Source organism: Onychomys torridus, chromosome 5 (assembly GCF_903995425.1).
Source record: "Onychomys torridus chromosome 5, mOncTor1.1, whole genome shotgun sequence".
NCBI lineage: Eukaryota > Metazoa > Chordata > Mammalia > Rodentia > Cricetidae > Onychomys > Onychomys torridus.
Window position 1 is genome coordinate 116,372,200 of NC_050447.1, and position 144,179 is coordinate 116,516,378.

Sequence of the window (144,179 nt, forward strand, 5' to 3'; positions counted from 1 at the left end):
CAGAGTGTTTATTTATATAGAATTCAGTAAGCAGAGATACATTCATGTTGTTCCAAAACATAGATAATATCATTTTTGGTTTTGGACATGTGTTTCACATTCTCTTGCATATCTTTTAGTCATTGTTAATAAACTGTGACAGTACAGAGTTATCATTTCCAATCATTTCCCTCAAGTCTAATCACCATTGGTAAACACTTATCTTTTATAACCACTTTTATTCATTAACTCCATAACCCAAATTTTAAGAATCTAGAGGCATATGACAACCTGTTCTCAGGCTTCAAGGATACTAGACCAAAACAAATCTTCAAGCCAACCTGGGCCTATTGCCACATCCCAAGCAGTGTATTATTAACTCTTAATGGTCAGAGTACCCAGGAAAAATCCTCAGGCCAAAGCTGCTGCAGTTATTATTTAAATTCTGGCATAACACAATGTTTACATTTCATATTTTTATAGAATTTGTTTATACATCTAATCCTAGCATTCTGTTGTTCCTTGGTCATAGGACACCACAGTGGCTCTGCTGCATGTGCTAACTTTTCTAAGGAAGGGAGAGCCTGACATCTCATTCTTTTATCATCTTTCACTCCATTCTTTGTGCATCAGTATAATTCTTTGTATAAGGCAGAAGTAGCTTCACCTAACCTAACTTTGTTGCTGTATATGCCACGCAATCGCCTGAATGTTTTGTGGGAAGAGGCTTTCAATCTGATCTGTGGCCAACTCCTCTAGCCCACCCAATGTTGTTGACTTTTTAAAGTTTACTTTGTTTTAATTATCTTATTCCTGTGTAAATACAGGGACAGACATTTTAAGAGTGTCTCATAGCCTCATATAGAGACCTCTGGTTTCTTTATGTGTATCACAACCTCCAAGTCATAAAGAAAATCTTCAAGTAGATAAGGATATCTCCCTAAAAATGGGAGAGGTAGTATGTTCAGGACTTTCCTGGGGAAGCTTAGAAGCAATACTCCTGGGAGAAGGCATAAATGATTCATAAGGAATTTCCCATCAATCTAATATCTCCAAGTTGTGCAAATATTAAAAGTCTCCCAAGTACACAACAGGCAGAGATGAAATCTAAAAGTGGCATGGAAGCCATCATGAAGCTCAGTTTTGCTGGATCTTTGTCAAGCAGCTGTGCTGGCTTTATAACTTCTGCTGTTCCCATCAGATATGGCTGTGCCAGGCTGTGAGACGGCTCAGCAGTTCAGAGCACTTCCAGAGGACTCAGGTTCAATTCCCAGTCACTACCTAGTGGCTAACAACCATCTGTAATTCCAGTTCCCAGGGCTCCACCACAAGGAGCCCTTCTGGTCTCTGCAGACACAAGGCACAGGATGTACAGGCAGTCAAAACATCCATAAATATTTTTTAAAAAGTTAAACATTTTTAATTTTTTAAAAATTTCTCTGCTTAGGTCTATTCCTAGGGGTTTGGAGTTGTTTGTTTGTTTGTTTAGCTGTTGTGAATTTTTTCCTGATTTCTTTCTCAGCTACTTTGTTATGTAGAAAAACTACTTCTCTTGCATGTTGACTTTGTATCTTACCAAACCTGGCTGAGAGTGTTCATCATATTCACTAGTTCGATATGGAATCTTATATTGAAATATAAGAATCATGAGGTCTGCAAATAAGGATAATTTCACTTATTTTCCCATTTGTCTCCCATTTAATTTTTTGGCACATCATTGTAAGGCTTTGAGTGCTGTATTTAAAAGGTGGGGAGACTGACTCTCAAGTTTTATCCCAGCTTTTAGAGGAACTGCTCTATTTTTACCATTAGTGTTGGCTATAGATTTGTCACATATGGCCTATACTATGTAAAAATATGTTCCTTTTACTTCTAGTTTCCTGAAGCCATTATTAATTTTTATTTTTATATATATAATTATTTTGGCTATGTGTATGTCTGTGCATCATCTGCATGCAGTGCCCGTGAAGGCCAGGAGAGTGCACTAGACCCCCTGAGACTGAGCCACCATGTGGGTATTAGGAATTGAACCCTGGTCCCCTAGAAGAGCAGTCAATGCTCTTAACTGCTGAGCCATCTCTCTGGCCCTCTGGGGGCCTTTTTATTATGAAGGGCTGTTGAACTTTGTCAAAAGCCTTTTCTGTTTCAGGAGATTTCTGTCCTTAAGCCTGTTTGCATGCTGGGTTACATTTATTGACTTGTGAGTCAAACTTGCATCTCTGGGATGAAGCCACCTTATTCACAGTGTGTGATCTTACTGTGTTACCGAATTTGGTTTGCAGGAGTTTCATTGAGGATTCCTGCATCTTCATTCATTGGAGAAGTTGGCATATAGTTTTCTTTCTTTCTTGTGTCCTTATCCAGTTTTGCTATCAAGGGAATTCTGGTTCCGTAGAATGATTTTGATGATGTCCCTTCTCCTTTGGTTTTATAGAACAATTTAGTAAGTATTGAGGTTAGCTTTTCTTAAAAGGTTTTGGGGAAATTTATTATTGCCTCAGTCCTGTTTGCTATTATTGCTTGTTTATATCTACTCGATTTAATTTTGATAGGTCATACATACTTCTGAACATATCTATTTCTTCTAGTTTTTTTGTTTATTTGTTGTTGTTATGTTTTGTTTTATTTTTAAGTTTTCAAAGTATGTCCTAATGATTCTGTGTATCTCATTAGAATCTGTAGTAACCTGGAGATTTTGGTTTTGATTTAGGTCTCTAATTTTATTCATTTGGATCTTCTCTTTTTGTTTTTGTTAGACTAAGGATTTGTCGATCTTGTAGTTTTTTGTGGGTCCCCTCCCAAACACCAACTCAGTTCAATTCTTTTAGTCTGCATTTAATTCATTTCTGCCCTGACCTTGTCCAGTGCCTTTCCACCTCCCTCATGGGTGGCTAGAGTTCTTCCTCTGTTTCTGTCTTTGGGATGGCTTCTGGTTGTCTTAGTTGGGCTCTGTCCTTCACCAGCTCATGCAGAGGTAGCCCCTCATCCACTGTCTCACCCGGCAGTGGGGATATTTTAACAATATCACTTCTCCCAATCCACTAATATGACATATTTTGGCTCTGTGTGTCTATTCTTATACTTCCATCAGTATTTGTCACTTTGATTGCAGAGCTCATCAGGGGCCTGGTTAAACTGAGTCCTAGGTTGTTGGTTTGTTTCTTTTGTAGCTATTTTGAGTGGGGTTCTTTTCTTGACTCTTCAGGAATTTTGTCATTAATTTATTTTAAAGGTCACTGATTTGTGCTTGGTTTTATGATGTTGGCTATGGTTCGCCATACATAATCTATATTGTATGTTCCTTCTAATCCTATATTTTTTTTAGTTTTGATCATTGTCAAATTTGATTGCATCTTTTAAGCATCTTTGCTTTGTCTGCATCTATTAAGATAATTGTGTGGTTTTTAGCAATTCATTCTGTCAACGTGGTAGATCCTTGCAACTCTGTTGTCAATGTATCATCTTTTTGGTGTTCTGTTGCTAGTATTTTTTAAAGGATTTGTTAATGTACTCAATTATATATGTATGTGTATGAATGTATATGTGTGGGGACATGTGCATGCTACGATTGTCCTGTGAAGATCAGAGGACAACTTTGGGGATTGTTCTCTCCATTACTATTAGAGGAGGTACACATTATGGTTTTGATTTTAAATATTTTCATGAGTACATTATTATTGGTACATTATAAAATTATACATCATAAAATTATACATTTAGTTTGATATTTCACACATGAATATAACATACTTGATAATAAGATTTTAATTTTTGTTTTCTTTTTGTTTTTGTTTTTTCAAGATAGGTTAACAGCCTTGGCTGTCCTCGAACTTGCTTTATAGACTAGACTGTCCTCTAACTCACAGAGATCCACATGTCTCTGCATCCTGAGTGCTGGAACTAAAGGTGTGTACCACAATGCCTGGCTTATTTTATTTTATTTTTTAATTTATTGAGACTTATTTTTTGGCCTACAATACAGTCCATCCCGGACAATGTTCCATGTGTGATGAGAAGAACCACTGAAGGTCATGTCCTGTGCCATGCTTCCTCTTAGCCAAAAGGCTAAGAAGTGGCAGAATGCAGTGTTCTGTGAGTGTCTGCTTGGTCTGTTTAGCCTGTGGTATCATTTAACTCTGATGTTCTTTGTTGATTTATATAATCACTTAGGATTTTTCATCAGTCCATTGATGAAAGTGGCTGCGTAAGTCTCCAATAGTTGTATTAGCATCCATCCCTTCCTGTAGGTCTAGTCATGTGTGCAAGAGGACAGGGGCTAGGAAAAGAGGTGAGGCGAGGAACCAAAGCAGGCCGGGAAGGAGATCCATTGATAAGAGGGAAGGATACTTCTTACTGGGTTTCCCCACATCAGATGAAGTGAGGGGGTACAGAATGTGTCAGGTGATCAGGAAACAAACAACCAAACAAAAAACGACTTACTGAGACGAGCTCAGGCTGTATAGATGGATACATGCCAGATGGCTGTATGAATATGACCAAGTAAAAGAGTCTTCTTGCAAATAAGGGAGAACCTGGATGTCACGGGAAATCCAACAAGATAGAAGACCCAGACCTGACCCCAGGACTGAGTCAGGGAGTCCAAGGAAAGAAGCCAGAGACTCACCTGACCAGCTTCCAGTTGTGTAGGTCAGGCCTACTAGACTGGGAACTCCCCCAGAAATGTCTAGTGTAGGAAGAGAAGGGAGACTGTAGTGACAGGCTTGTGGGCAGGTTCTCTGAAAGTTGAGGGGTGGGGGCAAGAAGCCCTGTGAACCCCAAACGCCAAATGGTAGACCGTGAGTGGTAAGGGGCCACAAGACCCAGGACAGGGTTACAGGAGAGGGTGAAATGCTAGCCTTTGTATCTTTGCAGGCTTGGGGAATTTGAAAATAGGGAAAACAAGAAAGGAGGGGCACAAGAGATGGCGCTTACTGAAAGCACGGTGGGAGACATGGAACATTTTCCACAAATGCCAACAGCTTGATAGCTTTGGACAGGCAGTTCCATAAACTTCCGGCAGAAACTCCCCCATCATTCCTTCTCATCGCCATCCTCCTCCTCCTCATACAAGCTGTTCTCGGAGCACAGATTAAGGCCTGTCATCTTGAAGGAGCTCTTATTCTACACTTCTCATGTGGCATTTGCTTATCTTTATAGCCTTTCATATCTTGAATAGCCCTCTCTGGCCTTTCATCTGCTTTCTCCCTTCCATCTATTTTTACCCTGGCCATGCTACTATCACCTTGCTATTGCCCTCTGTTCCCTTTGCTGTCCTGTTATTGCTCTCTCTCTCTCCCTCCCCCTGCCTCTCTCTCTCTCTCTCACACACACACACACACTCACAGCCTCTTCCATGATCTGAGTAGCGTTTCTCTTCACAGCTGGATTCCTACACAGCTGTTGTTTCAGGCTAGTTCTGTCTCCTGCTTTGTACCAGCTTAGCACACAGAAGAGCCACCTCAGCTGTTGGCAAACTTGTCCCAGATGGAACCCAAGAACACAGTGGGTCTTACTGTCTTCCCAAGAGTGACCTAGATAATAGATCTGCTTGATCCTTTCTGAAGTCATCTGAAGGGGATCTGAAGGGATTAACCCTTTCTCCAGAGGGTAGAGCCATACTCTAACCTAACTTGATTGAGATCCTTTCATTCTAAGATCAGTGCTTGGGGGTGTTTTTGACTGAGCCTGGACTTTGTATACAAGCTCTGCCCATCATCTGATCCACACAGGGTCATCTTGGGGTTCCTTCTTCTTAGGGCAGTGATGGTCAATAAGTAATGGGTCAAGACAATGGCATAAACAGATTATGATTTTATGACTGAGTCTCATTGATGACCAAGAAATCAATTCATCTATACCAGCTTGTTGAACTGTAAATTGGCACCTCATGGGGTCACATAACTGAATATGCTAGTCACCAAAACATTATTAGCAACAGGCTTTTGAATGTGCTGTCACCAAAACTTAATTCAAAACCAAATCCAAAGGGTTTTTGGCAGTATCTTGTAACTTTACTGCCTTGATTCTGAGCATACATGGCACTTTGCACAGAACATGCTGTCATCATGCTACATGCCACCAAGGAATGCTGTCCGAAACCCTCAGCTTGGAGTCAACAGCTGCCTGGTATTGGGAACGGCAGTGTTTTTACTGTGCAAACATTGCTGCTCTTACAGAATCACAGTGCTTTAGTTACAGAAAAAGCGAGTGTTAATGTCTCCTGCCATCACTGTTCAGCAGGTATATATCAAAGTAGTGTATCTTTGGATTGGATTGTAATAGAATTCTTGATTGTAAAAACCACAGTTTGAGTTGCTGACTAGAGTTTGGTTAAGGCATCGTGAAATGTGGGCTGGACATCACAGACTGTCTTGTTGCTTTTCCTTAAGCAGTAAGTCTAACGGCTACTTGCATAACCTTGATGTTGTATTTAATATTTTAAAACATTTGGTGCACGTGTGTGTGTGTGCGTGTATGTGTGTGTGTGTGTGTGTGTGTGTGTGTACATGCACACAGATTATGTACCAGTGTGCATGTGGAAGTCAGAGGACAACCCTTGAAAGTTGGTTCTCTCCTTCTCCCGTTCACCTGATCCCTAAGGGATCAAATTCAGGTCGCCGGGCTTAGCAGTAAGCAACTTTACCCATGGAGTCATCTTGCCCACCCTCGTGTTTGGTGTAAGTAACCCAGGGTGGTTTATTTAAAGTATATAGGAGGATAGTGCAGGTTCTGTGAAACACCATGCCATTTTACATGGGTGTCTGAGCACCCATGGCCTTGGGCACATGTAGGGATGCTGGACCACATCCCCCTTGGATACTGAGGACAACTCTAATTGCCCTAGAAAACCTCCCTTGAAGTCATTTCATCTTCTATTTTCATGGATAGCTGAAGGGAAAAAGTGTGACCTGATCCAAGGCAATCCAAATCTGTAAGTAATTAGGAGATAAAGGTGCTTCTGTAATTAGCACAACATTTTAGAGGAAGTCTAGGAACCAGGTTAGATTCCGTGGAGTTTATTTTGCAGACCTGTGGTTGGGCCTCAGTCTTGTCACAAAGGCAGTCATAGCTCAAGTCAGCCCTCAGGAATTTACCCAACAGATGCAGCCTGGGAGAGAAGAGGCTAAAGGAAGCCTGGACTTGAATGAGCAGACAAAGGCATTTGAAGGGCTTCAACTGGCACCAGCTTTCTCAGAACAGTTTTTGGTTCCAGCGAGCTGCCAAGCAGGGTTTGTGACTGGGCACCAACTCTGTAGAAAGATGAATCCGTTTCATCTCCTCTAGATTCTCAAACAGCTTTTCAGCAGAGGCTGGGCCCAAGTCTGGGGAGACCCAAGCAAAGGGACCCGTTCTGCTCAGGCAAGAATAAGGCAGACAGGACTCAGTAAGTGGGACCTTACTGCTTAGTGTTTTTCCCATTTTAACACAGATTTTTACACACTTTGTATACATATAATTTACCATAAAATATGGCAGTACTGCATTTTTTTGGTTTTTTTTTTTTTTCTTTTGAGCTGAGGATCGAACCCAGGGCCCTGAGCTTGCTAGGCAAGCACTCTACCACTGAGCTAAATCCCCAACCCCAGTACTGCATTTTTTAAGGGAAACAACTAGACTCATCATACTGAAGTACAATATTACAAAAAAAAATAATAAATAGGTTAATCACAGTACTTGAGAGGCAGAGGCAGGTAGGTTCAAGGCAAGCCTGGTCTACACAGTGAGTTTTAGGACAGCTAGGACTATGTAGAGAGACCCTGCCTCAAAAAAAGTAGGAGGGGAAACTAGACAGTGGATCCATTTGTGGGGGTGGGATGGGGTTGACAGATAGACACGAGAGGACACACCAAGTTCCCATTTGACCTGTGAGGAACCTGGATGGTGTGCTGGGAAACTGTGGCCATGCATAGGGCAGTAGTCAAGAGCCTGGAAGCAGACCTAACCTAGACTGATTTAGCAAGAGGCAGGACAGACGGAGTGTTCCTAATCCAGGCTTGGTCCCAGTGCACTTCAGATTCTCGAGGGTGCTTCACTTGTGGGCTTCAGGGGTTTTTTGGTTGATGTTTGAGGATTTTGGAATATCTGAATACTGGTTGAACATCCCTAATCTGAAAATCCAAGTCAAAATGCTGCAAAGTTCATGTTGGCACTCAAAAGATTTCAAAGCATGTTGGCTTTCAGATTTTTCAGGTTGGGAATACTAAACCTATATGATTCTGGTTTATGAAGCAAGAAATGATCCCAATTTGAGAGCAGTCAGCATCACACAGAAAGCCCACAACCTGTGAAAGAATAATTAGCCCCTAGTCTGAAAATGTTTATAAGTGCTTAGGTTTGTGATTTGCATTGAGTGTTGGTCCCTGGGACAGCGCGCTGGGAGAAGTGGAGAGGCTGGGGTCCTGTCCCAGCAAGCTCCCCCATTTGGGAGGTGATTCTTAGACTTTTCTCCATTGCCTTGATTAGAACTGATGAGGTTCACTAAAGAATCCTGAGATGTGGTAATGTCCTGGGGTACCCTACTCGTGTGTGTGTGTGTGTGTGTGTGTGTGTGTGTGTGTGTGTGTGTGTATGCATAAATGTGCTGTTAAAGAAAGATGTTATGAGGGGAGGGGATGGATGTGTGTTGGTATCTGTGAATAAGGAGGTTTTGAATTTTGTGGTGCTAATTATCTTTTTGAACTGTTCGAGTAAAGGGGAGGTGCAGACCAGAAGAAATGATTGTGCATTTTCTGTTAAGACACTGAGGGAAGGCCAAGCCAACCATGAGAGGCAAATTTCCATGTCATGCTAATTTCCAATTAAGTTGAGCTTAGTCCAAAATGGCTGCTCTCAAATGGTACTAAAACACAAGGCAGACAAAGATGCTCTTAAGAACACTTCGCAGGAAGTGCCTTTTTGTTGGTATGGGGTTGTTTTGAAACAGGCTCTCATGTAGCCCAAGCTGGCCTCCAATTTAACTCTGTGACTGAGGATGGAGTCAAACTCTTGATTCTCCTGTCTCTCTACTTCCGGAATACCAGGATTATAGGCATGTGCCACTGAAAACGGCTTTATGATATTGAAATAGAAAATTCTGAAATCTGTTTCTCTGATGTGAAGTTGTGCTTTTATCTTCTTCTCTGGTCTAGTCTCTGCCACACACTCACACGTGCATGTTGCTACACATACATACTTAAGTAGGTTCTATTTCAACATTTTCAAAATAATGATTTGAAGCAGATTGTTCCAGTACCTATTCAATGATTCCTGCCTTTTTAGCTTCAGGGATGCTGACAGCCTCACCTCAAAGCCCCCTCCCTCAAGCGTACCCCCTCCCTGCTTCAGTGCCCACACACTGAGCAATTCCCAAATCAAGAGCATCTGGGGTTAGAAAAACACAACCAGGCTGGAATCACCTCTTCTCTGAAGACTTTATTTGCCCCTTCCGTCCTTTCCCCACCAATGTTCATCCCATCAAAGCCACTCAACAGCCGGAAGCAGTGCCAGAGCAGCCCAGACAGCTGGCTGAGCATGCCTGCCCTGGCCCAGAGCATCATCACACAGGCACTGTGGGTACCATCGACTCAGCCTGGAACTGCAGAGGGAGGGAGGGCCACCTCCCATTCCCTAGCGGTTTGCCTGGAAAACACTAAGTGCATTTGCTCTCCTTTCTCTTTAAATACCTTTTAAAATTATTTTTTGTTTGTTTGTTTAAGAATAGAAAACAAAAAGTAAAACCTTCTATAATTTATAAGCTATCTTTTGCTATCTACATTATATATAAAATATAGACTCTGTTTTACTTTATAACACACATCTTTCCCTTTGATAAATAACTTTAAAATATCTAGTGTACATGCCTTGACTTTTATATATAAGTTTGGTTTTATACATATACATACATATATACTCACATCTGTAAAACAATAAATATACACTTGACAATGACAGCCAAACCAATGCAATTTTGGTTTTAAAAAAGGAAATAAAAACAAATGACATACTATAAAAGCACCAGGCAGCAAACAAAGCCATAATTGCTAGAAAGTTCTTCCTCCCCTAAACAAGGGCAGAATAAAGGGGCAGGGCAAGTCACAGGCTTTTGCTTCTTTGCCTGGGATGTCACTCAGCACTACAAATAAGCCACTGCATTTCTTAGAAGCTATGGGGCTCATTGAACAGCCTAGCCCTTATGGTGGCTGCAGGGGACAGCAGAGAGCTGGACAGGGCACAGGAGACAACAGTGATATGGTGACTCCGTGGCCAGGATGACTTCCCTGCTCTACTGACCCAGGCAAGCTTTGCACTAAGCATCAAGCATTTCAACTAGAATGTTCTTTTCCTCACTCTGCTCTCTGCTGGTGTAAACGAGAGGCTGCTGCAGATTTGAGAGGATTCAGTAGTGCAACATGTCAGTAGCCTGGAAGAGAGCCAGAGGCTTCTTTGGCCCTCAAGGGCTCCAGCAAATAAGGACCCTGATGCAGGGAAGAAAAGGCCAGTTGGGTTGGCTACCTTCTCTTACTGATGCAGTCATTCAGATTGCCAGACTCTGAGGAGCCCACGAGCCTCTCACTCTCAAAGAAATACAAGAGGGTGTAACAGCTCTGCAGAGAAGTTCTGGAGGCCCCCACTAAACTCAGAGCATGATCCACCTGCCAGGCACTAACCAGGGTGGGCCAGTGGAACAACACAAGTGCCAGAGAAGAGCCTGGAGCCATACTGCAGACTCCTGGAACATTTCCTTCTTCACTCCCGCCCCCCACTTGTCCAAAGGAAACAAACGGGATGGTCAGACGGGTGCTATTTTCCCCAAGTTCCCCAGTGTTATTATCCTGTTCTGCAAACTCCAGGGCTTTGGTGGACAAAAGAAATCACCAGTGGATGGAGCAAGACTCATAGTGTAGTCAGAGTCAGAATCTGTATCCAGCATCAGGACAACAGGCAATAGCAGAGTGGGCCTCAAGTCCTCCTCAAGGTGAACATTTGACTCTGTCCCCTCACCTCCATAAAGGTGCAAATTAGAGATAACCCTTCTGCCACAGTCACAAGTTTCCTGACTACTTTGAAGACACAATTGAGGCTGGAGGTGTGGCTGAGTGGTAGAGAGCTTGCCTAGCATTCACAAAGCCTTGGGTTCTGTCCCTAACATACACACAGTCTTGTAACATGTTTGTAAAATAAGGGTTTACCTGTCACAGCTTAGTGAATACTGTCCAGTGCGGGTCTGTGTTCTCCTTCTGGCCTATTACCTACCCAGATTGATCACCTGGATGAGCCTTCCTTCCTTGTGTGGTAGGTGAAGTTAGGAAGAAACTGAGAATCAGGGAAATGGGCTTCCCAAACCCGGATCTACCATTAAAGAAGTGGATGACCTTAGGCATTATATTCCTCCCTTGGATATCAAAGGAAGAATCTGAGAGATGCCACTCTGAAGTCCTCTGGTATGCTATTGGGTTGACTTTCTCCTGAGGGCATCCTTAACAAAGCTTATTTCCTGCAGTACCCACTGGAAAAGGAGACCAGATCAGAAACCTAATTTATAACCACAGGTCAAGTTCAATGGCTACAGTCACTGTACAAGATGAAGGAAGAAAGCGTTGGATGGAACAATGAATGGCACAGCTGAAACCTAAGTCCCAAACAAACCCCAAAGCCCCCCTTCCTGTGAAGAGATGTCTTCCTATGTTACACTCAGGCCTCAGCAACAAAATCCAAGGCCATCTATCATAGCCAACAATGCTTAGAAAGTCCCCAGAACTGAGAGTTGCTGAGTCATCTACAATTAAAGCTCAACATAGGAAATCCATCTTAAAAGAAGCCGAGTGACATTTCCATTTGGAAAGGAGAAGAAAAACCAGCTGCTTCTGTTGGCAGCTGTAATTGCCAACCTGCTGGCAGGACATCAAATTTTGCATCTTACTCAACGAGAAGAGTGCTGGGGCTTTCAGTCCTCTCTTCTTGCAGGTGCTCCTTGGGGTGGGAGCACACCCCCTACAGGGCTTCCCGGGGAATGCTTTTCCTGACAGGAACAACGAAAGAACAAATTGTGGCTTGCTCACTCACTGTGTGACTCTGGGAGTGTTACATCTTCATATGTACACAGAGGGAATGAGACAGTACCCAATGCTAATTTTACAGATAATAAGATGATGCATCTACAACACTATGCGTTCGGTGGGTAAGCCAGGGACACTACCTTGAGTGCTGACAGGACTACCAAGGAGACTAAGATGCTTTGAAAGAGCCCCATAATGCAGTGTTTGCCACTGAGGGGAGAAGTCTTAGAGGAACCGCCGGTGACCACAGAGGAGTTCTAGACTCCAAACTTTGCAGATAAACCTGGGCCATTCCCAAACACTTGTGTATACCTATTTTAAAATCTCTGGGAATTTGAACTTTTGTGGAGGCCATATATAAAATAATTTATATATAAAATGATGGGAACAAGAGAGGCCAGGGGAAAATGAATGAAAAGGCCCCAACAGCCTCTGTTCCACCAGGCCTTTAAACCATGTAAAAGAAATCAGAAAGCGGCTGGGTTATTGCCAGAACTTAGATCAAAGCCAGTTTTCAGAATGTTGTCAAAGGCTTGGATTCCGGTCTCACATTGCTGCAGCTGATCAGAAATCTGCACGTGAGATGCTAAAGGCCGAGGGAGCACTGCAGAAGGAAGGCCCCCAGACCATCTGTTGTCGTTTTACATTCGAGGAACTGCCTCCCCTCTCTTTCTACCTCTACCACATGCATTCCAGCAGATACAATTTCAGTACGCTCACTCCTTTCTCATGCTTCTTCCAAAGAACACATTCTTTCTACAGCCCCAACCTCAAATGAAAGTTTTGGGTTTAGACCCGGCATGTTTATCACAGAGATCAGAGGCCTCTAGAGGGAAAACCTCATATATAAGGGAAGTAGAGAAACAAACAAAAAAAATTGAAAAATTGAAATCACAAGAATATCTACTTAGGGAAATGACTTGGAAAAATGAACTCCATGGGGTCGTCTACCATGTCCCTGATTTTATCCTTAATCACAGATTTTCAGGGTAGCTAGAGGGAAAATGGCTTTCCTAAAGAGCAATTTATGAGAGCAGGAACCAACAAAGCCAAAAAAATCTATGATGTGGCCCTGTGCACAGATTGCCAGTTTTGGCCTGATAGCTGTAAACCTGGAACGCTGACCATAAGGGCTGGCAACCATGTTGCACAGGGGCTCCTAGCAAGGCAACACCTGCGCCTTCCTGCTAGAAAATGACCATCATTCCACTGGTGTGTGGGCTCCACTATGACTGTGCTGTGGATTACCAGGTCCCAGGGAGGAGTACTGCCTGGATTCTAAGCTGACTACTAACAGGGACTAGTCTATATCCAGGCTCAAAACTATCATATGCTGGGTGAAGGTTAGCAAAGCCAACCGAGAAAAAGAGAACTCCCTATTTTCAGTCTTGACCTTTCTTTAAGACAAGACTCTAATTTTAAAGACTGTTTTAGTCATATTGGAGGATAGCAAACATTTGCAAAGATGTGTCTATGTGACGATAGGCTTTATCTCTGCCAACATCTAAGACGGTACTTGGCCATCTCTAGCTTTACAAGGAGGGTGAAAAGACAAGGAGAGGAAGTGAAAGATTTTTTTGTTTCCCAACGTGAACCTTCTCCACCTATGTAGACCTCTTTTTGGGGACCTAAAGCCCCATTTTAGAAACACTGAAAATATGTTCTCTGTTTTTTTGTTTTTGTTTTTGTTTTTTTTGTCTTATTACCTATTCAAACGTTTCCAACTATCAGAATCCTGAAAGCCAAGGCCAAAGGTAAGGAAGGGAAAGTGGCTCTTCTGAAGGGAAAGGTGTTCTGTGGAAGTGAAGGGAATGGTTTCCTTTTTAAACCCACAAATGTCTAAAGTCTTTCCTCCTCCATGTCTTTCTTCAGCTTGGCAGTTGGGCTTACAGCAACTCTGGGTCTGGGCTCCTGTTCCCTGCTTTTGGGGAGCTCATACTGCAACACCCAGGCATGCAGCTGTCCTGACCCAGGCAGGCAGCACAGTCAAGCCCAGGCTACCTGCAGCATTCTTAGTGTTGCCTAGAGAGCATGGCAGGACCCCTTGATTGACACTTACACTAGTACCACCCCCCACTGAAGTAGGGCTCTGAAGTGGCTCCGTGCAGTCTGCCTGTCGTCTTGGTCACCTCAGAGGTACAGCTTACCACCTCATTTGCTCTCCATTGCAGAAGCCCACAGTACCAGGTGAACATCAGTGAGCCAGTAAGGTAGGCCCTAATGCTTCCTAGGACCCAAAGTAATCAAGGAAGCTGTGTACTTTGCTACCAAGTACTTTTCCTTCAGATCCTTAAAGTAAAATACACAATGGCTTCCCGGAATTACAACTTTTTCACCAGCCCCACCCACCTCCTCTACCTCCCTACACCGAAACAAAACAAACAAACAACAAAAAAACCAAAAACCCAAAAAATCCTTTGTAGACATTTGATGAAGTGCCCACTCCTGCCAGTGGAGGGCGCTGACAGAGAGCCTAGCTCCCACTGAGCTTGTCATCAGATACACAGCCTTGGCTTGCAAAGAAGGCCAAGATATCTGGATGGATGAGGTAGGGCAGGGGGCAGCCCCTCCTTGCTTCTCACAGTAATGGACTACAAAGGTGCTAGTTAAACCTCCTTCCTGTCATCAGATACCCAGTTAGGAGGGCATGCCCTCCTGAATATGAAGTCGGCTTACCGCCACCTTGGATTTTGGGGCCCTCCACCGAGGATGGGGACCACCTTCTTACGCTGTGCATTCACGCCGCCCTTCCCCCAATCCCCACCTATGGCTACCCTCTCCACAGTGCATTTCCCCCTAACTGGCCCCATGCAGCAGGTCAAGTCCACCAGGTCCCAGGGCTAACAGTAGAGGGACATCCTGCTTCTGCGCATGGCCTCACTGATCAGGTAGGCGGGGCTCAGCTCTGGCTCCTCTGTCATGATGGCAATGTTCTGCCACTCTCCAGTCTGGCTGGATCTCTTGATGGTGTCTACCACGCAGAGAGCATACAGGCAGTCGTCGAAGGTGGCAGCCATGGTAAGAGGCCGGCCGTCCCACGTGCGCCGGTCATCCTGATCCTGGAAGGCCTGGCGCACTGCCTGCATCATCTTCATGGTGCCCCGCAGGTAGGGTGAGGGGATGTCGCTGAACGCCTTCTCGGGCAGCAGGGAATTGCTCACGGATGTAGTGTCCTGCAGCAGCAGCTCCTGCTCTGGGGCGCTATTGCGCTGCCCATAGAGGTCAGTGCCTACTGCCAGAAGCCTTCCTGCGGAGCCCACCACAGTCACGTCCTGCTTGAACTCTCCAGGCACGTTGAAGTTCAGGGTAACGGTGCAACACACTCCACCCTCCAGCACCATCTGGAAGGTGCAGAAGTCATCGCTGGTGATCTGACGGATGCCCTTGATGTGGTCCGTCTGCTTTACAAAGGTCTTGAGCAGCCCGTGGACCTTGACGGCCTTCTGGCCTGTGAGAAAGGTGAGTAGGTCGATGATGTAGGTGCCCACGGAATGCAGGCCGCCACCGCCCATCAGGTCGTCGCAGCTCCAGTTGTACTTCTTGCCCAGCAGACTGCCGCTGTGCACCTGCACCTCGCACACCAGCAGCTCGCCCACATAGCCCTCCTCAATCAACTGCTTCATGCGCACGAAGGCCGGCAGGAAGCGCAGCACGTTGCCCATGATGCTCATGAGCTTGGGGTAGTAGTGGGCGGCTGACATCATGCGGAAGGCGTCCAGCGGCGTGGCTGTACGGTCACAGATGACATTCTTGCCTATGCCTGGGGAGAGCAAGAACAGTAGTAGATCAGTATGCTGTGAAAAGGGATTGTGACCCCAGAGGAGCAGAGCCCTGTGTCCATTTTCACATTCTTTCCTAACATATAAAAGTACCTCATCTTATTGCCTAGTGTGTGCAAGAGCCTGGGTTCAATCACCAGCATCACACACACGAGGACAGCCTACATATTTCAAAATTACTCAATTATTTTTAACATTAAGCTATTGGAATTGATCTAAAGAGGAATGTTTTATATAGCCTGCTTGCATTAAAAAATACACTTAATTTCTAAATACATAAAATGATTTATTTGATGGCTTTACACATGTGTAGAGAATAAGAATTGATTATTTGCAGCTGTAGGCTTTTAATCCCAGCACTTGGGTGGCAGAGTCAGGTAGATCTCCAGGTTTGAAGCCAGCCTGGGCTACAGAGCAAGTACTGGGACATCCAAGGCTACAACAGAGAAACCCTGTCTTGAAAAAACAAAATGTATTTACTTATAAAATGCTTTTGAAACCAGGTGGTGGTGGTGCATGCTTTTAACCCCAGTACTCAGGGAGGCAGAGGCAGGTGGATCTCTGTGAGTTTGAGGTCAGACTGGTCTACAGAGTAAGTTCCAGGACAGCCAGAATTACTCAGAACTACTCAGAAACTCTGTCTCGAAAAACTAAGAGAAAAAAATTAAATATTTACATATTAGTTATACAGTATCTTTTTATGTGCAAAATATATTTCCCTAAAATTATCTCATATGTAAAAGTTATAAGTGTATGTTATATGAAGTTTTAATAAAGCTGTATTATTAAAAATATTCCTTTTGGGGGCACTGGAGAGATGGCTCAGAGGTTAAGAGCACTGACTGCTCTTCCAGAGGTCCTGAGTTCAATTCCCAGCAATCACATGGTGGCTCACAACCATCTGTAATGAGATCTGGCGCCCTCTTCTGGCCTGCAGGCATATATGCTGTATACATAATGAATACATCTTTTAGAGAGAGAAAAACAACTGCATAGAACCAGGGTATGGAAGTTCAGGTCCTAGTCAGCTAAGGCAAATCCCACTGTGAGGAAGTGCTTCCTTTGGAGGTAGCAGAACTGCCACGGGGTTTATGCTATAGCCCAAGCCTGCCCTGGAACCTACAGCAATCTTCCTGCCTCAGCCCGAGTCTAAGATTACAGGCATGAGCCTCCATGCTCAACCAAACGTGTCTTAATGGCACTCAGGAGCTCCGTGGCTGTTCCTTCTCCACCCTCCCCAACCCCAGGATTATATTTGGAGTTCAATTTGCATTCTGTTGGAATGGTTGCAAGTGGTCACTGGCAATGCTTAGTTGAGTATTTTTCTCATGCCATAAAGAGCCCTGTATTCATTACATTTTAGGGGTGGGGAGTACCTGCTTCCTCTTCCATCCCCATCTGTCTCTAGATGGGCTTATTGCTTTTGGCTTATCTGGAGCCAGGCCAAATTAGAATGGGCATCCTACTATGTCAGTAACGGATGTATACTTTACAGGGCACTACACAATGCTTCTCTGAGCCCTTTATGGACTAAATGCTTCTGGGTCTGAAGCAAACAACAGATCAAAGGAAGAGAGAACCACAGAAACTGAGAAAAGAGTTTATTCTGCAGAAGCCAGGAGTCTCAGAGGAAGAAACAACTCTGCTGGACCAGGAGAATCAGCAAGTGGAGTTTAAGCACACAGACTGGTTAACCAGCCAGATAAGATATACGGAGGGGAGCTGCAGAGTCAAAGCATGGCCTGATGTACACAGACCCTCAGATGGAGATGTGGCCACGCTGCAGAAGAGGGAGAGACCCTAGGAGAAGGGACCTGGTGACCCAAGCCCGAAACTCACTTGTCCAGACCACAGGTGTTTGACAAAATCCTTGAACTCTTTGAACAAGCTGAGTTTGTGGAAGCCCCGTAATTATAGATGCCTGAATAGGGAGATGCCAGGACAAAGTAACAGTATGGCATAGGGACCCTCTCAATTTTCCACTGGACAAGCTAGCCACACAGAAGTGATTGGCACAAAGTGGAGAAAAGACACACAACAGATACCCACAATCTTCCACACTCACACCTAGGTACAGCCCTCAGTGACAGCATTAAGCATACAGAGTGCCTGAATCTGCTTGCCAGTTCAATACAGCTGTCCCTTCTGACTGTACATGCACAGTTAGAAGCCTTTTTAACCCCTAGAACCCAGGTAAGGATGGAGGCTCTGGCAGAGGGATGAGGTAATGATGGTTTGCATCACCAGATGCCATGTCCACATCTCACACAGGGCTCTGACAACAGGTTCATGTTGCCAAGGACAGATGCTCATGTAAACAGATTATCCCTACAAGGATGGGTGATAAATATTGCCAACATGTGGCTTGCACCTGTGGAGTATGGACTCTGGCAGATGCTATACCCTAACTCAAACTCCCCCAAATCAAACCATCTCTATTGGACATGGGAATGACACTTTTTAAAATTCTATTCTATGAAAACTATGAAAGAAAAACAATTCCACTTCACCACGTACACCCCAAATGAGCAGTGAGAGGGTAGAGCTTGGCAGCTATGTAGATGAGAAAGGATTCTGATAAGTGCTCTGGAAAACAGAAGATGAATACACACAGAACAATACCCCAACCCCAATTCCATGGATAGATCCTTATGGGTACAGCATCTCTTCCTTTGGGTTATTGATGCATGCTGTGGGTCCCCAAATCCAGTAAGTTCTTCAAGGATATAAACTAGATGTTGTCAGTGTTATGGCCATAGCCAGAGTGTCCTGCACACATCATCACCTGGGCTCCAGCCCTGTGCTTACAGTCTGTGACAGCCATGCTTTGCTGATGGATTTTGGTAACACCTTTGTATACTCTATCCTTGAACATCATAAGCAACTTCTAGTAATCAAAGAAAAAAATCCAAAACACAAACAGTTCCTGCCCCAAAGGAGCTTTGTACATATTATTGATAAAGCAAAAACCTGGGATCTGTGTAGATGGCCAATAATGGGTGAGGAAAGTGCAGTGCAGCCTTCCAACAGAACAGTGAGCCATCACAGGCGATGGCCCCACAAAGACCATTCAGTGACAAGATTACTGTGATGCAGTGGTATACCAACAGGCTGTATTCATCATGTTATGACTTCATCACTCTCTAAGGAGAGAGACACTCACTGGAAGGGAAAAACCTCACAGGGTTTACAGTGGTTTACTCTTAACTCTGCTCACCAGAGTTGGGACTGATTTTCCTCTTTTGCAGTCTACAGACTGAATGAGGACCTACCTGACACAATTGTAGTGGGCACTGAGCTAAAGTACTCCTAAGATTTGTGTATGTTCTCCATAGCCTGCTACGATCAGAAAAAAAGAAATGCCAGGTGGCTCTTAGTGCTTTTGTTGTCTACACTTGAAGGAGACAGGGAGACTCTACTCCGAGTGCTGGGAAAGGACCCCTAGCTCTTGGATCTCTCCTTGAACTCTAAGTTTCAGAGGCTCAGGCTGCTTGCATGCTTGCCCCCTGCTTCAGCTCTTAGGATCTCTTTGCACGTGGTGCTGGGGGGTGAAACACAAGGTCTGTTGCACATTAGGCAAGACCCCTGCCAGTGACCCACAGCCCTACCCCCACTTCCTTTTTCTGAGGCAAGGGTTTGGCTAAGTCACCCAGGCAGAACTTCAATACCCCCAGGAGCCCACTGAGCTGGAAATTGCGATCCTCCTGCCTCAACTTCCCAAGTAGTTGGGATCAGAGAGCTGCATCACCAGAGGAAAAACTGCTTTGGACTCACCAAGTTCAGTCTCAGGAGACTGACTGTGCCTTCTCTAAGGAAAGGATGGGAGAGCCATTGCCACCAACCCATATACTTGTGGCAGTGTGCCACATAAAGTGTGATATAGCACACCTCATAGCAAATGCATCTTTCCTCAAAGGCAGAGGACCCCGGCCGTGGGAACTTCCAACAGTCTCCCAGAACATTCACACTGCAGTGAACTCAACAAAGGCCCTTGGAACACATGGGTTCCATCTCCCTGCACACAGGAAGGGCAAAGCGGATGAAAGGCAAAAGAAGTGGCTGAGAAAAAGCATTTGGGTTTCTGCAAGCCCCAAATGTTTCCTGAACACTGGGAGAGTCCCATCAAAGTCCTCCAGCCTTCCCAGCGATGGGATCAGGCAGGCATTCTGTGAGCCCAGTGCAGCTGTGACCAATACTAGCCACCCTGAAACTTCACCCCAGTGACTGGGAACTGTCATCGCACAGCTGCAAACTCAGCTGGCTCCCTGACGGACCTGTCCCTGTGCCCAGAAACAAATACCTTGAGATACTGCCACATCTGTCCATGTAGTCCTGTATCACTAAGAGTGACTGGCAGAGAACACATCAGACTGTCTCGGGCCCTCTGGGGAAGGCTTCTTAAACGTCTTTTTCATGGACCTCTGTCCTTTGTAGAATGACGCAGACCTAAGGCCTGGTCTTTGGAGACCTCTATATCTAAACTAACTTCATTTTTAGGACCGGAACCCCCATCAACAAATAGAGAGCTACTTGGTTATTAAGGAAAAAGACAGGAACCCCTTCCCGCCCCACCTAGGCATAGCGCTGAAGCTGGGAGACACAAGGGAGCCTAGTGGAGGGAGGGTAAACATACTCTCAGTGTAGTGGGGTAGGATGCTGTTCTTCATCAGAAGCAGCTTGAGGCCCTCCTGAGGGCCCTCACGGTTTCTTCCAGAGTGCTGAATGTGTTTTGAATGTGTTTTCTGTCACTGGGCTAAATGCCCATGACCTTCACAAGGAATCGATGTTACAGAGGGAAGACATTTCCAACTGTGAGATACTAAAGTCATCTGTAAGCAGCTGTTTGCCCCGCCTCCTCCACGCTCAGGATCTCCAAAGATGTGACTGAGTCCCGACTCAGGTCTTGACCTCCAAGAGACCAGAACTCTGAGGGCTTATCCTCCATGCAAATAGTGCCTCCACATCCTGAGAACCTGGGTGAGGAGTTTCCCATGGACACTCCGGGGAAAGACACCCACTTTCTGATCTCCCATGGAGCAGGCAGAAGGTGGCCACCCAGGAACCAGAGCCATCCCAGACAGAATCAGCCAGGATCTTCAAAGCATCCCTCCCTCCCTGCCGCCGCCGACATATTTCCAACTACACACTCCCTTATCTAATCAGGGTGGAATCTTCAAGGCTGATTCCAGGTTCCCACGCTTCCTCCTGATCATTCCACTTGTGCTGACAGTCCTTTATCCTCTGGAAGTCCCGGGCAGCTGTCCCAGCAAACTGGGAAAACCCCCAAAAGACATTCCATCAGATAGGGCCTCCTCCCCTTGTCAGAGGATAAAGAGAAGTCTTTTCTGCAGGTAACCCCTTACCCTAACTTATACCCTGGCCCTTGACCTTTTCTGCAGGTAACTCCTTATCCTAATTTATAGTCGGACCTCCAACACTCCCAGACCCTGGGACCAACAAATGAGGAAGATGAATAGGAGTTCCCAATCCAATCAGTAGAAGAAACCAACCAGGCAGTGAGTGATCACAGGATGCAGATCATCCAAGAGAGGGGTGAACAATACAGTACAGCATGAAAGAGGGGCTGCCCAACTGCTTTGGGCAAATGAGAAAGCTCTGTCCAAGAGGTAACATGTTAGCTGGGTTCTGAAGCATGTGTAGGAGTTTGCCTATTCAACCTTCAGATGATGTCCCTTTTAGAAAATGATCTAAAACAAAGGTACTTACTTGAGATCTTAGCAGCCACCAAATCTGGACTGTTTTCAAAAATACTGTGCATGTTTGAAGTGCAATTTTCTCAAGGTTAGGCTCATTAGATTCCTAAAAGAACCTATCATTCAAAAATAAATTAAGCTGGGGGTCTAGAGAAATGGTTCAATGTACTGCTCTTTCAGAGGGTCTGAGGTCAGTTCCCAGCACCCCATGTCAGATGGCTCACAACAGCCTGTAACTCCAGCCCTGGGGGATCTGCCGCCTCTGGTTTCTATGCATACTCATAGACATAAAATTTTTGTGGTTTGCTTTTTGTTTTGTGTTCTTGGAAACAGGGTATTACTGTATATCTCTGGCTGGTCTGGAACTCACTAGGTAGACCAGGCTGGCCTCAAACTCAGAGATCCACGTGTCTCTTGCCTCCTGAGTGCTGGGACTGAAGGCGTGTGTCACCACACCCAGCACTAATTTTTAGAATAAAGTCTCTTTGTTGTTGTTATTTTTTGAAGGTGAAGCAGAACCAGGTCTTGAAGTGAAGGAAACAGAAGTGAGAGCCAGAGTCCTGGATACAGCAGACGCCAGCATCTCACTGTCCTGCCATCCAAATGTAGAACATGTAGCCAGTTCCACTCACAGCAGCTCAGCCTTTAGTCTAGCCCTGTCTTCATCTACTCTTTCTCATCTCCCAACTCTTCCCTTTCCCTGCTCCACTCCCACCCTCAACCCTTCAACACACACACACACACACACACACACACACACACACACACACACACACACACAGACTTTGAGAAGTAACAGTGGCAGCATGGATGACCTATCCAATCCCACTCGGCCTGGCCCTTCCTCCTACAAACTCGAGTGAAGGGATAAACCCCACTCTTCAATTGCCTGAGCATCCCGACAGATGCAACTTCCCAATTCAGAGGACTCATCTGGTCATGGGGGGGGGGCAGGCGGGGGGAAATGGCGCTGCTTCAAACAGTAAGCACAAGGGACTGGAGGGATGGCTCAGTTTTGAAGAGCACATGCTGTTCTTGTAAAGGACCTGAGTGGGTTCTGTCCCCAGCACCTACAACTATAGCTCACAACTGCCTGAAACTAACTGCAGGGACTCTGATGCCTCTGGCCTCTGCAGGTACCTGCATTCACACGCACATACCCACCCCCTAACACACACATAATTTCAAGTATTTTTAAAACAGCAACTATATCCATGAGTTAGGCACTTACTTTCTGCCAGAGGAGGCTACATGCTTGACATGTACTTGTACCAATCCTGGGAAATAGACACAAATACTGCCTCCTCCTTAAAGATGTGGAAACTGAGCCTCTGGGAGGCCACCAGTCAGATCTGGGGCTTGAGCTGGAGCCCATCTGATCCTGTACACTGTCCCTGTCTCTGAGCACCCTTGTAGTGCGTAGCCATTCCAGCCTTGGCCTGGAAGTTCCAACCCCCATTGAGGCTTCGGTAATGGTCACGCCTACAAGACAGGGCTGAGAGAGGATGCTGAAGACCCAGGATCAAGAGGAGAGGCTTCTCTTGGTTCCAAGACCCTGGACACTGGAGGGAGACAGAGCAGAGTTCTCCAGAGAACACCGCTGGACTGCGCCATCCCTTTCCCAGACCCTGCAACCTATCCCCTCATTTGTAAGTTACCTCACAAAATAAACCTCCCTTTTAACTACGTGAAGTGGCCTTAATAATTTCACCAATACACCTTAGCTTAAGGCTGATGTGGTGGCTCTTTGCACCAGTGTGCACCCTGCCACAGGTTCCCCATTATTGCTGGTTACAGGGACCTATGCACACAGGCAATGTCTGCAGCATGCAGCCCCAAAGGAGGCTGGGAAGAGAGTGTGTGACTGTAGTGAGTGAGCATCAGAAATTGGGGCAGAGGGGGCTGGGGAGCCTCAGGCATAGCTGGGTGGCATTGCAAATCTCAGAGCAACTTGATTAAGTTTCCACGCTAATTCTGAACTTGAGATGCAAATGGGTCAGGGTGACCCATATTCGGCTCCTTTGTCACAGTCCCAGGTTGCCATCACTGGGCTCGGAAAGAAGGTCACCACTAATGAAAGGAAGTGATCATGGCTGACAGTGATGACTTGAAATTGAACTGAAGCAGCCGTGAGGACTTTCTACACTGGACTCACCCCAAGTCCAGCGTGTGCCCCACCGTCTCCTTTACAGACTGTCCCCATGGAGGCAGGATAGAAGCTGATAGAAAATTACAGGGACATGGGAAGGGACCCTCTACTCCAGAGTCTTCTTGGAGCCTCTCAGCAGCACAATTCACAAAGGTCGCCAACACACAAAGAATATTTCTTCCATAGAAATATCGATAAATAAGAGTGTTAAAATAATAATAAACTCAGCTCAAGGCCTGAGTGGATGTAACCTGAGGAAGGGCCTCATGCCTTACAAACAAGACTATTAATGTGTTTATGGTAGAGGTGCCCTATCTTCCTGCATCCCTGTGATCCAGAGTTCACCTTACTATAGCCCTGTCAGATGCCCTGCAGGCAGGCGATCTTATTTAAACTCCTTAGCAACCCCATGAAGATCCTAACCAGAAATGACCTAAGTCCCACATCTAACTGTTGTAAAGACAGTGAAGCTTCCTTCCAGAAGCCCACACCTGGGTAAATCGTGTAACACCTTCCTCCTGACTTTGCTTCTTGTATTTGCTAAAAAAATGCCTTTTAATAAACTCCAGCAGGGCTTCTAACTGGCTCATCCTGAAATTATTTTCTTCAACAGAGCCAAGGACCTGGCTTTACCCAAGCTGGGGTCTCTAAATGGAGACTCCTCAGGTCTTGGTGGCCTCAGCATGGAGCTGAGTCTCCATGCCCAGCACCATGTCCAACTCTGGTCTGTTGCCCAGTCCCATTTTGCACAGGTGCCCTGTGAGAAACAGAAATGTTCTATGCTGTTTTGTGAGCATTACTATGACAGAATGAATAGCAGGGATCACACCTCAAACACCAGACATCTCCATGAGCCTACAGTAACACTGAAGATGTGCTATCGGGAAGTCGCCAGCCAGCTCCGCCCAGCCTGGGCATTCCCAGATGTTTTGTTTTAGATGTGAAATGTCTCCCCTCCTCCACGGGCTCATGGTGTTTGCTTGGAAGGTTGTGGAACTTTTGGGAAGTGGGGCCTAGCTGGAGGAAGTGGGTCATGGAAGGCCGTTTATATTGCGTTTCCACTTCCTGTCCCGACTCTGTTTCCTGTTTCTTGGAGTCCCACCTGTGTGCTTCCTGCTGCTCTTGCCTTCCCTTCCTTAATGCTCAGAATCCCCTCGAACTGGCCAAGATAGTCCCCTCTCCTCCCTTAAATGGCTTCTGTCAGGGATTTGGTGATAACAACGAGAAGTAACTAAACACAGAAGGGAAAGGAAAGTGCTGCTTCCGGCCTAGGGGAGGTTAAAGAGAGGTGTTGAGACAGCAGGCGAGTCTGTGCAAGCCAAAGCTCTGAGCTAATGGCCAGCTCCCCAGGTAGGCAGATCTGGAAGCTTTTCCGTGCCATCGGGTTACATATGTGGACTTGAACGTGAATGTCAGGAAGATGGAGGAGGGGAATAGCCAGGTCTGTGGACACTCTGCCGTTGAGTCCTGCAAAATGGCCAATGGTGCCCACTGTGCTTCAGTGGTCATGGTTCTGGGGAGCAGCCTCTCCAGTCTTGACCACCATTCCCTACTCAGACAGGACAGAGTCCAAGGCACCAACTGGATCCTGGGAGCAGAGAGAAGAAAAGCAATAGCTGCCGTATTTCCTCACAGAAGGAGCCACTTTGGACAGCGGTGGACGGTGAGGCAATAGGCAGAGTGCTGAAGAATGCTGACCATTAGCCCATCAGAGTCACTAGGAAAGAAAATGGAAACGGTAGGGTTCCATGAGACTACCAGGCCAGACAATTCCATCCCCTAGTCCACCTGCAGGACAGTGGGTTAGAACAGCAATTTGCCCAGCCATAGAGAAAGCAGACGTGTGGATTCTCACCACAGCTCCTGGTGTCTCCTGAGGCCCCCCTACAGTCTTTAACATAGCTACTACCTGCTGCTTAAAGGCAGTGTTGCCAAGAGAAACACTATCCTCCCTGTAGGTAAGAAAGACCACAGACTTCAAATTAGGCAACATCTCAAAAAAGGGAGGTAGAGCAGCTGTTTCACATGGACATGGCCTTTGCTCCATCCCCAGGACCGAAACAGAAACAGTAAAATAAGAGGAGGGAAGAAGAGAGGAAAATAAGCCAGGAATGGCAGGCGGCTCACACCCGGAACCCCAGCACTTGGGAGGAAGTCATCACAAAGCTGAGGTCAGCCTGGGCTACAGAGTTGAGACCCTGTCTCACAAAACAAACAATGAAGAGGAGGAAGAAAGGGCACGCAACGGCAACCCTCTAAAGAAGGATTGTGCTTTAGAGGAGGGATCTGAGTATTTTTGCCCCAGAGATGTTGGTTTTGTTGTTTTAAAAACAAGACATGTTACACAGCCCACGTTTCTGGCCGCTCTTGAAAAGTGCGAAGATCTAGAAGCATTGCTCTTCCTGCCCAGAGCCTCCAGCATAAGACGGCAGTTGACACACGCATTAACAGTTCTGCACAGTCCCCACCAGTGCCCCTGTGTGGCTGCACCAGCTTCTCTTATGGATGCTCTGCTCGGCATGATGCGCCTCGGCTAGCTCTCATTTCTCTAGCTCAGTTCAGGCAAGCTAACTGGGTCCCTCATAAGAGTCCACAGGCCATCTGAGGGGAGTCTGCCTCCAAGCACATTTAGCTGTTGGCTAAATTCGGTTCCTTGCAGGGGTCGGACTTCCCTTTTTGTTACCGAGGATGGTACAGCTTCATCTGGATCCAACATCCCTCCCTGCCACATGCCCACATCTACCTACCGCTAGCTAGTTAGAACATCCTGCCTTAGACGAGCTCCACTTAGACCAGATCCCACCACCCATGGTCTCCTTTCTGCCACTGAGCTAGTCAAAGGAGTGCTTCCAAGAGGCAAAGGTCATCCCAGGGCACTGCCTACCCATGACTCCCAGCATCTGCTCACTTGCATCACCTGCCAGGAGCTCCAGAAATGCTCTGAGGCAGCAGTCAGAGGAGGCGAGGAGCCTTCCATATCTGCCAACACGGTGCCCCTGCCCGTGTCTGTCTGCACGCCTTACCCAATGCTAGCTCTTTCAGCAGTTACTCTGGCAGAGAGACTCGGCGAGGCACTCCAGGGTTTTCAAAAGAACCTATTATTAACCTATTATTAGTCTCCTTGTTACCAAGGTGACTGTCCCCACTTGGGCTCTCTCCACACAGCCTGAGCAGGTGCTGGGTGGGGTGCAGCAGGAGGGAAGAGAGGACTCAAACTCTTCTGTGCCCACAAAGCACCACACTAGTACCGTGTGGTCCGTTTACGGCAGAATGGGGGGGAAGGTGAGGCTTAGCAATTATGACTAAGACCAGCGATACACACCAGGTCCATGCTGAATGGCAGGGCTATGATCTCTGGGCTCCATGCTCCCCATTAAAAAGGGGGGAAGTTATTTACAGTCATCATTTATTGGGGGGATGTACATGTACCATGGCACACTTGTGGAGGTCAGAGGATAACTACAGAGAGTTGGTTCTCTCCTCTTACTGTGTGAGTCAACTCAACTCAGGTTGTTAGGCATGGTAGCAGGCGACTTTACCTACTGAGCTGTCTCACCAGCCCCAATGCCTCCTATTTTCTGGCTTGACAATGGCTGCATGGGCAAGGATTTGTACTGAATGCCTGAGCCTCAGTGCTACCAGAAGCAGTCAGGAAGAAGTTCCCAGCCTTGGGAGCTCATGAGATGAGGCTGAGGGGCCATGAAGGTGGCAGAGCCTGGTGTTTGAAGAACAGAGGGAAAAGTAAGAAGAGACAGAAGTTGCCCACAGGACAAGAGGGCTGTTGCTCTCTCTTCTTGAGGTCAACTGTCTGATTACTCCATATCTGAAGCAATAAACCAGCCAGATCAACTGAAAGCTTACTATCAGGGAGGAGGGTGGCTGTGGAAACTGGTCACGGTGGTAACAGGGTTCCACAACCAAACACACACACACAAAGGCTCAGCCCTCTACCAGCCAGCACGGATCATACTGGCCGAAAGTACTGTGAGACTTCGTACTTGCCCAAGGCTTTATCTCAAGGCAGGGCACCATGGCAAAAACATGGTTGGGTCATGCTCACGACAGCTAGGGCATCAAGACTCATAGTATTGCAGGCCCTGGCAAGAACCAAAGCACCTCAAGTGGCCAAATCCTACCTAAGGAAGTGAAGGACCACCACCCTCACTCTGCAGTCGGGGAGACAGGTGACAGACCCCAAAAGAGCAATGTAGCTAGGAAACAAACAGTCACAGTCCCCTCCCATAGCCCCAGGCAAACCAGATCCTGCTCCACTCATAATAGCTGGGGATAATTATCAACAAGCCGGTTCCTAGAGCACCTTCACCTACATTGTCTCCACACAGCTGTCCAATCTGTGACCACGCGTAGTGATGGTCATCCTACCTGGAAACTGAGAAGTAACCCGAAGGGTGTGTGTGCATGTTTGGAGACCCAGGGAGAATCATTTGGGGAGTCTGCCCAGCCCCTCTATCATCATGGTGTGTTGGGATGTAGCCCACCTGAGAGTCTTAGCAGGAAGCACAGTTTCAGTGTGTTAGGTCTCTCAGGCAGTCCAGATATCCAGAGAGCTCAAGCTGGACACAGAAGGATTTCTGTCTTAGATAGAAGCAGCATTCCTCAGGAATTGTCAAACAGGTTTTCTGTCCCCCAACAGAGTCAGTTCCCTTACCTCTGGCAGATGGGACACGCTGCTCTCCAATTGACATAGACTCGTGGCACTGCACAGTGTATCAAAGCCCATGCTGGTCTCCGGGCTCGTACCTGTTACACATTTCCAAGTCCACGATCCTGGCCCTTCAGCCTCCTGAAGCTACTCTTCCATTCTTATAATCCACATGATTTGTCCACCTCCACTCTCTCTTCTTGTCTGTCCCCTGCTTTCCTCTTGCTCCCTCTTCCCCTGCTATTCTCCCCCACCCCCCACCTCCAGTTTTGCCCTCCCACCACGCTCCATTCTCTATCTCTTGCCATTTTTCTATCTCCATTATTCTCTCCCACTGCCCTGGCCATGTCTAATCTGCTTTCTTTTCTCTCTGCTCTGGACTCTTCCAGGTGCCCCTGAGTATTTTCTCTCTCCTACTCACAATAAAAACCTTCCCCCTAATCATGGAGTGGCCATGTTGGCGGTTTCTTTACTGTGCCCACTCGCACATACTGGACCCTGTGAAGCCACAGTGATTTGCTTTCCAGTAGCCTTTGCAGCGAAAGCATGGGCTCCCACATGGGTTTGCCCGGTCATGGATCTCACCTGAGCCTGACTCATGAGGAGGGAGGGAGAAAGGTGGAGAGCCGTGCTGACAGGGGGCAGACAGAGCACCTCATTCACGGGCTGTGGTGGCAGAGATGCTAACATGGGCTTTGGATGTTCCGTGCCAGCACCACTCCATGACACAAAGTCTACCCATACTGGCTGGGGTCCTTGGTGGGTTGGGGACTGTCATTTTAGCCATCTACTTCCCCTGCCTCCTGTAGATGTCTATAAAAGAGCACTCTTCTCAAAAATTCCAGCCAGGAGCCCTCTGGCCTCTGTGTGGGCAACTAAAATGCTCCTCAAACACCCCTGTTCCCTAGTTTTCTGGACCCCTACTGAGACTGCACAGAGGACGCACTACACACCTATTAAGAACACAACATACAGCAGACAGAGAAGAGAAGAAGCGGGGGGGGGGGGGGGGGGGGGGGGGGGGCATGTGATATGGATCTAGTTTGCAAATGCTGTAATCGCAGCCACTGGTATAGATGAAGCTTGCTTGGTTCCTGTATGTAGAAAGAGTCATTATACCCATTTCTAAGGGCCGAGATGGATACAGAGTAACTGACCCGAGGCACAAAAAATGTTCATAATGGCCTGCTGAGGTCAATAACAGATGCAAATAAAAACTGCACAAGTCAGCGCTTGCTGCCGGAATTCAAACCAAGTCATTGGCTGGGTGCTAAATGTGCCACAGTGCAGTAAGAGGGGAAGGTCTGTAAATCCAAAGAGGTCCTAGGCCTGCCTTGATGCAAAGGCAATAACAGGTGGCCCTCAAGCTCCCTCAGAGGACTAAGAGGGTGAAGTGAGCCATGTACAAGAACTACACAAGATAACCAATGCCAAGCTCACTTTATGCCACGCACAGCCAAGGCTGAGGCTTTGAAAGCATTATTGTCTGTCTGGAGTGGACACAGGGAGGCCAGGCTGGACAGATGTAGGGCGAAGCTTGCCCATTAACTGCTTCTAGTAAATAAAGAAGGCTTGACTAGCTGTGAGAGGCTGTCGATTAAAAATTCTCTGGCTAAATCACAAAACTCACCTTTGGTTGCTATTCATGAGTTAATCCGTTTTAAGACGGGGTCTCATACAACTCAGGCTGGCCTTGAACTCCCTGTATAAAGAGTCATTAACTGAAAACGACCTTCTAATTCTCCTGCCTCCACCTCCCAAGTGCCGGGATTATAGGCACACTCCCACAAACTGTGTTTATACTGTGCTGGAGTTGGGGTTCAAACTCAGGACTTGCTGCATGCTAGACAGGCCACTCTGCAGACTGGGCCACATCTCCAGCCTGGCTGAGGTTTCGGTAGGTATGTGCTACCATGCTCCATGGACAATAATTATATCCTTCCCAAAGAGCTCAGAACCTAAAAACTAAAGGTGAGGAATGAATCGAGAGAGGGTATTTACAAAGTACTTGACTCCTGATCCAAAATCCAAGCTTTCCCTCAGCAACCCTGAAGCTAGCCGATTTCTTCTCTCTGGAGGCCTTTATCTCTTCCAGGGACAGAACTTAATTTTCCACCCCAAGTGAGGGTTTGGGCAAACAACCTAATTATCCACAGTGAAGGCACAGCCCCCTGTGGAACGGAGACTAGTCTTACTGCCTGTGGCATTGGCTAAAGAGAGGCCTGGTTGGTTGTTTTCCTTTGCAATAATTTGCAAACATGGTGGGCTGTTTTTAGTGTGGTCTAAGTCCCTAAAGACTGATGTGCCTGGCCTTACATGGCCCCAGCAGCTCTCCTTCAGAACTAGAATAGCCCATGGCCCTCATGATGGTGTCAAGGCAAGAGGACCCTATCTGCAGCTAAGGAAGTAGGGTAGGAATAGACCTTTTAAAACTGTGTGTGTGTGTGTGTGTGTGTGTGTGTGTGTGTGTGTGTGTGTGCGCGCGCGTGCGCGCAGACACACATAGGACCTGTAGGGTTGGTTTCTACCCTTCTCCCTCCTGGGTTCTGGATACAGAACTCAGATTCTCAGGTTTGGTGGCAGCCATTTTGCTGGCTCTGAAATGACATTTTTTGTTTGTTTATTCATTTTGTTTTATTTTGTTTGTTTGTGACAGGCTCCCTTTACATAGCCCTGGCTGTCTTGTAACTCACTCTGTAAACCAGGCTGACCTGGAATTCACAGATATCCACCTGCCTATGCCTCCTGAGTTCTGGGAATAAAGGCGTGTGCACCACCACACTGGGCCTAGAATGACATTTTAATACTTTTTCATCCCTACAATGCTGGGAGGCCCTTAAAAAGAGGCCAGGATGAGAGAAAGAAAGGCTCCAATCCCGGAAACAGAGTCCCAACAGGGCCATAATACTCTCCTGCATTTATAACCCTGCCTCCATGGGAAGGGACTCACAATTCAGAGGCTTGGCAGGCACACAGCCCTGGAGAAGGCTGGCTGGGGTGCTGGAAAGTGAGTCTCTCATCTGACTTGCCAAGAGCTTGGGCAAAGCCTATGGGAACGTGTCTATTGTCCTAGACTAACGTGTCCCTAAGGATGTGCCACATACAGAGTCATGATGAGGAAGCACTGGCTTGGTCTGCTCGGGTATCCCCCAGTTGGGGAGGTGGGAAGGGTTCCCCCCACTCACCTTCCTGTCACTAACACCCCCTGCCCCACATCTCTTGATAACATAATTGGGGGACTGACCTAGACTTCCTGGTTGCTGTGGGTTCACTGGTTCTTCGATCTTTGAGTAAGGAGCAAATACCAAACAATGCAACTATAGGAACTTCTCCCCACCTAACTGTCACAGGACTGTGTTTTAACATTTGGAGGGAAATATAATATTCAACATGTCCTGGAGTCCATGAGAATGACTGACATAAGGAAGGACACTATCCCAACACTGATGACACTTGGAGACCTTTCACTGTATGCCTTTCTTTAGGAAGCTGAGTTGTTAGCAGTTGCTATGATTAGTAACAAAAGGCACTTGAGTACATGTGTGCACACGCGCACACACGCGCACACACACACACACACACACACACACACACAAGATGGGAAAAAACATGAGGGTGGTGGTGTCCTATGTGGTTCCAAGCCTGAGAACTTAGGCAGTGTCTAGCAGGCACACATCCTGTTTAGAAGTCATCCTGATGATTAAAGAAGAAAACTTAGGACATTTTTACTCTTTTAGTGTGTATGTGTTATCTTTTAAATATGTGCCAAGTTGTTAGGAAACAAGTACTTTGTTATTTTGACTTAATTACTTCTTTAATGAAGTTGGTGGATCTTTCTTTTGGCCTAGAAGCACCATTTAAATAAAAAAAAATTGGCATATTAAAAGGCACAGTAAATAGAGACTAGGAACCTGTGTTCTAGAACATTTGGTGTACACAGCACCACCCCCCCTATTCCCCCCTCCCCCGGCACAACACAACAGCAAATTCTTTAGAAGAGAGGTCATTTTCTGCCAGTCGGTACTTCAGTTTATCCCTACCATAATACTTGTGCTTTGCAGAGGCTCAATCATACTTATGGGTAATTGATAATAAAAGACAGAACTTGGCTATGAGTGGACCTTAGGGATGAGTGGACCTCCAATGAGGTGTGAGAAAGAAGGAAAACAATGCATAGGACCCCTGAGGGGGGAGTCTGATGGGGTTAATGCCTTCTTGACCTCCAAAATAAACAGTTTCCTGAGTACAAGGTAAAATAATCAGCCACCTCCTGGGTGGATTTTAAATATAAAAGAAGATAGAGAATTTTGTTATAAATCATCTTGAACGCCTCTAGAATTAGTAAACTTTTTGTCTTATGTAGTTGAAATTTGTATCTACATTTCATAACTCTAGATTTTCTCCCCCAGTGATAAAGGCAGACCCAAGCCCCAAGAAGGAGAAGCCCCTAGGTTGTGGAGCTCAGTCAGATGTGCTTAGATGCAGCAGAGTTCAAGTTCCATCCCCTGGGGTAGCTCATGGCTGGAAGTCTCCATTAGGAATTGTGGTGTCAGTCTGTCTTCTGTATCTGCTGACCAACCAGGTACTGCTACAGATAAGCCAGTTGCTTAGCAACTGCTGCAACCCAACACCAGGGGAGAGCAGAGAAGGTGAGTGTTGGATGTAAGGTTGATGGTCTAATGTCAGCATGTGTTATCACAAGATAGGATGGTCAAGAGAAATTCCATACAGGCACCTGCTCCCATGTGTTCTCACCTTAACGAACTGTAGAAGAGATGCCACTGGAAACTGTTATCCTCAGTACTGTCCTTCACAACTGGAGAGTGGTGGTGATGGGTAATGCCCTTACAGACCATCCTACCTTCATGATGGAATGGTTTGTATCCTCCTGCAGCTGGGATTAGGAAATTAGGAACATGGAGGACTCTTATCCTGCACTTGAGCTTAGAGAGAGAGAAGCATTGCTCTGATTTGATCAATGGTTGTGTGAGAACTGGCCGGATCATCCCACTAGTTCACTGAATAGCTGTGTGCTTGCTATGTGTGGGCTGAACCCCCACAAGTGTTAAACTGAGTGTTGTAGGTGAGGCACAGTGTTGGCAAAACAAAGGAAACCCAACAGCCCTCCCACCCTCCCCCTCTCCCACTTCTAGGACTTAGATCCAAAAGAACAGTTCTGGGTGTGATGGTATACACCTGCAATCCCAGAACTGGGGAGACAGAGCAAAAGTTGAAGGTGATCCTCAGCTACAAGGGGAGTTCAAGGCTAGCCTGGGCTATGTGAGACTCTGTCTCAAGCCTCCCCCTACCAAAATAAAATAAACAAAAATTCTAAAAAACACTCAAAGCAACTGTTCCAGAGAGGAATGAAAGCACTACCTTGGCAGCTTTCTGTGTCCATAACCAAGAGCTGAGATGAATGACTTATAAAGAGAGATGTTTGCTTTGGCTCTGTCTTAAAGGTTTCAGCTCAAGATCAATTGGTCCCATTCTCCAAGCCTGTGGGGCACATGATGCCAGGGATACATGGAGATGTAAACCTGCTAATCTCATAGCTGGGAAGCAAAAGAATCAGGAAGAGGAAGAGCCTGCAGTCTATCCCATTATCCCCCTCAAGAGCATATGTCCCAATGCCTGGGCCCCATCCCATGAGCCAATGGTATACACTGTCCAGCCCTGGGTATTGTGTTATAGAAACACAAAATGGACCAAGATAGGGCCCGTGTTTTTAGAGGGAATTGTCACAATGGATTAAACAGGAAGAGGACATATCCATCAGGATGACAGACATGGCCTTCAGCACTGTCCTCAAACAGGAAGTGCAGGCTCTGCAATGAAGAGCCTATAAACCCCAGTAAATTATTACAGCCTTGCTGTAGAGATGGGGGGTAGGGAATTAAAGGCAGAAGTCCCTACACCTTAACAACCAGACCCTGACTACTTGGAGCCTGACCTCAATGACTCATGATGTGTACACAACTCTTTAGAGCCTAGCTCTTAAAGATCCATGGCCCTTACCCCAACCAGCCAATCTTAGTAGACAAGGGGGCTGCAAAATTAACTACTTGACAAGACAGCGAGATGTGTGCTTATCTATCCAGATGTGGACCCCACAGAATTGGTTCATGAAACAAGATCAAGTATTTTCTATTAACTATGACAAAAGAAGTCCTGTTCCTTCCCAGAGTCAGTCAGCCAACATCACCACCACCCTCTCTCTGCCCATCTGTTATACCTCTGTCTCTACAAGCGATGTACTTTCTTTAATAAATTTTCTCCAATTAATCTTTTCTATACCTGTTCTGGTCTAGTAAGACCCCTCTCCCATTCCCCAATGACATTCGCCTCCTATGGGGTATTTCGTTTTTGCTTTCTTGTAATATAAGAAGAGGTTCATCGATTGGCCTGACATTCAGATACTAGAGAAGCCACCCTGGCCCCTGGGAAGACAGAGGAAGAAGCCACGCCCTTCTGCAGCCTCTAGCTTCCTTTTAGACAAGTGCTGATAGTGACATCCTGATAAGCAAAGATGACTTACCTAACACTGATGCCCAAATGTCAACCCCTTCCCCTGTGCTAAAGAATCCAGAAGTACGTTGTCTGGAGACCTCAAGACCTCCTTCACCTTCCTTCCCACCAAAGAAACTTCCTCAGTGTACATGTCCTGTCGAACATACAACCCGACAGGAGGACAAGTGATGGACAAGGAGGACATGCCTGCTATTTACCAAGCAGTCTGCCAGCCACTGTACCAAATACTTCATCTTTGGTCATCCCTGCAGTGAGGTTACTGCCTCCAGTTGATGGAGGAAAGGGAAGTGAGCCTGCGCCATATTACAGAACCGATACGGCAGCCAGGTCAGAATTGGAACTTGGGCCTAAGCAGTGGGGTCAGAGGGTGGGGATGGTAATAACACCATCAAACACAGCATCACCTGCAGGGGTAGGGACCTGTTCCCAGGAGCTGGCACCAAAGAGCGGAAGTCCTATTGAGGGTGAGAAAAAGATACCTCTCAGACGAGAGGGCTGGGCACAACAGCTACCTCAGAGTTCAAGGCCTTCCCATTTTCCATCTTCCCTTGGTGTCTCTCTCTCTCTCTCTCTCTCTCTCTCTCTCTCTCTCTCTCTCTCTCTCTCTCTCACACACACACACACACACACACACACACACACACCTTCTGGGACAGGAATCAGCTTTCTTCAAAGTTCTCTTATCTGCCTAGAGCAGGATCCACCAAGAGAGGAAGTAGTGCTGTAGGCTTCTGCTGGAAGGCTAGTGACCATAGAGGAGTGGACCCATCAGCAGAAAACAGACTCATCCACACACACTCATCCTCATTTCCTCTTCTGCAGGACCAAAACACTGTCTTGGGTCAGCGAATGTTTGCCAAGTCCATTGAGTTCCCCTAAAAACCACCTACTGTTATCCTAAGAGTGTTGACATTTCCAACTCTCTCCTCCCCTGCAGAAAAGGATGTATAGTTTTCCAAGGGATTAAAAACAATGAACAGTCTACCCTGCCCAGTGCATGTAATACAATTGTGTGTCTCCCTTTTCTCTCTCTGACAGTTTATTCTAACAATCCTTCAGATTGGAGGGGACAATTCCTTTTTGTCCCTACAGTCTTGAGGTAGTGCAGGTTTTGGAGTGTCAATATCCTGATCCCCAGAACCTGTGAGTGTTCCCTTGTGTGAGGGGGGAAAGGGGTTGGCTGCTGTGATCAGGCCAAGGGTGAAGAGAAAGTGCTGAGCCCAGATTATCCAGGTGTCCCTCTCCCCAGGAAGGAGATAAGAGAGCAGCACCAGAAACCACAGGCTGTAGGAACAAGAGGCTGGGATGAGGTCACACAGAGGCCACAAGCCAAGCTGGACAGGCAGCTGCTAGATGCTCCCAGAGCAAGCCCAGTCTGCCAGCATGCTAAACCCAGACTTCTTACCTCTGGAATTGTTAGAGAACACATCTGGATTGTTTTTAAAGACTCCACACCTGTGACAGCAGCCAGGGGAGAGTCATGGGTAGATACGGGGATGTGTTATATCAGGGCAGTGGTATTTACCTCCCAGGAACAGAGAGGGAGCTGAGCAAGCAGTACTGACCGTGAGTGTGCACAGTACCCCTCAAAGACCCACACCTGAAGAGCCAATGAGAGACCTAGTGTCGGAGAACACTCCAGAGAAGGGACAAAGGGCACCTAAGATAGGCACTTAGACTGGGGCTAGAGATAGGCCAAGGAACAGGCTTTGGGACCACAGCCTCCACGACCATGACCTCTGCAACATCTGCAGACAGTGGCCTGCTGTGAGACACTGCCCTGAGCTTTCTAGGTGACTTTTGGTCTCCTCTTTCATTTCCATCCCTCAACCATATCCTGAAAAGCTGGGAGAGTCATATCAAATCATAAATCAGAGAGACAGCTGTGGGGAAGGCCTGAGGCCCTGGTACCAAGTGGTGGGCAAACATCTGCCTCATCTGGTTCTTAGAAACTAAGCCAAACTAAGAGGACAAGGTGGGAACAGGAAATACATCTGGCCAAGGGCCAGGAAAGGCACAGGAATCATGAAAGGATGGTGGTGACCTGCAGCTGAGATGGCAGAAGGGACACATGGCCATGGCATCCCTCCAGAAGTATCATTTGATGAGTGTGAGGAAAGGGGAGAGTGGGTTTGGGGCTGCTTTTTTTTTTTATTAAATAAATACAACATATTTTATACAAAGAAAAGAACCAAATACATTTGGAACTAAATCCAAACTCTGCATTGTTACTATTGGGTTTCTGAGACAGGATCCCATTTTGTTCCTCAGGTTGCTCTGGAACCTGCTATGCCGCCCAGACTGGCCTGCAAGACAAGCTCTTCAGTGACTGAGCCAGATATCTCCTCATCTGCTGCATTAGATTTTAAAAACAGAAATGTTTGGGGGCTAGAGAGATGGCTCAGCAGTTAAGAGCACTGACTTCTTCCAGAGGACCCAGGTTCAATTCCCAGCACCCACATGGTAGCTCATAACTGTCTGTAACTCCAGTTCCAGGTCACCTGACACCTTCACACAGACACACATGCAGGCAAAATACCAATGCACATAAGATAAAAATAAATTATTTAAAAACATGAGAGAGAGAGAGAGAGAGAGAGAGAGAGAGAGAGAGAGAGAGATATCAGAATCTAAGTCATATCCTCAGATACTCTCTGTCCCCCCAAAGGACACATTCCCCTTTCTCTGCCCTCAACACATTGCAGAAGAACGTGAAAAGCAGCTGGACTGACGGAAGAGCAGGACACAGAAGCTGGGGTGTCTTGCTGGTTACTGCCCTGTGCGTGTACTGTTCACCATTCCGGTTTGCTCGACTCTGTTTCCATGTCCACAGAGGAGAAACAGAACTCTGACCTCACAGGGCTTGTCTGAGCACTAAGTGGAACCAAGAGCAAGCGTGCCTCATGCTGCAAGCATGCCTTATGCTGCTCCCAGGCACTGCGGCTCCCATCAGTTGGAGGTTTCTGGTAACTCTAAGCTGACTGAATCTATGTATGGCATTTTCCCAATACCTCACATGGCCAGGAGCAACTACATTTTCTAAAATTTATATTTACTTAGTGTGTGTGTGTGTTTGTGTGTGTGTGTGTGTGTGTGTGTGTGTGTGTGTGTGTATGCAAACATGCCATAGCGTGAATGGAGGTCAGAGGATACCTGAAGGAGCTGTGTCTCTCCTTCCATCACATGTGTACTGGGAATGAAATACAAATCTACGCTTGGTGACAAGTGCCTATGAACTTCTGAGCGGTCTGGACAGCCCTCAGCAGCATTCTCTCTTCCCCTTTCTTTTTAAGCAATAAAATATTTTTAAATTAAGATGTGAACAGTTTTTTTAAATTCTGCTAATAATGATGCCTTTTTTCCTTTGTGTATTCGTGCATGAATGCACGTCCATCAGTGTCTGTTCGTGTCCACACCAATGTGTGTGCTCACAGGCCAGAGGCTAACTAACCTCAGGTGACATTCCTCAGTAGCTGTCAGTCCCACCCTCCGTCCTCCCTCTCCCTCCCTCTCCCTCCCTCTCCTCCTTCTCCTCCTTCTCCTCCTCCTCCTCCTCCTCCTCCTTCTTCTTCTTCTTTCTCTCTCTCTCTCTCTCTCTCTCTCTCTTTTTCCTGAAATGGAGTGTCTCACTAGTACCTGGGGCTCCCTGACTAGTCTTGGCTGACTGGCCAACAAGCTCCAGGGATCCCCTGTCTTGTCTCCCAATCCCAAGCGTGTGTCACCACAGCTGGCTTTTTAAGGGGGTGCTGAGGATTGAACTCAGGCCCTCCTGCTTGTACCGCACGGCAAGCATTTTACAGACAGAGCCAGCTCCCCAGTATGTTCATTTGATTATGACCTCAGACTATTGCTTAACAGACTGCAACAGACTATAAATGTAACATGTATAGGTTCTAGGAAGAAAGAGTAAATAGACAAACAAAACCCCCCACTGTGTAACTTGCGTATGGTCATATCCACTTTACAGCACTTCCTAGAGCAGAACCCTAAGTGTCCCTGAGATATGCCTATAAAAGACAGCTGCCATCATGTTCCTGGCATTAACTAACACCTGAGCCAGATCCCTCACTCACTCCCCTTTCAATCCTGGGCTGGCTAGGTAGGAGTCAGGAAAATGCCTGGCCCTGGATGTCTAGGTGTGGCCTCCTTTTCAAGTTTATTCCTTTGACATATTAATATTACTTTTGTTTGTTTTTGAGACAAGGGCTTACACTATAGGCCAGGCTGGCTTGGAACTCAAAGCAGCAAACCTTGCTGCCTCAGCCTCCCAAATACTGGGATTACAAATACCAGTCACCATGTCCAGACACAGATTTGTTCACATCTTGGCTGGAGTTGTTATTTGTATGTTTATAAAAATCCTTAAATTGTACACTTACTACCTCATATTTTCCTGCAGTAAATTTGCCTCAATAAAATTATTTTAATTCCTTTGTTCTCAAACATGCATTTTTGTATGTTTAGCACAGAATGTTCCCTGTCACTGCACAAGTTCAGCATTCAAAGAGTTCACACTAGGTGTCGAGTTTTGATTAATGGGCTTTCCTGAACTCATAACGGAAGTCATTTAGAATCTCAGTGCCTGGAGGCAGAGCAAGGCTCTGTAGAGCAATCAGCCCAGACCTGGTGACACTCACTCACACACACACACACACACACACACACACACACACACACACACACGTCCACACGCATGTGTACACATGCATGTACATATTCATGCAAGCATAGACAGCAGATTCTCACCTCTACTCTTGATTGGCTATAACCAAGAGAAACACCTAGAGACCCAGGGCTGTTTCTCTGTCTAAGCCACCATGAAAGTAACTGAGTCTACTTCTCTTTATTCCTTATTCCCAGCATAGGACAGGAGTTAGTTCCAGGACTAGAGATGTGCCAGCCAGGTGTGGTGGTTACACACCTGTAAACCCAGCATTCAAGAACCTGAGGTAGGAGAGTTGCCATGAGGATTGAAGGCCAGCCTGGGATCCTTAGTGAGTACCACATCAGGCAGGATACAGGATTAGAACCCATCTTAGCAAAAAAGATTAAAAAATAAAATAGGGGCTGGACTGTGGCTCAGTGGCACACAAGCCTCAGGACCAGAATTCAGATCCCCAGAATCCACATAAAAAACTGGATAGGCATCATAGCCACCTGGTATCTCAGCACTGGGGATCAAGACAGGAGGTCCTGGGGCGAGCAGGCTAGCTAGAGCAAACAGAACTGGTATCTTCTACCACTTTCCACATATTCCTTTGAGGCAGGGTCTCTCCCTGAACCTAAAACTGTGTTTCTTCAACTAGGCTGGGAGTCATTGAGCCCCAGCTTCCTGGGTCTGCCCCTCTCAGTGCTGGGGTTACAGGCAAGCTTGAAGCATGCCAGACTTGTTACTGGGTGTTAGGATCTAAAACACGATCCTCATGCTTGCACAGAAAATGCTCTTAACTTCTGAGCCATCTCTTTAGCCCTTCAACTGATTTCAATAAGGGTGTCAGTTCAACCCAATGGGACGACATAGCCTTTCCAACAAGTAGATACACACATGCAGAGAGCAGAAGCTGGGCCCTTCCTCATGAAAAACCCTACTGAAGCCAAGCAAAGACAGACATTTATACAGGAAGAAAGCATGAGGGGCTGGCTTTTATCTTTGAGAGTTGCTCTTTCAGAGAGGCCAATGTAGGGTTTTCTCTTTCTCCTATCTTCTAAATGGCTACTTGTTCACTGAAGAGCTGGCTTCCACCTATGAAATCACAGGAATACTGGTTGTTTTTAAAGGAGCAGCCCCTGGGGCTGGAGAGATGACTCAGCAGTGAAGAGTGCTTGCTGCTCTTGCAAAGGACACAGGTTCAGTTCCCAGCACCCACATCAGCACCTGGATGAGTGTAACTCCAGTTCTGGGGCATCCACTGCCCTCTTCTGGCCCTCACAGGCACAACTCTCATATGCCTATAACCTCACACAGACACCCACACCCACAATTTTTTTTTTTTAAAGAACAGAAGAAAAAAGAGCCCCCATGGCCTCCTGATCCCCTGGAAGGAGAATGGAGACTTTAGGGAATAGGGATGAGCTCACATTAAGACATGCACACTGAACAAGTTCAGTCCACATAGGGGTAGTCACCAGAGATAGGAAAACAAATTAAAATATGTGTCATCAGTTGGTAAACTGCCACTGCCCTGAAACAGTTCGGTATCCTCAACATCCAGGAGGCCTCCCCACTCCCAACAGTTCATCCTTGCAAAGTTGACTCCAAACTTCTGCAGCTCTGGTAGGCTAAGGCTTGGCCATACCAGATGAGGAACTAGATCCCACAGAAAAACAAAGCTCAGGATTAACCCACGAGCAGACAGTGATCAAAACAGAACACCTTTTTCAAAATGACATGTTGTCAGTGAGGAAAAGTAACGATAAAAGTAGGAAGCCAAGTCTTGAGTCTCTCTGTTTCTGAGCTCTGCTTTGTCTTAACTGCAGACTAATGTCTCTCTTTCAGATTAAAGTTTTCAATGAAGGAGATAGTCTCGGAGGACCAGGGAAGGTCCTCTGGAGTTAGAGGAAGCAGAAACATGAACACAGAGGCACTAAGTGAACAATTCTTTCTATTGGGGAGGGTGGGTGAGGAGTATGGTTCTAAACACACCCTATTAAAGAACCAGAGATGACTGAGGTCTCTCTCCATCACTCTGTATAACAATTCCCCATTGACTCTCAAGTGCTGGCTGTGGGGAAAGAGAGACAATAGAATTCTATGCAATGCCTTCAGTAAGGATTATGTTTCCACAGCAGGTGTCAAGGTGGTTGGGGGTGTCAATCACAGCACCATCCACTCAAGTAGCCAACCAAGTATTAGGAGAGAAAATAAGTCCATGTGTTGAGTTTCTTCCTGCGAAATGAAAGAAGGAAAGAGCCAAGATCATCAGTGGTTAGGCTTTGTGAACACATAGGCCCACTATTGCCAAATAATAGGAATTTAAATACTCAAAGCACAACAAAGGAAAAAAAAAAAGACTACCAGAAAATGGAGGTTAGAACCTGCCTGGGGAAAAAAACCACACAAACGTGATTATACCTTCAGCACAAATCAGAGAAATGAGAGCTGAACTGTGTAGTGGGTGAGGAAAGATAAAAAAGGGAACAAACTGTGCACTCTGAAAGCCAATAGTCATTGTTGAAAGAAATTAATAGTGATAATTGGGATGCATAGTGAATACCTATAATGACATCCCGTGCTAATGAATCCAAAGACAATGTTAAGGTGGCAGCATTCCCTGAGATGATCAACACATTCATTGTAGTTCCTGTCTACCAACTTGCTTTATGCAGAAATTGATTAAAATGGCTCTAAAATCCATATGTAAATACAAAGACATAGAATAGCAAAAATAATCTTGACAGAGAATAAATTAAGAAGACCTGTGCCTGGTGATCTCCTAACTTACTCCAGAACTTCAGTCCAAAGATGAATAATACATCCATAGACGAGGATGAAGTCTATAAATGAATCCCAGCTTTTATGTTCTCCTCCCTTTTGTTTTTAACACTTTGTGTGTATATGCATGTGGGTAAGCATAAGCCATCGTGCGTGTGTGTGTCTGTGTGTGTGTGTGTGTCTGTGTGTGTATCTGTGTGTGTGTCTGTGTGTGTCTGTGTGTGTGTGTCTGTGTGTGTGTCTGTGTGTGTCTGTGTGTGTCTGTGTGTGTCTGTGTGTGTGTCTGTGTGTCTGTGTGTGTGTGTCTGTGTGTGTATCTGTGTGTGTATCTGTGTGTGTGTCTGTGTGTGTGTGTCTGTGTGTGTGTGTCTGTGTGTGTCTGTGTGTGTGTCTGTGTGTGTCTGTGTGTGTCTGTGTGTGTGTCTGTGTGTGTCTGTGTGTGTGTCTGTGTGTGTGTGTGTGTGTGTCTGTGTGTGTATCTGTGTGTGTATCTGTGTGTGTATCTGTGTGTGTGTGTCTGTGTGTGTGTGTCTGTGTGTGTCTGTGTGTGTGTCTGTGTGTGTCTGTGTGTGTGTCTGTGTGTGTGTGTGTGTGTGTCTGTGTGTGTGTGTCTGTGTGTGTGTCTGTGTGTGTGTGTCTGTGTGTGTATGTGTGTGTGTGTCTGTGTGTATATGTATGTGTGTGTGTGTGTGTGTGTCTGTGTGTGTGTGTCTGTGTGTGCCAGAAAGCAACAAGTAGGAGTAGATTTCTCTCTGTACCACATGGGTGGGGCCTGAAGATACAACTCTGGTCATCAGGCTTGGTGGCAAGAGCCTTTACCAACTGAGCCATCTCTGCAGCACCCAGCAACTGATTTTTAATAAGGGTGCCTTATTTTAATAAGGAAAGTCAGTGGAAAAATAGTCTTTTCTATAGTACCAGTAAAACTGGATATCCACAGGCAGAAGGAATGACCTGGCTCTTTCCTCACACCATATGCAGAAAAATACTTAAGACAGATCAACAGCCTCTCCATAAGAGTTGATGCTCCAAACTCTTGGAGGAAAATGTAGTAGTAAAATTTGAAGCCATGGGAAACCCTTTTTAGACATGACACCAAATACAAAGAAACAAAAATAGAAAGAGAAGGAAGAAGGAAAGGGAACAGAGAGGGAAACAGGGAAAACTGGACTTTTTCAACATAAAAAGTTTGTACTTTGAAGGACATCATCAAGAAAATATAAGCCAATGCGAAAAATATTCACAAATCATATATCTGAAAAGGAAATACTGTCCATAATATATAAACCCTTTTATAATTTAGTAATAGTAAGGTAAAGCAAATAAATATTGATTGAGCAAAGGACCCAAGTAGAAATCTCCAAGAAACACCTAAAAAGAACCAATAATACATTTGTGAAGATACTCAATACTACTAGTCATTAGGAGATTGCAAATCAAAACACAATGAGATATCAACTCACATTGACTAAGATGACCAAAACATCAACAACCAGAATAACAAATGTTGGCATGGTGTACCTACTTTGGAAAACATTCTAGCAGTCTCTCCAAAGGTTAATCATACTATGACTCTATGACCAATTAATTGCATTCCTGGGTATATATTAAAAAAGAACTGAAGGCTGTACTCCAGCACATACTTGCACATAGTGTTCATAGCCACACTATTTATTGTATCCAGCTTTTGAAACAACTCCAATGTCTATCAGCCAAGGAATGTATAAACAAAACAGAGTTTATCTACATGGTGGAATTCAGTCTGCCATAGAAAGGAATGAAGTTCTGATGCATGCTACACCATGGATAAATTTTGGAAATGTTATGACATGTACAAAGTCACACACACTCCAAAACCCACATGTGGTATGACTTCATTTATGTGACTTTGGAATCCAAAGTGAGCAAACCTGTAGAAAAAGAAAAAACTAGCGTTTTCCTAGGATTTCAGTAGAGGGAAGCTAAGAAAGTAATTGATAATGGATATAGGGTTCTATTTGGAAGGATAAAATATTCTAAAATTAATTACCGTGATGGTTGTAAGCTGAAAAATGATGGGGGTGCAGAGTGGAAAACTGGAAAGATAAAGATAAAACATATAGAGCAAAATGTTGGAAATTTTCACATTTTTTAAGATCTATTTTTATTTTATGAGCATTTTGCTTGTTTGTATATGTGTTCACCATGTGTGTTCAGTACCCTAAAATGCCAGAAGAGGGTGTTGGATACTCTGGAACTAGAGTTATGAATATTTGTGAGTGGCCATGTGGGTGGTGGGAACTGAACCCTGATCCTCTGGAAGAGCAGCCCAGTCCTCTTAACTGCTGAGCCATCCCTCCAGGCCCCATGTTTTCACAACTTTTTAAATTGCAGGATGCTAAACAAAATCATTGAAAATCAAAATCTAATTCTAAATGAGTTGAAATAAATTCCTACAGAGTCAGAAGTGCTGACTGCCCATTAGGGCACCATAGAGGGCTTTGTGAGGCTCTGTATGAACAAGCCTTGGGCCTCCCAGAGCAAGAATCTCTTCCAGGTGCAACATTTTCTTTTTGGGGGTGGAGGATGTGGACACAGGGCCAGGAAGCCCAGGCTGACTTCAAGGTCACCAACCCCCACCTCGGGCTCCCAAATGCTGGGGTGACAGATGTGCACCACCACACCAGGCTAGCCCTTTCTTCTACCGAGGAAGTAACAAAGTCACTGGTTTAGCAAACAGGTAAGTCCGTGCCCTTCTTGGAATGGAGAGAAAGCACAGGCAGGCAGCCAGTGAGGCAGAGGGACTTAGCTGAACCTCTTGCCTTTAACACGGGCATCTGTAAGGATCCAGTGAGACAGTGTGTCAGGAAGCTTGTGAAAGCCCATGACTAGGGCAGTGGCATCTAAAATATGTAGGCCTCAATCCTGACCAAACTTTCTCCCAATGACCAAACACAAGGTTTAATTTCCTGAGCCCCAAAGGGTAAACAATTGGATTTCTTTTGATAATGGACTGTCTTTAAGCCAGTACAGCCCCAATTTTTATGACCATGCAATCATATAAACATTTGAGATATATGTGTGTCATTCAAACTATCCCTTGGAAATCTGGTGTCTATTTCACGTTTACTGTGCATGTGAAGGTAGACCTCAAGTGCTCACTAGCCACATGTGGTTTGTGGCTCCCAAACTGCACAGCACAGATGAGGACACGGACATGTGCTATGTGGCCTTGAAGGAGGAGATAGAGTGATTCAGGAAAAAAACAAAAACAAAAACCCCCCACCACACCAGAAGTTGTTCACATGTCATGGCTGTGGCGACCCAGGGTACTGTATCTCACTATTCTAGAAGGAGTGGGGGTGTGCAGGTTTTGTTTGTTTTCTTGCTGCTGCCATTCCTTTTATCCAAGTAACCAGGGTGGAGAGGGCTGGGGTGAAGACAAAGGTAGATCGTAGGGTTTAGACTCGCCATTCCCAGTCTACTTTCACCTGAAGCCCCATCATCAGAGGCCTGCAGGATCCTGGGGCCAGAAGGAGTCTCAGAGGCCTGGGAAAGCTGCTTCCTGTCACTTCCCCCACCGCCCACCCCCAGCTTCTGGGGCAGCATCCTCTATCTCCAAAGAACAGGCCCCCTGTTCTGCTATTCACGGCATTCTCTGTTCTCCTGACTGTGATATTTTAGGTCCTTTTGGCAGGAGGTGGGGATGGGCAGGGGTGGAAAGAACCCCCGAATGTTCTCGTACAGACATCTGGTGCTTGGATTTTGCTGGCTCCAGGGACAGCACTATAAACCCACCAACACTAATTGCTTTCCTGTCTGCCTCCATTTCTAGTGGAGATAAAATGCCTCTCTAGCTAATGGAAAATGAAACGCCCATGCGCTGATTTACCTCCTTACATAAGGGCTCTTGACATCTGTTCTTCCTACCCCCCTCCCCCCCCCCCCCCCCCCCCCGTGCCCTGCCTTAGCCAAAGCCCTTAAGGCATGGACATGCATTGGAGAACAGGGTTCTAGAAGGGCCCCCTCATGCCTCGAAGGATTGTAGCACTCCACCCTAACCTATGTGATGGCAGGGGAAGAAGGGGAGAGCAAAGAGAGAAGGGAAGGGAGGCCAGACCCCTCTTTGTTTTAAATTCACGCTTCCAGGAATATTTTGTCTATCCTTATTTGATGTTGAATACAAAGACATAAAGAAGTTTACTTCCTGTCCTCCACCAAGTTCAGCTGCCCTGAAAAAAAGGTAAATTACAGAAAAAGTTGGAACTGAGGTTCAAGAAAATGTGTTGAGGCTGGGCTTAATACAACGGTCACAGAGCCAGGCGGTGGTTGGCGCACACCTTTAATCCCAGCACTTGGGAGGTAGAGGCAAGTGGATCTCTGTGAGTTTGAGGCCAGACTGTTCTACAATAGTGAATTCCAGGACAACCAGGACTGTTACAAAAAACAACAACAAAAACAAAAACCTATGGCCATAGGAAAGACTTTGTGAACAGCTCTGTTCCAGTCGATTGCCCCTCTGGTCTCACCACAAAAAGTGGTGGCCATCCCCCTACCCCTAGACATGCTCATCCCCCCCACCCCTAGACATGCTCATTCTCCCCACCCCTAGACACCCTCATGCCCCCACCCCTAGACACCCTCATCCCTCCAACCCACCCCTAGCTATAATCTACCCCCTAATAAGCTGCTTTCTTCTCCAGTAACAAAACTATTCATTTTTCAGCAGCCAAAAATATGAACTACATTTCCCAGTTTTCCTTGCAATAAAGACTGACCATGTGACTAAATTCTGGCCAATAGGCTGTGTGTGGCAAGGGTGACATGTAACTGTCTCATGGGGCAACAAGACAGAATCTATATGGAGCTGCCTGCCATGCTTTCTACCTGAGCAATGAGCAAGAGACAGTGGGTTTGGGTCTGGGTTATGGGAGCTGACATTGTACCCTTGGATTTTGTCTGCTGAAGAGAAAAAGGGAGGACACTGTTGAAAGAGATGACCCCACCATGTGGCTTTCCTCCTACAGCCAGATGCTCTTGTGGCCTTGCATCCCTAACATAGAGTTTTACCTTCCCTAATTCCAGAGCTGTAAAGACTCTTATCCTCACGGCCTTCTTCATTCCCCACCTCCCTCTAATCACTGCTACTCCAGGGCACGAGAACATCACTCTTTTGACCAGACCAGCTCTAGTATTTAGAATAAAGGCTTATGTTAAAAACAGAGCCCTTTGTCAACATCTCTTTGGCCTGACTTTGAGGCACCCAGTTGAAATGACCCAGACAGTAAGAGTCTATCTTGGAATCCAAACCTTCAGACCCAAGACTGGGTCTTTGTATAAACACCACTTTCTGCGCATCTCTGAAGTTAGGGCAGGCATGGAAGGGAATTGAGATCAAATGGGCGCAGTTATTACAACAGTGATCAGTTATTGCAACAGGACTCACTGGGTGCGTTTGTCCGAGTCACTGGGTTTCATCAGCAGAGAATTGCAAACACAAGCCCTTTGTCTAACGTAGCTGGTGATGGAGTAAACGGGGTGACTCCAGCCCCGCCACTCCTCTCGCCAAGCTCACCCAACTGACTTTTGGAGATTGCTCAACCAATGAGCAGAAGTTCACAGAATCTCTCCTCTTGGGCCAGCTCCCAAAGGATAGGAATGCTTGGCTCGGCTCCCAGAGAAAACGCTGAGGCTGCCAAAGGTATGTGAGAAACGCTCCCTGCCCCACTGAACACGGCAGAAGAGAGTGGCCTGCAGCCCCGTCGAGTGGCATTTGTCCTCCACGTGAAGAGCGCTGCATGGAGTGACAAGTTCTCTCTCCCAGCTCCGGAAATAGCTGCCTGATCAGGACACAGCTGAATGCAACCTTGGGCCAGGCTGTGGCGGGCAGAGGTTAATGTCCCTTCCATCTGAGGGCAGGACCAGTTCCAATTGTTTTGTTTTGACTAATTAAATTTGCTGTGCAACATAGCAAGTGCCTCAGTTTGGGTGGGGAGGCTAAAGGTTCGCTCCCCTTCTTCCCCGACTCCCCCACAACTCCCTGTCCCCCGTTCTTCCCTGTGATGTCAAGGGCAGATTGGTTGATGGATGCATTTGGCCTCAAAACCAACATTAATTTCAAACAGAAAGTGTTTGGGTTTTGTTTTTGGTTTTTTCTGTTGGTGCCTGCTAGCATCTAAACATTTGTGTTGACCTCTCAGGTAGCCTGACAAATAGAATAGCGCTGGAAAGAAGCTGAGGTGAACCACTAAAGCCCCAGAGGAAAGTAGGCCAGTGGGTCAAAATGAAATCCAACCAGAATAGAACAAAAGATCCACACAGGCCCTAATCTGATGCCCAGCATAGCCCTCAGGCCTCTGTCCTCAGTGACTTGATGGCTAACTTGCTCTCAGGCCATTCTAGTTGTCTGCTTCTAAATTTATTTATCTTGGAGTGACTTGGTTGTTTTTAGAGAAATGACACATTCTTCTTTTTTTCTTCTTCATTGAACAATGCAAGCAAATGTAAAGAAGAGAATGAAAATAGTTCCCAGCACCTAACTGAGGACCTTAACCGCTGATCCATTTCTCCAACAGAGCATTAGTTTCATTAAATTCTAATTTCAGTTACTTCTTCCTCCACGCACACCTAGGAGGATGGAGAGGTTTATAGGTAGAAGCAATTTTAAAGGGCATACATTACATTTTTTTTCTTGAATAAAGAGGAGTCTGTTATTGGAACTTAGGAAGAAACTGACAGAAGAATCTACAGGATTTCTGTAACCATGGAGAGATGGACATGTCCAACCAGCAGATCTCAGGACAGCTGTGAATGTGGCCCAACAACACACTGTGGATGACAACACCATATTACAATGCCAAAAGGTTGAACAACTTCCCCCAAGCCCACCCTGAGCCTTCTAGCTTTTTCTGAACTTACAGGATTCTGAAGGCAGCAGGGTAAAGGTCACAGCCAACTGAGGTCACCAGAAAGACTAGTAACAGGAGAAATGAAGCCCCCAAGCCCCAGTGCTTTGAAAATATTTTCCTTGGCATTCTACCAAGATGCCTGAACTTCAGATAAACGTCACCAGTTGTGTTGGAATCTACACTCCCAACAATGCAGCGCTCTGCTCTAACAATGCAATGGTCTCACCCCCCATGTTTGCCTGGGTTATCTGACTTTTTCAGGAAAGAGCATATCTCTAATATTTAGGAAATCCTTACAACAACAGTTGGAAAGAAAAGGCATAAATCACACTGTAGACTGCCAGGAAAGAAATGGAGAAGGATTTACAAGCTCGGGTCAGCTTCACCAGACTCCTGGGATAGCCCAGGATAGGCCTGGCCAGTTTGGGTGGGAGATGAGAAGCTAAAGAGGAAGGTGGGAAGGGAGGGTAGAGACCCACTCCCCTCAGCTTTCCCACATCCATTGACTGCGACAGCAAAGTGAGACTCAAGGACACAGTGGGAAATCTTTCAGCATCACAAGGAACCCTGACATAATTTCATAGTGAAGCCTTAAGTTCTTTCTAGAAGAGTCCATGATGCTATGAATAGCCTAGCATATATGTAGCCCGTGTCTGCTTTCCAGAACGACTTACACCATCAGAAGCATGGCAAAGAGGAGGAGGTCCCAGGCAAAGGAGCCAACTCTTAATCCTGACAGGATCCACCCATGGCAGCTGGGCATGCCTCCTTTGTGTGATGACCAGTGGACACATCATGGTCATTCTCACCCAACTGAAGTCATCATCAGGAAGACTTCTCCTTTCAGGACTACAGGCCTCATAGAAGTGTTATGTGAGTCTACAACAGGAACCAGGCACCAGCGTGGAAGAGCAGCTCAATATGGCGTCCTCACCAGGGGGTTTCAGCCAGCCTTTCTATGGCTTGTACCAGCATGTTACCTGTGAGAGATCTAGGCGAAGCTCCAACTTCAGAGGCCACATGGGAATCTCAGGGCATAAGCTGCACAGTGTGTGTAGCTCCTTTGAGCAAGGCTATCATCAGAGCCTGATCTGGGAGGCCATTGAGAGTCTGGTCTGCTTCATAGAAGATGTGCTTTTGAGGACTATGACAGGGTTACAGTGATGACAATCATGGTCATATTTGCTCAGCACTGCTCAATTTTGAGTGGTCTCTGTGACACTATATTCATAAGGAGTCCAAAGGCACCCGTCCTGGGAAAGCAGCTCACCCAGACCGTCACATAAACCCAGGCTGACAGTTGAACGGTATTTCTGCCACTTTACAGAACTTTGCCAATGCATCCCCTCAGATGTCTGCATCCAAGATCCATATGCCCCTCCCCCCATGACTAATATTTCCCCTCATTTTGTAAACTACTAGCCACAGTATTTGGTAGAGCATCTGCCCACAGTGTTCCAAACCTTCATTTTTCTTGGGGAGCAGGAAAAATAGAGGGGACCTGTTTGTTTTAAACATCTGCCAAGGGACAGATACCACAGACTAGATACCAACTGCCTGGCCTGCCACACAGCACTGGAGCACAGCTGGAGCCTTGAAGACAAAAAATAAGTATATGTTTCCTGTTCAAGAGTAATCAAAAGACAAGGTCTGATCTAAGAAAAGCCAAGAACAATCCTTGCTAAGGGATAGTACCCATAGGGCTATTTGGCTCCAGCAGGACAAGAGGGGCCACTGGGTGTGGCTCAGTCCTTTACTCTCCTCCAGTAAGGTAGGTCAAGGGTGATACAGGCAGAAAAGAAAGGGTATTCTTTATCAAAACAGGGAAAGAGACCCCCCCCACGGAAGCATGCCCTGACCCTTCCCTCCAAGGCTGCACCCGCCACTAGCTCTGGGGCCCTCAGACAGTCTGGGCTGCTATGTCAGACAAGCCTGTGTACAAAACAACATAAAGTCAAAGGAACAAGCTGGCAGATGTGACAACCCCCGAGGGGTTTACCAAGCAAACCAGGCTCATTTGCAGAGCTCTACTTCTGTCCTTTGCACAAAATAATAGGAGCAGAACCCCCTCAGATATTATATAGCACAAAGATCCATGCTAGAAAGAGGGCAATATAAACTGCACACGATGGGCAGGCCCCTGCAATTCACATAGGAACCAGGTTGATGTTTTCCATCTGCTGTACAGTTGCCGAAGCAACCTCATCTGTTCTCAAAAGAGATAAGAGCTTGCTCATACCAGACACTCTCGTGGCAGGCTTTCATCTACAAGGCTGGCACTTCAGAGCAGTCCAGTCCATTTCCCAGCCTGGCTAAGTGGCATGAAAGAACTTCTAGGGAGTAGCACATGTGCAACACACACACACACACACACACACACACACACACACACACACGTGTGCGCGCGCAGCTCTAGAGCATGCTTCACTATGAGAAACTTGACCTTTCTCTGCCATCCTGTTTGTCCTGCCTTTCTTCCACTGAGCCCCTCATCTGAGGCCGGGAGCCCATCCCAACACCCCCAGTGGATGCCTGAGACTAAGACAATACTAAGCCTCCACATGCTCTCCTTTTTCATAAGTATACTGCTTCTATGACAAAGCTTAATTCATAAATTATGTATCATATGGGATGGATAGTTGAGACAAAGGGACATGTCACTCCCAGAGTGGTACAGAGTGAGATAGTGTGAAATGTCATCGCATTGCTCAGAATGGCACACAATTTAAGACAAAAATTGTTTATTCCTGGAATTTGCCATGCAATATTTTTGAACTGCAGCTGACTGTAAATAATTAAAAGTCTAGATTCAGAAGTTTGGAGTGAGGGGACTACAGTCCTGGAGAGTTCTCTAGTACTCTATGCTTGGAGATGTGTTACCCACTTCCAGTGGCTGAGCCAAGCAAAACTTTTCTTAAAGAATGTGACAGGCTCACCGATTCAACTGATTGAACTTGGCTCTGAAGACAAAACCCAGAGACTCAAGCTCAAGACACAGTACTAGTGTTGTTCAGCAACTGCAATGATGCCATTGGTACAGATGGTACAGCTGAAGGTGTCGGGGTTCACCACTTCACACACCTGTCACACAAAGACCCAGGACAATGTCAGGCTCCAAACAGGAACAAAGCCAAGACCATGTCCATAATTATAGCAGGAAAAGAATTGCCGGAACAGTCCTTTCAGCCACAGCATGAATGGCAATGGGTTGTCACGTCATGTTCAGACAATAATGGACATCTGGATTGAGAGCCTGCTAGGAAGAGATTAAGCTAAAAGAGAATAACATGCCTCAGTGTAGAGCACACATGTGGACACACACACGCACACATGCACTTCAGTAAGAATACATTCTGGAAAACGTCCCTTTAACACGTGGGAGGATTTCACAGCAATGTTTATCAGTTGTAGTAGAAAACCAAAGAAAAATGAGAGGAGAAAGAGACCTAAAGCTGAATTGCCCAGTCTCTCCTCCTGCTAGACCTGAGAGGAAGGTGTTAGCTTCCAGGTAACATGAAAGGTATCTCTCTTATCCAACCTGGATCCAGCCCCAGACTGGACTGTGGTAGTCATTTTGGAAGCTAGCCATTTTCCCATTTAAACCTTATACACCAAAGTGCCTGCAGGGGAAAAACGAGACCAACAGGCAGGATGAGGAGTGGCCCCAAAAGTTCAGTCTTAAAGGCTGGAGCTGGAGGGAGCAGACCTGTTGGGGTTCAGGGTGGGGGTGGGGCCAACGGTTCCGTTTTCATTAATCAATCATTTCCCCTCAAATGTGAACCGGCAACCCAGACATGGGGACTGGCAAGAATAGGATCTTTCGCAGAGCATTCAGCCACCAGGAATGAGTCTCCTTTCCTGGAGGCTCACTTCCTTTTCTAGCTGTGAATTTGCTCATCTTTTCCACAGGATGTACTCAGTTATACGGAATTTATATACATAAGAAAGGGATGAATGTGGAGGCTAACAGGTACCCAGGAGCTGCTCAGAATTCAGACATGGGCCACCACTGTTCCAAATCTCCCAAGGAAGTGTGTTGATTTCATCTGCCACCTCTGTTCCTTATTTCTTATTCATACTCATCACTTAGAATTGTAAGATTTTAAAGCTAGCTGTGCCTTAGAAATCTAGCTCGCTGGGACTCATGTTCAAATTGAAGACAAAGTCCCCAAAGGGATCCATGTTCCCAACCACACACCTGGCCAACTAGCAGGACAGCAATGGGAACCCGGTCTTCTGAGCAGGGCTGTAGTACGGGCTCCTGTCACCCTGGGAAACGTCCCTGTCTTAGTGACTTTTCTGTGGCCATGACAAAATACCATGGCCAAGGCAACTTACGAAAGAGTTCTGTGTTTCCTGGCTGGACTCTCCAGAGTATGGGCACCCCTGCAGGTGGTTCCTGGCTTTGTGAGTTTTCTAAGTTCCTGTCCAACCGAAGGCTTGGCATAGAGGACAAAAAAGTCCTGACTAACATGTTGGATATCCACCGCCTTTGCTCATGAAGAAAGAAATTGGTAAGAAAAGCACGCGCCCATTTGAAACGGTGAGCTTCTCTGCAGAATGGCTAAGATGTGTGCTGGGGTTGTTGAAAACTGTGACTGAGACCTGGAGTCAAGATTCCAAGGAGAAAGTAGAGGATTACATGAGCCATTACTCCTCTCTTGGGGGGCGGAGAAGGATGCCAGAAAAGGCTGCCATGCCTACTCCTAGCTAGAACTCTCCCACAAAGTACTGAGAGGCCTACAGCATGTCCTGAGTGGGTCACTTCACATACCCCACAGCTACCACTGCCTCTCTCGTCTACAAGGCAGCAAGAACCAATGCCCCCTTGCTGCCATCCCCGCCAACTATTACACCAGAGCCAGACCCAACTTCTTCAAACAGAGTGTCACATCTGTCCTTCCTTTGCCATCCACCTTCTGAGTGGTAGAACCCCAAATTCTGATGATGGCTGTTCAGGGATACCCATAGTCCCATGTTACCACGGTTCTCCCTACTCCTTCTAGTCTCCTTGCTAGGATGGGAAATCCAATGGTATTCCGATGGCCTTCGAGCTTACAGTTGCTTCCATCTGGAACCTGCTGTCTTCAGACAGTCACAGGTCTCATTCCCCAGCTCCCTTCACATTTCCACCTGCCTGTGTTGCCCTATCATCTCGACCCCATTGTTCTCTGTGACCTCCCTTAACTGCATGGCTTTGGGTCACAAGCTTAGCTTTAGCAGAGGGAGACGATTCTCTCATTAGTGGGTGTCTCTTCATCCATCCAGAAGGCGTGTAAGCATCATGTTTCAGGGTGCAGTGTCTGGCTCAGAGAAGACACTCCGTACATGTTTGTTGGTGTGTGTGGAGCCTCTTTCTGTTTTTAAACTAGATTTGCTGGGAAGAAAGTTGCTTCCAGGGGAAACCCAAGGCCAACAGGACCCAAACTTGTTTGTACACATGGCTTTGGGTCTGAATGCACATCCCCCCCACCTTTCAAAGCTGACAGACAAGCAAGCCTGGGGTGTACTGCAGAGGAGGCTGACAGGGACCTGGAAACACAGGGACTGGGAACACAGGGACCTGGGAAGCAGTCCGTTTAATTTGGGGATGGGGTTTGGAAGGTTAGGGGAATCCTACTGTCAAACCTTGAGAATCATGTAGATTCCTGGGCATCTCCTTAGAGAGGAACCTACCTCCTGGGCCTTCCAAATACAACCAGCTTGAAGAGCAACATTCCAGGGGTTGGGAATGGAGAGAAGCACAGAGGCAAGGCATGGGTGAACTTATAGGAATGCACTTCCTCTTTCCCCTGCAATACCTCAAATTTGCAGCTGAAAAGAATCCAGTCAAAGAGCTTTTCCTAAGTCTCCAGAGCAGTGATTCTCAACCTTCAGGTTGTGACCCCTTCAGAGTTGCTCGATCCTGTCACAGGGGTTGTCTAAGACCATTGGAAAACACAAATATTAACATTACAATTCATAACAGTAGCAAAACTACAGTCATGGAGTAGCAACAAAAAATAATTTTAAGGTGGAGGGTCACGACAACATGAGGAACTGTATTAAAGGGTTGCAGCATTAGGAAGGTTGAGAACCACTGCTCCAGAATAAATGCAGCTGGGTTTTTGGCTTAAACTATCAAGACGTTGAGTCATCCAGCTGGCTGATGGCTCATCGTCAACAAAGGGCAGGTTTTTCTAAGTCTTTGAGAGGAAGTAGGCACGGGTGTGCTCTTTCGAGTGGGACTGTAATATCACACTGAAGCAAGCCTGCAATGCATTTCAAGTTTTGTTATTATTTTTAAATTCCATGCCCAGTAATTGTGCTTGAAAGAATCGACTCTAAACAGGATGCTGTAAATCACACAGTTATATGAAAAGATATTCATCTATGTACCAGAAAGAACCAGAAGAAAAAAAAAACCTTGAAAACAACCTAGGTGTCTAAAAATAGAGACGTGACATATGTAAGAATCTTAGCCCAATGCCTGGCCAGACATCACATTTGCATTTTGAATCACTAAAGGACATTTTTACCACCCTCTCTACCTGCATTTTCAGAAGATCCCCATCAATCTCTCCATCAGTTTCCCCACTAGTCCAACATTTGTGTTTGACAATCACACAAGAGCTATGGACCACCATCAGACCTTTCTCCCCACCCCTACTACAGTCTTTGTGAATCTTCCCATGAGGGACAGGTGACAGAAAAAAAAATTCCTCATTTAACTAGCATTTTGTTGTTGTTACTGTCAATTTAGCCTTTGTGGGGTATGTATATATGTATGTATGCATGTATGTATGCATGTGTTTATTGTGTATGTATGTATGTATGTGTGTATGGCCTTAAACTTCTGATCCTCCTGCATCTACCTCCTTAGTGTGTGTGCTACTATGCCCTATGCCCAGTTTACAAAGTGCTGGAGATCAAACCCAAGCTTCTTGCACACTAGGGCTCAAACCTGGGATCAAACCCAGGGCTCCTAAGCATACAGCTGAGCTTATCCTAGCTCATCTACAGTGTTCTGCAAAGATGAACATTAACAGAAGCAACTGCTCAGGCTATTGGGCTGGAAGCCAGATCCGTCTACAGGGGTTCCCCAATGGAGGAGGGGTGCGGAGGGGTTTTCTGGGAAAGCATGGACTTCTTCCAGAGCTGTCAATCAAGCACATCTCAATCTGTGATGGAAAAGACAAGGGACAGTTTCTCCCCTAGGAGGCACAGTGAGCTCAAACATGAAATCAGGGCCTACAGTCCCTTTAAGGGGAAATATATCCAGTGAAAGAGGAAAAGAAAGTCAATAGAAAACTAGGATTAGTTAGGATTCATCCCCTTTTCACCTACACACACACACACACACACACACACACACACACGCATGCACACACTGTACCCTCCTCTAACATGCCATGCACTGATACACAGATGCACATGCATAAACACATGCACATATGCTACCCATTCACTTTCCTCATGCCCTTCTTTAATTTAGACTGCCATTTGGTCTTGAGAACTTGGTGACAATAAAATGAACGAGAAGCTCCCTCTGATGATAAGGTAAACATCCCCAAATGAGCAAGAGGTCCATGGTGCACAAGTTGCCAGGCTGGGCTTTCAAGAGAGATAAGATGAACCAGGTGCTTTTAACATCAGCCCTGGGGAGGCAAAGATGGGTGAATCTCTGTAAGTGTGAGTTCAGCCTGCTCTATAGAACAAGCTCCAGGCTAGCCAGGGCTGCATAATGAGACCCTGCTTCAAAACATAAAAAAAGGGGGTGGGGGAGAAAGCAAGAGTGAGCAAGAGGATGACCTTGAAGATGCAGAATGACATGGCCAGAGGAGACAGGAGACCACACACCCTGACAAGAGGCAAACCAGGGTTTATTAAGCAATGTTTAGTGTCCCCATGCTGTTCCATGGACAGCTTCTGTTCCCTCCCCATACACAGCCCCATTCACCCTTCCTTCCCTGTGTATTCCACTTCCCTGCATGCTCATAATTTCCTTGAAATAATGCCTTGAGAGCACCGACATGGACATCCCCCCAAAGTAGAGATGTCCGTGCCTCTATGCTACAATCCTTTACAAGTGAGTCACCAGCACTTGGAGGTGGGTGAGGAGAAGGAAGATGGCATGCGGAGGAAAGAGGCCTGTGTTCCTTCGGACTCAGATCATTTCCATCTGGGTAGGAAGCCTGTGTGAATCCAGACACCAAGGACTGGTTTCTTTGTTAAACCCTAGATGGCTTCACCTACCCACCAAGGCTCCGGGAGCCAGGGGGCAGGACTTCTCCACACAATGTTTCTCTTAGCAAGGAGGAGGAGCCTGGGGATGCCTTAGCCTGGTTTGGCAATGCTGGAAGTTAGGGTTTGGGGAAGGAGTTGTGTGACTGTGTGTGATGAGCAGGCACATTAGAGGCAATACGCTCAACCCCACATGCTTTAACTGACATTTCTTCTATAGCCCATGGCATTTTAGGCTCACATCCTCGAGGTAGAAGAGCACAGTCAGCAGTGAACATGGTGTACAGAAAATGCCACATGCCAAGGGTGTCAGAGATACTCTGGCAGCTGGTTTGCTGGACACTTAATCACCCACGGGAAAACAAAAATCTGTTTCCCTTACAAGATAAGTGATGGAAAGAAACCCCATGTGGCACTATATTTGAGATTAAAAATAAGGTGTTTGACATAGAACCTGGTATGGAGAAAATAACATACAAATACCAAAGCTGGGGCATGTTTCAGTGGTAGAACACCTGCCTAGAATCCAGAGAAAGGCTGGGAGGTATGGTTCAATGGTAGAGAGCTAGCCTAGAATGCATCATGGAGGGGCTGGGGGCATGGCTCTACAATGGAGTACTTGCTTCGCATACACAAGGCCCAGGCACTTCCCTAGCACTTCAACAAGCAAACAAAAATCCCAGAACCTTTCACTCCAGCGTTGAGGCTAGAGTCCTGTTGACTGACGGCTGAAACTCACTCACAGAATTACACAGACATGGGCATGACGGGGGAATTTTTGTACTGAACACTGAGGAGATAGATGCAAGACACGCAGGGGGCTAACCACCTTCCATCAGTATCACATGTCACCCTGTGTTCAGAGCCAATCCACAACACAGGGGAGCTCGCCAAGAGCACCCAAGTACCCAGTCACAGATACTCGGAAACTAAGATCTGAGGCCGGTTCCACTGTGATCTGGAATGTACACTTTTCCCCATACCTCGCACTGCCTCCCGTGAAGGAGGGAACTTCATGAAGTATCTTAGAGACAAGCCTTCCTTTGAGAGCTACCTGCTACCCAAAAGTAAAACCATCTCCAGCAGATGGCCATTCACACTATCCTGAATTAATGAGTGGCAATGGGCTCAGAGAGTCAACATTCCAGCATTGTGCTGAGATCTAGGAGCCAAAGTTCTGCCCCTACCCTAGACATGGATGAGAACGCAGAAGCCAGAAAAGGTCACTTTCCCAAGGCCGTAGAACAGACCAGAAGCAAGACTTAAACCCAGGCAGTCTGGACATAAGAAGTAATGTTTGCAGCTATCGATGAAGGATTATTTTCTCCAGGGCTGAGCAAAAATGGATGGGAGGAGTTGGAAGGGCAGGAAATGGCTCCAGACCCCATCTGGAAGTTGTGAGCTTGTTAACATTCTTTCTGGAGCTGCTTGAGAGAGAAAGCAGAGTCAGCAGCCCTCATTCAGACCTGAAAGCTTCAAGGTCTCCATTCCATGACACTTCCTGATGGCCAGATATTACCTAATTCCCCCCACCCCAGCCCCTATTGATCTCACCAAAAAACCCAGCTCATAGAAGTTGTTCCCGAAAGGAGGAAAAGGACTTGTATTATCTGGCTCACATAGAGCAGGCACAACCCAAGGGCTACTGCTAAGGTTTGAGCCCTATTATATGGCCCCACCTCAAATCTGCAGGACACAGGAAACAGCTTCCTGAAGCAGCTGAGGCAGTCTCTCCTGCTCTCTTCCCTTATTTTTGGTTCAGTGAGGCCTCTAGGAGAAATTTCTGAATAAAGAAAGCCATTTGCCCAAGGCTACAGACACAGTCAGGTGGGTCACAGGCTTGACTTACAATGCAGAGAAGCAATTGCCAGCAAACCATAGAAACAGCCATCAGTGGGGCTTGGTGTCCCCCAGCACAACACCTGATTGATCCTACTGCTGCTCTTCCTATGTCATGTAGGCTACCACTGCGGGAAAGCACTCAGGCCTGGCTTGTTCCTGCCAATGATGGTGGCATCTCCTTCATCCTTGAGCAGCCTGGCAGGATCCCAGTTCCTACCCATCTTTATGACTTTATGACCAGGAGGATGGTTGAACAGATGATGGATGGATGGACAGACGGATGATGGATGGATGGATGGAAGGAAAGAAGGTTCTCAAGGGTAAACTCTGTAGATCACAACATTTTATCAAAAAATTGGAACTTAGTAGGGTGGTACCTCTGGTCACCCCCAAAGATGGCAAGGTTACAGCAGAAAGAGAAATCCTCTGAGAACACTGAAACAGAGCTCTAGGTCACTGCAGGAGGCAATCCCTTGAGCTAGGCACAGAGCTTACAGACAGAATGGAGACAGAGAGAAGTCTGAGGAGAGAGCCATTTGCCAAATGCTTCAGATTCTCCTCAGATCTTTCGCTCTGGCAGAGGCTGGTTGTGTCCATTGGGAAAAGAATGTTGCCCTAGCGGCAGCAGACAAGCTCTTTTTCATTATCTGTGCCTTGGGACATGCCCTTTCCCTTCTCTGCCCTTCCGTTTTTGCCTCTGTAAAGCACTGTCTATTTCACAGTTGTGATCAGCAAAAGCATGAAAGTTTTTATGTAAACCTCGAGGAAGGCAGCAACACCATGATGTTGTGTTCTGATGGCCCACTGGACACGACAGAGGTGGCAGAGGACTATAATATGCCAGTCTTTGCAGATGGCTTAATCGTCTCAAAGTCACACTATCAAGGCTTCACACTCTCCCCAGAAGCCACAACATGTTTGTTTACCCCAAGCCTCTGAGAGAGGACACACCTGCAGAAGAGCTTTGCTTTCAGAAAATCCAGCACCTTTGCAGACATTTGACAAATGGGAGGGCAGGTGAGAAGATGAGGGGGATCAGAATAGTTTAAAACATGATGATAAAAAATAAAACAGACCTACCACTGCAGCAGGCCTTTCTTGTGTCTTTCTGAACTCTGTTCCCATTTTGATAGCTACATTCACGAATGTCATATCCCATGGGATAATAAAAGCTTTACCCCACTCTCTGCCAGGCCTGGTACTTGCTTGAACTTGTGCATCCAGACTCCAGGTGTCCCTGGCTGGTACCTTTCTAGACTCCAAGGAATCTTTAACAAGCCCCGAGACACCAGGATGGGCCTCATGACACTGTGTCCACTAAGTATGGGGAGAGAAGACTATGTTTTGAGATCAAGTCGGCCAAAACAGAATGAACTATCCTGATGGGAAGCCATCATTACACCCTTTCCAAAGGCTGCTACATCTTGGCTGAGAACTGAGGCCTGAAAGCTCCCCATGCTATTTGTACATGAGAAACATCTAGAGACTGGCAGGGCTGTGTACTAGCTGGTTTTGTCAACTTGACACAAACCTAGACATATCTGGAAGAGGGAATCCTAATGGAGAAAATGCCTCCATAGGACGGGCCTACAGGGATGTCGTCTTGGTTAATGATTGACATGAGAGGGCCCAGCTCCCTGTGGGCAGTGCCACCCCTGGGCAGGTAGTCCTGGGCTAAATAAAAAAGCAGGCTGAGCAATCCAGTAAGCAACATGCTTCCATAACCCTGCTTCAGCTCTGCCTTGAGTTCCTACCGACTTCCCTGAAGGATGGACTATTATCTGGGGGTGTAAGCAAAATAAACCCTTTCCTCCCCGAGGGGCTTTTGATCATGGTTTGACCATAGCAATAGAAACCTCAGACAGACAACTGAAAACCTTAGAGTCGCAAAGTACTGATGGGAACAAGTGGCTCTTTGCTTTTAATTGCCTTGCACATGTTGGGCAGACACTCTACTTCAGAGCTGCATCCCCAGTCCCCAAAGCAGCCTTTTCTGATCAGCCGTGTTTGAGTTCTGAAAACGACTTCTTAGGAATCAGAAAGGAAAAGGATGGTTACTTCACTCTAGTCTCAGTTGTCATTAGGAGGCCAAGGTCCTTTCTGTACCTCTCAGGCTTACAATGACAATCCCCTGCTCTGGTCCTAGCGACAAGATGTGAACTTCACTCAGCCTGGAGTGCCCTGTGAGGGCTGGGGGCTGGGGAGGAAGTAAGGAGAAGTTTGGTCAAGGGGGGAGGTGTCCACCTGAGGCCCTGGTGGCCAGCAGTGGAAACGCAAACTTCACATTTTCCGAACAGCTGATCTCGGACACCAGGGTGAGTACACGCTAGCTGTTCACTTCCACCATCCTTCACACCTAGACTGCTAATGAAGGCTTCGAGCTAAAGTCTTAAACCATGAAGCCAGCACACAGCTCCTCTCTCAGGAATCCCCAGAGGTCACCTGGCCTGAGAGCGGTGGTGGTAGAATCCTGAGTTCTCATTTTTAAAAATTCTTTTCTGCATATATGCGTTATCTCATGGATCATCTTTATTTTTTTTTCCTCATATTTATCCTGTCACTCTCTTGTGTGACTGTTCATGTATGTGCACATGTATTTGTGGACAACCTCAGCTGTCAGATGACAGCCACCTTGATTTTGGAGACAAGTCTCTCACTGGCCTGGTACTCACCAAGTAGGCTAGGCTGACGGCGCAATAAACCCCAGGGATATACCTGTATCCTCCTCCCCAGTACTGGGATTACCAGCCCATGCCACTGTGCCAGGCATAGCTGTGTGGGTTCTGGGGGATTGAACTCAGGGCCTCCTGCTTGTACAGCAAGCCCTTCACCAACTGAGCCATCTCCCTGGCCCTCATTCTTTATATCTTGGGTTCATTAAGCATTTATACTTCCAACCATGTATTTTTATGAACAGCACCTTCATAGCACAATTCACCCATCTCTCTGAATGCCACAGCCTGCTGTCATTGGCAAGAGTTCCTGTTGGTCCTCCCTTGGGAGCAAGGGACTCGCTGATTATTCAGACAGCCTCATAACAAGGCCCATGAAGTATCTATCCCCAGATGGAGGGCTACCAGTCTGCTTTTGCTCTGAACTGGTTAAAAAGCATTATGTCGAGCACTCATCCTCTTAGGCACATGAAAAAATGGTACCAAATGTTTTCATTGACACCAGGGTCCCTGAACATGCACCAGCTGCTGGAAACTCAGATAAAGCCTTAAGAATGTGAGCCCGAGTCACCTCTCTTTTTAATTTTTCTGAGGATGGAGCCCAGGGCCACACCCATGTTAAGCAAGCATTCTTCCACTGAGCTACATCTCCAGTCTCTCAAGCCATGTTTACAAAGCAGCGTTCAGGGAAGGGGCACCCAAACAAATACTAAGGAAAGACTCCGACAAAAATTGAAACACAGATCTGTCTGTAGACGACAAAAAATTAGGTCTCTCTCTCTCTCTCTCTCTCTCTCTCTCTCTCTCTCTCTCTCTCTCAGCAAGGCCAGGGAAAAGGAGAAGGTGGACATGAGAAAAGAGAAGATGTGACAAGTAATGGCTACTTCCTAGGGTCTTTTCCATCAAGACAAGCTTTCAGTAACTCACACAGCCCCAGACTTATTAATAGGTCTTAAAAATCACCTAATCCTAATACACCTCCTAAGATGAGACATCAGACAGCAGAGAGCCGAAGTGGCCCACCTGTGTGTACACAGCTAGCATGTGGGGACCCAGATCCAGTGCACCAACTCCCATGCTGGCCCTTCCCCCCACACACACACCATCTGTGATGTGCCTCACAGACCCAAATAATTATCTTCAAAAATAAACGACAACCACAGTACAGGATATTGGCAATCAAGGGGGATATTGGCAATCAAGGGAGTCATCCCTCGTGTCACACAGCTTATATACCAGCCCAGCCTGATGAGTGACCCAGACTTCCTCCCATCTGTACCTTCCCCAGGGTTAAGCAGCTTGTAAAACAACCCAGTCACACAAACATGCCCTGGATCCCTGCGTACTTGCAAAGTCCTCACACTCCCAAAAGGCCTGGCTCAATCTCACAGCCTGTTCCCCAGCACTTCACCTATGATGGTGTCCCCACACCCCTAGACCTAGCTGAGGTCACCAAACTTAAGCATCAGTCCAGTCTGGTGAGTGACCCAGATGCCTACCCACCTGACCCTTCCTCACACTCTAATGCTGTGCCCCTTTAATACAGTTCCTCATGTGATCATCACCCCTAACCATTAAACTATTTCATTGCTACTTCATACTGTCATTTTGCTACTGTGATGAATTGTAACGTAAACATTTTTGGAGACAGAAGTTTGGTGAAGGGGTTGTGACCCACAGGTTGAGAACCCTAAATCCTAGCTGGTGGTACAACTTATGCACCGATACTGCCAGGAATAATTACCTAAACAAAAGAACATGAAATCCTAAAACTTGGAAATCAATGGCTGGGGTGGGAAAATGTATTGAGTGAGGAGACCACAGGCCCAGAAAAACAAAGGCTGCGTTGTGTTCTCTCTTGTTGTGGGTGCCAGCTCCAAACCTTAGGATCTGTATAGATAACTGAAGGAACTGCAAAGGCCAAGAAAGCAGAAAGGGTGGACCCTGGGGGCTGAGGTGAACGAAAGAGCTCTAGAAATGGGGGAGTGTGATGCCTGTGCCATGAGGGGGAGGGAAAACTGGGGAGGGGTTAAGTGGGGAAGTGGTGGGGGGAGAGGGGAGGGGGGATAAATAACACTAAGGATGTTTAAAAAATACTGTAGGGAAACATACTATTTTAGAAGCTTACCTAAAATAACATACAAGGGTCTCGCTATGTAGCCCTGGCTGGTCTGGAACTTGCTATGTAGACCAGGATAACCTTGAACTCAAAAAGAGCTGCCTGCCTCTACCACTGAAGTGCTGGAGTTGAAAGTGTACACCACCACACCCAGATACCCACTTTATTTCTAGACACAGGGTCCTGCAGTGGCCTGGGACTCACTAAGCTAAGCTGGCTGGCAGGCCAGTGAGCCCCAGAGACCTGCCTGCCTCTATCTCCCCAGAATCGGAATTACAAGCATATGCTGCTGTGCCTGGCTTTAAAAAAACAAAAACATTAGTTTGAGGTATGGAGCCCAGGTCCAACTGAACAATCTCCTGGCCCCTGCAAATGCATATTAAGAATCCAGCTTTTCATTAATTATGAGGAAAGTCCCACAGTAATAACCCCACAGCTCAATACAAATTTGAATGACCATTTGCGTTTGGCTCCTGGTTTGTTCTCAGGAGGAAGCCTCACCAGCTAAGGGCCACTGATAAAACTCCTCCCTCCAAAGTTCTTCCACTTCCCTTCCACATCTAAAGCGCAACAGAAGCAGCTGCCTGCTCCATGCCTGTGGCAGAGGACACATTCCATTTGAAAGGCAACACCCCACCCCACAATATTCAAAACCACTAAGCATGGCCATTCCCCTGGAAGCACCCGGACTCGACTCTCTTCATGTGGGTGCAGGAGGAGTTGCCGGCTTCTAGATCACTCATCCCCAGCATGGCTGGCATTTCAAGGTGGTTTCTGAACTGTCACACAGCCAGAAGGCCACAGTCAAAACAATGAGCCACAGGATGAATTCTATGGATCTGTCCAGGGCAGGAAAGTGCCATCACTGCCTGACCTGTCACTGGATCTTAACCCTGGTTACATGGTGTCCTAAGGAGGTGAGTGGCTTTGGAATAAAACAGAAGAGAGGTCAAGACAAAAGGCTCATTTCCCCACCAGCCAATGGTGACACTTCTGCTAATGTAATGTTTCAGGGAAGGGAGAGAAAGAAGTAAAAAGAGTAGCCCCTCCCCCCCCCATACACCTCCCTCTCATCAGCACCCTATCCTGAGTCTCCCCTAAGGCTCCAGCCTATCACATTCCACCACACCACCATGGCTGTTGCTGGAGGGACAGCCACAGGAGGCCACAGCCTGTCCTCACACCCTGCTCTGCCATGGTAGCATTTTCTCTCACACCCTGTCCACAGCTTCCACTGAGGTGCGGCCACTGGGGAGAGATGGCAGGCAGACAGGACAAGCAAACAGCACCTCTGCCCCACCCCCACTTCCTCTCCTTGTGTCTGATTATAAAATGCTCCGTGCCGAGTGTTGTCAGCCACACACAGCTATGTGTTGCCGAGAAATATTCCACACAGGAGCCCTATCTATGTGGATTCTACACCACTGGTCTCCCATTGCTGCAGACAGCAGCCCTGCTGTGTGGCTAGGAGGACGACCCTTGCCTGGGTTGCTTTTCAGGGACTGGAGGCCACAGACAGTGGATGTCCAATAGGGTGAGTGGAACAGGATAAAAAGGCCTGGAATCTGTCTTCATACTGGGCCTGTCCCCTTTGCAGACTTAACCATTGAGCTAAAGATACCTACCAAGTGCTATGGCAGGAACAGACCATAACCAGAGGGAAAAAATGGTAGTACCTGAGTTTGGGGAGAGCTCTGCCTGTTTGCAAGAAGGGTGGGAGAATGTTCTTCTTTTTTAGGAAATCCCTCTCCCACTTACCCAACATCTGGCACAGCTGGACTACAGAGCACAGGCTAGTTTGCAAACTGAGGCTACTCTTTGGAGAAAGATTAAGCTTTCGCCTCCTGTTACCATGTCTCCTGAGTCACTGACTTTATCAACAGCAGCAGAATTGAAGCGAACCCTTTTCTTCTTGCATGAATACCAAGATGAAGTAAGCACGGCCATGCAAAGCTCCAGAGTCAAAGAGAACAGTTACAGACATCGCCACAGCTGGCGCAGAGTGCTGGGCAGCATGGGAGTGCAGAAGCTGAGTGCAAGACATCATGGGAACGCTGATGTTAAGCTCCAGATACTTGGTACAAAGGGAGAGGAGGGAGAATGGGGGGGGGGGAAGCAGGTGCACAGGCCAGATCTGAAAGGACCACCAGGGAGCAGAGGAGGTGGAGTAGGGTAGGCATTCCGTGAAACAGGATAAAGGAAGCATAGTGTGTTCTCAGAAGGGCAGGACAGCACCCAGGAGGCATCAGAGCAGCCAAACAAATGTCAAGACGAGATGTGACGGGAAAGCCTGGGAGGTGGCTCAGTTGTTGGAGTGCTTGCCTGGCATATGTGAAGCCATGGGTTCAATCCCCAGCACCACACAGACTTGGTGTGGGGTTCACGCCTATAATCCCAGCACTTGGGAGGTAGAGGCAGGAGAATCAGAAGTTCAAGATCATCCTTGGCTATGTGCTGAGTTTGAAACCCTAGGATACAACCCTGTCTCATGGATGTCACTCATTCAGCTGGCATCCAGCTTACCTCAACAGGGCATTTGTTACAGCAGATCACCAGTCATCACACAAGCTCACATAGCCAAAGGGCACAGGCTCAAGCCAACCAGGGCATCTTCAGAGCCCCCCCCCCCACACACACACGATTTCTCTGTGTAGCTCTGACTGTCCTGGCATTCACTCTCTAGACCAGGCTGGCCTAGAACTCAGAGATCCACCTGCCTCTGCCTCCTGAGTGCTGGGATTAGAAGCATGCCACCACTGCCCGGCCAGAGGCCAGAGCTACTTCTTTCTAGAGCCTTCTTTGGGCACCTCTAAGCACACACTGTACTCCATTCAAGACCACCCCACCCTTTAGCTCCTCATAACAAGAGGTGCTTTGAGTCTGAAGCTTCCTACAGCTGTTTTTTTCTCTTTTATCCTAACTTTTTAAAAATATTGTATTTAAATTTTTACAATATTTAAAATACATTGTATGCATATGTACATGTGTGGCCACATGTGCCGCAGCATGCATGGAGGTCAGAGGACAGCCAGTAGTTCTCACTCATGGCTAAGCCTGACTGCTTGATTCCAAGAGCCACACTAGGAGGAGAGAACCATCTGGTTGGATAGTAATCCTAACTAGAAAGTAGACAGGCAGATCCCCAAAGCTTGCTGGCCAGACAGACAGCCTAGCTGATATGGCAAGCTCTGAGTCTAGTGAGGAGACTCTATCTAAAATAAATAAATAGATAAATAAAATGCAGGCTAATAGGGGAAGACATCAGTGCTGACTTCTGGCCTCCCAGGTACACACAGGGATCTGTTGCATATACATGAAGACACATACGCCACACACTCACCAATGAGTAAAGGACTCAAATGGCCAGCCCTGGTAGCACAGGTCTGTCATCATAGCTACAAGGATCATAAGTTCAAGGCCTTCCTGGGCTACAGAGTGAGTACAAGGCCATCCTGTACAATTTAGTGAGATTTTTGCCTCAAAAAGAAAAATAGGGGGCAAGGCGGTGGTGGCACATGCCTTTAATTCCAACACTGGGGAGGCAGAGGCAGGTGGATCTCTGCAAGTTCAAGGCCAGCCTGGACTACAGAGCTAATTTAGAGCTAAGGTTGTCCTAGAAACCCTGTCTCAAAAAAGGAAGGAAGGAAGGAAGGAAGGAAGGAAGGAAGGAAGAAACAAAGAAAGAAAGGAGAAAGGAAAGGAAGGGAAAGGAAAGAAAAAAGAAAAGAAAAATAGGGCTGAGCATACAGCTCAGTAGTCAGTACTAGAGTGTCATCTATATATAAGGTTCAATTCTGGAAACTGAAGATAAGCATCATCTACCTATTTGAAATTTCAGATCTTAAGTCTTGACTTACTTACTATTCCTTAGATGCTGCCCTACTTACTTAGTTACTTTTCAATTGCCGTGAACAAAATACCATGACCAAGACAACGTATAAAAGAAAGAGTTTAATTTGGGGCTCATGGTTCCAGGGGGCTAGAGTCCATAACCGTCATGGTGGGGAGCATGGCAGCAGACAGGCATGGTGTTGGAACAGTAGCTAAGAGTTCACATCTTGATCCACAAAGCCCAAGGCAGAGAGAATTAACTGGGAATGGTGTGGGCTTTGGAAAACTCAAAGCTCACTCCCAGTGATACACCTCCTCCAACAAGGCCACATCACCTATTCCTCCCAAACAGTTCCACCAGCTGGGGACCAAATCTTCAAACATATGAGCCTATGGGGGAATTCTTATTCAGACCACCACAGACCCCTTTCCATGGCAGGATATGCAAATCTAAATTATGGTTTTCTAACCTTTGTAGTATTATATTACTGTGACACAGTTCACTTAACCCACTCTCCTACACAGAGACACAGAGGGGATAACTGCTTCGATTATTCAGTATCGTAACAATGCTGCAGTAAACAATTGTGCTCATGCAGCTAAGTAAACTCGCAGAAGTCATGTGCAGTGGTGAAGGGCGTTGTGATTTTCAGCTCTGACAGCTGGGGCCTACTTGCCAGACACCTACTTCATTATTCTGTGGCTTTATTTTCTCCATTTGTGAAGGAGGGAAAGTATTGACCGGCTCTCTAGTTACCCCTATAAATGTCTGGTGAGCCGAGGAAATAGAAGGAGGATATTCCTATGGGACATCGTGTCAAAGATGTCGCGTTAGTGCAAAACCCCAACTCAAGAGCCCTGCCTGGGTCAGCACACATTGATGGCCGGTGGAAAGACTGCTAGTCCCATCAGTCTCAAGAGCTCAGGGTGTGTAGGGCCTGTGCATCCTGCATCCTGGAGGAACTTCCAGTCACGTTCAGTGAAAGCCTCTGATGATGATGAGAAAAGGGATGTGGCCACCCCAAAGGGCGGGTGAAGGTCATGCAGAGAGGCAAGTCAAGTGTCCACCTCCAGGTCCCGAGCTTGACTTGGGTTTCTGCTGCTGTCTCCTTGTCCCTGTGCTGGATTTTATCTTGACATACTCTTGCTTCTCTGCAGGAGACTGGCATGCAGGGCCGTCCACAAACTGGAGCTGTTTTCTATCTTCATGCTCCCAGATGGGAGCCTCCAGCCCACATGACCACTGAGTCCTAGAAAGGCCACTACTTGGAATGAGGCAGAGAAGCTGAGTCTTTCATCCTATCTTCTTTTGATTCGTTAAAATGTAAATGGCTATAATGACTATCTGTTGGGCAGAGCAATTTTTAGGTTCCATGAGTGTAGGTAACTTTTCAGTCCATATAAGCTAAGGTCAAGTACCTAAGAGTGGAACTCTAATAGCAACCCCACCATTTATTTGGTGACAAGGTCCTTGAACTTACTAGCCCAAGATGCTCTTCAAATTCTGATCCCTTCCCACTGGGATTACAGGCAAGTGCCATCACTTGTGGTTTATGCAGGGCTGGGAACTGAACCCAGGTCCTCATGCTTTGCAACACAGCGCCTTATCAACTGAACTAGCTCTCCAGACAGGACCTGTTTTACTTTTCAAGTTTGTATTCATTTATTGATGATAGGCATCAAACCTAGTGCCTTCTTCGGGCTAAGCACTCACTCTACCCGTGATCCACATCCCCAACCCCAAAATACTTACCAAGATATCCTAGCAGCATAGATGGAGAATCAGAGAATAAACAACTGAAAGTGAAAGAAGGACTGGGAAAAAAAAAAAAAAAACAGCTAGTGAGTAAAAGGCTTGCTGTGCAAGCTTAAGGACCTGAGTTCAAATCCCAGAACCGACATAAAGCCAGACTGGAATCTTAAGGACCAGCAATAGTGGCATACTAAGTGAGAACAACAAGGAGACACACAGTCCCACCCCCACCACCACCTTAAAGATGGCGGAAGGCAAGGAGGGATGCCTGAAGCTGTCTCTGATCTCTGTGTGTTCTTCATGGAATGTGCACACACACACACACACACACACACACACACACACACACACACACCCCACAAATCATAAAAGCACACATATCATACACAAAGAGATTAATGACAAAGAAAGAAAGGAATGAACAAACAAACAAAATGAATGAAGATTGCCTGCCATTTCATATAGACTGCTATGTGACTGCAGGCCTGAGACAGCCTGGCAGCTGGAGGCTGTCCTGAGGAAGCCAAGCCCATAGATACTAAAACATTCAGCTCCCTCATTCAACTTCTCTGCAACATCACCACAGGCTTAGAGTCTGTCTGTCTGTCTGTCTGTCTGTCTCAAATAAACCTACATGCCTTCCCTTAGGTAGCTATAAGAGACACCCTGTTTATATTTCAGGAGTTTTATTTGAACTTAAGAGATGCTGAGCTAGTGATGTAGACTGGGCTTTGCCCAGCATTGCCCACAAGCTGGTCAGTGGATGAAGCGTCACGCATGTACTGTCTCTTCTGGTCTTCACAGAACCATCTGCATGAGACAATAGATTCCCTCTTTCCAGTGAGCACTGAGCTGTGACGTGTTAGGTCTAACTTAACCAGGCTTCTCAAGGCATCTGCCCCACACCCAGAGGTCACTATAGTCCTTGCTGCAGGATGCAGACCAGGCAGCCATTGGTGCAGGAGTTCCCAGGGTGATTCTTAGGTTAATCAGTGTTGGGGGAGAGGGGCTTTGACTAGGCAACCAGAAAAGGCTCCCAGGCCCAGATTGGCTCAGAAAGTATCCCCCAAACAGAAAACAAAACAAACAAAAAACAAAAAACACAAACATGGCTGGGTTCCATCCAAACAGTAGAGCAATAAAACGGTGAAGCCAATGAAAAGGAGCCACAGCTCCAGGCACCACACAGCTGCCCTCATCTGTGTGGTGGGAACTGGACACTGAGAAAACACATGCACAGTGGTTACCCTAAGAACTGCCAACAACCAAACACCAACTAATGAGAGCTGCCTTCATTATGTTGTGGGAATTACTTCTGGAAAATTAATGCAAAGTGGCTCTTCTAACCAAATCAACATGGATCCTTCCAAACTGGACAACTCCCTGTTCCACCCACTGCCATATGCCTGAGGCTTTCCTGAAGTATATGTACTAAATAAATGAGCTTATTTTCTTTCTACTGTGGTCTTAAGGGTGAATTTTTTTCACCAACCCTCTGGAATTCCTCAGTCTGAATAAACTCCAGCTCACCTAACATTTGCAAGGCCCTGGATTCCATGCCCAACGTCTCAATGAAAGACAGAGCCGCTCCACAGGACCAAGCCTGTGTGAGCAGTACTAAGCAGCAGTCCACAGGACCAAGCCTGTGTGAGCAGTCCTGAGCAGCAGTCCACAGGACCAAGCCTGTGAGAGCAGTCCTGTTTGCACCCAGGTCTCTCTCATCCTAATCCAAGACCATCACTGCTTGCCGGATATTGCCCTCCAGGCTGAAATGAAAACCTCTGGGTTCTAGAAATTAATAAAAATTGTTCCAAGGAAGGTAAGACCAACTCCACCATCCCAGGTTACCCGACATTCCTGGGTAGTTAAAGTTCATACCACAATTACTATGTCATTATTTTTAGAACACCCTCCTCCTGGATCCTGGATGATCCTGGGTGATCCTGAGTGATTCTGGATCGCCACAGCCATGTTCCATGGCTGCCTACAGAGCATTTGACCATCTCTCCTCATTTCCAGAGGACCATGAGTTCAGACTCCTCCTCCTCCCAGGATGGCTTGGTCTGCTGGAAGCAATTTTGCTAACAAATGTTTTCAGAAGTCAAAATCGGACATGTTTCCTATTAAATCAGAGACTGGCTTTCAATGTAAACAGTGTTGGGGTTTTTATCCAAGCATCACTGCTTCATTTCAAGACATGCAGAGCCCTTGAAACACTTCAGAACAGATGCTCCTGCTGTTATCCTTTACCAAGGTCGCCCTGGTATGTGTCTGCCATGTGTTCGACTCCAGCCTTCTGAGCCTCCCTCCAGACAGGCAGGAACCCTGGCAATTACTGAGGAACAGAGATAAAAAAGAAGAGCTGGGCCTATTACAGCTCAGCCACTGAACATAATCCAACTAGACTTGCTTGGGCTGATTTCATGGTATCACTAGAATTTACTGCAAAGACTTCTGAATACCTCCCTCCATAGACTGGCCTAGTGGCTACTCCACGGTAGGAGCCGCATTTCCATCTGGACCCTGAGAAACATTCCTGCCTTTAGCTCCAAAGCTCTACAAGGCCCACTATGACGTCAGCTCTTCATCCCCCTCAGCCATGCTACTCGACGGACCTAGAGGTCTGGACTTGCCTTGTTTCTGAGCTGATAAGATTTGGGATGAAAATGTCCTGTGGAAGCAAGAACCTGATATTCTTGCAAATGACAGATCTCATTCAAATGACATGAAGCTCACATTACTGACCTGTCCCAAGATAAACATCTATTCCATAGAAAAGAAGAAAATATCTGAGTTTAGAGTTCTTGATGATTTCATGCTTTATATATAAAAAGTATGTTATTTTTTGAAAACTACTAAGAGTTCTACACACACACACACACACACACAGACAGAGAGAGAGAGAGAGAGAGAGAGAGAGAGAGAAACAGTGGAAGGCAGCAGTGAGGTAGAGTATAGTACATGTATTCCACAATACATGCATATTTCAAAGCAATGCAGTGTGGCCCAGCAACCCCCATTTCTAGTCACATGCAAAAGAATCTCAGCCATCAGGTTGAAGAGACATCTGCACTCTGCATTTCATTTCATTTCAGCATTATTCAAAGTCAAGATATGAAGTTAGTGTGGATGATTGAATACACAAAATGAGGTATAAATAATGGAATGCCATATAGCTCGCTTTCTTGCTTTCTTTGAGAGGAGGGTTGGTTTGTTGTGGTGGTGGTGCTTATGGGTGTTTTGTGGTTTGTATTTGTTTGGTTTGGTTTGAGGGTTTTGTTTTTGTTTGTTTGTTTGTTTGTTTGTTTGTTGTAGCTCTGGCTGTCCTGGAACTCACTATGTAGATGAGGCTAGTCTCGGACTCACAGGGGTCCTCCTGCCTCTGCCTCCCATGTGCTGGGATTAAAGGCATGAGCCACTATACCTGGCCATATAGCCTTTTAAAAGGACATTTTTGTGAAACTGGGGAGATTGCTCAGCAGTTAAGAGGACCTAATGCTCTTGTAGAGGACCCAAGTTTTGTTCCCAGTATCCATAATGTTCCTGGTATCCAGTTCACAATCACCTTTAACTCTAGCTCCAGGAGACTGGATACTCTCTACAGCACACTTACACCTACCCACCTTGGTTATAACATAAATATCAATCTTGCTATGATAGCACAGATGTCAGTAACAGGGTGACATGGGGACACCTGCATCCATGAGCTGAGACTAAACTCAGTAAAAGCAATAGGCTTAGTAGCTGCTGGCACGGGTGAGTAAGGGGGGTAGCAGCTAGCATTCCAGTGTCCCTGGCTGGCAGCCTTCCAATCTTACAGACACTTAGCAGATCCTGTCTTCCTAGGGGGCAAGACTCCCTGATGGACTTCTCACAATGGGCGAGGAGGAAATAACATGCATCTAAATGAGGTCTCAGGCCGCCCTGGCTGTGATCTTCCTCAACTGTAGTAGCAATGTTCTGCCCTTGCACTGTGCCCATAATCTGAAGAGACCAAGATGCTGCCTGATGCATCCCTGTATCCAAATAGTCACAGAATTAAAACAATCTAAGGGTGCTGTTGCTGCAGATTTCCCAGAGCCCAGAGCATGTATCTCCTGTCCTTTGGCAACACCCTGATTCTGTCCTCTCACAGCCATGGCTCTGGAATGACTCTTAGAGCTAAGGAGCGGGAGGGGGAGTGAGCAAGGTCTGGACTGTTGCTAACAGGCCTGCTTTAAAATAAACAGCACCGTCCTTATTTTTGCAGCATCAAGAGGTTTAGTCTACAACAAGGAATCATCATGCCTCTGGACAACACCCAAGATAGAAGTCTAAGCTTAAAGGGACCAGCAATGTCAGGCCACATGGGGCACAGGTTTGTCCATATGTCCAACAGCAGACCATCTGAACCTCTGGAGCATGACACTTCTGTGTGGATCGGGTCTCTCAAGGCAGCATCCCTTGAGAGCAGCAGAGCACAGAAGCCATGGTGAGAAGATGTGTGCTGGTCAGGAGGCAGAAGCAGGAGCAACAGGAGTTCAAAGTCACCCTCAGCTATATGATGAGTTCAAGGCCAGTGTGTGTTACATGAGACCTTTCCTGAAGAGGGCGAGGAAGAGGAAGAGTGCTCGGTGGCAGGAGGAAGGCTGGGTATCTGTTTGTTCAACCAAACAAAGCAGAAAATTACGTGGGCAAGGACACAGGACAGACAAAGGAAGAGGGAATCAAAGCCACCGTGCTGGAATTGGCAATACACTATTGTCCACTTTGCTGACAAGCCTAGCCTTGTTTCTGGCCCTATCTGGCCAAGAACCAGAGACTAATGGTGCGACAGCCTGAAGACTCCAGTCTAGCAGGGGCAGGCCTTTCAAAGACTTGAAGCATTAGATGGAATCAGTTTCAAATTATATTCAAAATGCTCAAACATAGGCCAAAGCGTGGTGGCACACACTTTTAATTCCAGCACTCAGGAGGCAGGAGGCAAAGGTGGGTAGATCTCTGTGCATTCCAGATCAGTCTAAACTACATAGGAAGTTTCAGACCAGCCAGAACTACATAGCAAGACCCTGTCCCTAGAATAGATGGAAAGATAGATAGATAGATAGATAGATAGATAGATAGATAGACAGACAGACAGACAGACAGACAGACAAACAAACAAGTAAATAAATAAGTAAGCTCAAACACGTGTCTGTTTGCTGTGGCTTCTAAAACCGAGCCCTAGAACCAGCCCGTTGGTTCCATGCTGACTGACCCTGTAGGAACAGAACAAAGTAAACACAGAAGTAAAGTGTTAGCTTGGGGTCAGGTGGGAAGCTGGCTGGATCACACAGTGAAGTGTTAGTATGGGGTCAGATGGGAAGCTGACTGGCTCACACAGTGGTCCTGGGCTTTAAGCTGGAAGCAGATGCAGTGCAGGAAGACAGACCTTCTGAGAAAGCCACTCAGTCCAGAAGAACCTGGGGTGCAGGTACTGACCGCCAGACCAGGCTAGGAAGTGGGGAGAACAGTAGCCAAGGATCACACCAGGCTGCTGTGAACATCTGTGAGTCTCACAGTGACCTTCACATGAGCGTGCATGTATGCACAGTCATGTGGGTACAGGTATGTATAAAGGTGTGCATGCATATGTATGTACATGCACATGGAGGACAGGGGACCAGCTTAGGTGGCATTCCTCAGGCAGTGTTCATCTTTGCTTTTGAGACAAGAACTCTCACCAGCCTGGATCTTACTCAGTGAGCTAGGCTAGCTGATCAATCTGCCCCAGAGATCCATCTGTTTGTGCTTTCCTAGCACTGGGCATTTCAAGCATGTGTCATCATGCCTAGCTTTTCATGGGTTCTGGGGATCAAACCCGGGTCTTCATGCTTCTTTGGCAAGCACTTTACAACTGGGCCATCTCCCCAGCCCATCATGGTGACCTACTTTGACAGAGCTATCTGTCAGACACACCCCTGCCACGGGCCATCGAATCACATGTACTCCACAAATGCACATGTATGTGAGTGGAAGGGAAGCCCTGTGTGTAAGTTGCTCTTGGTCTAACCCAAACACCTTACAGCATTAACTCTCCAGAGGGCTCATGGATTTGGGGGATTTCCATACATCATGGTAAGGAGAACATGGCAGAGAGGCTGGGTCCGTGGCATCATATGTAGCATGGCAGAGTACATAATGAAAGCTGTTCGGATAATAACTAACCAGGAGGCAGAGACCATGCCAGAACCAAGTGCAAGGGTATGACCTTCAGGGGCATACCCTTAGTGACCTACTTCTGCTACCTATTACCTACTACCATCCAGGTCCGCCCCACAAACTATCACAGCCTCCTAAAATAGTGACCAGCCTAGGGAAGAAGCATTCCAAACATGAGCCTGTTGGGGGCATTTCAGATTCAAGCCAGAACAAGGAAACAGGATCCTAAGAAATGGGAGAAGTCTGACATCATGTCACATGTCTGTCTTGCCAATCTGGGTAAGGGATTTCAGAAACCCCACATGCGTGCCAAGCCTTTCATTTCACCACTGGCTGCCGCCACATCCCCTATCCTCACCAGACCCTTCTCCACCCACATTCTGGCTGCCCATGGCTCAAGAAACTTCCAGAATTCTGGAGCCTTCCAGCTTTAGGTGGCAAAGGTGGCGGAAAACATTTGTTCATCTGAGAGGAAGTTTTGGAACCTGTGTGCCTAAATTGTAAGCCTAGATGCTAACATGAGCCATTCACTGATTTTCCACCATTACCAAAGGTCAGAGAAGATTCAAGGTGAAAGACACATTAGCTGCCAAGGGCTGCTGGGACAAAGTACCATAGTCTCACAATGCTAGAGCCTGGAGATTCTAGAAGTGTGGGCCCACCTGATTCCTCCTGAGAGATCTGAAAGGAAACCTGCCCATGTCTCTCTCCAGCTTCCAGAAGGTGTTTCATTTTTTATTTTTTCTTGTGGAATTGAATCCAGGACTTTGGGCATGCTGGGCAAACACTTTACCACTAAGCCACACCCACAGCCCAAACCAACTTTCTTAGTGTTCACACATGAGATCACGTGGTACACGTCTTTCTGTGCCTGGCTTATTCATTGGCCCTACTGCCGTGCGTGCTGTTCCTGTCGTCACCCGTGACAGGCATTGATTCTCTGTGGCTGACTGCATTCTCACCAGTGTATGTGACTTCTCCAGGCAAAGTCCCTAGGAAGCAATGAAATAGGTGACGGGCCAGGGGCATGCGACAGCATACATTTGAGATGACGTCACAAGCTAAGCACTATCCCATGATGGCAGCAGACAAGGTCAGTGGAGGAGGGGTCAGCTAGCTGAAGAAGCACAGAGGACCTGAAACAAGGGGGTGGGTGAGTTCCCTCTTGAGGAAGGAGATACAGAAACATTATCTGTATAGCATATCTGAACGTGGTTTCTGCAGTTTCAGTATTCATGGCTAACCGCAATCCAAAGATATTACATGGAAAATTCCAGAAATAAAAACAATTTGTGTGCATTTTGAATTGTGTGCTGTGATGAAACCTCGCACCATCCCACTCCATCCCACTCCATCCCACCCAGGATGTGAGTCATGCCTTTGTCCAGCATATCCACTCTGTCTGTACCACCTGCGCCTGTTAGTCACTTGTAGGAAAGGGTGCCTCAAGTCCCCACCCCCTCACTGTTTTTCTCTTACTGGTCTTCCACCAAATAAGGATATTGAGAGCAATTCTAAAAAGGAAATGGAAGTTTCCAAATGCCATAGCAACATGCAGCCTTCCTCACAGATGCCAAGAGGGGCAGTCTCGGCTGCCTCCCTGTATGTTGCTCATAATGGCATTGACTGTGACGTTCAACACTTCCTCGGAGCACTTATAGGTAAAGTCGGCGACTTCTATTACTAAACTGTCTGGGAATGTACAAACTCAGGGCAACCTTGGAAGGTGACACTTCTACCTGGGGTTGGGAGTGAGAGCCTGGCTGTCCCTCTGATAGGCTCTGTGGATAAAGCTGACAGCCAGCCCCGCCCGTGGAGACAGAGCCCAAGGCTCTCTATAGCAGGGCTAATTTTAAATGCTGGAATACAAAGCCTGCAGGAATGACTCCTTCTGACCTTGGAGTCAGACATCAGGGCAACCTGGGACAACTTGGACCAACTGTAAGCAAAAGAGGGATTGCCTGAAGAATCAAGCAGACATTCCTCAGCTTACAGCGTGCTTATGTCCCGCCCTGTAACATCATTGTAAACCGAAAATATCCTAAGGTGAAGAGTGTACCATTTAATGTGCCTAGTATGGAACGTTCCAGCTTAGACACTCAGAAGAAGATCATATAGCATCTTGACCATGGGGTTGGCCAAGAGCTTTGTTGGCTAGCACTACTAAGCATCACAGGAGAGCCCTGGGGTGCTCATCACTGCCTGGGGAAGACCCCAAACCCAAATCCTAAGCATGCTTCTTACTAAATGTATACTGCTTTTCCACCATAGTAAGGTTAAAAAAATCCATTAGCCATTAAGTTGGGCTGTCTGTCTGTTGTACTGAGACTTGGTTTCTTGTGGTCCACAGAGATAAAGCAGCCAAATAGAAGAGCTTGGGTTGTTCTTGGCAGTTCTTGTCACACTGGGCATCAATCTTACCCTTCCCCCATGGCACTTTTAGGTGCCTAGAGGACTGAGGAGCAGGTATGTGATTTAGTCAAAAGTCATGGCCGCTGCCTTAAGTTTGCTTAATGGAGACATCACACTTGCTCTCACCTGGTCTTCCAGCAATAATACTTCCCAGCCTAAATAAGGCTGGCTCTGGAGCATGTACAGCCACTGGGGGGCTAAATAATCCTGGTGTGACTCAAAAGCCACCACCCAGAGTGAAGCAGAAAAAAAGGCAGGTGAGAGAACACACTACATACACACACACACACACACACACACACACACACACACACATACACACACACACACACACACACACACACACACACACACACACACACACACACACACACACACACTACCATCACCACCACCACCACTACCACCACCACCCAATACTGTTCCAGACACATCCCTCCATGGTCTAGAATGTCTAGCTGGGCCATGATCTCCTTACTGAGTTTTCCCAAGTGTTTCCCCATCCAGTTTTGAGAAGTGCTGGGGATTGAACCCCATCTTCATGTATTCTCAGCAAAGACCAACTGGGCTGCATCTCCAGCCACACGATCACACTCTTTAACAAAGCTAAAGTTCCTGTTAGAGTAGGCAGTGACCACAAATCCACTCCCAGCACTCACACAGGATGGCTTCGTTCTCCCAGCACCTGGATGTGACCGGGAGTGTGAAGGGCTGTCAACCTGGCACGCTTGTCACAAATCCAACTCTTTTATCACAGACTTGGTTCTTGGGGTTGCTATGGTGTGTCTGCTCTGCTTGTACCATCCTTGGATTCCGGACTCCCAGATGGAAAGTGAGTGTTCTGCAGACTGTTTGCAGATGTAGACACAGGGAGCTCTGCTTACTGTTAAGCAAAGGGAACTGTGCACCAGTATCTGGGTCTCACACCTACAAGCAGGCCCTCCCCAGCACAGTGTCTTAGGCCTGCATGATGAACCTTGTGGGTGAAGCCCAAACCCCAGGCCTTGTCCTTGACATTAGCGGGGCTCACACCTGTGGCTGGTCCAATCCGATTCAATGCTGTGATGTTCCTGCTTGGGACCACCTTTGGCAGTCCTGGACAGATTGTTAATAGACATTAAAGTCTCTCAGAACCAGAGGGCCCTGAAAAGAGGTCAGGGTCATTCCCCCTGGGAATACAGAGGAGGAACAAATCCAAGTGAGTCTAACATTCAAAATCTTTCTCCTTTGCCAATGCTTACAGCCCTTGACATGGGAAGGGCTGTGTGTTAGTATGTGTGTGCTATATCCATGTGTAAACACACATATATGCATGTGGAGGCCAGAAGTTGACTTCAAGTGTCTTCTATCACTCTCCACCTTCTTTGCTGAGATGAAGTCACTTACTGACCCTGAAGTTCACTGTTTTGACTAGACTGGCTAACCAGTACATCCCAGGGATTCTCCTGTCTCTACCACCATCTCAATCCTTACCCCGAGTGCTGAAACCACAGATGAATGTTGCCAAGCCCAACTTGACATGGGTAACTGGGCTCTGAACTCGGGCTCTTGTGCTGGAGTGGCAAGCAATTTACTTGTCCCCCAACCTTGGCAGGGATTTTGATGTTGTCTAGGCCCTAATCCATGGCCCTCAGCATGACCCAAAGACCTAGGAAGAAGGGAACTGACACATAGTACTGAGCCTGGTTGAGGCAATTGTCTGACTGTGCAACTAACTGGGCCTGGTGAGGTCAGGGAGAGGAGCTGGTAGGTCAGCTCTAAGGAACAAGAGGTGAAAAGAACAGAGGCTGTGGCAAGGCCAGTCCATCCTGAAACACTCAGAGCCCCAGGAGGTGGCTTGGGACTTGATGCAAGAAGACCTCCTGTATGCTTAAGGGGTGAAGATAATCAAAGGTCAGACTTGCTTGTCTTGGACCTAGGTGTACTCTCTTCACTGCTGTGGCAGTTTGAATGTAATTGGCCACCATAATCTCACAGGGAGTGGCATTCTTAGGAGGTGTGGCTTTGTTGGAGTGGGTATGGCATTATTGGAGGAAGTGTGTCACTGTGGGGGCAGGCTTTAAGGTTTCCTATGCTCAGGATACCACCCAGTGTCTCAGTCGACTTCCTGTTGTCTGCAAGCTATAGGACTCTCAGCTACTTCTCCAGCACCATGTCTACCTGCATGCCACCATGTTCCCCAGTGTGATAATAATGGACTGAACCTTTGAAACTGTAAGTGAGTCACCCTAACTAAATGTTTTCTTTATAAGAGTTGCCATGGTCACAGTGTCTTGTCACAGCAATAAAAACCCAAACTAAGTCAACTGCCATTTCAGGGGACAATGATGCAAGGCCAACAATGAAACCAAAGGTGTCAGACTGAGCAGTGAGAACCAAGGGCAGGAATAATCACTCCAAAGGTGCTGGACACAGGATAAGAAAGTTACATTCACCCTTGGAGTGAGGGACTTCCTATGCTGCAGGAGGTCCATGTTGTATGTTCTGTCCACAAGACCATACCCAGAACCTCAATTCTCATCCTCCTAAATGAGAGAAACAGACATGCATCACCCCAGTATCACTGCAGAGAACTTCCTGAACATTCTATGTCATGTGGGAAACAGTGAAACAATACACTGCCTCCTATTGGAGTTCACCTCCAGTATTGTGAGCATGTGTTTGCTTCAAAACTACCAAAGGAAAAACATTCCATTTCCGGGTGACTTTCCGTTCCATTGTTAAAATGCAGGTTGAGGAGAGGGGACTGCATTGTCCTCCATGAGGCTGTTTTGAAAACCGCCTTGATTGATCCAGAATCACGGGGTGCAGACAACCTCCCCCCTTCTGTCACTGCCTCCAATTATGTCTGCTTCACTCAGCTATATGATTTCAAACCCAAAGACTCAGCATCAACCAAAGTGGCTTGTGCACAGCAAAGCTTGAATAAATGTTTATTACATGGATGGAGCAAGCTACAAAGTAATTTTTTTTAATATCCAAAATACAATGGGTCCTTGCAGACTCCCTGCAGGGACAATTACTGAATCATTTGAAGATGTCTAGATCTAGACTTACAGGCAGCAGTATCCTAACTTCTTAAGGTTTCCTCACTAACAGTATGTTTCCATAACTTCCAACCAACAAGCAGACTAGCAAGGATGGAAATAACAACAGAAGCCAGGCGCTGTGGTGCATGCTGCAGTCCTGCACTCGGGAGACTGAGGCAGGAGGACCATGAGTTCAAGGCCAGCCTAAGTGCCATAGTGAGACCCTATAACAGGGGTTCTCAATCTGTGGATCTCGACTCCTTGGAATCAGGGGAACAATCTTTCCACAGGGGTTGACTAAGACCATCAGAAAAAACACAGATGTTTACATTATGATTCCTAACAGTAGCAAAATTACAGTTATAAAGTAGCAACAAAACTAATTTTATGGTTGGGGGTCACCACAATGTAAGGAGCTGTATTAAAGGGCCGCAGCATCAGGAAGGTTGAGAAGCACTGCCCTGAACTAAAGAGGGGAAATAGGGTAGCAAAAGGAGCAACCTAGATCTGGGTAAGAGCAATACTAAGCCAAATGTTAAAGAATAATCACACACGCCACATATACACACGTACAAGCATGCATGCACGCACACTTATCTGAAGCTATAAATCACTTTCTTTTTAATCTGCCCATCTGTTGATATGGAAGTATGGCAGACACACTGCACAAAGACAGTCTGGCATTGGTGGCCATGCGTCCTTGGCCATCAGACCCTACAACCTACACCTACATTCCCCTGGCCTTCTCACATAAGGAGAGCACAAAACAAAGCTCTATCTGTCCTCCGATGGGCTGGACTGTGCCTTTCCAAGAGCTACTGACATCCTAGCCGCTTACATCAGTGAAGGCTACTTTATTTGAAAATGAAGGTGTCCCAGCCAGAAAGACTGACGTCGGGATAGTGAATGGCAACCATCAGTGGTGAGGCTATGGGAAAAGAGAAACCCATATCCAGTGAGGTTGGAGGATAGATTGGTCTAGTCATTATGGAAATCAGTACAGGGTTCCTCAAAAACTCACAACAGAACTACTGCATGGCCCAGCTGCTCCACTCCTGGGTATACACCCAGAGGACTCTTAAGTCAACCCACCACAGAGATACTTGGGTATGCATGTTAATTGCTGTTCTAGTCACAATAAATAAGACATGGATCAAACAGTCTTGTTTACTAATAAACCAGCCTGATCAAACAGATAGATGCATAAAGAAAATGTAACACACACACACACACACACACACACACACACACACACACGCACACACACACAATTAATTTTAGGCATCTATAATGACAAATGAAATCATGACATTTGCGGACAAATGGACGGCACTAAAAATCATATGTAAACAACTTAAGCCATACTCAGACAAATACTGCATGTTTCCTCACACAGGCAGATCCTAGATTTGTTATGTGTGTGTGTGCACATGCATACATAGGGGAAAGGACATGAAACTAGAAAGAGGACCATGACATAGGAGGGAGTGATCCTGGAGATGGGAGTCTAGGGGAAGGAAGGAAGGTAACACGTGTGACATGGAAGCAGAAAAGGGGTCCCAGGGGGGCAGGGGCCAAGCAGGAGTTAGGCAGGGAAACAGGAAAGGCAGCAAAAATGACGAATAAGAGCAAAGTATAGATAAAACTTCCACAATAAAACCTGCTACTTGGTGTGCCTGTTCAGAAACCTAACCACAAAGGAAAACGAAAGGTTGGCACAGGTGTGATCAGCTCTGATCAAGTCTTTAAGGTAGGCCCCATCCAACAGGACTGGCGCTCTTATAAAAGGGTGAAATTTAGAGACAGACAGACACACAAAGGAAACCACCATTTAAAATTAAAATAGAGGCTAGGCATAGCAGCACATGCCTTTAATCCCAATACTCAGAGGTAGAGGCAGGTGGATCTCTGAGTGAGTTCCAGACCAGCCAGAGCTACACAGTGAGGCCCTGTCTCAATTAAAAAAAAAAGGAAAGAAGGGCAAGAAGGCAAATAAACAAAATTAAAAACAGATATGGGGGGATGCTGCTGTTCACCAAGATCCCCCACAGAGCCTCTCAGTTCTAGAAAGGACCACCAGCAAAGCACCTGGACCTCCCTGGCTTTTGCCTTGCAAACATGGAATCAATTCCTGCTGTCTGCACAAGCCAGTCCCTCTATGGTTTGTTACATCGGCTCTTGGAAAGGACTGCAAGCCTATCAAATGGCTAAAACCTCCAAGAGCAACACATAATCCCACAGACAGCACACACTTGCATCCCTGTGACCCTAAAGAGAGAAGAGATGGGTGCTAACAGGGCCCTCCTCTGCCCCCCAGCCCCCCCCTGCCACTGCTCCCCAGCCTTTCTGTGATATCTCTTTCAAACCAAATCAAACAAAACACTGCTGAGCAGACCTGTGATCTTAGCAGTTGAGGCGGCTGTGACAGGAGGATTAGAATTCAAGGCCAGCCTTGAACTATTTAGTGAGACCCTGACTTAAAATGAAAATGGTAAAAGAGACGGTCAGGGAGAGGTAGAGCTCGGTGGTGGAGCACATGCATAGTGTATGAGGCCCTAGGCTAAATCAATCCCCAGTATCTCACAAATGAAAGCAAGAGAAGGAAGAAACAAATCTTAAAAATAAATAAATGACAAGTACCCAGCAGTTCCCATCTGTGATCACACAGGTCCCCACGCTCACAAGTCACTTCCAGAGCAGATACTTCCCACTCTCCACAAGTCCACTAACAATGTTCTCCACCCTCCCACACGCCACCCAGGGGGACAGCTGGCGGCCAGGAATGGATATCGACACTTCCCAGTCCTATCGTAGACTGCAGAGGGCAGAGGAGAGAGAGAGGAGCCCCAGGAGAGGCTCCAGGGAAGGAACTGAGGAAGCTCCTCAGACCCCTCTAGCTGCCACTGACAGCAAAGCTCTGGTTGTGCGGATATGAAAACCCTCAAATACACCATAAATGCATTTAGGTAAGATCTTCTGCCATCTGATTCTGTGACTTTCACTGGAGTTTGGAATTTGGTCACCTGAAGCCCTCAGACCTAGGTCCCCTCTGCACATGCTCAGCACACATGTGTGCTCATGGCCCCCAGGCTCTTGTCATTGCAACCGTCTAGCAGAAGCATGTGCCTCCTGAACAATTCTGGAAGCTTGGCAGTGAGTGGATGAGTGCAGAGGGGTATGTGTGTGTGTGTGTGTGTGTGTGTGTGTGTGTGTGTGTAGGGGGGGTCAGGTTTCTGACCCTGATTGAACTGAGGGCACGCCCACAATTGCCTCTCTCAGAAGTCCCTATCACTGACTCACCTCGGTAATTCCAGATGCCACCCTTTGCCCTCCTCGGGTTTGGTTTCCTGAAAGGGAAAGCCAACCCCAGGCTCAGAGAAATTCAGCAGCTCCTTGTGAGTAGGAAAGCCACCTTGTCACTGCTTTGCAGGCACCAAGGACCAGAGCAGGTGTTATTTTTAAAGAGGAAACCCCACCCAAGCACACCAATGCTGTGATAGTTTGACAAGGATGACAGAGATATAGGCAGGGGTATTATTAAGCCATAACCATTGCAAACCCCAAGTCTCTGTCACAGCCTGTCAACTGTCATCCCAGTCCCTAACATCCTGTCTGAACTCCGGAAGCCCATTCAGAGAAGAAACAAACAGCTATGCTAAATTAAGCACAGACACCCACACACAGAGCTAGATATGAAATGCTCAAAGGTCAAATCGTGATGTCACCTGCCTACACTACCTGTCCCCACACCCACACACTAGAACCTACCCCAACCATCAGCTCCCGCATTCCCAGCCAGTCACCACTGCATGGTCAGCTCTTGGGAGGCCCCAGAAAAAGACTCAATTGCTCCCACTCTAACTGCAGACTTTTGATGTCAGGCTTGTGTGGAGTTTCCCCCACCCATGACCAAGTCACAGCTGTGGCAGCAAATGCCAGCGGGGTGTCCTCTAATGTAATTTCATTTTAACAGGATGAGCTGGAATTGGTGACAGGTCCCATAGGCTGAGGGCTGAGCCCCAGGACGGCCTCCACATACAAACACACATGCTTTAGATGGTAATTGCAAGCCCAGGCTATCCTGCCTGCCTCTGACCCACCTGGCTTTAAACTAGGGCTCTATTAAAAATAGTAATAATGAAATAAATAAACTATGAAATAGCTTCATGGTAAGGCACACAAACAGCCCTAGGCTCAGTCCCCAGCATCATTTAAAAAACAAACAAACAAACAAAACCAAATGAATGAATGGATGAATCATTTCTGATTCTACATCCAAGTGTGATAGTACACATGTGTAAATCCCAGTATTTGGGAGGTACAGACAGCAGGTTTGCTGTTTAAGGCCAGCCTGAACTGAATAAGGAAAGTGTGGCTCAAAATTAAATTAATTATTTAAGCCAGGATTAGTTAATTAATTAAAACAAGGTTCCTGTCACCTCTTTCCTCTGGTTCAATTAATTTTCTTGTACAGTTCACAGAACCCTGGGAAATACATCTACTGGTTTATCAGAAAGGATTGCAGGGCTAGGTGACAGAGTACTTGGTACGTGTGAATGAGGCCCTAAATTCAATTCCCAGCGCACACACACACACACTCTCACACTCACACACACATGCTCACACATACACACACTCACACACATGCTCACACATTCTCTCTCTCTCTCTCTCTCTCTCTCTCTCTCTCTCACACACACACACACACACACACACACACACACACACAGAAATTACAAAAGACTCCAATCCTCAGTGGGGTGGGGGCTTGGAGCACCTCCATCCCTCTTTGGAAATGCCACTCCCTCCCTGTGTTCTCCCCAGAAAAATGGGGGTTTACAGATACCTCTTTACAAAGACTTGGTGATAAAGCCAAAGACAATCAACTTGACCTTCACCCTTTCTCTCTTCCTGGAGGCAGTGGCTTGAGCTGACCTGTCTCCTCTCTAACCAATCTTCCCTATGACAGTCTGAAGCTGCGCAGGAGCAGCCAGCCTTTGGTCCATTCATTAGCTTCCCAAAGCCACTCAGCACTGTGAGATTCTAAGGATTTTAGGATGCATGCCAGGAAAAAGGAAGGGATCTCAGATATCTATGATCTACACTACCCTAGCCTCCTTCAGCACTTCCAAACGAGACAGGGCTTGGCTCAAATAACTCCTCCAGCTTGACTACTGTTTGGATTCCTGAGCATGTATTGCTGGACATGATCTGGGCACAGCTGCCCAGGGCTGGGAGCTCTCAGCACCCAAGACAGTCCTCAGCTCAGCACTGCTTGTCCCAAGATGGATGTGGGTTCAGGAAAACACAAATAGCAGTGCCTCCACCTTGCAGTGAGATCCCACAGGGTAAAAGCAATGTGAGGTTTCTGGGCTACAGTGTAGCTCAGTGGTCGTTCACTTGATGAGCATGCACAAGGCTCTGTCCCTAGTACTGCAAAAACAAAGTGGAGTTTTTAGCTGGGCATGGTGGTGCATACCTTTAATCCCAGCACCCAGGACGCAGAGGCAAGGGGGTCTCTGAGTTTGAGGCCAACCTGGTCTACAAAAAAAAAAAAAAAAGAAAGAAAGAAAAGAAAAAGAAGAAAGAAAATGGAGTTTTTAGAAAATGCTCTAATCTTTTAGATTAATATATATTATATATATAATATATATGGAAAGCCAAATGTGGTTGTACACACCTACCATCCCCAGCATTCAAGAGGCTTGAGCATGTGCATACACACACACACACTGAGAAAGAGAGAGACCCTGTCCTGCTCCCCACCCACTCCTTCATGAAATTTTTATCCGTATCATTTTATCATTGCCATGGATACAGATGTAGGCTTATTCCACTTGTTTTTTGTCCACTGGATACAGATTAACATTTTAACTACACATTGAAGCCAGAAGCAAAATGCACATGTAGGCAGAACTTGATTGTTCTTTTGCTACAGATGGTTAATACTGAGCAGTTGCTGACTCTTGACCTATGACCTCAAGATCTGGGCTTTATAAACTGGGATACCCTCAAGGACTCCTGAGTAGGCCTCAGGAGCCTCAGGCAGGACGGACTCCTGGAGTAAAAGCTGTCCCATTCAGTCCCCCAGGCACTATTGAGAAGATAAAAAACATTCCCAGGCAAAATCAGGAGACTTAGAAGAGGCAAGGCTAGCCCTGCAGAAAGCTGAGCTATATGTCCTTCCTCTCAGGAATCCCAGAATAGGAAAGTGAGGAGCCCATCCAGAGCACTCACTCTGATGGAATATGGAGAACACTTCAGCTCCTCCATGTTCCCATTAACTGACAGGTAAGTTAGCAGGCATGGAACATCAAAGGCAGAGCTTTTCTGTCATAAGTAAGAAATACATGGCCAGGGCTACTCTGCCCACGGCTCTGCAGAGCCCAACCTCATGGCCCGGCTTAGGAAGTAGAGGAGATGGCAAAGACGGCACAACCTTCCCGTGGTCACCTTTCCCCTGTGCATCCTGACTCAGACTTGGCCAGAAGCAAATGGGCACTTGCCAGGGATCTGAGCCATGACCTGGAATTTTCCGTGGCCTAAAATGGAAGAACAGTGGCTAGAAAGACCTCTAACACCCAGAACTGTATTCTGCACATAGCAGGTGCCTATTAACTATTTGTGGGCAAGGATAAATTGGCCTTTCATGAGCAAAGAGCCAATGAGAGGGCTTGTCTGCTCAATGGCCAGTAGCCCCACGATATTCTGTTGGAAGGATAGAGAATCACCACTGCACCCTCAGCCTGAGTCCTTGTGAGGTGGCTCTGGCACTTTGGGAAGCACCTGATTATGAGGGAGCCTGGCCTGGATGATGCTTGGTGTCTCTTCTTGTAGCCATAAACATGACTGATTATCGATGGAGCCCGGCATCTCTAACGAACAGGCGAATGTGACTCAGAGGAGGCAGCTGATCCTCCATGCATAAACAACCCCATGACTGATGTTCTCCACAAGTCATGGAGAGCAAGTTCTTGCAAGAAAAACTGAACCTGGGGGCTTCTGGCTTGGTTCTGGGTGTCCTCGATCATTTACTTAGCTGTTTGGAAGGATTGTGAAGCCCGGCTCTGGATGCTTCTCTCTCTATTAACTTCCATGCTAACTAAACTGTTACAACTCTCCTTAAACTCCGACTCAGCTTCCTAGGGCTCATCCTGAAATCTTTTCTGCAGCAAAGTCAAGAATCCTGGCTTCACTTGAGTGGTGTCTCAGACAAGAACTCTGCAGTGTAGAGCTGACACTCTTCCATCCCTGAACCTCACTCCAGGTTCAGCTCTTCCCAGAAAACACACACACCAAGGCTCAGCCTTTGCCAAGCAAGCCACAACTCAGATCAGCATCCTACCTCTCAGAATGGTTACTGTCACAATGCCACATGGGTGTAACAGGGACAGTGAATCAGTGAATGTTCATTAGTGCTCCAGGCAGGCCTCAGAAAATCATGACATTTCAAAATTCTCTACTAACAGGTTTGAATTCCAACTGCCCTGGTGTCTAGAATACCAGGTGTATTGTCTTGTGATAAAACACTGACCAAAAGCAACTTGGGGAGCAAAGGGCTAGGCACATTACCACATCACAGTCCACCTCTGAGGGAAGTCAGGGTAGAAACTCAAGCAGAAACCACCAGGTTTTTTGGCTGTGTTTCTAACTCTCCCGTGACCACCTGTCTATGAATGGTACCACTCACAGGGAGCCAGGCCCTCCCACATCAATTATCAATCAATGCCTACAGAGCTGGGTGGCGCACGCTTTTGATCCAGCACTTGGGAGGCAGAGGCAGGTGGATTTCTGTGAGTCTGAGGCCAGCCTGGGCTACCAAGTGAGTTCCAGGACAGCCAGAGCTACACAGAGAAACCCTGTCTGGACAAAAGAACCAAACAAAAAGGAGTGTCTACAGACATGCCTGCAGGCCAATCTGACAGAGGCAGTTTTTCTAATGAGGTTCGATCCTCCCATGGGGACTCTAGTTTGTGAACAGGTAATGAAGAAATAAACAACATTAAAAGAAAAAATCTAGAGCCCCAGTTCCTCCAGTCCCAGGGAATCAACTTCTCCCCACAAGGTTCCAGACTGTTTAACAAACTGACAATAGGTAGATTATCAGAGAAAGGACAGACAGCATCATTAACATGTGTGGGAACATCACCTGGGTGATTGCCCAAGAGGCAGTGAGATTCAGAAACACACCACCCTCCCTCATAAGCAGAGGGAGAGATGTGACATCCTCCCTAAGAGCCAAAATGGAGCATCTCCTGTCGCTCCTGGCCTTGATGAATATTGTGGCTGCACACCACCTAATAATGCGATTTCAGTCAGGCCAAACATGAGGGCTGGGAGCAGAACCCAAGCTCTGAAAAGTCAAGTACACCAAACTGTGAGCTCGGCCAAACCCAAGCCTTGGTACACGGGAACATTCTTTAAAATGGGGACGAGCCCCCCACCCTTGACCCTTTCTTGGGTCACTTCATTTTCCCAGCAGGATTCCGGAATCAATGGGAAACCTGGCCTGTTCCATTACTGCAGGCTGGAATTAAAACAAACTCAAATGCAAACTGAATCATTGGCTTACAAACATAGGACACCAACAAACAGGTGGCTTAACACAGGCACCCAGTCCCACCCTCACCCTCCTCCAGGCCATCCCCAGTCTGGCCAGTAGATTTGCTCCTCTAGATCAATAAGCCGCTGATGGGGGGCATCTCTAACATCTCCCACTCCTTACAAAGGCCATCTCTGAGCTCAGCAAGCCAGCGCACAGCAGCTGCCAAGATGTCATTAGATGGAGAGCACCCATCTTTCTGAGCACAGTATCACAGTCGAGCAATTAAGCATCGTAAATGGAAGAAGGTAAAGGTTTAGGAGCATTTAAAGATGCAAAGCACACAGCACAAAGACTTGCACCACAGCCCTGTATATTCATTAACTGTATCCCTGCATAAGCATCTCCAGCAAGGCTTCCCAGACCCCAGAATGCAAAAAGGAAGACCCCCACAGAGAGTTTTGCTTAGAGGTTTTCTATGGACTTGGGCATTATTGCCATTTTGCTAGGCAGTTTACTTAACTTTGCCTATCCTGTCATAGGAGCCACAGATTAGTCTAAGTGAAGCAAAATTTAAATAATTTAAATGAGCTAAAATTTACATTTAAATGAACTAAAACTTAAATCCAGTCCATCATTTACAGTAACTACAATTGGGGGACCTGGTAGAGGATGGGGAGACTCCTTCTCTGGCCAGAAGAGCTGTCCATCATCACAGAAGCATCCTCTGGATATCACTGTTCCAGTTCCTATGGCCCTATCTCAGGACTGGGGTCTTTTTCTAAGTAGGTATCCATCCACTTGGCACTGTGGAAATGGCTCAACAGGTCATGGCCAATCATTCTTTTTAGTAAAATGGGAAAACTAGAACAATCCATAGGATGTCACATGTCAGTGGAAGAAAGGTGTCATGTCACAAGACCTAGACTCCTCTTTATTCATCTATTAGATATATGTACCCTATAGATCATATACATGTGTGTATCTATAACATAAGCTCACTCCCCAGAGCAGCAGGCTGCCTGTGCCCTGGTGTCTGAGTGATCTCATGCTTACTCATTTTCCCCTTTCCATATGACTGATCCAAAGCAGAGGAGGCATGGGGCCTGCTCCAGGCACAAGTTCTCCATAAGTGATTTTCCGTGTGCTTCCTCTAGAATCCATTTCCTCTAGGCACAGACCCAGGCAACTGGACAGCTTCATTTACCCATCGGGGCTCCTGTGTCCACAGATGGGAGGTGGACATGCACACTCAGCTGAGCCCACGCTCATTCTGGGGCGTGTGAAGTCAGGCTCTTTTGTATGTAAGAGAAGAACAAAGGCTCACCGTAGCATCCACAGCAAAGACCAAGAGATGTCATAAATGAATCCTGCTCCCCTGGACCACAAGGTCTTACCTTGACAGCCATGGTTATGTAGTACTATAGTATACACACACACACACACACACACACACACACACACACACACACACACACACATCTGGAAGACTTGGTCCTTCACTATGATGGCTGAATCTGTGTCTACATGAACAGGCCACCAAATTTAAGCATATGGTCAAACCTATTTCTAAGTGTGCTGCTGTTCTGTTTTGTTTATGTTAGATTCTTGTTTAAATCAGTAGACTGAGTAAAACAGATTCTCTGAACCCTGTGAGTGGGCCTCATCCAATCCTTAACTTAAAACATTTTTAAAAGGCTGACCTGTGAAGTGTTCTGTCAGCAGACAGCCTATGGAACAGAAGGGCAGTTCTTCCCCAGGGCCAGAGTGGCCCACTCTACTCCAGAGCCCACTGACTGGTGTTCTCTTTTTCCCTCCTCTCTCCCTTTCCACTTTGTGCTGTGGGGTGTCTTTCTATAGGCTGTGAAAATGTGTTGCTCCCATTGGTTAATAAATAAAGCTTCTTTGGCCTATGGCAGGGCAGGATGGAGTCAGGTGGGAAATCCAACCAGAGAGACCAGGAAAGGAGGATGGAGTCAGGGACAGATACCACCCCGCCACCCAGGGAGCAACAGGCCAGTATACCAGTCACGCCATGGTTATGTGGCAAAATATAGATGAATAGAAGCTGGTTAAGTTGTAAGAGCTAGTTGTAAAGTTAGTAATAAACCTGAGCAATAGGCCAAATAGTTTGTAATTAATATTAAGCCTCTGAGTGATTATTTACAAGCGGCCATGGGACTGGAGAAAAGCCTCCATTTACAAATGGCGTCCCTCTGAAGCATTCATGTACCCAGACAAGACCATGCCCTGGGGCTTGCTATCCCAAAGCCATTGGTGTAAGGGATTGAATTCCCACAACAACTTCGACTCTGTTTCCCTGGAGAATCCAGTTTTCCTTGACTTCCTTGTTCATCATTCAACGCTCTCTCAAATGCCTCGTTTTGGTGACCACCCCTGATTTCCTCTACCAGTAAGTGTTCTTTCTCCTGGGGTCATTCTGGCATTTCATTGTTTGTATCACTTCTGTGAATGCATACCTGCAGGCTAGTGGGTGCATATACTTGTATGCGTACATGTATGATGTGCATACCTGCATGCTTGTGGGCATGCATGCCTACATGTGTGCATGTATGAGGCTGTGTTTGATCTTCTATGTCAGTTTTTAAACCCTAGTCTTGAAAGTGTGGTCTACGGATCAGCAGCATCCATCTCCATGATGCAGGCTAGAGATGCACATTCTCAGGCCGCCTAAGACCTACAAAGCCAGACTCTACGGGGGTGCCTTTGTATGTCATACTTTGTAAACTTTGTCAACTATGACACACACCAGTTGCAACTGAGTGGTTCTTGGCTCTGAGAAAATATTCATTCATTCATTCATTCATTCATTCATTCATTCATTCATACCCTCAGCCCTATCCTGAAAGACTGAAATGGCTGGGGGCAGGGTAGGGATCAGCATGTCTGAAACCTCCCCAGATATTCCTACTAGGCAGCCAGCTTGAGAACCACCATAAAAGAACCCTTTGTTTAATAACAGAAATGGGGGCCGCCAGAGAGGTCAGAGGACTTCTGTGAAGTCACACAAGATCAGAAGAAAACTCATTCCTACCACGGTTACCTGACTTCCTAAAATGCTTTAAAGATTGAGAGAAAGACCTAGTTAAAATGAAACCTGGAATCCCAAGTCCAAGACCAGCATGAGAAACTCAGTAAGATGCTACCTCAAAATAAAAGGGTGGGGAAGGGGTGTCTTAGGCTACAGCTCGATGATAGTGTTAGGATGCCTACCTAACATGTAAATGGCCCTGAGTTCAAATTCCAATAGCGCGCGCATGCGTGTACTCTCTCTCTCTCTCTCTCTCTCTCTCTCTCTCTCTCTCTCTCTCTCTCTCTCTCTAACACAAAACCTCCAGGGTTACCCAATACCCAGATGGGATAGGATACGTTCAACACGCTAAGTATCTCATAAGTCAAGAAGAACCATCAGATTCACTAACATAAAAAGAATGACTGTGGGAAGCCAGGTCATATATAAGAACCATCAAACATTGAAACAACGTGTAAAGTGAGTCCTAGGAAAGATGTGTGCCACCCCTGGTGTAGGGTGACCCAAATGTGACCTGCGTGGCAGCTGATAAGCTTCCATTGGCTCCTTGGCTCTCTGCTGAGCCTCATGACTCACTGTTACATAACTTTTTGGAAGCTACGAGGCAATACTGTGCCTTCTGTGGGTGGCCATATGGCCTGGGTTTTCATCTCAGTTAGAAGAAAAAACGAGAGAAATAAACCTGACTTCTTTCCCTTCAAGTTAACTGAGTGGTTCCTCTGGAGGGGCTGGAATCAGTAGAACAGGCTTCTTATTCCCAGAGGTGAGTGACAGAATGTCCTCTGGCTTTTAGAACAGTGAGGGCATTCCTGAGAGCCAGCCACAGCAGATGATGCAGTGGTGGCCCCCACTAGTCTTTATCAGCTGTTTGACCTGGACTTGGCTACAACCAATAACCCTTGATCTGCTCCGGACTTGTCAAGAGCACATTGTTCCTCAGTCCAGTGGATCCCATGCGTAATAAGGATCTAACAGAAGATACTTGCACATCCCCACCACCCCCTGGGCTAGTAAATTTGTGCCCAGAAATTCTACAGAACCCCACTGAACTGCTGGATTGACAGTTGGTAGGAACAGCTACCCACATAGATGTGTTCTTAGCACTGTGCTTAAAGAAATTCTAAAAAAAAAAACACCACTGAGGGCACAACACACATGGGCTGGTGCACGTGTGTGTATATACATGCATGCATATACACACACAGGCACATGTGCACACACACGTGTATGGACAAGCATACATGTGCATGCATGCGTGCACATGCACACAGACACACACACACACACACACACAGAGTACTAGTTCTAGCAAAGCAATCTTTCCACTAAGCCTCATCAACCCTGTGACTTTGCCCTTGGAGTTCATCTCTTCCCTCACAGAGACAGGGAAGGTTGCTTCCTGGTACGGAGCAGAACTGTTGTGTTTATATAAAGGATTAAAAAAGAAGAAGAAGAAGTCAAACTAATCAACTACACGACAGCAATAGCAATGAAAATGCCCCTAAAAATAGCTACACCACCAACTAATCTGGTCCATTGGTGCAAGTTATTCGAAATGATATTCAAAGCGAAAGCTAGAGAGATGGTTCCAGAATCTACTCTAGCACCTGCCCGTTACAGGAAAAAGCTCAGCTGCAGGAAGGGCACCTGCCCAAGGTCTACAGCTAATCGGTTGTGAGACAGACAACCACCATCCTTCTGCCAGTCTCCCACACCAACACTCTTTCAGCCCTCAGCTTGCTACACAGAATTGTCTTGGCATGAGGTTCTCATTGTGTTCTTTGGTTTTATTGTTATTTTGGGTTTGTTTTTTTATTATTATTGTATGATGGTCTCATGCATTTATAGAATGAATTTTAGTTATTTTCATCACCTTCTTCTCTCTCACTCCCCACCTTCTCCCACTGGAATTCTCAATTTCCTGCTCTCGTGTCTTCTTTTTGTGTGTGGTCCACAGAGTTTATTTAGTAAGAGTATTTACCCAAGTGTAGGCAGGAGGTGATTTAGTAGATCCGGGGCAATTCGGCTGTGGCTACATCATTGAGGAAAATGGCACCCCTCCCTCACAACCACTAACTGCCAATAATGGCCCTAGGAGACATGGGGCCTCAGGAGCCCATCCCCCATCAATGATGAAAACGTGATGCCCAGTCCTGGCAATTAACCACCTGCTGTTTTTGTCAGTGTCTCATGTTGCCCAGGCTGACACTGAATTTGCTGTGTAGCTGAGGATGGCCTTGATCTCTTGACGCTCTCGTCTCCACCTCCTCAGTGCTGAGATTACAGGGGTATATCATGCCCCCCTCTCATGCCTATATCCTTTGAAGGGAAAAGCTAACACAACCTTCCTTTTTCACATAAGTTCAAGTTCAAGCAGCAAAGGATAGGATGAAAACGGAGCAACTCCCTCCAGCTGTGTGTGGGTTAGAGCCACACAAAGTTAGGTTATAAATAGTCACCCTTCAGCCAGGAGGAGCTTAGGCCTCTCCCAAAGGGTGGGTCAGGTACACATCACTCACCTAAACACCAAAGGCCCACAGTCACTGTTTCATCCCCTTGTGCTTCTACAAGTTCGTCCATTCCTTTAGCCAAGGCTGAATCACTTTCCTGTGCCAAACCCGTGTGTGTTTGGGGTGTCCAGCTGTCCCAAAGGGTACAGAATCAGCCAGACGCTTTCAGCACTTGGGAAGTAGAAGCAGGTGGATATCTGTGGATTTGAGGCCAACCACAGAGTGAGTTCCAGGACAGCCAAAGCTACATAGAGAAACCCGGTCTTGAGAAACAAAAAGTGAAACATAAAAGGGTGTCATAGAATCAAAGACCTAGGGAGGGAGTCACTCATTCATCACTCTCACCCCTGGTTTCTGTGCTTTGCTGTGTGGCACTGGGAATACTGAGTCCCATCCCCTAGCCTGTCTCTCCCTGGAAAACATGTATTTGTCTCATTATGTCTGTCCTAGTTAGGTGTCTACCGCTGTGATAAACACCATGACCAAAAGTAAGTTGAGGAGGAAAAGGTTTATTTGGCTTGTACTTCTGGATCACAGTCCGTCACTGAGAGAGGCCAAGGAAGGAATTCAAGCAGGGCAGGAACCTGGAGGCAGGAACTGAAGCAGAGGCCCTGGAGGAATGTTGTGTACTGGGTTGTTTCCCATGGCTAGCCCAATCTGCTTTCCCAGGACCACCTGCCCAGGAATAGCATTGTCCACAGGGAACTGGGCCTTTCCACAGCAATCTGATGAGAGCATTTTCTCATTTGAGGTTCTCTCTTCCTGGAAGTTGGCAAACACTAGGACAATGGCCATGCTTTTATAAATTTGAAATCTAGGAAAATAATCCATAATCTTACTACTTTACAAAACCATCACCAGGATCTGGGTTTATCACCTACCAGACTTTCATTATTTGGTTAAAGGTGTGCCAGCATGTGGGGGTGGGGATGGGGGAATTAAACAAGGTCCAAGGTCCACTGTCAGGTCCAAAGGAAGCTCCATTTTCCAAAATCCCGAAAAGCAGAAGAGACAAAGGGCTGTGGGCCTCTTAACATATCAAAGTACATGCTGGCCTCCAGGCCCTCTGTAGCACAAGCACCTGTCACACATTTCAAATGTCCCTGCTAGCATCCTAGCTCTTCTTAGCTTACTCTAAACTCCCCCGGCTCAGGAGCTTACCCCACCCTCTAGCTACTCATTCTCCTTATAACCCTGCTATTTCTCAGTATCGCTCTCTGCTCTCCCATGCTCTCCCTCTCTATATACGTCTGGCTCTTTCCCTGCTCTGCTCCTGCTTCTCCCCTGGCCAGGTCCAGTCTGCTTGCCATGCTCAGCCTACTACCTTCTCTCTCTGCTCTGGTCTCTCCCAGATGCCTCTGGCTGTTCTCTCTTTCACTTCTACAATAAAAAACCTTCCCCTTGAGCCAGGCGGTGGTGGCGCACGCCTTTAATCCCAGCACTCGGGAGGCAGAGCCAGGTGGATCTCTGTGAGTTCGAGGCCAGCCTGGGCTACAGAGTGAGTTCCAGGACAGGTACAAAGCTAAAAAGAGAAACCCTGTCTCCAAAAAACAAAAAACAAAACAAACAAACAAACAAACAAAAAACCTTCCCCTTAACAATACCATGGTGCAGGCAAGTCGGTTTAGACAATCAATATATACAAATATCTGTATCCTTTTTCTTTTCCCATGATTATAAAGTTTTGCATTTTTGCTACCATCTTTCCAATATAGAATTCCAATGGCTACATGTACACAAGCAGTGTATTTCTCATGTTTAAATAAGTGTCCCCACCATGGAACACTAGGTTTCCAGAGATTTACTAATTATAAACAAGACTTCACTGAAGTGAAGTACTGAGTGGGGAGATGTCTTTTGTTACTGTTATTTCCTTAGAAGAGCTTCCTAGAAGTCAGCTCCTCATTTTCCTCCTTGTTAGAGAAACACACGTGCTAACTGACAAACTAATCCCAGAGTGTATAAGACTCCTCTCAGGAGACCTGAGTTTGGTCCTGATGTGGCTGTTAGTGATTAGGTCTAAGAACACTGACAAGCCACCTCACTCCTCAGAGACTTGATTTCCTGAGGCATTAGTTAGGAGACAGGTATGACAGCACCCCTCTCCCAGCCCCCAGGACCTGCCTGAGGTATCTGAGTGCCAGCTGGATTCTCTTTCCACTATACCGCAGTGTTTCCTGTCTGAGGCACCAGATCTCGCATCCAGTCTCCCTTCTTTGCTTTTCGTATCAGCTGTCTGGGAAAAGGACTTAGTCAAAGCCCACTGTAGGACTACACTAACGTAAGCATGGACCTGCAAATCAAGTCAGTGGTGTACAAAACCTAGTGGTGGAACGGGCTGTTCCCTTTCCTATAGCATCCCTGATGCTGCTTCCTTAATCCAGGTCAGTTCTGCATTTCCACGAGCTTCCATATGTCTGCAAGAGATGGCCACAGGGCACTGTGGCAATAACAAACATACCCAGGCATTCACTTGGCAACTTCCCAGAATTCAGCATGCAAGGAGTGAAGTTGCCTGATTCTCTTCTCATGGCTGTGTGCCCCACAGCTCTGTACCCCACTGTGGTCCTCAGGGGCAATAAAACAGCAGTAATCATATCTCTGATAGACTCAACACATAAAACCCCCAGAATTTCCCCCAGAACACCCTAGTGCAAAGGGAGGTGAACATCAAGTGCCTCCTTTTGTACTTTACACAAATGTTGGCCGTTTAATCTGGCTTCTTTAAATGGAGGGGCTGGGTTCAGATCCCGAAACCCACATCCTCAGCTCACAACTGCCTCTAACTCTAGCTTCAGGAGACCCAGCGCCCTCTTCTAGCCTCTCTGGACACCTGTACATACCCATATAAACACACATACGCGCTCGTGCGCGCGCGCGTGCGCGCGCACACACACACACACACACACACACACACACACACACTAATAAAAATATCAAGGAATCTAAAAACTGACAAGTACCCAAGCCAGGAACCAAGAAATTCAATGTAGGTTCCCTCAGGACCTGAAGGAGCCAGTATAATTCCACCAGAGGCCGAAAGGCTGGAAAGAGTCAGTGAGGACTCGGATACACACGGCTCTGGAGTCCCCATGCCCTGAGCTGCGGATGCACACGGCTCTGGAGTCCCCATGCCCTGAGCTGCGGATGCAGGCAGCTGTGTTCAGTCAGGAAGGAGTGGCTGAACCTCACTTCCACAGACAAACATAGCATTGTGGTACCCATGGGCCTTAGGGGGAAAGCCAGGCTGTCTGTACTCTGGACGTGAATAGCCCTGCATATTAAATCAGACAAGCGCATCCCCTAGGGCTCCAAACTTGTCTCCCAGGACTCTCTGAGAGCAACATCATCATGGGGTGTAAACAATCGTCCCTCTCAGTGGAACTGGAGGAAACAGAAGCGTTTGCAAACAAACCATGCAGCATCTCCTTTCTCTATTTTTGTGGCTACTGCTCTTTTCTCCTCTAATGCCCTAGCTCTAAGGAGAAAGAGGTACAGAGCAGAGGAGTACATTTCGTTACATTCTCAGTTATTTACATTCATGTAGGAGGAGCAGAGTTCCCTCCAAATAACCAGCGATCCAAACAAGAGTGCTGCATACTTGGCTTCAGTGAGGGCCACTCTGCAGGCATTCAACTCTGTCACGTGTGTGTTCACACTCTCCAATGCACACTTCTCTGCTCCACCACCCCCATTTGCTCCCCACCTCACATGCATGCTCTCTCCTCTCTGTTCTTTCCTATCCGCTCTAAGCCCTGACAAGCTGGGATGCAACAGCCTGTGTTCCCTAAGGAATGTTCACACCAATGGATAGTGCTGCCATAGCATTAACGGAACTCAAAGAGGGGGGGGAAAAGCCATAATAATCAACAAAATAGTAACGACCCTTCAGCTGAGGCTGTGTGCTCTAGATTGTTAAGTCTCTCCCCCCAGATGAAGGGAAGGGGGGATGGAGCGAGCAGATGGAAGCCGGAAGCCATGCTTTCCTGGAGTCTCCCAGGATGCAGGCAGGAGGTAGGAAGGAAGTGACTGTAAAGTCCAATTTTCCCCAGCCAAGGTCCCAGGACCTGGCTGCCAAATATGCTCACAGGTTCTTCCAGGATCAAGAGGACTGGCACTAGCTGGGCAGCAGTAGCACATACCTTTATTCCCAGCACTCAGGAGGCAGAGACAGGTGGCTCTCTGGTCTATAGAGGGAGTTCCAGGACAGCCAAGGCTACACAGAAAAATCCTATCACAGAAAACAAAACAACAACAAAAGAGGCCTGGCAATGAGCTGCAGAGATAGCTAAGTCAGGCACTTGCTGTGCAAGCAAGACGACCCAAGTTCGATCCTCAGAACCCACTTAAACAGACACATACCATGGTGTGCTTGTAATCCCATCACTGGGGAGGTGGAGACAGGCAGATCTCTGGAGCCCACTGGCCACCAGCCTAGCCTGCTGAGAGCACCAGGTCAAGTGAGAGACCCTGCCTCAAAAACACAAAGTGGACGAAAGTGTGAAAGTTGTGCCCTGACTTCCTCGTGCACTCTGAGGGTGGGGTGGAGCTGGTACCTGCCCTTCTGCATGTGAAGCCCCTTTGTTTATCTGCTTCTCTCTCTGCAGTGACTAGAAAGCCCAATCCTTCCAGAGTTGCTAAGGATTCCCAACATGGCAGCAGCCTTCCTCGGATGCCATCTCTACCTAAAGTCCTGTGGTGCTCAGGGAGAGTGGGGGAATCTATTTTTGTGCTCATTCCCAATATTTCAGGGTGAATTTAGGAAACTCTCCACAACACATTTCCTCCTGATTAATAATAGAGTCCTTGCTAATAAACTGAGAGGGCTACACCTAGACCTTGTGAAACCTCTACTAATTAGTTCTGAGACACCAACACCCCAATGTGTACACTCCCTATCACCCCATTCCTTGGAGAAAGTGAAACACTCATGAATGGATTAATCTTGCATGAAGGCAGAACCCCAATTGTCTCTTAAAGGTCCCACACGGTCCCACTTCTTACACTCTTATTATGGAGATTAAATTTTAACGTGAGTTCCCAAGAAAACCACAGTGGAGCTTGGCGCAGCAGCACAGGCCAGACTGAGCCCCTCGACAGCACCCTCTCCTCCCCGTTCTGCACCCCTACCCTGCCCCACATGGAGCATTTAAATGTTTCAGGATGCTTTCATTTTTGCAGGGCTTTTCACACTCAGTTAGGCAGCTAGTTGGGGCTCCTCTCAACCCGGTTCCTTCCGCCCCTCCTGCTGACCTCAGACATCTGCCACTTGCTACCATCACTAATCAGAACCGAGGAGAGAATGAAGCAAGTAGGACTGACAGTAGCTATATTAATAGATTGTAGATATTATAGTGGCTATTGTATATCTAATTATATTGTATATATTATATATACACACATCTACACATTTTTTTAAATTTTGGACACTGTAAATTAGCGTATGAAGTGAATACTTAAGAGACACACAGTGGTGATTTGACACAGGTCTACATATGTGCTGATCCAACCAGGGTAATCAGCATTTCCACTGCCTCAACTCTCATCCATTCTGTACGTGGGGAACCTTCAAACTCTTCACTTCTGACTATTTTGACAAAGCCGGACGTTCTCAGTCCACTGTGTCCTGGGCCGTGGGAACCATGCAGAGAGAGAGCGAGCTCGGCAGAGTGGACAGTTAGTTCCTCGGGATGATGCTACTTGAAGGACTTTTCCTTTCTTAAAAGTGTGTGTTTATTTTCATTATTTATTCATTTGGTTTTTTAAAACGTGTATGAGTGTTTGTCTATATGCATGTATGTGTACCACATGTATTCAGTGCCTGCAAGGCCAGAAGGCATCAGATACTCTGGAAGAGGAGGTACAGGGGGATGCAAGCTACCATGTAGGTGCGAGGAACTAGGTCTTCTGAAACAGCAGTAAGTGCTCTTAACTGCGGAGCCATCTATACAGCCTCTCATGTATATATTTATTCATTTATTTAGAGACAGGGTCTCAGCATGTAGACCAGCAGTTTTCAACCTGTGGATTGTGACCCCTGGGGGGGGGCTTGGGGGGGGGTTGGGGGGGAGGCACAAATGACCTTTTCACAGGGGTCATCTAAGACTATCAAAAAACACAGATATTTATATTACAATTCATAACAGTAACAAAATTACAGTTAAGAAGTAGCAATGAAATAATTTTATGGTTGGGGGTCACCACAACATGAGGAACTGTATTAAAGGGTCGCAGCATTAGGAAGGCTGAGAATCGCTGGTGTAGACCAAGCTGGCTCTGACCCTCTTGCCTCAGCCTCCCAAATACGACAATTACACACAAGCACTACTGGGCCCAACTCACACCTTTCTTTTAAATTATTTAAGTCCTGCCCTCTCTCTCTTCTTAGTTGAGTAGAAATCAAAACTTACCTCAAGTCCTAACAAATAGGCTCAGCCATCCGTCCTCTGTACTCCAGTTAAAGAGATAAACAGTAGTGAAAAGCAGAGAAAGGGGGTCCAGGGACTGGAGAAAGATCAGTGGGTAAGAGCATTGGCTGTCCTTGCAAAGGGTTCGGTTCCCAGCACTCACATGGGGGTTCACAACCACCTGGTAACTCCAGCTCTTGGGGCTCCAATGCCCTATTCTGACTTCTGTGGGTACCAGGTGCACACTTAGTATACATACACACACACACACACACACACACACACACACACACACACAGGCACACCCTCTTACACATAAAATAAAAATAAGTAAACCCTTTGAGAGAGAGAGAGATGATCTATTCAATGTGGCCACATGAGGAAGAGGAACAAAATGAGACATCGAGTGACAAGCACCACCACCCCTGCAAATCTATCTTCCAGGTTCTGATATGAGGTTTAGATTTAAGTACAAAGCAAGAGGCATGCATAACTAAGCAGTCCAGGCCAGGTATGGTCATGCCCATCACTAACAAACCATTGTCTGGCTCCAAGGGTTTCTCTTGTAAGGTGGTCGGACAGGTTTTCACAACTTCCTGGAAGCCAAGTTCCCACTCTGGCTGGCACTAGACATCAGCCTTTTCCTTCTTCCAACATGAATTCCTGGAGAAATTCTGATTCTTTGAGGGCCATTTCTCGAGTACACGGAGAGCTAAAGGCATAAGTATCTTCATTTATATTATTCCCCCAGGACAATTACACTAGAGTATTTGCTTTGTATGCTTAAAACCCTGGGTTTCATCCTCAGCACAATATATATGTATGTGTCTATGTGTGCATACATAGGATCTTATATTTAATAATAAGTGGTCTCATTGGCTCTCACATACATTATTTCTTTTCACTGTTTTGATATTGTCAATCAGAAAAACAATGCAACAGAGTACTTCATAAACTAAATAAAGATACAGGTTGAAAACCACTACTCTATCCAAACACTATAGGTAACCATAGAAATGACAGCCAAGAGACAGCACCAGACAGAAGCAGAGAGAACTGGGAAGTGGGGAGAGACTGCACTTTCCAGGTGGCTGAACCTGTAACGCGTGGAGCAGGAAGCTGCAGACAGCTTTTGTCTACCACATTGGAAACAGTGGAGGTTGTTGACACGCACAGAGGAACAAAATTAACTCTAGGAACATACAGTCCAGGTACCCAAGATCAGCTCTTGGGTTCCATAAGATGCCCCACATCCCTGTCACAAGTGATGGACTTGATAACTTTCTATGCCTTCTGCTGATCACATGCCTGTGAAGCTACCATAGCACCCCCTCAGTATCTTCAGCTTGGGGTTAACTGTTCTGGAGAATACCAAAATCTTTGGGTGCTCAAATCCCTTTTGTAAAAAGAAACCTCATTTGCACAGAACCTCCACGTTTCCTATGCACTTGAAATCTCATGGCGATGTAAGCACTGTGTAAGCTGCATTGGCATACACTGTCCTTGGGGATAAGGACGAGAAAAGGTTTGTGTATGTTCCGTACAGATGTAGTTTCTTTTTAGGGAGAACTTCCACCTGTAATGTATTGATCTGAGCATGTAGAATTCATAGCAGGCTGACGGTACTGAGTTTGTAGCAATGAAAAGCCTGGCTTTGGGGGCGGAGGAAGGGAGGGAGTGGGGAGGGAGGGAAACTTGTAAATGTTATTTTCTGAATCTGGCAGAAAATACAAAAAAACATTTCAAAAGCACCATTTGGGGCTTGGCAGAATACTTGCCTGGCATGGCACAAAGACCTGTGTTCTATCCCATGTGATGCATAAAATCAGGCATGGCAGTACATGTCTGTAATCCTAGTACAGGAGGTAGAGACGAGATCAGAAGTTCAAAGTCATATGCAGCTGCATAACTAGTTCAAGTCCAACCTGGGATACATAATAGGGGGGGGGGTCTCAAAAAGAAATGTTTTTAATTGAAAATAAGAACCATTCAATCTAGGCATGGATGGTGGCTAACACCTGTAATCCCAGTAGGCTGAAGCAGAAGGAACTGCATCAAGTTCAAGGCCAGCCTGGACTATAAGATGAGACAATTGTCTCAACTTTTATCCATCCCCATGAAAAAATTTATATATGCATGCCAGCTAGAGAGTTGATCACATGAGAGACAAAAAGAAATGAATGTTTACTGAGCCAATACATGTAACTGAGTGGAGACAATAGGCCAGGTCTTGACATAATCCTTCTCACTTAAATGTCCCTCATGGTAGTATCATTTGCTCCATTTCACTGGTGAGACTAACTGAGGCTCAAGCAATGGGCACTAGGTGGGGCTTTCGAGAAGGCTCAGCAGGTAAAATTACTGAGTTGGATCCTTAGAATGCAAGATGGGAAGTAGAGAACCTCCCCCCAACAGTTGTCCCCTGACCGCCACATGACGGTTGTGACACACGCATACCCACACACGATAGTCATTTCCAAAGGGCTAGTGAGATGGCTCAGTGAATAAACGTGTTTACAGCACAAGCCTAGAGACTGAAGTTCAATCCCCAGAACCCACTAACTAAATAGAAAGGGAGCCAACTCCAAGTTGCCCTCAGACCTGCACATACACACTATAATAATAACAATTTTTTTGAATTTCCAGAAATAACTTTTAAAGTGAATACCTCCCCCAAAGTCACACAGTATTGGCCCACCAACAGCTCCCGTAACTAGCTACTTTAACCATACACAACATTTTATATGACAAGGCTCCTTCCTAGGTCACAGCCAGCAAATGTGTCACAATATGCCACATATTAAGCATGCTTTTTTATTTCCTCTTGCATGTCATTCCTCTTGCATGCTCAGGTATCAGAATGCCCAACTTCTTCATTTACTTTCTCCTTCCAAGGTAAACTACAGAATTATCCATCTCCAAAGCCCGACACAGCCAGCAGCAAATGATTGTTCAAGCTCACCTAATATCAGTTAGATGCAATAAGCCTGCTCACACTTGGGCTTCCCTCACCAAACACAGAGTCATTTCTCTCATTTACATAGCGCCCAAGGGCTTCCTCAATTCTACACCAAACTGGTGGACCAAAACCCATTTCCTGCTGCATGCAGGGACAGGAACCCGGAGAATACAATCACTTCTTTTCTGCAGTGTTAAGATAGGGAGAGGTCCAAAACAAACTCCAAGGAAGAACTGGAAATTCAGGGGCTGCTACGATTTCAGAATGGCTCCCTTCAAGTCCAAGTCCACCCTTGACATTATCTGCAGCCCATGTGATCACTGGTGTGGTAACAATGGCCTGAGACCGGCGGCTCACCTCATGTTAAAGTGACCATTGCTACCAGGAAATGGTGGATGGACTGCTCCAGATCTTTCACTAATGACACCAAATGCCAAAGGAGTTGAGAGGCAAGATTCGTGCACAGGAAGATCAGAGCTCAGGGAAAGCCTCCAGCTTTACTCACTGCCCCAAGGAAGCCTTCCATTCCCTTGGGTCTTCACAGCCACCTCCAACCATGAGGACAGGGAGCATGACAGCAAGTGTCATCACATTCCACATGAGGCAGCAGGTATTTTTGGCACAGTCTTGCACCATAATTACTCACGGAGGGAGGTCCCCCTCTGTTTCCAAAGGTGGAGTGCTTTAATAACTCCCGTGTCTAGCTGGTCCAGTATTCCAACCATGAGCTACGTGGAAATTGTTTATCTCGGTTACCACCCTGGAATCTGTATTTTGAAGGGCTCCCCACATAATACCTGTCCAGGGGGTAAAGAGCTACTCAGGGAGAAAGACAGACAAAAGTTCAGCCCTCAGAGAGCTGCCTTCCAGCAGAGGGACAAAGAGCAGTTAAGATGACACCCATGAGGCTCACCAGCTGTGAGAGTGTCGCCAAGAACAGAAAGGAGACACCAGAGACAGAGATGGACCCAGAGGCGGAAGAGAAACTTTTGATGGAAGAGGAGGCCAGAAACGTCACTCCCTCAAAACATAGATCTAGAGAAAAAGAGCCATTTAAAGGGAGGGGAGAAAGCAGTCCAGCCATTCAAAGGCAAGACAGACAGTAGTCCAGCCATTCAAAGGCAAGACAGACAGTAGTAGTCCAGCCTTTCAAAGGCAAGACAGACAGTAGTCCAGCCATTCAAAGGCAAGATAGACAGTAGTCCAGCCATTCAAAGGCAGGGGAGAGAGCCATCTGGACAACCATCCAGAGCCAGTGCAAAGACCCTGGGAGTCAGATAAGTGGCTGGCGAATTCCAGGAACATAACAGAGGCCTACGTACTGGTGGGTGGTGCATCCAAGACTGAGCAAAATTGCTCAAGGAGTAAGAGGCAAAGTGGAGGCAGGACAACAGGAATCTAAGTCCCTCCTAAGCATGAGGGTTAGTCCAACTTCCAGGAGAACCACTGAAGTACCTGCCATTTGCAGGTATTAATTATTTATGTGCAGACTCCTACACATTCACCTTTCCCATGGTAGAGGGAGCAGACCAGGCCTACGCAGGCAGCCACACAGCTTACTGCATCACCTCAGGAGAAAGGGCTGCAGCAAGAGGGCAGGCAATGTTCTGGCAGGTTCTGCCTGACCCACTAGCTAGCTAGGAAGTGGTACTGGCCTGCATGGTGTGTGGGAGGCCAGCTCCCACCTTTTGCAGGGTTCCTATGAGGAAAAGAGAGGAATAAAAAAATGTAGATAGAAAGATAGCAGAGATGAGACAGGCAGAAACACAGGATAGCTTCGGGAGGACCTGGATCAAAATCCACCAGCCCCTTCTGTCTCTTTAAAAGGGCTTTTTATAACAATGCTGAGTTGTGGGCAAAAGACCTCCCCCTTGCTAGATCAAAGCAGACCACCACACAGCCCATGTGCAGACCCTTCCACACACTTAGTAACCATGCACATGGTCAAGTCATCCCCTTATGTGGCCCGGCTGGGTAAAGCAAGCTCAGATTTTTTTTTTTCTCACTAGGAAATCTCTGTGCATCTCCACAGTGGTGCTAGCCTGTCTAGACTAAACAGTATGAACCAAACTATACTAGCAACCTCCAAACATCTGTAGTCCAGGGCCTTGCTGGGAGCAGCTCTGAAGGAAACTGACAAAATGCAGTGTGTCGGGTGCCAGCTCATCCAGCAGAATCTATGTCAAATGAAATGAGAATATGCCCCCTGACTAGCTCTCAATTTGTGCATTTATGCTACAAATACACGAATGTGTACAAAATGGCAGTGCCTCAAGATGACTCATTTTGTAGTGGGTAGCCATTCCAGCCTTGACCTGGAAGTTCCAACCCCCATTAAGGTAACGGCCATGCCCCATTCAGGCGGGGCTGAGAGAGGTCGCTGAAGACCCAGGATCCAAATGAGAGGGATCTCTTGGTTCCAGGACCCTGGATGCTGGAGGTAGACCAAGCAGAGTTCTCCAGAGAACACTGCTGGACTGTGCCATACCTTTGCCAGACCCTACAACCTACCTATCCCTTCATTTGTAAGTTACCCCACAAAATAAACCTCCCTTTTAACTATGTGGAGTGGCCTTAATAATTTCACCAATACTCATTCCATGCATGCCTGTGTAAGATGGGAAACAACCTAAATGTTGAATAACAGGGAACAGGTCAAATAAACTTTAATTTTACCTGTACAATGAAATACTATACAGCCCCAAACATGACAAAGGATATATTCACATTCTAAATGTAAGTATGTGTGTGTGCATGGAGTGTATATATTTGTGTACAACATAAATATATTACATATACATACATATATGTTCGGTTATCCTTATGTGCCGGTAATTGGTTCCTGAATATCCCCATGGGTACACAAAGGCTCATGGAGGCTCAAATGCCTTACTTAAAACAAGTTAGCATTTGTCTGTGACCTACACATCCTCCCTGCTTTCCACCATCTCTAGCTTGCCTTGGGTAGCTAATAGGATAGAAATACAGTATGCAGTGGTCTTACCATGTTGTTTAGGAAGTGATGACAAGAAAAACATTTGCATTTGTTCAGTATAGGTACAATTTCTTTTGGTTTTCGAGTATTTTTTGATTCATGGTTGGTTGAATTCACAAATGCGGAACCCACAAACATGGAGGGCCGACTGCATATGATACACTAAAATTTTACATAATATGAAATGTTTTTTAATATACATATAGGCTAACACTGTCAGGATAGGAAATGGCTTTTCAGGAGTATGAATGACTTTACCAATCACCCAAAATGGGTCATGAAAATTCTTACATGTACATTTACTACTATAGCCAGAAAAATCTTGAATAGAAGACACTGAAAAAAGTAAGGTTGATTGCCTCAGAACGGGGTACACTTACTCTACATTGTGTATATTTACAGTGTTTTAAATTTGTAGCATGTAGATATATAACCTATTCAAACTAACTAAATACAATTTGAATTTTAAACAAACACATTCAAATTGCTTCTAGAAAGTACAAAGGTTCATGGCACTGAGAGCCTAAAAGGGTACACAGGGGAAGGAGTGGGGCTGAGAAGCAGAAGAACAAGATTCAGGAGATGCCAACAGATGATCAGTTTTGAAGGCTACACAATTCTTAATCCAGCTCCAGGAACAATAGTGTTCCTGACAAGCTTGAGCATGTGAACCAAGAGTATCTCCAAGAACTCCCCACTGGTAGCTTAACCAACCGGCTCATGGAGTTCTAGTGGAGGGGGGGGACAGAGAGGGAGAAGAAGAGGGAGAGGGAGAGAGGAGGGGGAGGGGAGGAGAGGGGGAGAGAGGGAGAGAGGGGGAGAGGGAGAGAGAGAGAGAGAGAGGGAGGGAGAGGCGGGGGGGGGGGGGGGGAGGTGGTTATCTAAGTTGCTCTATTACCAACAATGACTCAAGGGTCAGATATTAGGGTAAAAACTTGAGAGATCAAAGAAACAGCAGAGGAGGAACCAGCTGATCTCTCCATACTTCCTGTGCCTCTCTATCATGTCCTGGGTTCTCCAAATCTCTATTGTCAATTCTTGTCAACTAGATGCTGGCTCTGCCCTCCAATCCAAGTTTAACTTTATTTACACAGTCTTGGAGTGTCACAGTGCAAGCAAAGATCCCAAAACGTGCGTGCGTGTGTGTGTGTGTGTGTGTGTGTGTGTGTGTGTGTGTGTGTGTGTGTGTACTCATGCTACAGTGTATATATGATAGTCAGAGGACAATCTCATGAAATCAGCTCTTTCGCTCCATCTCCTTGTGAGTTCCAAGGATCAAACTCAGATCTCCAGGCTTGTATTGCAAGCATTTCTACTTAATGAGCTACCTCAATAGCCCAAGCTCACAGGATTTTTGTTTTTCTCTTTTGGTTTTTTGAGACAGGTTTCCTCTGTGTAGCTTTGCACCTTTCCTGGAACTCCCTCTGTAGCGCAGGCTGGCCTCAAACTCACAGAGATCTGCCTGGCTCTGCCACCACCGCCTGGCTTGCTCACAGGATTCTTGAATGCCTTGCAGGACCTGAGGTTGGCCAGGCTCATCAGAAGCCAGTTCTTCCTTGTTGTGCCACCAAGGTAAGGCTTTTCTTATGCAGAGACAGTGGGGCAGTGCCTATGGTTCTGCCCTGTAACTTGAAGCACTGTGATGGATGAACCAGCAGGGGTGAGCCGGGACCATCTGAAAAATTCAGAAACTAGATGAGGACCTCAGCATCTGTCCATGGGAAGCAATTAGGCAAAAGGGGTAACAGAGACAGATTCAGGAGATGGCGTTGGCACTATGTGGGGAACCAATTCCAATGGTGGGGTAGAAAGCAACACAGGACCTCCCCAGCAATCTCTAACAAAAGGACCTGTGCTAACAGAGCAGGCTTAAGAAAGAACTTGAGGCTGGCTGCTGGGTGCAGCTCTCTGGCTGTATGGCCAAAAGGTAGCTCAAACTCAGTTCTGTGACTCTGGGTAGCCTCGTTTGTAAAATCAGTCAGATGTCTGCCTTGGAGACTTGTTTTCATTGCAGTAAAAGGCTCTCTATACAACAAACTACCACTCGGACTGGCCCATAAGAGGTCTCAGTTACAGGCAGCCCTAAATGGGGAACAAATTGTGTGTGGCAGAAATCTCTCTGCAGCAGATATGCCACTGATGCTGTGCAACTGGCCTGAGAAGACTGAAGATAGTCCAAAGGAACAGTCCTCACTTTGACTATCAGACTATTAAAACAATGGACCCCAAGAAACTGGAATCCCCCCAGAACTCTCATGCTGGGAGAAGAGAAAGCATACAATTTGGGTCAGCCAGAGGGGAAACTTTTCTCAGGGAAAGAGATTTGCAACTTGTCAGTTCACCTGGCAGGAGGGAGGAGCCAGAACAGTGATGGGTAGACAGCAGCTGGACAGGAACTGCTCAGCCATTTATAATTTTGGCCCTATATCTAAACCTTCACCTCACTTCAAGACCTTGAAAATGGACTTGGAGGGGTCACTAGGTCTCTCTTGTCCCTCTTCCCAATGTTGAAGAGATCTCCTTTTCTGCTACCAATGTGGGTGTTTTGATTGACTTGTGGAGGACAGGTGGTTGAATCTGGCCTGCTGGGGCACAGGGTGTGACCCTGGTAACAGTAGGGCTTTGAAGGAAGTTTCTGGAAATCACAGGAAGATGTCTGTGATTCCACTGATCTCACTTGTCCGGTGCCCTCTCTTTATCAGGCCATGACATGGACTGCGACACCAGTCTATACTCTTGCTGGCCGTGGAATAAGGAGGTCAATTCACCAGAACTCACCAAAAGGCGGCTCAAAGTTTCAACTGCAAGTAAACGTTAATATGTGCAAAGCCCCCAACGGCCAAGGCCAGACTGATAACTGCTTGGGGTTTTCCACTTCCTGTGTTGTGTGTGTACAACCTCCTAACCATAACTGTGCAGCCAGTCAAGAGTGGCCTCCAAGGTACAAGCCAGAGGAGCCTCGTAGGGAAGCCGTCAACATGTGTGCGTCAACACTTCTAAATTCAGTGCCTCTACATTTTCCATAACCATAGACTACCTCAAACCACTGGCAAACAATCTTAAGAAGGGAAAGAAGAAAGCTTGTAGCCCACCATGGAGGCGCGAAGTCCTGGCTGTCCCTGTCACACAGTAAACTCAGTTAATAGCACCTCTGATGCTTCATTCTGAAGAGGTAATTCACTTCAGTCTTGTCAATATAAAACAAAAACTTATATGGATGCCTTTCTCCAGTGCTGAGAGTTGAAACCTAATGCCTTTGTGCATGCCAGACAGGTGTTCTGCCATAGTGCAACATCCCCAGCTCAGGAGCTTTTTCTTTCTTCACCAACTAAGACATCCAAAGGGGAGCAACTAACGTCTGAGAATGGCTGCGTGGGGTTGTTTTGGGTATGGAAAGAGCTGCTGATAGACTTGCTCAAGACATTCATTCCTCTGAGCACAGCAGAGCCCCAGCCTACTTGTAAACACAGCGTCTGGGAATATTCCGGAGGCAAAATACGGAGGTGCCATCGCACGTTTCCAAAGGAAACTGCAGCGTCTGGCCTTTTCCCACACAAAGCATCCTTGCCTCTGAAACCACAATGCCCATCTCCCAAGAACATAAGGTATATTACTTACTCCCCACTGGAGTAGAAGACTACTCCTGGGAGACTATGCCCAAAGGTTAAATTACAGTCTCTACTAACCTCTGACACATCTGAGAATGTTCTAATAGACCCGCCCACTCTCACTTCTACCGTCCTTCCTTGCTTGCTTCTAAAGCAGAAAGAGGTCATTCCAGCCAGCTGTCACGTCTCTAATCTCACACTAAACTCACTTACAGTGGAAACAAACGACCCGAATAGGGTGCCACAGATGCTGACAACAGGTACACTGGGGAAAACCCCTGCCACGTGTGCGGCCCTTTATTCAGGGGTTCCTGGCTGGCCGCGCGCTCGCCTCTCCTAGACGCGCACGCACCAACACACCAGAGCACTAACACATACAGCTGGGGACCGAGTTTCCTCTCCCGGAACAGAAACCCATCTTCAGATCTCTGTATCTGATCCACCTGGTTCCTATACCTGGAAGCCAAGCCTATTCCAGCTTCAGCACCCTGCACGTGGGGATGCGCTTCCAGGTGGTGCTAGGAGCGAAGCGTGGAGGTGGGGAAGGCCACGGACTGGGAATGGGAAAGCTGGGAGTAACATGCATAGGCTTGGAATCCCTGGGGTGCACGCTTCTGCAATTGGAGAGGGCGCGAAACGAAGACCCAGGCTAAAGAGGAGAGGGCTGGGGGAGGGGTCGCTCACCCAGGGTTTTGACAGCGATCTGCCTGGTGAGCGGCGGTGGCAGGTTGATGCACACCAAGTCTACATCCTGGTGTAGCAGCACCTCGTCGATGCGGCTAGTGTAAAAAGGAACACTCATCTCCTTGGCCAGCTCCTCGGCTTCTTCTTGCGTGCGGCCCCACAGCGCCTTCACCGCGAAGCCCTCATCTTTCAGCAGCGGGATGATGACTCGGGCCGTGAGGCTGGTGCCGAACACGCCCACCCCGGGAAGCATGGCTGCTCAGGTCCGCCCGGCTCTGCTTCTGCCGGGATCTCCAGTCGAACACCCGCGCGCACGCCTCTCCTGCCAGTCCCGGCTCCCGCAGTCCCCGGCTCCCGCAGCCGATCTCGCTGCGCAGCGCCAGCCGCCGAGCCCCGGGCAAGGCGCCCGCGTGCGGCGGCGTGACAGCGCACCGGACCACAGACCCTGTAGGCTCCGGGAGCCTCAGCCCTGTGACCGCTGCAGTGCCCGCCACGCGAGTAGCGTGTCCTTCCCGGAGACAGTGGCGGGGACTCCGCCAGGACGCACGAGGCCCCGAAGTCCCGTGGAGCCCGGACTCAGGCAGATGTCCCGCTGTAGCCCCGGCCGGCTCCTTGCGCCCCGCCGAGGCCGCCCCATGGCCGGCTCATCCCCGCAGAATCTCTCTCCCGGCTCGCGCTCCTGCTTCGCCACCCTCTCTGGGCTGCGGATCTCCTTTTTCCGCGATCCTTGGTGCCGAATGAAATAACCCGGAGGCCGACTAAGAATGCGGCTCGTAGTGTGCCAGGCGCCGATCGCGAGCTGCAGCACCGCAGCAGCGGCCACCACCCGGCGCCAGGCTCCTCATTCTGCTGCCATATTCACTCGCTCGCAGCGCGCCTTGGGCGGCCTCGGCCCCGCTCGGGCTCGGGCTCGGGCGGAGTTGGCGACTTTGACTGTCAGCGGCCGGGGTTCCTGCACCGCCCTTGCTGTAGCGCCGCGCGCCATTGGCCGACCAGCGTCGCCCCCGCCCCTGTCTCCGCCGCCCGAGGCTCTCGACGCGCGCAGCGCCCGGCCCCTGGAACCCGGCTTGACTCCTCCCCGGCCCCGCCTGGCTAGCTCGCTGCCCCCGGGTGGCTTCCCTTTCTCTGCGCTCTCCGCCTCCGCCGCCTCCTCCTCCTCCTTGTTGCGCTCCAAGCTCCGCCCAAGCAAGCAAATAAATATATCAAAGCGGGGCACGCCCTTAGTGGACTAGGACCAGATCCCTTGGAAAAGATTGACGGACGTCGGAACCCCGAAGGACCCCATGAGGTGTGAGCAGCGTGGATCACTGCCTCCTCTCCCGAGTATTTTTCTATGCAGCCCTGTTCTGGGGAAGCTTTCCAGGCACTTACCCGTGGAGTTGTTGGAAACCCATTTCACTGATGAAGAAAATAAGCTATGGGAAGGATGAGGGACTTGCTCAAGGTGACACACATAAACAACAGTCCTGAGGAGATCGGAAGGCAGACACTAGCGTCTCAGCCCTGAATCCCTAGAGTTCTGACTCCTAAGTGTGCCCAGTCCAATCCCCAAAGCCAACTCTATGGCTGCACAATCTCCGCTGGTCAACTACTCCATGCTTGTGCCCCAAGTGGCACGGGTGCCCTCACTCAGAGCGGGGTTTTTGCAGTGACTGTGGAGTCTGGCTTTCCAGAGGCGTGTGTGCTGGTTGGCTGCCACTCCTGCCTCCTGCCCTCTGCTTCGGTTCTGGCCACTGAGCTTCTGGTTCAGTCTTTACTGCGTCTGGGGCCTGGAGGATGCTGGGGACCCTCAGACCGAGCTGCATGGGAAGCCCTAACGGTGGTGGTGGTGACGAAGTGAGCCAATCATTTCCCACCATATCCTCAGCACTTATCACACGGCCTAACTAATAGATAGTAGGCGCTCAAATAAATGAATGGATATTCACCACCTGTCATTTCGTTCCCAATTAGTGCTGGGAGGAAGGAGTCGGTGCTAAAGGGGAAGGGGACCTGCCCTCCAGCTCGGTGTTTCTGGAAAGATCAGGTTACTACTGTCTGTCTGGTTCACCCCTGGCCCTCAGCTCTCAGCTGAAGAGGCACGTGGTCTACTTCGACATAAGCGTGGAAAACATGATGCTCTGGAGCAACTTGTAACAAATGGTAGTGAGGCAGAGCTCGTGGAGAGAGTGGTACACCAAAAGAAGCTTGTGTGTGGCAATGAGAGGAGGCAAAGTTGACCTCAGGACATTAGTAAAAAGGACAAAGTGCTCTGGGACTAGCAACAGCCTGAGCAGAGTCGAGACAAAAGAGCAGACAAGACCTGCTGGCTGAGAAGTGTTAGAAAAATGGGTGTGCCACCAGCTCTGTCAGAGCAAGAAGCAGGGCAGGAGGAACACCTACTGGACCGGTGCTGGCATCAGAAGGGTGTCAAGCTCACTCAATGCCTGGTGTGTGCATCTTGGCTTGAAAGCCAGAGCTGGGAACTGACTCTTGGCTCTACCATTTACTAGCTGTGGGACCAGGGACAAATACCTTCTCTATGCCCATCTTTCTCTATGTCCGTCTGCAAAGGGAGGACAGCAGTTAACATTATGGAGGACCATGTAATTTGACATTCGTAAAGTCCTAAGAAGGATACTCCCTAGAAATGCTCTATGAAATATATATATGTCCTCTATTTGATATTTATTTCTATTTATTACATACGTTCTATTTAAAAGTATTAGCCTGTGTGTATAACCTGTGTGGATTCTATTATAATTTTGTTGTTGTTTAGGGGTTTTTGTTGGTTAGTTGGTTGGTTTAGTTTTCTTTAATTCTGTTATATGTACGTGTGGGGGTATATACCACTTCAGCACATATACCCTCAGAGGTCAGAAGAGGGCATTGGAACCCCTTGAGCTGGAGGCGACAGATGGTTGGTTGTGAGTCATCCTATATGAGTATCAGAACAGAACTAAAGTCCTCTGGAAGGACAGCAAGCACTTCCATTTGCCAAGCCATCTTTCCCACCCCTGGCTTGGTTGTTTTTTGTTTGTTTGTTTGTTTTTTGTTTTTTTTAAGATGGGGTCTCATGTAATCCAGGCTGGCATCCAACTCACTCTCTCGGGGAAGATGACCTTGCTTGAACTTCTCATCCTCCTGCCTCCGTTTCCCAAGCCCAACCACAGGTGTGTGCCCATATACCTTCGCATTCCCCTGTGACATCAGCCCCCCGTTATCCACAAAGGAGATAAGAGGGACTTTTGTTGATGTCTTTCAAAGAAGGCTAGGGCTGGCAAGATGGCTCTGTGGCTAAGGGTGCATGCCACTAAGTCTGATGACTTAATGTCAATCCCTGAAACTCCCTCCATTGTAGGAGAGAACTGACCTCCATGTGTGTGCTATGCCATGTGTGTGTGCACATATACACACAATAATAAATAAAATTTATTAATTAAAAAAAGAAGGGTAGCCAGGTGTAGTAGTAGCCCATGCCTTTAATCCCAACACTCAGGAGACAGACAAGGTGCATCTCTGAGTTCCAGGCCATCCTGGGCTACACAGAGAAACCCTGTCTCAAAAACCAAAATAATGATAATGATAACAATTAATAATACATGAATAAAATTTAGAAGTGTTGTACAGAACTGTCTCCTGAGCCTTACTTGTCTCCAGGAGTTTGGCTGGGCTTGCTAGAGAAAGATCAGCATGGCTGGGCTTGGTGACTGTTGATGTTTCCTCACAGAAAGAGTGGGTTGGGGGGTGTATAGGGCCCCCACTAAGTATTCAGCCATCTCTGTTGGATATAATTCTACCCTAACTGAATGTAGCCTGGGGGGTCTTTGGGAAGGAATAGAGAACACGTAGGTGGGAATTGCATTGGAGAGAGACCTCTGTTGATACAGCCGTCAGGGAATCCTCATCCATGCTGGCACAGGCTGTCCAATATGGCCGCTTTAAGGTCATCCATGCTTCTTCTGGGAACCCCTTGCCCAATTGTTCTGTAAGTCAGCCTAATAAACTCAATGGTTCCCACCTTGGTGTGTCACTGGGACCTTAGGAGGAGGGGTAGACAGTGTTTTAATCTCCCCCAGGGGAGGAATTTTAGCAGCAAGAAGACCATTTCACCCTGCCCTGGCGGAGCATTCAAGTCGGGGTTATCAGTAGCTGGACGCTGTCCTTGCTGGTCCGCCTGCTTTCACTCTGTAGTCTCTGCTCAGCAGCCAGAGTGAGCTGAGTGACTTTTTCAAAGGTGAGTCACATCATGTCCCACCAAAGTCCATACCTACAATGGATTCCAGTTACAATTAAATTCCAAAGTCCTTAGGGTACCAGAACGGCCCTACCTAACCTAACTTGACCTCCCTTTGATCTCACACAGCTTAGTACTTACCACTTCCTTCAGACTCTATTCCAACAGGTTGACTTCCTTGCTATGCACCCTGAAGGCTGAGCTTGCTCTTGTCTCAGGGCCTTTACACTGGCTGCTCCCCCCACCCACCACCACCACCACCACCCCACACACAAGCAGGCTTACTGCTCACTCTACTCAGGTTTGTGCTCAGATGTTCCCACCTTAGATCAGGCCTTGCCTGACCACCTCATCTGAAATGACATTCTTGTCACATTTCCCACTTTATCACTGTTTCCCACTATGGTATCTGCTTATCATCCCTTGCCTAACAGATCACAGATTCACTGAGATCAGAAGTATGCATGTCTCCTTCACTTCTGAATACCCAGTACCTGCCGACATTCAATACACAAAGTGTGGCAGTTGAGAAGTGACGAGGGTTTGATTAAGTCATCAGGATAGAATTCTGTGATTGGATTCTGGAGAATTTATAGGAAGAGAGAAGCCAGAGGAGACAGAAATGTGTGTTGTCTGTCCCAGTGATGCCTGGTACCACTCTTGGACAGTGCTTGAAGGCCAGCATCCCTAGATGTGGCCCTCACCCTTGGACCAAACCCTGAGCCAAGACAAACCCCTTTTCTTTATATTTACCTGTTAGGTGTCATTGTGTTGTTAACAAGAGAATACTTTTACTGGGGATATGTAAAGTCTTTAGAACTAAGCCAAGCATGTGCACAGGAGTAATTCGTGCTCTGGAAAGCCAAACCACCTCTTCCTCGGGTGCTAACATTAGGAGACTTTTGGCTTAGGACATGAGTTGAGACAACATGGGGCTGCAGGGGATTATGGGGGTGGGAGTAGAAAAGGCCTTTGAAGTTGAAAATGAAAGCCTATGGACATGAGCAGAGGGAAAAGAGAGCTGGACCCGGGTTCCAGGAGGCATGCTAGAGTTAGAAGAGAGAATTTTCTAGACTGATGGAGGTTATACTCAAGGTGGAGGAGCCTGTGGAGCCTGGACGTGATCTGGAATTGCTGGAAGATTTAAACCATATCTTTTAGCCTCCAGTATGAGTAGCTTCTGAAGGGCCTGAGACACAGCCCTGATAGAGACCCCTGAAGTCACCCAGGACGGAAGAGAAGAAAGGCCTGGCAAGAGACAGACATGCTCAGCAAGTAAAAAGAGGTTAGGTGGCTTCTCAGAACTGGATGTCATCTGGGTGTGCACTTGTGTCCTACTGGTTTGGTAGGTCTTGCTTCATCTATTCTGAGTGTGATTCTGAGTATGCCTCTGCCCCAGGCTGTGAATGGACCAAATGTCAAAGCATAGACAATGTTAGCACACATGCAGTTTTTCAAATTACCCATGTGATATTCTTTACTGTTCTTGTGTGAAAACCTGGCCCTGGATTCCACCAAATACAGCCTGACATTTTAAAACAGTGCTGGCAGGGACTGGAGAGATGTCTCCAGGGTAAAGAGCATGTACACATAGAGAACCTGAGTTTGGTTCCCGGTGACCCTTTCAGGTGGCTCACAAGCACCTTTTACTCCAGCTCCAGGGGATCCAATGCCCTCTTGTGGATGCAGTGGCTCTTTGCACATGCTTGGGCACATGCATGCACACACACACACACACAGGCATGTATGAGGTGTATGTGTCAAATGTCCTCCCACAGTTCCATGTGCTCAAGGCTTGTTCCCAGAGTGGCACTACGGGGAAGCACTGAGATCTTTAGGAGCTGAGGCCTTAGGGTTCCCTAAGTCACTGGGGGCATGCTCTTCATGGGAGGAACCCTGGCCTCTCCCCATCTCTTTTGCTTCTTGGTCATGAGATGGCCTGCCTTTTTCACCTGGTACTCCACCAGCAGCCAAGCAATAATTAGTCTACTTGACCATGGTCTGGAGTCTCCAAAAGCAAGAGTCCTGATCAATCTTTTTTCTTGACTCATTACCTCAGGTATCTTAATATAGTACAAAAAAACTTGGCTAATATACCCCTTGACCCAGGATTTGACCAACCTCCGCTACCTTCATCTGAGTGAAGAGTTTAGTCCTATTTGATGTAATTTAAAATAATATGGGGCTGGGGAGATAGCTGTGCTTCCCACACAAGCATGAGGACTGGCTTTCAGATAAAAACTGGCTGTATGTGGCTGTGCTTGTCTGTAACCCCAGGGCTAGGGAGGGGTAAACAGAAGATCCATGGACTAACTGGCCAACCAGTCTAGCCAAACTGGTGAGCGACCAGCTCAGTGGGAGGCCTTGTCTGAAAAAGTAAGGCAGAGGGCCTGCAGAGACAGACCAGTGAGTAAGAGCACTGACTGTTCTTCCCGGGTTTCTGAGTTCAGTTCCCAGCCACCACATGGAGCCCACAACCATCTATAATGAGCTCCAATGGTCTCTTCTGCTATGCAGGTATGCACACAGACAAAGCACCCACCCATATACATAAAAGAATCTTTTTTTAAAAAAAAGTAAAGTAGAGAATGACTGACTGATAAAGACACTCAGTTCTAGCCTCCACACACATGCGCATACACATGTATTCTATGTTTGCATCCCCCACACACACATACACGCACACAAAACATGTACACACATCACACAAAAATAATTGTCATGTGACTCCAAATTTTAAGACCTTTAGAAATAAAAATGGAGAAACTGGAGAGATGGCTCAGAGGCTGAGAGCACCTGCTACTCTTCTAGAAGACGTGAGCTAGTTCCCAGCACACGCAGTCAACAGCATACAACCACTTGAAACTCCAGTTCCAGGGGATCCAACACTTCCTCCTGGCCTGTGCAGGCACATACACACACCCAACACATTAAAAAGTTAATACAAAAGAAATTTTTAAAAAGGAGTCATTTTCATGCTTCTAGAAGAACGTGACTTGGAATTTCTTCTCATGTTAAAGTAGTTCAGTAATAATTTAACATATCTTTCAGTATAAAAAATGTAAATATTATGGCAGTTTCTGAAAAGGAGATGTTATAGCTAGATAGGGTGATGTACACCTAAAATCCTAGCATGCCTTGAGTGAAGAAAAGAGGGTCACAGCTCAAAGTTAGCACAGGCCACATAGAGAGATCTTGTCTCAAAATCAAAAGCAAACCTGCTCCACCTCCAGAAAAGAGGGAAAATGGGATATATCACTTCACGCTGACTTAGCCACTATAAATAATTGGGTTTCTATGTTCAACAGTTTCAGGAAATATGTTAGTATTTTAGTGAAATACAAAGGAAGAATGTCTTGCTATTAGATATGGTTTTTGTTCCTGTTTGACACAGAATGGAAATAGGCTTTGGTTATTTTTAACCGAGTAGCCACAAATAGGCAATAACTTTATAAATATCTCGCGCATGACATGGTTTTGGCCTTTGCAGAACTCAAGCTGTATCAAACTGAAAAGTGGGACTAAGTTATGCTGCTCGAGGCCATGCAGCAGGTCTACCAAGCCGTTTGCAAACTCGGTCCTGAAGCTGCGTGCTAAAGTGGCTTGCGTAGTTGAGTTTTTTACAGTATCCACTCAGCTTTAACTTCCACCTCTCTTTCCCTAGGTTGAATGCAGCTGCCACTTGCTGAGTACTTGCCTGAAGGGAGAGACTACGTTCAGCTGGTGGAACACATTATCCCCCCTGGCTCCTTCAGGCAGGCCCGGCTACCTCAATCATCACACCTAAGAAACTGATTTTGAGATTTTCGTAACTTGGGGCTGGCAATGTAGCTCAGTTGCTTTGCTGGCCTCGTATACACGGAGCCTTGGATTCAGTTCCCAGCTCTGAATAAAGCCAGGAAGGGTAGTGATACATACCTGTAATCCCACCTCTCAGCAGATGGGGACAGGAAGACCAGAAGTTCAAGATCATCCTCATTCTTGGCTATATAGTAAGTTGAAGGCTAACATGGACTCTAAGAGCGCACACACACACACACACACAATTAGACCTTAAGCCCTTGGTTCCATATTTAGGAAGCATGCAGCCCATGGCTAAACTAGACACTAAGCCCCTATTGTCCACATCCTCGCCACCCCCCAACACACACACACACACACACACACACACACACACACACACACAGACACGGCATTCCCCAAGAGAAGGAAAACATACTAAATTCTCCTGAGAAGGGTCACAAGAGCGGCCAGAAGGGGTCACAAGAGTGGCCATCTAGGTCAAGAAAATGAGAACTCTGCTGCTGCCGTTCCTGGGGACAGGAGCCTGGGCAGCCCTTCACCCATCCCTTCCCCCATCCCTTCCCCCATCCCTTCCCCCATCCCTTCCCCCATCCCTTCACCCATCCCTTCACCCATCCCTTCACCCATCCCTTCACCCATCCGTAGGTAGTTTGAGAGCGTTATAAAGCACTGGGTAGTCACCGGTGGGTTTAAAGCTCTCCTTTCCCAGTTGGGATCCATCTAGATCCCGCAACAGATGGAGCGGGTTCTGCACACTGCTCCAGCACTCCATCAATACAAAGTACTTTTGACCGGATGTCTCATCTGCTCTTGTCATACCTGTACCCTCGGGCTTACCTGATTCTACCTCAGCACTTCCTGCTCCCTGCTCTGGGGTTACTCTTCCTTCTGCCCTTCATCTTCAGAGCTGTTTCACTTTTTGTTCAGTATCTCCCCACCCACTGATGGTGACAGGCTGCTGTGGGTTGAATGTGAAATGTCCCTCACAGGCCCCAATGTCTGTACACCAGGTAGCCAGCAGGTGACCCAGTCTTGGGAGGTTGTAGAACACTTAGGAAGTGGAAACTTCCTGGAGGAAGTGGATCACTGGGGGCGGGCCTTCAGATTTCTTAGCATGGTTCTACTTCCTGTCTGTTCTCTGCTTACTTGCTTGCTTGCTTGCTTTTTTTTTTTTTTTTTTTTTTTTCCAGGTTAGAACCTGGTGCACTTCAAAACATGAACCAAAACCAGGATCTTACCTGGGAATCCTTAGGACTAAGCAGGCACCACTACACACCCCTCCTTATAGATAGAGAAATGTCCCAGACCCATCGGTCCTCAGTGATGTACACTAGTGTCTTCATGAGGACCAAAGGGTTCCTAAGAAATAACCTTGGGATGAGTAGGGCTGGGCAAAGTCAGGAAACAGCACAGCATCTAGGTAGACAGCAAATCTGTGAAGTCCCTGGACACAGCACTGCTCTGGGGATGCAGGTGTGCTGTGAGCATCATCTCCTTGGAGGGCTGTGGCTGTGACTAGAGGCTGCAGCTGTCATGGGAGCTTGAGCTGCAGCTGGATCTAGAAGCAGGAGGTACTAGAGCTCACTGCTGGAGCTCAGTCTGTTGTGTCTTCAAATGCTACAGAATTGAACGGAGTCTGTGGCTTTTGTTGATGGAAATAGCTCAGTGGTTGGTGCAGCCCTGGCTTGGCCAGCCAGCACCACACCCAGAACTTTCCCAGGGTTGATCAAGACTGGAGAAGGGCTGGGAAGACACTACAGGAGCTGGGTTGGGGAAGGGAGCCGACATCTGATAGGCCTGGGCACACAGGATCACCAGTAGCAGGGACATTGCCTGGAATGTGACTGCTTTGTGCTGCCACACTGAGCGCAGGCTGCTCCGCCTCACTTCCCAGGCCTTAATAGGTGTTCTTGGGGATGCTCCTGGAGGTATCTAAACCCATCTGTACTTAAACGACCCCTGGATCTGGTACTCCTTCCAGTGAATCCTTTTTGCCAGCTCTGCGTGTTGCTTTAGGGTCACATACTTGCACACTCTGAAAGCTGCTCCCAGCTCTCACCTTTGTGGCTTGAGGTACATGGTGTTCTCTCCACTCCTTCATTGGAGCCTTGAGGGGATTTGTGACCTTGGAGGGACTTGGGGACCCAGAACTGGGAGACATGGTGCATCTGAGGGACATGGGTAAACGTGGAAGGCCTGAGTTCACTGGGTGTCCTGGAGGTGTTTGGAGCCTGTGGGTAATGGGAGCTTTGGGACATTTTGAGACAATGGGACCTTAGGGTATCTGGAGGCATTAGGGGACCTGGGGGCATTGGAGATAGAGAGAGCAGCTGTGAATTTGGAAACACTGAGGAGCTTCCTGCCTTGGAAACCTGGGAAATCAGCAGGCTCCTGTGTCTTGCCACAGTCTGTTCTGTGTTTTGAAGAGTCTGTCACAGGACCTGGGCTTAAATCACCTCTGATTGTTGGAGCCCCCCTTTTTATCTACTCCGCAGCTTCCCACCCTGCAGTCCCTGCCACCTGCTCTCTGCTTTCTGGCTACGAATGCAATGTGACAAGCCTAAACTGAAATAAACAATGAATAAATAAACTGGGCGGTGGTGGTGCACGCCTTTAATCCTGATACTCGGGAGGCAGAGGGAAGGGGATCTCTGTGAATCTGAGGCCAGCCTGGTCTATAAAGCAAGTTCTAGGACAGCCAGGGCTACCAAGAGAAACCCTGTCTCAAAAAATAAAAAAAATGAAAATAAATAAAAATGAAATAAATTCTTCTGTCCTTAAATTGCCTCCTGGCTGGTGTCTGGTCACAGTCGGTAATTAGTAAATAGTACTTTCCAAGCCCCCAGGGGCTCCCCAGCCACACCCTGTTTGGTTCCAGTGCAGCACTTACCACAGTGTTTGGTTTGCTGCATTGCTGATGTGTTCCCCCAGGAAGAATGTAAGCACCTTCCAGCAAGAACTCAAACTGGTTCACGGACAGCTGTATTCCAGAGCCTCAGCCAGTCCTTCCTGCCTCAGGACAGAATGACAAACGCTGGCGAATAAACAAATTAGCCACGGAGCCATGAAAAGCCAAGCTACAGGAGTGAGTTCTCTCCTTCCACCATGTGGATCCTGAGAATTGAACTCAGGACATCAGGCTTGGCAGCAAGCTCCTTTATACATTGAGCCATCTTTATTTCTTTTCAATGAATTTTTTTGTTAGTATACAAAATAATGGGTTTCATTCTGACATTTTCTTGCATATACATCATCATATCTCCCTAGTGTTCATGACTCTCCTGATCCCCTCCCCCACTGGCTGGTTCCCTTGTTCCCTCCAGACAATCTCCCTTAGCTTTCATGTCACCTGTATACAGTTATATCGTACACATCTATTCATATATATATATATATGTGTGTGTGTGTGTACATATATGTATATATATACATATATATGTGTGTGTGATACACACACACACACACACACACACACACACACACACACACACACACATATTTAAGTCTTGATTATGCTTATGAGAGAGAACATGGTATTTGTCTTGCCGGGTCTGGCTTCTTTTACCAAACATGATGACCTCCACTCCCATTCATTTTTCTGCAAATTTTATTCTTTATGACAAAATAAAACTCAAAGAATAAATAAATATATAGATAGGTAGATAAATAAATGCCCAGCACGATGGTCCAGCAGGTAAAAGCACTACACAAGATTAATGAGCTGAGTCAGATCCCAGGACCCCATAGCAGAGAGAAAACTGACTCCTGAAGGCTGTCTTCTGACCTCCACACACACAATGGCACAGAAGCGCACACATACACATACACACATACACACACACACACACACACACACACACACACACACACACACCAATAAATAAATTAATTAACTGGGTAAAAAAACAAAAGCATTTCATTGCACAATTTAGCCCCTTATTTTCTTTATTTTTAAAAGTACAAGTTGACATTGTTACACATACTCTATGTTGTGTGGGCCACACAACTACACACCTGTATGTTTAAGAAGAAATAGAATGAAAAAGTAGTATCATCTGTCTGTCTGTCTGTTTCCTTTTTTGTCTTACAGTCACAATAAAGAAAAAGAGCATTTGAATGTGCAAGTGGCCTCCCAGCCCCCAGCCCTGTGGCTAGAAGGCTTTTGCTTCCAGTCCCACCTCAGGGCTCTGTACGTGGATGCATCCTAGGGAGGAGTCTCAGGTGTCCTGCTGTGTCCTGTTCTGTCCTGCTAGTCATAGGAAGCTTATGGGTGTCACTCTTCAGCCCCAAATTGGGCTCTGGGAGAGTGAGAATGAGTTTAAATTACAGCAGGATCCTATCTTGGGGTTCAGATATATCCAAGGTAGCTGGGATGATGCTGAGCCAGATACCATACCTACATACTTACCAGAAAAATAACCTTACATAGACAAAGAACAGTAACTAATAATAATAATAATGATAATAATATGCTATACTATAAGTTTCTTAATACTTATGAACTGTTTTGTTTCTGAACTTTTACATTTACTGAATGCATAGGAATATCCTAGGAGCTTCTGTGAAAAGGTGTGAATGTCCTCCGCACACTTGGTCCTTCCCAGGACACAGTATCTCTGTATTAATGCTGTTCTGTTAACTTTCTTCTGCCCCAGTCTGCTGGGGAGGGGGCACCATTGCTGTGTAAGTAAACAGGAAACAAGTGTGGTGTGCTGTTTGTACAGATCAGTAAGCATCAACAAAAGCTGCTTAGCAAATCGTTAAACATGAGACAGGAGGGGAAAGAGAGAAGGAAAGGGAAAGAGAAAAAGAAAGAACAGAAACTAATACATATATACACATACACACACATACATATGCATACATGCACATAGACAGACAGGCAAGCAGACAGGCAAGCAGGCAGAGGTTTTCACTCTGTAGTCTTTGGCTGGTCTGGAATTTGCTCTGCTGACCAAGCTGGCTTCAGACTCACAGAGATCCACCTGTCTTTGTCTCCCAGTGCTGGAATCAAGGCACATACCACATCATGTCCAGCTGTTTAGGTTTTTTGTTTGTTATGGAATAATCTCTTTGTACACTGTGAAGATGTGTCTTTGCCAAGGTGACTTCTGTTTAGATTAATAAAGAGCTAATGGCCAACAGCTAGGCAGAAAGAAGTTAGGCAGGAGAGCCAAACTGGAAGGACACTGGGAAGAAGAAGGGCAGAGTCATGGGGTCACCAGCCAGATACAAAGGAAGCAGGAGATGAATATGCCATCCTGAAAAAAGGTGCCACCATGTGGTAGAGCATAGATAAGAAATATGGGTTAATTTAAGCTATACAAGCTAGTTAGAAACAATCATAAGCTATCAGCCGAGCATTTATAATTAATAATAAGTTTCTGTGTGGTTATTTGGTAAGCTGACTCATGGGACAGAGCTGACTGGCGGGACAGAAAAACTCTGCCTACATTTGTTTGTTTGTTTGATTGATTGGTTGGTTTTGGTTCTTTTGAGACAGGGTTTCTCTGTGTTTCCCTGGCTGTCCTGGATCTTGATCTGTAGGGTGGCCTCCAATTCAGAGATCTTCCTGCCTCTGCCTCACCCATTGAAAGGCTCATTAAGGCTGTAACTTTAGCTCCAAGGGAAGCTGTCCTCTGACCTAAAAAGGCATCTGCACTCATGTGCACATGTAAACACACATGCACACACACAACTTTAAAAATTTTATAATATATATGATAGTGTGTCTGTCTGTCTGTCTGTGTGTTGTTTTTCAAGACAGGGTTTCTCTGTGTAGCCTTGGCTGTCCTGGAATTCACTCTGTAGACCAGGATGGTCTTGAAGAACTTAACTGATTTGTATTTGTGGTTCTATAATCGGGTAACCTCACCCCATAAAATAGAATTTGCTCCACTAAGCCAGGCAAAGGAGGCTGGTCTTACAGACAGAAACAGATAGAAAAGAGAGAGAAAGACACACAGAACCGCTGGAGACTTGAAAGCTGATTTCCTGGTTAAGGTTAAAGCGGAGAGGCATCCTCCTCCTCCTCCTCCTCCTCCTCCTCCTCCTCCTCCTCCTCCTCTTGTCACTGCTGGGAGGACACTTAGGCACCTGGCTTAGTCTTCAGGATGTTGGGCCCAGGCAGAAGCTTAGTCCAAACCAATGGCTCCCACCAATTTTAAGTGAGGATGGTGTTTGAAGCAGTCACCGAAGGGGGCTCTATGGGAGTCTGTGGCAGTCTGTCTCTCTTCTCACAGCCTTAGATGTCCCTCACAGACTGTCTGTGTCCCCTGGAGGAGTGCTCAAGGCATCCGGAGAGATTATCCTTCAGGCTCTAACTCCGCAAGCCTTTTCCGCTCCTGATAAGGCCAGGCTCTTGTGTTCCTCCTCTTTCTCCAAACAATACCGTTTATTCTGAAACCATGAATTTCAGAAAGGCTGTTTTCAAAACAAACAAGCAAACAGACCTTTGAGGGACTAGGAGTTAGATTCCCTAGTAGGCAGACAACTCGAAAGAGGAGCCACAACGTGGTAATAAAGATAATGAACTTCCAAGATGGCTGGCTTCTTCCTTCCCTCCTGACCCGAGACAAAAGCTTGGTAGCTTAAAAAAAAGCCTTGAGCCAGCCGGTGGTGGCACACGCCTTTAATCCCAGCACTTAGGAGGCAGAGGCAGGCGGATCTCTGTGTGTTCGAAGCCAGCCTGGTCTACAGAGTGAGTTCCAGGACAGCCAGGGTTACACAGTGAAACCCTGTCTCGAAGAACCAAAAAACAAACAAACAAAAACCCCAAAGCCTTGAAGGCTCTTTCACCTGTGAGGAGACCCCTGCTAATGGACTGACTAACCATGTTCAAGGCCAAATCAGGAAGTGTCACACAACAGTTATGGGCCTATCACGCCGTTTCTTTCTTCAAATGGACCAACCCTAAATTATGGGAGGAAAACCTTCAGGAACTTAAAAAACCCTGAATCTTAAGTTGAGACTGGATTTTTTACTTTCCTTTGCTTTGCAGAGGGTCTTTATCTCTATGATTTTGCCGTGTGTGTGTGTGTGTGTGTGTGTGTGTGTGTGTGTGTGTGTGTAGTATGTGTGTAGTGTGTGTGTGTAGTATGTGTGTAGTGTGTGTGTGTGTGGAGTATGTATGTAGTGTGTGTGTGTGGCGTATGTGTGGAGTGTGTGTGTGTGGAGTATGTGTGGAGTGTGTGTGTGTGTGTGTGTGTGTGTGTGTGTGTGTAGTATGTGTGGAGTGTGTGTGTGTAGTATGTGTGGAGTGTGTGTGTGTGGAATATGTGTGGAGTGTCTGTGTGTGTGTGTGTGTGTGTGTGTGTGTGTGTGTGTGTGTAGTATGTGTGGAGTGTGTGTGTGTAGTATGTGTGGAGTGTGTGTGTGTAGTATGTGTGGAGTGTGTGTGTGTGGAATATGTGTGGAGTGTCTGTGTGTGTGTGTGTGTGTGTGTGTGTGTGTGTGTGTGTGTAGTATGTGTGGAGTGTGTGTGTGTAGTATGTGTGGAGTGTGTGTGTGTAGTATGTGTGGAGTGTGTGTGTGTGGAATATGTGTGGAGTGTCTGTGTGTGTGTGTGTGTGTGTGTGTGTGTGTGTGTGTGTGTGGAGTGTGGGGTATGTGTGTATTTCTTACCTCCAATAAAAGCCTTTTTTCAAATGTTGACACTGTTAACTCCTGTTCACTGTGTTTGAGATTTTTCTGCCACGACCTGTCCAAGCTCAAGACTTTTCCTACCTTTTATTTCTTTAATAGCAGAGAAAACAAACCCAATCATGACCCCTAGACAGTAACACCTGTTTCTAAATTGTTGCTGGCCGTTGAACCCAGGGTCTCACATCGGCTTAGGACATGCTTAACCATGTGCCACAATCCCAGTCTTGGAGAGTACCCAACCAGAACATTCATACACTTGGTCACTTATCGTACCACAAAGGAAATCACAAGACATTCCAAAAGAATGATGTCATTGATTCATGTTCTTTTACCACAATACACTGGAAATAGAAAGCAAGAATAGAAATGCATTCTTCTATCCCATAACTCTGACAATTGAAATTACCCCCTAAATAGTCTCTACACTAAAAAGAAAACTATGATGAAAAGAAGTACTTAGAATGGAATGCAGTGAAATCATGCACAAAAATATACATGTGTCAGCTAAAAATTATACCCAATGAGAAATTTAGATCTTAACTACATTCTTTAGATACAAAATACACCCCCTTGCCATGAGACAGGGTTCTCTGTGTAACAGTCTTGGCTATCCTGGAACTCTCTCTGTAGACCAGGCTGGCCTGGAACTCACAGAGATCTGCCTGCCTCTGCCTCCCAAGGGCTGGGATTAAAGGCGTGCACCACCACCGCCCAGCTAACACAAATTTTAAAAAATTATTTTGAAGCAGGGTCACTCTGTAGCTCAGGCTGGCCTGGAATTATCCCAGTTTGGCCTTGAACTCACAGAGATCCTCCTGCCCCAGTCTTTACAGTGCTGGAATTACAGATATATGACACCTCATGCAGCTACACAAAACAGTTACCAGGTGTTTAAGAAGGTCAAACCCTATTTTTAAGAAAATAGTTGCAGAGAATAGAGAAGAGAAAGTGCTGTGGACATTGCTCTGTGTAAATAAAGTTCTGATTGGCCAGTGGCCAGGCAGGAAGTATAGGCGGGACAAGAGAGTAGAGAATTCTGGGAAGTAGAAGGCTGGGGGGAGACACTGCCAGCCGCCGCCATGAGAAACAACATGTAAAGACACTCACTGGTAAGCCACGAGCCATGTGGCAAAGTATAGACTAACAGAAATGGGTTAATTTAAGATAGAAAAGGCAGATTACAAGAAGCCTGCCACGGCCATACAGTTTGTAAACAATGTAAGTTTCTGTGTGCTTTCTTGGTTGGGTCTGAGCGACTGTGGGACTGGCGGGTAAGAGAGATTTGTCCTGACTGGGCCAGACAGAAAACTCTAACTACAAGAAAGAGAGTGGGGAGTGTTGCTTACTTGTCATGCTAAATGCAAGCAGAAAATGACAGTGCCTCCAAGGAAAACTATAGCCCACTAATACTTATGGATATATAAATTTAAGAGTTTGCCTGGTGGTGCTGGCGGCGGCGGCTGTGGCGGCGGCGGCGCACGCCTTTGAGCCCAGCACTTGGAAGGCAGAGCCAGGCAGATCTCAGTGAGTTCGAGACCAGCCTGGTCTACAAAGTGAGTTTCAGGACAGCCAGGACTGTTTGTTATACAGAGAAATCTTGTCTCAAAAAAACAAACAAACAAAAAAGAAAAAAAGAATTCTAAATTTAAGGGCCAGCAAGGAGGCACAGCAGATAAAAGTGCTTGCTCGAAAGACTGGAACCAGGGTTCGGTCCCAGGAACCCCTGTGGAGACAGAAGGTCAGAACCAGCTCCACAGAGCTGTCCTCTGTCTTCCACATGTGCACACACTATAGCAAGCTGCCCACAACACATCATACAAACACAAATAATAAAATGAACAAACCTACCCTAGCAACATATAAAAACAAGCATAAACCAGCAGGATTTATTCTATAATTTTTGTTTTGTTTTGGTTTGGTTTGGTTTTTTAAGACAGAGCTTTTCTGTGTAGCCCTGGCTGTCCTGGAACTCACTCTGTAGACCAGGTTGGCCTCGAACTTGCAGAGATCCACCTGCCTCTGTCTCCCAAGTACTGGGATTAAAGGCATGTGCTACCACTGCTCTGCCCTACCAAAATGTTTATGGTTTAAGGTTAGAAAAAAAAGTATCAATTTGTTCTAAAATGTGAGATGTTAGCAAAAGGAAAACCACGTGATTACTTAATAAATATATTATTTTAAGGTAGGAGATGAAATTCAGTATGTCTCATTTAAAAAATCCATATTTAGAGCCAAAGAGATGGCTGCTGTTTTGACAGAGGACTTGGGTTGGGTTTCCAGCACCCAAATAGTGGCTCACAATTGCCTGTAACTCCAGTTCCAGGGTCCTGGCCTCCATAGACACTAGGCATATGGTACACACACACACACACACACACACACACACACACACACACACACATCTTTACAAAAAATAAACATACAACAAGAAACCTTAACTTGACAATATTTGAAACTGACCAAAGTGCAAACACGTTATTAAAATCAAGGTACAGTCACATCTGCCACCTGTTAGCTCCTGAGTCCTGCTGTCTCACAGGTCAGGCCACACACCCCTGCCCTGGGAAACCAGAGGCAACCGGATTGCAAGCACATAATATAGGCCACTTACCAACTAAGCCTTAGACCTACTGGCTCTGCCAGAAACCTTTAAGAATGGGCATTTTGCTTTGTTTGGTGGGAAAGAAGTCTCTCTTGAGAGCCTCACTCGATCTGCAGCATTAACGGCTCCCTTACTAAAGCTCTCACCTGAAGGACAATTTGCCTGAGTTCATCTCTATTGGATCTACCTCCTCTCTTCTTCCCCCAAGCCAATACTACCCAACATTGTTCTGGAATTTGAGGCCAGCCTGGTCTACATAGCATGTTCCAGGCCAGCCAGGGCTACATAGTAAGACTTTGTTTTTAAAAAAAGCAGTGATGAGGAGGATGAGGATGAAGAGGGAGGTGGTGGAGGAGGAAGAGGGAGGAGTGGGAAGAGTTGGAGGAGAAGGAGACAGTGGTGGTGTTAGGGATAAGATTGTTCAGTGGATAAGAGCACTGGTTCCTCTTCCAGAAGATTGGGTTCAATTCCCAGCATCCCCATAGTGGCTCCCAAAGGCCTTTAACTGCAGTCCCAGGGGAATCCACTGCCCTCTTCTGGCCTCCTTGGGTACTGCACACACATTGTGCAGAGACATACATGCAAGCAAAACACCCACACGTATAAAACAAAATAAATGTTTTTAAAAAGGAAATGTCAGTGAGAAAAGGGTGGGCTTTGAAAGCAAAGTGAGTAGAAGTGGATTGCATCACCTTCTACTAGCATCGGATTATCAGTGACTCGGGTCTTTGACAACCATTCTTCCCCCACCCACCGAGTGTGGCTAGACAGTGACTCACTGAGTGAGGAGAAGTGCCAGGGTATGACTTTGGACGCTATGTCATAAAAGGAACTGCAGCTTCCTGTCCACTCATCCTTATGCTCATCTTGAATCTGGGAAGCCAGCTACCACGTCATGAGGACTCTCAGGCAGCCCGGTGGAGCGGGATCCCAGGGAGAGAAGAGACTTCTAGACAACAGCCTGTGAGTGCACCTTCTTCAAAGCAGATCTTGTGTGGACTTCAGATGTGTCTCAGTCTATTTGACCTGCTGAATAAAATGCTGCAGCCCCGATGGTTAAACAACACACACTCCTCAGTGCTCTGGAGGCTGAGGGTCTGAGATTACAGTGTCTATAGATGTAGGGTCTCATGAGGACCCATTTGCTGGTGTGGTGTGTAGGGAAAAGATCTCTTCCTGTCCTTCTGAGGGCATTAACCCATCACATGGCTCACTCCCATGACCTCATCTACACCTAATTACTTCCCAAAGATCCTACTTCCAAATCTCATCATGCATCAGATTAGATCTTCAGTAAATGGCAGGGGTGGGGGAGCATTCAATCTATAAAGGATAACTGACATGTCATGAGCAACTTCTAGCCTAAGCAGAGGGACCAAGCTGCCTCCAGATTCCTGCCCTCCTAGTCGCTATGGGATAATAAATGTGGTTTGAAACTGCTAAATTTGGGGACAATTTTTATGTAGCAGTAGGTAATTGGTATAACACCTCATATCCCAAAAGAGTGGATTCTCTTCACACACGAAACTTGAGACCTTTTTTTATTTGCTTATATTTGTTTTGGGGTTTTTTTGTTTTGTTTTTTTGTGGTTGGTTTGGTTTGGTTTGGTTTTCGAGACACGGTTTCTCTGTGTAGCCTTGGCTATCCTAGAACTTGCTCTGTAGACCAGGCTGGCCTTGAATTCACAAGGATCCATCTGCCTCTGCTTCCCAAGTGCTGGGATTAAAAGCATGGTGGTGGCATACACCACTGCCCAGCAACTTTAGACCTTTTTAAAAAAGACAAAATGATCAAATTACTATAGTCATAAAAAATACTGACACATATATAGACATAAAATATGGATATAAAAAGTCCTGACACATGCATATTTTAATATATATTTTGATGCTGTGACAAAATCCTTGAGAAAACCAGCTTAAAGGAAGAAAGCTGTATTTTGGTTCAAGGTTTCAGAGGTTTTGATTGATGGTCCTTTGGTCTCATTGCTTTGGCTCTGAACTGGGGATGTGTCTTATGGTGGGCACTGTGTAGCAAAGATGTTTATCTCCTAGTGGACAGGAAATAGACAGAGAGAAGAAAGGCTAGGGGCCAACTACACTCTTCAAAGACAAACTCCCAGTGACTGACTTCCTCTAATTCCAACCCACTGCTAAAGGGCACATTAGGTTATAAAATTATCAGCGGGCTAGTATGACAGTGTTGGATCATGAAGACTCAATGGATAGTTTCATGTGGCCAGAACCCCTGTGAGACAGTCACCTCAGTAGCCCCACCTCTGAAGTTTGTTTCTGGATGTTCATAGATCTAACACACGCGTCTTGGGGCGGGGCATTTCTTACTCTACCCGCAGTAAAGGTAAACAAGTTGAGGGGGCTGGGGAGATGGCCCTGCAGTTAAGAACACTTGGCACACTTGCTCCCCTTGCAGAGGACCGGAGTTTGAGTCCCAGAACCTATGTCATAACTGCTTGTAACTCAGGCTCCAAGCTGACACTCCACTGGGCCTCCATGGGCATCTGCACGGGCATCTGTGTATGCTCACACAGAGACACACAGTTAAATACAATCTTTTTAAAAATTAACAGATCTAAAACTCTCGAAGACAGATCAGGATGTGAGCAGAAAAGAGCTCCCAAACACTGCTGGTGGGAGTATAGACTGTGACAGGCAACGTGAAAGCAGTTGGGTAGGAAAGCTGAGTGTGGACACACTCTGTAATCGGACAACCCTGCTTTGAACAGTCCCAGCTGTTCCTCTGGGAATACTGAGATTTTTCTAGGAAAAGGCCCAGCTCAGGATGGCTGTAGCTGAACTGACAGGAGCAGAGAAATGCCAAAGGACCATTAGTAGAACGGACTAACAAAAGATATTATGGTTGAGCCAAGAACACACCAAAGCAAAGGAATAAAGAACAGTTTTGGGTATCAAGATGGGTTGGCCTCAGGAAAATAACTTGTCCTGGACACTTATTGAGGTTTATAATTGATGAATAAAAATTGTATATGATATTGATTAAAATTAAAAATATGATTGCTTTTATGTTGACTTAAAGCCATATGCTGCTGGGTGTGGTAGCACACACCTTTAATCCCAGCACTTGGGAGGCAAAGGCAGGCAAATCTCTGAGTTTTGAGGCTAGCCTGGTCTACAGAACCAGTTCTAGGAAAACCAGTGCTACACAGAGAAACCCTGTCTCAAAAAACCAAAAACAACAACAAAAACAAAAAGCTACCATATGCAAACAATTCTTATTCTTTCAAATACATGGTCTGTGTGTGTTTGAAAAAACTGGAAGAGTTCCCAGTTCTGTACGTCTAAAACTGTATAGGAATTGCTGGGCCCAGTGCTGAGGGTCTGTGGTCCCAGGTACTCAGTGAGGTGGAGAGTGATGTAGGGGGATCCAGTGAATATAGGAGTTTGAGAGCAGCCTGGGCAATACAAAGAGACTTGGTCTTCAAAAAGAAAGGAAGAAAGGAAGGCAGGAGAGAAAAGGGAATGGAAACATAAATTAAACTGTGGTGAGATTTTATTTGTGCTCTAACAAATAAAACTTATCTGGGGGTCAGAGGACAGAGCCAGCCACTAGATTAGACATAGAGGCCAGACAGTGGTGGCACACACCTTTAATTTTACCACTCGGGAGGCAGAGATCCATCTGGATCTCTGTGAGTTCAAGGCCACACTGGGAACAAAGCCAGGCATGGTGGGACACGCCTTTAATCCCAGCATTTGAGATCTCATGTCTTGCTTGGGAAGGACACAGACCTTTAATCCCGGGAAGTGATGGCAGGAAGCAGGAAAGATATGTAAGGCATGAGAACCAGGAACTAGAGGTTTTTATGCAGTTCACCAGGAACTAGAGGCTTTTAAGCAGTTCACCTGAGATCCTCAGGAGTGAGGACTCAGAGATTTTCAGTCTGAGGATTCGTGGAGACAGGATCGGCTGAGGAGTTGGTGAGGTGAGGTTGGCTGTGGCTTATTTTGTTTCTCTGATCTTTCAGCTTTCACCCCAATATCTGCCTCCGGGTTTTTGAAGATACCCTGTTACATTAAACCTTAATATGTACTGCTGAGAAGTGTAATTCAGTAGCAGAGAGGTTGGCCTAGCAGAGGGATAAATCATCAACCTTAATATTTGATGTTTAAAAAAGACTGAGCCTAGGAGGCTGGAGAGATGGCTCAGCAGTTAAGAGCACTGACTGCTCTTCCAGAGGACTGAGTTTCAATTCCCAGCACCCACATGGCAGCTAACAGCTGTCTGTAACTCTAAGATCTGACACCCTCACATAGACATACATGCAGGCAAAATCACCAATGCAAATAAAATAAAAATAAATAAATTATTTAAAAAACAAACAGACTGAGCTGTCCTTGGCAGTCAATCTCTCATGTGCACTTGGCTGGGTCACAGGGTGGCCAGGTATTTGCTCTAACATTCTGGATGTTTCTTTGAAATGCACATTGGGATCCACAAACTGTATTCCTAGTGTTCCTCCTAGTGATGAGGGCAGCTGAAGTTCTGCCAGCTGAAGACCTGGCTAGAAAGGAAGGGCTGACCTCCACAGAGGAGCCGGGCTTCCTCTGGCCAACTCTTTCCCTGCCTCAAAGCAAATCTAAGCCATCGTTCTTCCTGGGTCTATTGTGCCACCCTCTGGCTCCCTTGTCTCCCAGGCCTTCAGACTGGAGCTACACTCAGACTGGGCTCACACCATCAAGGCTCCTGAGGCTCATGCTTGCTGATCAGGTGGAGGCTCTGGGCACACGCCCCACTCCAGGATCACATCAGTCACTCCTCTCTGGTAAATCTTTTCCTATCTATGTAGACTTACTAACACATATGGAGTCACCCACCAGGATCTAAGGTGACTAATTCCAGACTTCCAAGGATAATGTGTGTGGCTGCTCGTGCCCCCTCATAAAATGGCATAGTGTTTTCACAGAATCTGCACACACCCTCCTGTGAGGTAAACCATCTCTAAATTACTTATGATCCTATATACAATACAAATGCTATATATAAAATTCTTCAACTGCATTTCTTAGGGAATAATGACCAAAAAGCCTGTATGTACTCGGCACAGATATAATTTTTTCCAAATACACATGCACACACACACACACATGTTTTCACATGCATTTTTTCAAGGCGGTAAACTTTGAGTGTTATTCTTAGAAACTGTCCACCTTGGTTTTTGAGACAGGGGCTGTCTCACATGGCCTAGAACTCTTCCTTCCCAGTATTGGGATTATAAGCACATGACACAGCTTCCAGCTCTTTAAAAACTCTACTTGGTTATTTATTTTATGTGTATGGACATTTTGCCTGTAAGTATGTGCACACTACTCATGTGCCTGAAGAAGACAGAAGAGGGCATCTGATCCTCTGGAACTGGAATTAGACAGTTGTGATCTGTCTTGTGGGTACTGGGACCAAATTCAGCCAGTGTCCTTAACTGAGCCATCTCGGCAGCCCCCACTCCAGCTTTTCTTAGGATGGTTTAGGTCCTACGTTTGCTCAGCAAGCATTTTACCAATGAACCATCTCCCCAGACTCTGAAATAGAGTTTTGGGTTCACAGTTGGTTGAACCCACAGACACAGACAACCGAACACACATACACGTATGTATATCCCTTTTTGATCCTGTTTCTCAGGAAATACAGGGAACATACATCACAGGCATGCTAATGATGGGCTCTTCAGACAGGGAGGGGGATGGGAGCAGCAACTTGAACTTAAATTTTTTTTTAATTAAAAATGGTCTGAAGCAGGTGTAACAAAATGTTTTCATTTCTGGCTTATGGTTATCTGGTTGCTGTGCTATTATTCATATTTTTCTTTATGTTCTGGAAAATGTCTCCCCAGATTGTGTTTATTATGCAAAATTCATTGAGTAAAGTACAAAGAAGAAAATAAATATGCCTCAGGGCTCCACCATAATTGGTGTTTTGGTTTACCTGTTCCTAAGCTCTTCTTCCACATACATACACACACACACACACACACACACACACACTTCCTGTCCATTTACTTACTTACTTACTTACTTACTTACTTACTTATTTATTTATTTATTTATTTATTTATTTATTTATTTATTTGAAGCCAGATCTCATCATGTTCCCCAGGCTGGCCTCAAACTCACGATCCTCTGCTCCTCTCTGCTGGGATTATGGCTATGTGCCACTACATCCAACTACTCTCTACACTTCATAATATAAATCCATCCTGTCCTTTTGAGAGATCATGAGGTGAAGGCAAGGCAGAGCAGGTTGACCCGAATCTTGCTACGTAGGCCAGGTTGATCTCAAACTCACAGTCTTCCTGCCTCAGCTGTCCCAGTGCTGAGATGGCTGGCGTACACCAGCACACTCAGCACCAACCACCACACTCAGCACCAATCACCACACTCAGCACCATCTTGTTTTTCTCAGTGTTGTTGTTGTTATTGAGACAGAATCTCCTGTAGCTCAGGCTAGCCTTGAACTCACTTTTAGCTGAGGATGACCTTGAATCTCTGATCCTCCTGTCTCCAACTCCCAGACGCTGGAATCACAGCTGTGTGTCACCACAATTTATGCACCCTGATGACCAAACTGAGGACTTGGTGCATGCTAGGTAAACTCTTCACTGACTGAGCTCTCCTCAGCGCCCCATTCTCATGACCATTTTAGTAGGCATCTATCCACATCGATACCTTCCCAGACCAAGTAATGTTTCAGAGAGTTTTTGAGTTAAATACATTTAACAAATACCTTATTTTTAAACTTAAAAATATCTATTTTATTAGTCTGTATACGCGTGTGTATGCACGAACATGAATATGGGTACCCATGGAAGCCAGAAAAGGGTGTCATAGTATCTGGAGCTAGATTTACAGGCAGTTGTGGGCTGCCCAGGATGGGCTCTGGGAACCAAACCTGGTCCTCTGGAAGAGCAGCCAGTGCTCTTAATGCTGAGCATCTCTCTAGCCCCAGGAAATCTCTTATTCATATGACTGTAAGTTGTTTCCTGCTGTTAGTTTGACCTTTAATAAACAGATATTGCTGCTCATCAGAGGTAAATGGACCTCTGTGTGTTCAAGGCCAGCCTGGTTTAGGTAGTGAGGGATGCAATGAGATGCTAAAATCTTAAAGGAAAAACCCACAAATATTGTCATAATGAAAAAGTTTATACATACATAGTTATTTTTATTGCTCTCTGAAGTAAAATTGCTTGATCCAGGAATAGTTCCATTTTAATAACTTTTGATACACACTGCCAACCCCCACAGCCCCCTGGGAAAGTTGTACTGGTTTACACTTTCATTTCCCCTCAGCAACACAACCAGACCCCTTCAGACTGCCTTGATCAGCCTCTTCTCTGGGGCTTATTCATCACCTCCAGGAAGGGTCCTGCTTTCTGGCAACTAAGAAAACCCCAAGGCTTTAACCAATAACATGGACTTTCATTTATTTATTTTTTTCATTTTATGTGCAAAACTGGGGATTGTGACAAGTAAATAGGCATTCTAACTCCAACATAACCTTTTTATTTATACAAATACCAAATTTTTAAAAATCACACAAATATGTGTTGCATTATATTTCAACAACAGATGGATGTGTATCAAGTTAATGTTGTGTTTGTTTATAGGTGTTCTAAGTCCATTTCCTTTTGACGAATTGACTGTCTTCCTCTTCAGGAGCTATGTATTTTCATCTCCCATCTTCTCTGAAGGTACCCAGCATTTGTCAGCATATTCAGCATATTCATTTCTGAAACAAGACTGGCATTCATGGAGGATACAGCACACCCAGTGTTCTGTGCTTACTGGGCACCCCTCCCAGGTCTGGACCAGTGATTTCTGAGCGTTTATAGTATAGGCAGGGAATTGCCCAGGATACAATCACTACACTATGGGCTGCAGAAAGAGAAGTACCCGTTTCATCGTTATTTAATTGGTCCTTCAGTGACCCAGAATTCCTACCTTCCCCTAACAAGTTCTGGCTTCAGTAATTTTCAACCTTTGAAAGGCTATCTCTGCATCTGAGTCCCCATTAGGTGGCCTAGCTCATTTTGCCCAGTTTACAAAAACACAAACAGAGCTGTGTTTTTGTTGCACGTGATCATCCTAGCAGTGGAGAGAAAACAAGAAGACTCCTGGCTCCCTGACCACACAGCCTAGACCTTGTCTCAAAAATGAGGTAGAGGTCTGGGGATACGACTCAGTCAGTAAAGTGCATCACAAGCATTAGTTAGGATCTGAGATTGGAGTTACAGAGTCCAAATGGAGAGTCAGGCATGGCAATGCATACTTGTAATCCCAGCAGAAAGGGGACAGAGACATGATAATGACCACCAGGTTTGCTGACCACCACCCAGTCTGGAATTGGTGAGCTCCAGGTTCAATGAGAAACCCTGCCTCTGAAAAATAAGGTGGACAGAAATCAAGGAAGATACTGATGTCAACTTCTGGTCTCCATGGGCATGCATACACGCAAGTATGTGTGCACATACACATACACACACACAAGCACACACAGGCATGCACTCTTGAGGAATGACACCCAAGATTGTCATTTGGCCTCCAAATGCGCATGCCCCTGCCCACCCAGGTGCACATATACACTTAGTACAGGACTTTTATTGGCAACCTTGTAAATTATGGCTTCTGAGGCAAGCGTTGAGAGCAGATGAGTAAGAAGCTTTGAGAATGGACAAGTGAAAATCATCTCAAGGCATTTTTTATGCATAACTGGACAGTGGTCACAAAGATGAAAAGGCCTGCGCCGTGGCCTCAGCAGTTAGAACTCACTTCCTAGACCCACATGTACTCATTACTCAAATGTCCACTGAGAACTGTGGTGAACACTATACTCAGTATCAAAGGAGAGAAACCCTGATCCTTGGATCAGCTTCCCTGCCCAGTGCATCAGCCATCATCCCTACTCTACCAGCAAGAAGGTGGAAGCCAATCAGCCAAAGAAGGGCACAGCATGCCCACCAGCCCTGCCTGCCCTCTCCTGCCTAGCTATTGACCGTTCGGCTTTTTATTAGACCAATCGGGTGCCTTAGGCAGACAAGGTAAAACAAATGCAACATCTTTACATAATTAAACACACATCCTTACATCATTAAACAAATGCAGCATATACTAATGTAACACACCTTCACATAGTTAAAGTAATATTCCACAGCATAAACAAACGTAACACATCATTGCTTATTTAAAATAATATTCCACAACACACCAGGTAGGTTCTGAGGATGAAACACAGGTCATTAGGATTGGCCACAAGCACCCCTACATGCTGAGTCATCTCGACAGCCCTGGATTTAAAAAAATAAAATAGAGTCTGTGGTAGATATCCAGATGGATCCTGACCTCAGTGGGGAAGGCACAGGCTACCATTTCATTTGCTCCCTGTGGCTCCATCTGGCCATCAGATCTTTATAACAGCTGTGTGTACACAGACCTGTGGTGCAGTAAAACACACCTGGAAAGCTGGCTCCCAAGCACCGCAACCACATTTTTCCCTCTGAGGACAATGGAAACATTTATTACCGTGTCTACCAAGTAGAGACCTAACCACACAAATACACCAGGACCAGACACAGCGCCAACATCATTAAAGGATGCTCTCAAAAGATGCTGGACCATTGAAGGAAGACTCAGGTGGTTGGTTTTAACCCTCAAGAATTCAATGCACAGTCACCCTCAGCAGTGTGGCCCATCAGTAAGCAACTGTCATGCACAGGATTCGAAAGCAATCCTCCCTCTTTGTGGGAGACTGGTTTCAGGCCTCCCCCCCTCCACCACCACCCCACACACATAGAAAAGTCTATGGATGCTCAAGTCCTTTACATAGATTTATTTTTATTTTATTTATTTATTTATTTATTTTTTGGTTTTTCGAGACAGGGTTTCTCTGTGTAGCTTTGCCCCTTTCCTGGGACTCACTTGGTAGCCCAGGCTGGCCTCGAACTCACAGAGATCCGCCTAGCTCTTAGATTTATTTTTTAATTACATGCATGTGGTATGCACACAAGTGCAGGTGCTCATGAAGGCCAGGGCATCAGATTGCCTGAAGCTGCAGTTGCAAGAAGTTATGAACTGTGCAATATGGGTACTTGGAATTAAGCTCAGGTTCTCTGAAAGAACAGTCCATGTTCTTACTCACTGAGCCGGCTCTCCAGCCCCTCAAGTCCTGTACATAAAATCCATGGTGTGTGTGTGTGTGGGGGGGGTGGGGGGGTAGGAAGGTTGCTCAGTGGTTAAGAACACTCGATGCTCTTACAGAGGACCTGGGTTCAGTTCCCTGCAGCCACATGGTGGTTTCATGATTATTGTCTGCAAAATTCTAGTTCTTGGAGATTTGTTCTCCATTGGGCATGCATGCAGTCCACATACATATATACATGCAGAAAACATACACACAAAATAAAAATAAATAAATCTTTTTAAAAATGCCCTGGTGTTTGCATTGAGCCCCCATACCTTCCCATACACTTCAGTCATCTCTAGGTTACATTTCATACAATGGAAATGCTATGCACATCATTCTTCTACTACATTGCTTAAGAAATAATGGCAAGGAAAACATTTGTTCAATAAAAATACAAACACCAACTATTAAAGGTCTAACCACACAGTACAGGGCTGATAGCTGAGAAAATATTCAAATACATGTAGAAAGGGAGTGTGGATTTGGAAAATGTGTGAGAAGCATTCTTGTTCACCACTTTACATTTGTGGGTTCAGAGCTGTTGTCTTAAGAGGTTTTTGATTTGGGTTTGTTTGTTTGTTTTTTGGTTTTGGTTTTTCAAGACAGGGTCTCTCTGTATAGCTTTTGGAGCCTTTCCTGGAAGTCGCTTTGTAGACCAAGCTGGCCTTGAACTCACAGATATTCATCTGCCTCTGCCTCCTGAGTGCTGGAATTAAAGGTGTGTGCCGCCGCCGCCACCACCACCTGTCTTAAGAGGTTTTTATTGCTATGAAAAGATGTCATGGCCACAGCAACTCCTGTCAAGTAAAACATTTAATTGGGGTGGCTCACTTATAGTTTTAGAGGTTCAGTCCATCATCGTCATGACTGGGAGCTCGGTGGTGTGCAGGCAGATGTGGTGCCAGATCTGAGAGTGCTACAGTTTGCAGGAAACAGGAAGTTGACTGACTGTCACACTGAAGGAACTTGAGCAAAAGAAACCTCAAAGCCCACCCCCATAGTGACATGCTTCCTCCAACAGGGCCACACCTCCTAATAGTGCCGCTCCCTTCAGGGAGCCATTTTCTTTCAATGCTCAGAGACCATCAAATTCGAGCTTTACTTTCTAAATTCTTCTTTCAACTGTTTTTGGTCCAAGGTTAGTCAAATTTGTGGTGTGGATTCTGGGGGATTGGTGGGCTGATTGTACTTATATCATTATTTTAAGATGTAAGTCTTTTATATATATATATAAATTTTATGTCAAGATTCAAAAAACTGTAGTGCACAAGAGGTGAGCTTTTTAAAGATCAGTGCTTTTTAACTAACAGAGAAAGGAGTGCTTTAATAAATTATAAGACAACCATCACTGGGGCTAGAGAGATGGCTCAATGGCTAAGAACATGGCCACTACTCCAGAGGAACAGGGTTCAATTCCCAGCACCCACATGGTGGCTCACAATCATCTGTAGCTCCAGATCCAGGGGATCTGATGGTTTTTTTTGAATATTCAGACACCAGGCATGGTGCAGACATACATGCATGCAAAACACACACATGTAAAACAGAAGTAAAAATAAAGAACACATTAAAAAATGAAATCTGCATCAAGAGCTGCAATGGTGCTTAGCTACAATAACAACAGCCAGTTGATAAACTGTTTTGTTCTAGCTTAAATTGAACACACTAAATTATTTATGTTTGAAACAGAGAACATACTAAATATGCCTGTGTTCGTATCTCAATATTCAAAATGGTTTTAGCACATAGTTATGTACTTTATAGTGAAGACTATCTATTAGATGAAGGGATGGGATGTGAAGAAAGGAATATATTTTCTCAAACTTCAGTTTTTCTCTAAAAATATTAATACTTAAGATGTTTAATGCACTTTTAAAAACTACTTTTACTATAAAAATGCTTTAAAAAGTGCACTAACTATCCTGGAGATACAACTGTTACCAGAATGCATGTGTGCCTCGCACTATCCAATGGTTCAGTGCCCGGGACCACATAAAACTGAGTACCTAAAACCCCAACACTGGAAAGGTGGGAGCAGGCAGGTCAGGCTCATCTGTTTGCTTGCTACATAATATCCTACAGTTTATTCATTCACTCTGCTGTTCACAGAGATCTGGCTTGTTTGCAGTTGGAGATTGTTGCAGTTCATGCTCACAGGAAGAGTCCAGCACGTGGCGTTTGGTGTCCAGGTCTGCACCTTCTTCTACTGAGGGTGTATGCCCTGTGGAATAAAATGGCAGGGTCATGGGCTACACAAATATTCAATTTTGAGAAGTAACGTCAAATGGATTTACAAAGTGGTTGCAAAGCTTCATTTATTCTGGGCAGTCCCTTTCTGCGTTTCTGGCAAAGGTAAGCAGAGTGATTTTTAATGTCTTACAGGTTTCTTGGAAGTTTCTTTTCCACAAACACCATTTGAATGAGTGAAGATTAAAGTTGACCAGAGGCCTAGGATGAAATTTCTTTCCAAACGACAGACTTGAAGAAAAAACCCCAAACCAAACCCAGAAGTGTAAAAGTGCTCCGGGAAAAATACTCTGGGGATTGCCTTGTTGCCAAAATATCTGGAAAGTAATTCCAGATGGTCAGCTCAGAAAGTGGACAGCTGAGCTGGCCAGCCCGGGCCTAATTTCCTCCTGCGGTTTTCAATAGAACAAACAAAATACATAGAGAGGCTCTAATCACCAATATCAAAGTAATGCCACTCACAGACACCTAAGCAAATAAGCAGTCCTCCAGCAGAACCACAGTTGCACAAAGAAGTGGAGCAGGTTTGAGAGAGGAAAAAACCCAGCCGTGGGTGAAGAAGCTCAGGACCAGAGAATTTTCTTAGCACCCAACTTCCATCCCCACCACTAAAGTTAAGACAGATACCAGACTGGAAGCTTCCGTCTGTGTTCTCAAATAACTGCTGGAAAGTGAAGAAGTCTTCCGCAGAACACTAACACATCCTTTACAGTGGCCCAGGAAGAACTGGACATCTGCCTCACTTCAGTGAAACTTTGAAGGCCTTCTTTTGCAGGACTGGGCAAGAATTAGCTCACCAGCGCCCCCTAGGCTCTTCTTCAGATTGGGAAGGTCTCCCTGTAACCAAGTAATTTTTTATTGAAGATGGTATGAAGGCTAATAGCAAGCTGAGAAAATTGTCAAGATATCCCAGTTTCAAAGGTACATAACTGCCAGTTCTGGTGGTACAGGCTTTTAATCCCAGCAGTCGGGAAGCAGAGGCAGGAAGATCTCTGTGAGTCTGAGACCAGCCTGGTCTGCAGAGTGAGTTCCAGGACATCTGAGCCTTCATAGTCAGACTCTGTCTTTCACACACATACAAAAGTCAATAACTTTTAGGAGTTTGCAATAAAAAGCATTTATTTACTGATGTAAATACTTGCAAATAAATCACAGTGTATTTACACAATAGAATAGTAAGTAGCAATGAGAATAAATGAACTACTGTAGGGAATGATATGGACAAATCGTGAACACAATTAGTGAAAGAAGTAGGACATCTTCCACTTAGTTGTTTGGTTGTTTGTTTGTTTTTGTTTTATTTAATTTTGGGGGTACTAGGGTGGAATCAAGGACCTGGTATAAACTTGGTATTAAGCTACATCCCTACCCTGGGCTGTCTTTAATTGTGGGTTTTCAGTTTTGTTTTGTCCGCAGGCAGCATGATCTATCCAGGGCTTGCTTAGGAGCACTGAGCTGCCCTGGATTTG

The 144,179-nt window shown here is 46.5% G+C and overlaps 1 protein-coding gene across 1 annotated transcript; it reads right to left on the reverse strand.

Moving 5' to 3' along the window:
* Positions 1–9,370: 9,370 nt before the first annotated feature.
* Gfod1 (glucose-fructose oxidoreductase domain containing 1) lies at positions 9,371–112,987 on the reverse strand. The gene is made up of 2 exons (XM_036187164.1): positions 111,988–112,987; positions 9,371–15,774 (listed from the first exon to the last, which is right to left on the reverse strand). Exons 1-2 carry the CDS (start codon positions 112,238–112,240, stop codon positions 14,855–14,857), a joined length of 1,173 nt encoding a protein of 390 aa, XP_036043057.1. The 5' UTR covers positions 112,241–112,987; the 3' UTR covers positions 9,371–14,854.
* Between the last annotated feature and the right edge of the window lie 31,192 nt (positions 112,988–144,179).

Coding starts and splice junctions, on each gene's coding strand:
- Gfod1 (XM_036187164.1), bottom strand. CDS start 112,240: ATGCTTCCCGGGGTGGGCGTGTTCGGCACCAGCCTCACGGCCCGAGTC. Junction 15,775..111,987: donor GATCGCTGTCAAAACCCTGG/GTGAGCGACCCC, acceptor TGCTCTCCCCAG/GCATAGGCAAGAATGTCATC.